General features: G+C 39.0%; 2 protein-coding genes across 5 annotated transcripts; one reads left to right on the top strand and one right to left on the bottom strand.

Moving 5' to 3' along the window:
- Positions 1 to 43,965: 43,965 nt before the first annotated feature.
- LOC149266797 (uncharacterized) lies at positions 43,966 to 48,239 on the bottom strand. The gene is made up of 2 exons (XM_089409125.1): positions 46,766 to 48,239; positions 43,966 to 46,160 (listed from the first exon to the last, which is right to left on the bottom strand). The coding sequence occupies exons 1-2, from the start codon at positions 48,237 to 48,239 to the stop codon at positions 43,966 to 43,968; spliced, it is 3,669 nt and encodes a 1,222-aa protein (XP_089265251.1).
- Positions 48,240 to 69,609: 21,370 nt separating this feature from the next.
- On the top strand, positions 69,610 to 120,683 carry LOC149266796 (uncharacterized). Of its 4 annotated transcripts, XM_089430924.1 has the most exons (18): positions 69,610 to 70,060; positions 70,156 to 71,179; positions 74,962 to 75,056; positions 115,254 to 116,183; positions 116,453 to 116,519; positions 116,654 to 116,716; positions 116,878 to 116,941; positions 117,072 to 117,165; positions 117,255 to 117,338; positions 117,466 to 117,555; positions 118,158 to 118,185; positions 118,335 to 118,684; positions 118,868 to 119,153; positions 119,288 to 119,346; positions 119,452 to 119,564; positions 119,681 to 119,768; positions 119,908 to 120,267; positions 120,403 to 120,683. In XM_089430924.1, the coding sequence occupies exons 2-17, from the start codon at positions 70,669 to 70,671 to the stop codon at positions 120,181 to 120,183; spliced, it is 3,198 nt and encodes a 1,065-aa protein (XP_089287050.1). In that variant the 5' UTR covers positions 69,610 to 70,060; positions 70,156 to 70,668; the 3' UTR covers positions 120,184 to 120,267; positions 120,403 to 120,683. The 4 variants fall into 4 exon arrangements, with proteins under 4 accessions (XP_089287050.1, XP_089287053.1, XP_089287047.1 ...); XM_089430927.1 differs by having other exon boundaries at positions 69,610 to 71,179; positions 118,338 to 118,684; XM_089430921.1 differs by having other exon boundaries at positions 69,610 to 71,179.
- Positions 120,684 to 144,179: the final 23,496 nt, after the last annotated feature.

Here is a 144,179-nt window from a genome sequence, read left to right as displayed (position 1 = left end):
TAAAAAAGATCTTTAAAATCTAACCTATGTGAGGTGTCTTCTAACACTTGGTTTTCCTTGTTGTACAACTCATAATACACACCCATTTTTAATTGTGTTACAGGGAATAATATATTTGCCATAATGTCCAGTTTCATATTAGCATTAAACTCAACCCTCACACTTTCTTCCTTCAAGTCAGAAGAGTATGAAGCAAGAGGAGCAAGGGAGTTGAGAACCTTTGGAGCAAGATTAAGGAAACCATCAATACAAGCCACCGATGAGAGTACATATTCTAGATGAAGGTCCAATTGAAACTATTTGCTTCTTTGCTCCTATTCAAATGACATAAACTCACATTCCAGGTCTTTCATTTTCCTTAATTGAGCAACAACCTCAACTACATACTTGCCTTGCTCTTAAATTTCTACCATTGTTTTTCCTCCCATAACTCTTGTCAACATTTACAATGGAGAGCCAAAGTTACCATAGATTGTTGGGCTTCTGCTACCCCCCCCCCCCCTAAACCATTTCACACTTATAATTACCTCCACCAACTTGCACATTGCACAATGATTCTTCTCTCACTAAGTCATCCTTCCTACAACGTTGAAGATGCCCTAGGCAAAATGTGTGTCAACTAGAGTGTTGAGACCTAATAGATAAACTACTTAGTGTTTATCCATCACATCCTTGGAATAAGATATTCGAAACAAGCCTTCAAGGTTGAGATGTAGAAAGTAAAGGTCGGTGGCAGAGGAGGAATCACTTTCCCAACCCACCCTTCAATCAAAATAAAACCACACATAGAGAGGAATTGTACTAGCATGCCTTTAATAATCAATGGTGTTGGAAAACGGAAACATTGAGGAGTATGGAATGGAAATATCCCTAATGCATAGTCCTTCTAGCTCTATTGGACTAGACACGGTTGCATGGCTTCCATTAAGGAGTTAATGCAAATAAATATCATGGGAGGGGAGGGTATAATGAAGAACCCGCCTTTCCTTTTGACCTTTGCTCATGGATGTTGATCTAATCTTTTTCTCCTTCTCTATATTATGGATCCAACCTCTTGAACTTGACCTTTATAATAGATGCAAAAACCCTAGAAAATACTGATCCAGGTGGATGTTGGTGGCCACCCACCTATCCCATTTGGACCCCCACAACTGTCTCTTTCAGCTTTTTCAGTTTCCTAAATTGTAGCACAGTTTACTATTTTTAGTAGTTTTTCGGGTCCTGAAATTCCTGAGCCGTTTTGAGGCCCTAAACGATGTTTCCCAAAGTGGTAGTACTCGGATAGATCTTTCTAACGAGCTATCGTACGCGTCAAACGGAGATCGTATGCCAAAGTTACGACCCCGGGAAATTGATGTGCCAATTTACCCAAACGGGGCCCACAATTTGGCGTTTCATCTTCTAGGGCTAGGTTTCGGAATGTGAAGGGTTTTCCATTGTTTCTCAACAATAAATAGGCCTTTGAGCCTCATTGTAACACAGTTCAAAGGCATGTAGCCGCCACATCTCTTCCCAGAGATAAGCTACCATCGCCCTAGCTGGTTTCTTTCCATTTCTATTTGTAAGCATATTTCAGTATTTTACAGTAATGAAATGAAGTATTATTTCCGCTGCATCTTTGTTTATATGATTATCTATGTAATTTATTGCGTTCCTGTCTAAATCCGGATCAATGGTATCAGAGCAGTCTGTTTTTTCTCTGTTTTTCTTTACATGTTCCCAACGAGGTCGAGATATAAGGAGTTAGGGCTTGAACTGGTCGAACCTTTGCAAGACCAGCCTCGCAAATCCCGACGGCCTCCCATGGCGGATGAGAAGAAAGACAAGGGGGCAGGAGATCCTATCAAAATCTTGCTCGAAGAAGCGCTCGAGCGACAAAGGAACGCGATGATGGATAGCTTTGCGCAGATCCTTCAGTGGCTACCCAGAGGCGACGCATCGGCTTCCAACAGCGACTCTGGAAACGCCACACCGTTTAAGGTACAAGTTAATTTTGAAATCCCCATCTTCGAGGGTCAAATAGACGCAGATGTTGTAGATAAATGGTTAAATCTGCTAGATGGGTATTTTTCTGTTCACGAATTTTCAAGTCGGGAAAAGATTGTTTTCGCTCTTCTTAAAGCAGCCCCCCACGTCAAGGACTGGTGGGAAACCTACTGCGAGCAGAAGGATGAAAGTACAGGCTCACTATTTTCAGCCACACCCACTTCGAATGACTTCCGGGATGCCATCAAGGAGAAGTACTACCCTGTCGGAAGCTATGAGGACAAATACATCAAATGGACCACACTGCGGCAAGGACGAGACCAAGATGTGCCGGAGTTCACAAACATTTTTCATACTTCGCACACATTTGGGTATCAAAGATTCTGAGCTGCATCTGGTACTCAAATACCGCGGCTGCCTACACAGATACATCCAGGAAGAGATGGGGTTCTTGAACATCTCCTCACTTGGCACAACATACCAATACGCTGTCAAAATCGAGCAAAAGTTCAAACAGAAGAAGTGAGACTTTGGATCTGCAAATCCAAAGCCCAAAGGACAAAGCTAAGGCGGGGTGACCCAAGACAACCCGTCGAAGCCGAAGAAGGACACAGGAAAGTGGTGTGAGTTCCACAAGAGTCCCACTCATAACACAAGTGAGTGTCGGACCAAGCAGTCGCTGGTGGCCGAGTTGAAGGCTTCTGAATCAGATGCATGTTCCGATCCTGAGCCAGAACCCGACAAGGGGAATGGAAAAGGAAAGCAGATCATTGATGCGGATCCCAGCGCCATTGTTGCCACCGCCAAGATCCAGAAAGATGAGCCCGAAAATCCAGAAGAGGGGGAGCGTCTTTTCCACTCACAGATGTGGGTGAAGGGTTCGCCGCTGCAATTCATTGTCGACAGTGGCAGCCAAAAGAACCTTATTTTAGCTGAGGTCGTGAAGCGGTTGGGCCTACTGACTACACCACACCCACAGCCGTACAGTATCGGGTGGCTTCATGAAGGACGAGATCTCAAAGTTCGCCAGCAGTGTTGCCTTCCCTACAACATCAAGCCCTTCACAGACAAGGTATTGTGTGATGTTACACCTCTGGATGTTTGTGATGTATTACTAAGCCAACCATACTTGTGGAGGCGACATGCTGTGTATGAGTCAAGGCCTCGTGCTATCATTATTTCTTTGAATAATTCATTATACAGGATACCGAAGGTAGCCCCACCTACCGCCACATCTTTGATCACTACTAAGAAAGGCAGCAAGCTCATCTCCCAGACCAGGAAATTCATCTGTCTGGTTCACTCCCAAAGTAAGGGGAAGATCGTTGCTACATCCATGACCCCTGTAAAGGGTTCCTCCACGCAGCAGCAGCAGCAAAGGGATACGGTCATGACAGAACACAGGAACAACTTCTCCTCACCCATAGGGGTACCACATAAGTTTCAGGTGGGCAACAAAGTTTGGTTACATCTGCAGAAAGAACGCCTTACAAGAGCCCATCAGACATGGTCCTTACAAAAGTACCAAGGCTACGGGAAACAATGCTTTTAAGCACAGCATTCCTCCATTCCTTCGCTTGCACCGAGTGTTCAATGTGGACCATAGCCGACCATGCTTCCCACCATTTCTGGCCACAGCAGAGATTGCAGAACAGCTCACCAGAGACCCAGCTCAGTAGAAGCTTCCTCATCTCAGGGAGGAACTCAACGCAATGGGGACCATTGCTTCTTAAGGGGGAGGAATGATCCAGGTGGATGTTGGTGGCCACCCACCTATCCCATTTGGACCCCCACAACTGTCTCTTTCAGCTTTTTCAGTTTCCTAAATTGTAGCACAGTTTACTATTTTTAGCAGTTTTGCGGGTCCTGAACTTCCGGAGTCGTTTTGAGGCCCTAAACGACGTTTTTTGGGGAATCTGGGGCAACATGGGTCCATGGACGGATGTTGCCTCCCAAAGTGGTAGTACTCGGATAGATCTTTCTAACGAGCTATCGTACGCGTCAAACGAAGATCGTATGCCAAAGTTACGACCCTGGAAAATTGATGTACCAATTTACCCAAACGGGGCCCACAATTTGGCGTTTCATCTTCTAGGGCTAGGTTTCGGGATGTGAAGGGTTTTCCATTTTTTCTCAACAATAAATAGGCCTTCGAGCCTCATTGTAACACAGTGCGGAACAGTTCAGAGGCATGTAGCCGCCACATCTCTTCTCAGAGATAAGCTACCATCGCCCTAGCTCGTTTCTTTCCATTTCTGTTTATAAGCATATTTCAGTATTTTATAGTAATGAAATGAAGTATTATTTCCGCTGCATCTTTGTTTATATGATTATCTATGCAATTTATTGCATTCCTGTCTAAATCTGGATCAAATACTCGCACGAGTGAGGGAGATGGACACAAACTTAATATTTCGGCTTCTCCTTTTGGCTCTTGTTTCTTCTAAACCTTCGCTCTTCTTCCTCGCTATCTTACTTCATATCAAACTTGCTTGGATTGGATGCCCAAAGAGGTCAAATTTTGGTCTATATAAAGTCTCTCTTGCATGGTCGAATCACCTTCATGAGGCTGACTTAATAGGTGTTGAAGCCGACTTGGTGGAGGAGGGACTAGACACATTTTTTATACAAATGTATTTTTCTTTCTTGACATAAGAATCCCAAGAAGGATTTAGAACATGATGGAAAGGGAAATGACTCATGACACAACCCTAGAAGCACTCAATGGGTGCTTCGACCTATAACCATAAAAAATAGAGCATGAAACCCATGCTTAAAATAAATTTTCTTTGATCTTTATAATATTTTTATTTTCTTCTCTTTTGAAAAGACATAAAAATTACATCATGTCATGAGCCAATCAATAATTATGAAGATCGATACTAGTTACATTTTGAACATTCCACTCATAGGTCCTCCCTTCGACACTAGTCAGAGTGTCAGTGGCAGTGTTTTTGTCTCTATTGATGATTTTCCTACCGATAGTGGACCTTCTTCACCTATTGCAGGTACACCTCTTGCATTTTTAATCCTCCTTAAACTTTATGTGTTTCTGTCTTGAAATTGTCTTTAATTTTTGAATTGTCTTCAATTGTTTAAAAGTGGAAAATTTTAAAGGAAACAACTTGCATGGTCTTTTTAACAACGGGTCTTAGTTTCGAGAATTGGGATCTGAAACCTTTCAAAACCATTTTAAGGCATTAAATGATGTTTTTAGGGGGTAAAAAAAACTATTTCTTATTTCATATGCTCTAACATTGGTTTACACTCATAAAACTTTCCAACAATGCAAGGATCACATCAAATGGATTTTGTATGCAAAAGTTATGCCTCCCACAAGTTAACCTACCATGTTAACCACCATGGTATGAGAAGATACCACATCAGCGCTCGTTACTCATGCATATGGGGCTAGCCACATTTAGATTTTGAAGAAGACTCTAGAAGGCCTAAAATTATAACTCTGCTTGAGGGAGTCAAATCTTACCCCCAATTGGTTATCAATATATGTTAAATAATGGACCGCTAGGAGGAGTAGGGGTTCCATTCTATGTTACTATATTTTGTTCCATAGTTGAGAAATGCAATCGAGAGTGGAAAGTGAAAGAGCGTAATAGAGGGATTTCAATTTTTGTGGTCGCCTTATAGACCATATATCTTAGGTAACTCCATGGAGAGTATCTCTTCCTTTGTATTCACACATTTCCATACTAGAGAAAATAGAGAAAAGCAACCTCACCTTTAGTTAGGTTTTCTCACGTAAGGCTTTCGCAAGGAAAAACTTATGTCTATTGTGGATGGTGTGTATGTGTATTTCTTTATATTATCTATTTCTCACATTTCAATTATATCATTTATTATGAAGGAAAACAATGATTAAAGAATTTAAAATATAGAGGAAAAAATAACCTACATAGTATATATTTCAGTATTTTATCATATCTATTTTAATGAACTATTCTAGTGGAATATTCATGGTAGTTTATAGATTAGATTCCATCACATTTGTAAGAAGATCTAGCTTGTTATTACTAGCTCACAACACTTGAAAGAGTGAATTTCTTTCAAGGTCATCATAATTTTATAATTCTTTGAAGCAAATGAGGTACCTAAGGATTTTGAGGAGTGGACTGTTATAAGATGAGACTTATAATGCTTAAGTAGTCACCATTTATAGTTGCAAGTGAACACCTTTCTCCTTAGGTAAATGTGGACCTTGAAAACTTGAGGTATTGCCTAATCTATAAGCAAAGTTTGTTTCTAAATTTCATTCAAGATACTGCCCACCAATAATGCTTGTTGCCACTAGGTTTCCTTTATATGCACCATCAAAGAATAAGATGTGATGTCTTCTTTCTAATTTTCATTGTTGAAATTCATCCTCCTCAAACCTTAGTTGCTAATGAGAAGCTTGAGAAGGATATTTAATAAAATAAAATTGGAAGATAATGGACTAGAAGATGGTTTAAACATTCGTTTTCTAATGCTCTAAATTAATTGGTTTTGGTTGTCCTTATTCATTGAACCAAACTATCTCTATCTCTAGAGGAAAATTCATAGCTTAACTTGCCACTATGCTAGCAATGATGGATTCTTGCTCGAATATGAGGAAATTTCTGCTATCTAGATATTCTAAGAGAAGAATTGGTTAACCAAATCGGATTATAAAGGATAGCCAAAACACAAAATGTAAGTTATTTTCATAATATACATTGTTCAATTCTTTGTCGTTATAATCAAATTGCTCACAAATTGTCAACTCTTTAAAAAATAGCTACATAGCACTAGGTTGTTATATTATGAGTTAATTTATGTTATATTCTATGAGAAAATGGTTATATGTGTAGCATTATACACACATGAGCATTGCTTAATTTGAAGCATTTCATTATCTAACGTCTAATTTTGAAGCCTAACATCTTCTAAATTTTCATTGAAGATTGAGTGTTCATGCATGAAGTGTTTAAAGGTAATTTTACTTTTCATACTACTAGGAGATAAGATTTTAACATAGGTTTTTATGGAGGTGATTTTTAAAGTTTATCAATTATGGATTTTTTAAAATGAGGTGGCACACGTAGGATTTTCTACTTTGTTTTTAATGCTTTGGGGCACACATTTTTCTACAATAGGTGTTTAAGGTCTATGATTGCTTGGTTTTTACTTTGGTTGGGGTTGGGAAATATGTTGAGACATACATATACTAAAAAGACATTATAGTTCCACTTTGGTCTTGAAGCATCAATGCTCCACTTTGCTACAGGAACATTGGTTCCTTGTTATTGATGCACGTAAAAAGGGGAATAACCCAAAAAAGACATTGGTACTCTATTCTAGTCTTGAAACACTAATTCTCCACTTCGATATTGAAGTATCAATGATTGCCTCTAGCTAAGGAGCATTGATGCTCTTTTTTCGTCTTAATGCATTATAGTGTTGTATGAATCTTAATATCACGCTCTCATAGGTTCGTGCAATTTATCTAAGATGCATAGTGCTCCACTCTAATCTAATAGCATCAATGCCCCACTTTGATCTTAGAGTGTGAATGCTCCATTTTAGTTCAAGTGCTTTGTAGTGAATAAGATGGCTCTATTTTGATGCTCTAATATGTTTGCATGATTTCTTACGGATCCACAATGCTCCACTTTGGTTTAGATGTATTGGTCATCCCATCAGTAAGAGAGCATTGAGCTTGCTAATACAACAATGCTTGTGATAATGAAATATATTTATTTAATTTATTAAAGGAGACAAGTAAAGCTACAAAATAACACTTAAAAGTTGGGAACTGTAAAAAAATTTGCTTCAATTCTACATCTAGCATGAGAGGAGAGGAAGAATAAGAAGTGCTACTAGAGGGGAAACACTAATAGAATCCCTACTAGGAAACCCTTCTTCTCTCTTTCATGCTTCATTTTTCTATTATGGCTGTATTTTTCTTATTTTAGCTTCTTTTTTAGGGTTTTAAAGGTTGTTACAAAGTTTCTCATGCATTACTAGTCTTTTTTGGAGGCTACATGGCTCAATGACTTATGCATGGGGTCTTCACTTAGTGAACCTATGACATAGTGCATGTGTTTGTGGGATCTTAAACGATACCCATAATTTAACTAGATATTGATAAGTACATCCCAACATCCTTTTGTTGACCACCTCCCCTCAACCCAATACATCTTCCCAGTAAATAAATACACCTTCTTTTTACCAAATAACCCCTTTTTACACCCCCCAATAACTATTAAACCCATGAAACCCCACATCACCCCCATACAACATCATATTGACTTTATTTTTCATGACTTTAAACTCTGCTTTATGAATGAACATGGTAAAATATTTCTCAACAAGGTGAAGCCCAAGTAGGCTTATGGTTATAAGTTTTATATTACTTTTCCATTTGTTACTATTTTTCCTCCTATTCTTTGTTCTTAGTTTATTTATTATTAATTAGGTGGTTTGAGGGTTTTACCTATGTTTTTCAAGTTAATGGTGGATATTTTTCAATGTAAATGATGGGTGGGTTCAGGAAAGAGAGGGGTGCTTTTTTGTGCTATAAGGACATAGGTTCATAGAGGTTTTCAACTTCCTTTATTTGTAGGTTCAAGAGATTTTGTTGAGATGGTTGATGTCTTATATTGGTGATATGGGTGCATTGGTACTCCATTTTGGTTCTAAAGCATTCATGCTTTAATCCCTTAAGTCATCTTAAGGAGGATCAACTATAAAATTTTTAATTTTTTTTCTCACTTCAAATCCCACTTCGAAAGCCTCTATTGTCTTCTACTCATCAAGATATTTCTAAGGATGTAAGGTTTGTCCAATTTTGAGTTCATAACACCAAGATACGACCCTCAAAATATTTTTTACTAGTGTCATGTCAACATGTCCATACATTTGACATTTGGCAGATGACATGGAAACTAGTGTTGTATGTCACCTCAAGGGTGTGTCTTCCTCGCACTAGAGCCACTTGGCCATGCCATGTCATTTCCCTTGTCCCCATGTAAATTCATTTTACATTATTAACATGGGGTTATAACTTAAATTATTTAAATCTATAACTTAACTCTTTACCGAGTAAATCCTTACCTTTTTACCCAAAATATTTTGGGCCCATCCATGAGAAACTTTATTGGTTACTTATTTCTAAATCAAAATATTTGGACCACTTTCCCAAAACAATTGTTACTTTAAACTCTTTTTGGATTTCCACATCTCATGGGTAGTGTTCTTCCCCAATAGATGTGGTATCAAAGGATCCCTGACACCATCTAGGATGATCAACTTGGCCCTCATATCCATCTCTTCGTACACTTCCATCTCCCTAGAGTCAGACGGCTTCTTTATCTCTTTCTCGACAAAGTCCCAGATCCTGTTCACCATTAGAACCAACTTGATCCTTTCCTTCCATGGACTATATTTGGACAACCCTTCCAACCTGTCCTCATATCGCAGAGCAACCGACATCGTCGACATTGCTATAGGTCCTTCAACAACAATGTGACCAACTCCCTTTTGAGTTGTACTCGTTGTTTACACTTTGATTCATTAGCCCTTCAAAGTAGCTATAATACAATGTTGTTTTTCCATGATACTAAAGAATATAGGTTAGGGTGAATATCTAACACTACCAACTCAAATGCCACAACAAACTACTTTGCATAGCGGAATAAATAAAATAGTAAATCAACACGTGCACAAATAGACAACTTTTTACAATTTTTCAACAACCAAACTTCGTTATATTATTAAACTATGATAAAGTTGTCTAGGGCTACCGTACCAGGGATCATGGCCCTCATACAATCAATGATACAATAATGTACAACTAGGGTTTGGTGCCAAAAACTATTACAACCAATCTACCTTGAACAAGATACCAATTGACCTACTCGCTAATATAGTCGGCCTCAACTCCTTTCGACCCATGCACCCTAAACGCAACTGTTGGTTTGTTTTCTCCCAATCTATAATTTTTCCTCTATCAATGGATCCTGCTCCTTTAGATCACTGAACATGGCTCACAAATCTTCCCTCTAAATGATCATCAGTCCATCAACGAATTAACACATAGGGCCTTCTTGTGAGTTGTTCACAACTCGTAGACTGCCCATTGTTGCTCCTTAGCTCTTTGGGACTTCTTCACACTATTTCCTTATTTTGTTGCTCTAATGAACACAAACTCAGGGCATGGAGGGTTTCCCTCTATCACTGCAAGATGCCCTTCTCTTCAGCAAACTTTGGCTTAATGGTTGGTCCACTTGGATGCCTTCTTTTGTCCTTCAAAGAGTCAACCCCTGACCTCCAAATCCCTCCATCTCCTAATAGACCTAATTTCATTCTTAGGTATACACTTAGGGCTTAACATAACACCTACTTGTTTTCCTCAAAACAACCACAGGATACCCAAACAATTTGTTCTAAACTAGGACTCTCATCCACTAGCAACAAAACAAATTGAAACACCAATCAACATAACTTTTTCACTCAATTATGGGCATGTGTATACTATTGTAGTATCTTGGCCTATTTGGGGCTTCTAACAATCCTTGTTAGCCCTATTTTCCTGTTCTAGAAATCCCTTCTCAAGTTGTGGTCCTCCTCCCTTGTCAAGATCCTTCCATACGCTAACCTCTAAGACTGATATGGCATATGTTTTATGCCTTTTAGCCTCTCCAAATAGAGACTATATGACCCTCAACCCTTTTTCCCAAAATGTACAAAACTACGACCTAATTTCAGAGGTCTATCCCACTAATAAACTCACACAAAAGATGCCCAAAATTGATCCTCTCCTACTAGGCCCTCAGGACAGTCACAAGATGTCACTAAAATAATCCTTCTCACCTTCACTTAATCTCCTTATAATCTGCGGCCACTTCAGAGGTGTATTCCTTATGTTTCATTTCACTTGGATGTGCCAAATGAGGTCTCCAACCTTCTAATTTATATACTCCTTCTTAGTGTACGTCCAACCCTTCAAAAGGATACCTTGTAACCAAGCCGACTTGAACACTTTAACTACTTGTTCCATCATATAAATAAGAAAATTATTTTATCCCATTTGGCAAGGCCTCTCTTGGATTCCTTTGTGGCCCCTTACTCCATCAAGGTTGCCCTACAATCTTCAAGGATCAAATCAACAAAATCATCTTTGGTTTCACACCCACAAGCTTGGGTGCAAAGACCACCTCTTGGGTTCTTAGCTCACAAAGCCCTTTTGTGGTGCCAATTCCACCACAACCCTTAACCCTAGGGTTTCGAGTACCTCCCAAGCTACTAATCTCAACACTCCACATATCCTAAGTGGAGGTTTAACACTTACCCATACTTTGCATTGTCTTACTCTTCTACATTCCACAAGCTTTATATTTAATAATATTTTTCAAGGTGAAGAAGACTTACCACATAGGCTTATAAACATAAATACATAAATATACATTTTCATCAATGGAATTAATAAATCTCAATGCGAGGAAAGGAAAAAATAAATTTTTATCTCATAAGCGTAAACTTCACACCAATTCTTACCAAGTAAAAACATGAAAATTATGTTTGAACATACTACTTATTTCACATAGTGAATAACTCTAGCCCAACAAAAATATAGGGAAAAGATAACGCAAGATTTCCACCAAATGAGGGAGAATTTTATGCTTAAATTTGATATATTCACCATTTAAAATATTTCCACATAGAATACATCAAATTAATAAATTCTTCCAATGAGATAACTAATGTGAATTTAAGCTGGATTACCTACTTTGGGCTTTAGCCTTGCTCGCAGTCATACATGTGTAAGTTTATTTCTATATCTTTGACTATGTAGCCAAAAATGGAAATAAAACTAAGGAACCATATGACAATGGGAATTATTAATCCCTCACATAGGATATAATAGATATTTACTTCTCTGAATATTTTGAGAGGCCTTAAAACACTTCAACCCAGTAATATTTGGGATTTTATATAGGTGAAGGAGAATACAAGATAAACCATCCAAAATGTCTTGAGACATTTAAACATCATGTTACATCCTTGTGCCTACACAGATAATAATTTCCATATTGATGAAAGCCCAAAAAGGACTCTTAAACTTTGTGACAACCCAAGGCATTTACACTCCCTTGCATAATCACGAGTGATAATTCATGGTTGTCCAAACAAAGATACTCACATTACATTAATTTAAAAGGCTCTAAATGCCCCAATTCAATTTTACAATATATTTACAGGCTTCATGAGTTCATCAATGATTTCTTTAATTAATTAATTCAGATGTTCAATGAAGACTTTTCCAACCGAGTCTTCACTGTAAAACATGGACATTTTGAGAATTACCAAAGTTAAAAGAACAAATTGCATTCAAATATTTATATTCATTCTCGTTCTAGATGTAACATTCAGCTATTCACACCTAAGATCAAAGTCCAACTCAACATTAGTCATAAATCATTGAACAACAATGCAATTTAATTAATAGAAATAAGTTTATACACTTATGTGACAGTAGCTTGTTGGAACCTAAAGAAGGGAGAGCCATTCTCCACCCAACCATAGGCACATCTACACTATAGATTTCTTATAGTTGGCCACCTTTGAGCTAGGTCTGATGTGTTAAGAGGAAGCTTCTCACAGGGTTTTATGGATTCAAATCAGGGTAGAGGACATGAAGGCCACTCTCCTTCATGTATAGGAAATCAATCCTCAACCTTTTAGTTGTTGATCCTGGGCCTATTAACATTCACAAGATGGCCACTATGAGCTAACACAACATAAAGGGATACCTTCATTGATCTCATAGTTCCTCGGTCCTTCCCTTTTCTCAATGCCATATGTGTTAAATTAAGACCAAACGTCTAGACAAATCTTCCAACCTCTTTCTCATCCTAAACGATTTCACATTATTTTCCCCATCTAATTAAGTACATTCACAAACTCTAGGCATGTCTTTATAACTTAGAGGCATATCTCTATAACTTAGAGGGTTCTCCAATAACCCCGTTCAAAGTCACACCTTTTCCCCACTGCATGGCATTGACGACATTTTTGTCAATGTTATCTATTAAGGCTCGACTAAATTTGTCACCTTACTGCATCCAAATTTTGCACCTCAATTGGTACCTCCAACACTTTCATGCACATATCTCCCATTTGAATTTGTATTGCATGTTCTACATATTTTTCATGTCATTGAATAAAAAATGCCCCCCTCCTCCCCCCCACCCCCCTTATTCACTTTGACATGAATAAAAAATGCCCCCCCCTTCTTCACTTCAAAGTGAGGAAAGGGGGAAAATAAAAGAGCTCCTTGGTTCAAATTAAAAATATGGGTAAAGTTCTAGTTATCAAGCCTTCGTGTAAATTCTAGGTAAAGTTCTAGTTATTCAAAATGCACTCATACAAGCATTCAAGTCAAGCCCCAAAATCATCAAAGGATGTTGTCATCATCAAGCTAAATTGCTGCTGACAGGTCTAATTAAATATATATATATTTTTTTTTTAAAGCACGGATGGAGTAGTGGCAGTTGCATGTGAAAATTATATTGCACATGTGGGACACAGTTTTAATTTTAAAAATTTATATATAATGCATATGACAAGTGGTCGAAACAAAGTGCAATTGACACCACCAACAAGCTGACCCACAAAGGATTCTAGTCATCCAATTACCGCACTATTATGGTTAATCCTCTTTTTGGAAAGATATTTGGAAGCATGGTGGATAATAGAATTAGAAGTTGGGCATAAAAGGAAGGTAAAAGAGCAAAAGGACAGGTTGGTTTTAGGCCGCAACATTCTACCATTGATCATTGTATCACTCTTAGGAATTTCATAGAAAAAGTATGGGACATACAGGGTGAGGAGGCCTTTTGTTGCTTTGTTGATTTCAAGAAAGCTTTCAACATTATTCCTAGAGACAAGCTTTGGAGAAGGATGGAAGAGATCAGAATTCCAAGCGAATATAGGGTAGTTGTTCATAAGCTCTACAAGAAAGTTAGAGCTAAAATCAGAACTAAGGAAGGCTTTTCTGAATGCTTTGGTAGTGACATTGGGGTCAAGCAGGGGTGCCCTCTTTCCCCCACGTTGTTTGGCTTATATATTGATAAGCTGGAAGAATGGTTAAGCAGTAACAGTGGAGAGGGTATTCAGTTAGTAGGTTATGTGGTGAGACTTCTTTTGTAAGTTGATGACCTTATCCTAATTGCAAAATCGACTTATGGTTTGAGAGAGAATTTGAAGGCCTTAGAGATATTTTTTCAAGAGTTTTGGATGCAAGTAAACATTAGAAAAACCAAGATCATGATCTTCTCCTTGAAGAGGAAAAAACAGCAAGTTAATTTTGTTTTCGAGGGGAAACCCTTGGAAATAGTGGAATAATACAAGTATCTACAAATTGTTTTTCACAATAGGCTCAATTGGGAGACATGTAGAACTAAAAGGATTCAGAGGGGGTGGAGATCCTTTTACCTTCTATAGAACAGATGTAGGAAATTAGAATTATGGGACTAGAAGACCAAGAAAACTCTTTTTGGGTTGTTGGTTACACTGGTTGTACTCTATGGATGTGAAGTTTGGGGGAGTAGTATGTTAGACCACAAGTGGAGGCAATTAGAAAGAATTCAAAAGCACCTAATCACTAATAATTTCAAAGTCAAATCAATGGTTCCTTATGAGATCTTGCTAACTAAGGCTGGTTTAATTTTTATGGAAGCTAAGGTGGTCTTTTTCTTGTTAAGTTACTTAAAAAAGGTTGAAGGCATGGATGAGCATCGTTAGCCTAAAATAGTTGTTGCAGAGGAGTTAAAGAGGAGGAAGAAAACTTGGGGGAAACAAAATGACAAGTGGTTGGGTAAGTGGGGCATTAAGTGGCAAGATTGTCCTAACTCTAAAGAGGAAGTTAAAAAATGGGTGCTTGAAAAATTTAGGACTACCATGTGGGAAAACTTATTGGTCGAAAAAAATCTCTATATGTCAAAGTTTTAAACCTGACACGGTCTCATGATAAGAAGATATATTTGGGTGCCAAAATCATGGGAAAGGCTAGATTATTAATAGCACAGTTGAGGACCGGGTCTCATCATCTCAGATGTGAAACAGGTAGATGGACAACTCCAAAAGAAGAGTGGGAAGAAAGAATTTTCATCTTTTGTAGAAAAGGAGAGGTTGAAACATAATGGCACTATATCATGGAATATCTGGCTTATGAGCATATTCGTAATAAGTTTAAAATAATTTTGAAGGTGGATTGTTTGAACAAGTTGTTCGAGGAAGCAAGGCTTATCAAAACTACGAACTTCTTGGTCAAGATTCATGACAAGGGAGTAGACTTAGAGAAAAGTTTGAAGTTGTGATGGGTTGGAGTGATATGTACCTTAGACCGCTTGGTCTCATGGACGTCATTAAAATCCCTTCATCCATTCATTCATTCCAACCATGAATCTCTGTGAGCGTACATTTAGTGTGTTAGTGCGCTGATATGGTTGTCATCTAATGAGGCCATAATTATGCCCGAAAAACAACGGAAATTCCGGCAGCATTTTGAAAAACAAATGGCAGAAATTTTTGGAAATCTTGGTTATAGCTATCAAGTTTCAGGATGTTGGGTGCCCCAAGGGTTCTTGATGGTGTTGAATCCATTTCCACCATTAAAAAAAATAAAATGTCATCCAAATGAGTTAAACTGTATGGGTATTCCATCAAGCTAGATTCAAACACTCCTAGGATTGGATTTCTTGAAAAAATATCATTGGATTCTGGCGAGAATTTCGTTATCTAAGTGAAATTGTAGCCTCGATAGACAACGCGGTTGATATATGCATGGCATTGTATCCACAGTTTATCCTTGTGAACCAAGCCATTGGTATTGTTGTAAAAGCACATTTTCTAGGGATGTCTTGTTGCTCCCAATGCATTTGACTATTGTTCTAAGTTGCAGACATGGCTTACCGAATATCCTCAATGCTAAGCTCACATGATTAGTATTTACGATATGAGTGGTGTTGGCAAAACCTTGTTGCTCAAACTCATCTACAACTACTATATGGAGGAGAGTCATGTCTCTGATGTGACAGTTTGGTTCACGATATCTCAAAACTATACGATTGAAGACTTGTAAGAGCGCATTGATAAGGCATTGGATTTATATCCAACTAGTTATCCCAATGATTATTGAAGGACGAAACTATTAGCATTTCTTAAAAACAAAATATTTATTGTTAGAGATTTCCTTAGGAGAACTATGTATTGGATTAAAAATCCATTACACGTTCTCCTTTGGAAATCTCTAACCATATGAATAATTGTGGAAATCTCCAACCCCTTAGAAGATTTCTTCTTATATTGGACAACACGGGGTGTCCAATCAATCTAATTAAAGAAATCATACTGAGAATGGTGAAAGAATTGTTAGTTGCTTGGAAACTTTGTATTGTTGCAACACCTCACGTGGGTTGTAAAGAAAAAAATCAACTTCCAATGCCTTGGGGTGTTCCTCTCTTTGGGAAATTGTGTGTTTGAGTGCTTATTTGGTTGTTGGGAGATCAGGTCGCCACTTGCTTCTCATGAACAATAACAAGGGTAAATTATCATTGCTTCATCGCATGGTGAATGGTTGTGGTAATCTTTGTTACATATGCTTTGTGGGAATTCAAATGTTGAGTTGCCTATTCATGATCAAAGGTTAGGTTGGAGAATATCTCCAATTAAAAGTGAAAACATCTCAGTTGCAGTCTCCCTTGGATAACAAAGATCCACATATTGTGAATGTGGAAAACGAGAATGATGATATTCACGGGTTGAGAGTGGCTACTTCAAATCAATGCTATACGCATCCAAAAGAAGTGGAAATGTGGGGGGAGTCTCACATAGGTGCCTTGGAAAAGGGTTGGCATCATTTTTCAAAATGGTAATGAAGAGATTTGTCGTTACACCAAAACCCATAGGTATTAGTAAACTTTACAAACTAGTAACTAGGATCCCTACGGTGGCAATTATGGATTCCATAGAGGTGTGGTGATTCTTCCAACACCTCCCCTCAGACGTAGCTCAGGGGAATTGAACCTAGGTCTAGGATCTAATACCATGAAGAGGTTTGTCGTTACACCAAAACCCACAGGTATTAGTAAACTTTCCAAACCGGTAACTAGGATCCCCAAGGTGGTAATTATGGATTCCATAGAGGTGTGTTGATTCTTCCTACATGTAAATACAATTTTTTTTCTCACAACACTATCAAAGTGACGTATAGTTTGATGTGAATAGAAGGCATTGATATTATACTTCTCATGGTCGATAATTTTCATTTGCGATAAGTAGAGACCATGGCCACTCTACTTGGAAAGCATAGATTCCAAAATGATTGGACATAAATACCTCCATGAAAGCAAAGAGTGAATATAAAAGTATGAGGCTAGATAAAAAAATAAAAAATAAATAAAATAAATAAATAAATAAAATAAAAAATAAAAATAAAAATAAATAAAAATAAAAAATAAAAATAAATAAATAAAAATAAAAATAAATAAAAATAAATAAATAAATAAAGAAAGAAATTTTAAAGAAATGCAAAACAGTTGCTAAGTAATTGACAGGTTCAACTGCCCAAGGTCAGCCAATCATATATTCAAAGTCCCTTAAGAGCAATCCAAGCCATTCATTAATCTCAACAATTTTAAAAAAGAGTCAGATATCTTGTTCAAGAGGATTCCCATTCTTTTGCACCCAAATGTTGCCTGAATTTTGAGTAAGGGCTCGACTAGCCTGTGAGGTTTTCTTGTTATTTCCCTAATTTGTTTTTTGTGCATTGATCTAAGGAAGTTTGATGATGATTGTTGGCTTGCGGGCCTTATTTCAAAAGTTCCCAAGGACATGAAGGCAGAGCTCCATGAATCAGTGGCACGGTGAAGGTATTGTCTCTGTTTCCTGCATGATTTCCACAATTTCTATCATTTAACTGGTATTGATCGAGTGATGGTTTTGCAGGGATGTGATTCTCTTTAAAGTTTTTGATTTACTTAAACAGACTCTTGTTCACCTTCTTCTATAGTGCGTATTCCATCACCTTTTTTTTTTCTAAGTAAAAGTAGTCTATTAATATGTACAGAAAATATACAAAGAGGACAGAGCCTCGAGCTAGTTTATCGTAGTTTCATCAACATATGGACTACCCCAACATTGGGGAAACCAGTCCAGCGAGATCATAGCCTTAAAAAATGATAGCAGTTTTAAGATCAAACCCCACAAAAACACAGTAAGACAATACCCTGACATTTGGTCCAGAAAGGAGACCAGCATCCACCTTAAGATTATCAAAATCCAAAAAAGAACTAGATAGAAGACACCAAGGCAGCCATAGCCGGCCAAGATCTAACCTCAGTTCGCCTCTTCCTAAGCTCTATCTGCCACCTTCGACTGCACGGAGGCCACGTTAGCTTAGTTGTCGTCATCGGGGAGGGGTTCCTCGATGATTGGGCAAGCCCAGTCATCCGCCACATCCATGGAGGCGTTGCCGTGTAGCACTCCACCACCACCGTGAGGCTCACCCCCATCGTCAGAAGCCTCCTGGATAGCAGAACCGCCATGACACGAACCACCAAAGGGGCGCGTGGCAGCTGAGCTGCCCCCTTCACCATGTAGAGTTCCACCCAAGTTCGGACTAGGGGAGGTGAGGAGACTGTCGACCATCACATTATTACCAGAATCCTTGCAATTGTTGCATCTGAGAGCACCTTCCTGAGATGAGTTGGAGATATCAACCTGAGAGGTTGAGTGAAAGATTTCTTCAGAGAAGGAGATGGACATAGAAGCGGTAAAGACGGGCATGTTCAGGGAGCTACGGAACCTGAAGTGTGCAGAGTGAGGAGCGAGATGAAGGGGCGGAGGAGAGTTGTCAGAATGGACAGTGAATTCATCAAGAACAACACTGGAAGAGCGAGCCCGACCTCTTCCACGCCTGGAATTGGGATGTCTACCTTCTACGAAAGCTAGAGGATGATGTAATTCATGGGAAGGAGAGGAGGTGGAGCGCTCCACCGGAGGACAAGAGCTTCCTCCCCTGGTTCCTCCCCTGCAACTATGCATGCGATGCCTAACCATATTGAATTCGTTGGTTGGGCGCTCAAAAGGAGTAGAGACTAGAGGGACGAAGACAGAGGGAGCAATAGCAGAGGGGATGAGAGGCGAAACTGGGCTGATCTGGGCAGAGATTAAAAAGCAGAGAGCCAAATGCGAATGGTGATAGTCGTTGTCAAAATCTGCATAGCACACAATCCAGCAGCGCCGACCTGTTGCAGTGCAAAGGCAGGGCTCAAAGACCTAAGGCGGAGAGTTGTTGCAGAGCAGAGGAGACGGTAAAGAACTGAAGTGAGGTATCTCCATATTCCAACACTGACTAGCTTTTTGCCGAATAGAACCTGTATTGAATGCTGCCTGCAGATAGTTATGAGGGCGTCTCAGGGTGATATGGGGAGGGGCGCCATCGGACAAGTGGCCCGTCCCCTCACCGCCATTCTTCAGATAAACCATTAATGCGTATTCATGTCACCCACATCCGGGTCATATTCCATCACTTTTGGAAAGCAATGTATTGATTTTTTTTTAAGCAATAAAAGACTTTTATCACTGGTCTAGACTCTCTCTCAACATTTCGCATAATGTCTTGGTTTTGTTTTTTTTTTTTTTACATCACTGTCATTGAGACCTCGTGGTCCATGTAAATTAGTTGTTCTACTTTTATGTGTATTTTTATATTTACGATTTGTATATATTAACTTTCAATAAGAAGCATGCATGTGTGTGTGTGTGTTTTATTTTTTTTGAGGAAATGTCTAGGCAGATCCATCTAAAGGGGTCACATCCCATTGGGTTATTAATAAAGCCTAACTCCAAGGACGTCGAGGAAAATTGACCTCGTGAGTTTCTTTAGCGGCGGAAACTCGACCAATTGAGCTAACCCTTGAGACTAGAAGCACGCATGTATTTAATTATAGTTGTGCACATTTTTTAAACATAATAAAAAGATGTAAATGTATATTACGTGTATATCAATACTTTAACATTATTTAAACTAACTTTATTGTATTTCCTTCTGCTAACTTTGTTTCTTTTATACATTGTTTATGTTTATGTTTAAGCTAACTTTTGTTTTTAGATTTATTTCAGGAAAATTAATTTTATAATTTGTACATTTTTGTTTGACCATTAATTTTTTTTTACAAATAAAAAAAATAAAAATAAAAACTACAAAAAATTATATAATATGAAAATAAAAACAACAATCTAACGATTCAAGAATGAAACTAACACTTATATAATGCTTACCTCTATCCGATTTTTTGTTTAATAATTCAATATTTTATCTAAAGAAGAGGGGCTTGTTATTTGATTTTTTTATGCAAACGCTTGGTTGTTAGTTATTTTCTTCTTTTATTTTGCCCTTTTTCATCGGGATCATTGGCAACAAAATCGTTCCTTATGAGTCGTGATCCCCTTAATGAAAACGACTAGATTGAGTTGTGTCAGTCTTGGCGTGGAATCAATCAGACTCATGCAACTATAAACCCCAGGCAAGTGCTCCCATCACTTCTTGTTGGTCATCAAGAAGTTTGAGGTGTTGATGTTGGAGCGACCTTACTTCAAACATTAACACATAGTTATGGTTTCTACTCAGAAATTCCATTGATTCACTAACATGCACTTGTTTTTCTCTCTCATGCGCATTCCTTCCATTGCTCGCTACTATCATCCTTCTACTACACGCACACTCTTATCATGATAATTTGGGGTCCCTCCTTGAGATGCATGGCCAATCAAAAGTCTCCATAATGGGTACATAACCCATACCTCTTGGAGTAGGTCAATACCACTCCCATTCCTTCCCATAATTGCTAGAAATTGGGTGGTTCAACCGTCAATTCATAATTAGAATATTTAATTTAGGCAAGATGGGAAACTTCACTAATCCCCATTATAGTTTTCCCCCTCAGGCATCAAGATTCGTGTTGGTTTCTCTCTCTTTAGATTAACAATATATTAAATAAAAATTAATATTTACAACAACTTAAATCTATCAAAATACCCACATTAGCCTTTCCAACATTACTAGTCTTAATTACGTATTACAAAACTTGGGGTTTAAGAAGGGGTGTTGCAATCCCCTTCCCATTAAAATGGACACCATTCTTGGTGTTCTACTATTCATAGCAGAAGCATTGTGTAGAAAATAAAAGTGAGTATGCCATTTTCATGATATCCTCAAATTCCCATGTTGCCTCATCTACGCTAAAGTGTCTCCATTGCACCTTGAACTACATGATGGCCTGGCTCCAGAGTAGGGTCTCCCTCCTGTCAAGTATGCGTTAAGGCTCTGGCTCAACCTCTCCTTCGTGTTCCACCTAAATCACATCCCAATCAATAATATGATTAGAATCGTGCACATATTTCTTAAGTAAAAATACATGGAATACATCATGTATTGTTATGGTAGGAGGCAATACAAATCAGTATGTTACTAGCCCCACTCTCTGAAGGATCTCAGAGGGTCCACAATAACACGATGCCAACTTGGCACATGAACCAATTTTTAAATAACTTTTCTTAGGTTTGATCCTAAGATACACATGCTCTCCTACTTTAAATTCCTCACAAGTTTTATTTTGATTTGCATATATTTCTTGTATGCCTTATGCCACTTTCACATTCTACTTGGCCTTTTTCACTTCCTATTACATGTCTTTTAACATGTCTGGTCCAAGTGTAACCAGATCCATTAGATCATTCCAACAACTTGGAATATTATATTTTCTACCATATAATGCTTAAAAGGGACACATTTTTAGTGATTCACAACAACCATTGTCACAAGCAAACTCTATTAGAAGTAAATAATATTCCCACTTCCTAGGCTCGTGCATAACACACATCCTTAACATATCTTCCAACACTTTGTTCACCCTCTCTATTTGTCCATTTGTCTAAGGATGGTAGGTTGTAATAAATCCTAATTGTATCATGTAACATACATACAAAGATTTCAAAAAAATTGAACCAAACTTGGCATCTCAATCAAATATGATTTTCTTGGGTGTCATTCAAGCTGAAATTTTTTTCGTAAAATTCTCTGATTTTTTTTTCATTAAAATATTGGTGATACTGATTGCTTTATATGTAGTTATCATAGAGATAAAGTGAACTTATTTACTCAATTTATCCACCACCACTTGGATTGCATCATGTTGCTTAGTGGTCCTTGGTAGACCAAAGATGAAGTCCATATATATGACTTCCCACTTCCATTTCGGAATTTGTATTAGTTGTAACAACCTTGTTGGATACTTATGTTCGACTTTAACCTTTTCAGATTCCAAACATTTAGCAATGTATTCAACAATTTCTTTCTTCATTCCAGGCTAATAATATAACTTTTGTGTGGTTATTGTCATCTATTGATAACCTAGGCAACCAGAAAAAGGCCTTATATGGGGTTCATCCATTATTAGTTTCTTCATGTCTATTGAATTCGATATGTAAAATGTACCCTTGTACATCAATAAGCTATCTTTTGTTAGCTGTTATTCTTCTCCATTTGACCCCTTGGGCTCTTGCTACAACTATCACTTTGCATACTTGAAAGGGCATATACGAATATTTCCTTTACATCTATTTCACATACACTGATTATTGTCATATGTATTTCCTACATGCTCTAACTAAGTGCATATGCTACTCAATTTTCCTTTTCCTTAATGTGTTAGATCTCAACATTAAATTCACCAATAAGAGCCATCCACCTAGCATACCTAGCATTCAATCAAGGTTGATCAAGTAAGTACCTCAACCCATAATGATATGCCATTAATACAAACTTTCTCCCAAGAAAATAGTGCCTCCATATTTTTAAAGCATTCCCAATGGCTACAAGCTCTAAATCATGTGTTTTTTTTTAAGGGTGGTTCACGAACACTAAGTGGTTGCTACATCCATGGGAAAATTCAGGTAGATCAACCCGAAGGGATCTACCCGCCGACCAAACTAGCAAGGCCTAACCCCAAGGGCATCGAGGATATTTGACCTTCTGACCTCCCAATAGGAGTGGTACTTAGAAACAGGAACTCGACCAATTAAGTCACCCCTTGAGGTTTTCATGTGTTATATAGTACTTTTCATGTTCATTTAATTTATTGGATCCATAGCTAATCACATGTCACTTTTATATGAGAATTTCATGGAGTCCTTCCTTGCAAGCATCTATACAAACTAGCCTAGATCCATCTTACTCTAGATCTATCAAGCATCGAGAGGGATCAAATCTCTCAAGGTGCAAGCGTCTTTTTTTAGTATAAAACTTGAGGAAAGGTTTGCACCTCAAGATATTCGATCCATCTTGGCAGTTAATAGATCTAAAGTAAGATGGATATAGGTTGGTTTAATATATATTCAAAATGCATGCTAGTCGCCATTCTCTTGTCTTCTCACAACCTCAAGAGCAATAGAAATATTTTACACTAGATGTGCCAAGCACTGAGAGGGATCAAATATTTTTCACACTAAAAGAGGTTTGCACCTCAAGAGATTTGATCGTGCTCAGTGCTTAGTAGATCCAAAGTTAAGATGGATCTAGGTTGGTTTTATATAATCTTTATAAAATTTTGACCATCTTAAAAATAAAATAAAATAATCTTATCTTGGAAGGAGTGAAGGGTTGGGGGGCTAAACCTTAACTATTCCATCCCTCTAGTTTGTGCCTCCCATCTTCTGAGCGGTCAAGGTTTTTATCTTGCATTGAAGTTGGAGTTGAGTTCATGTGTGTTCCTTAGCGGCATGCAGGTTTTGGTAGTGTGTTGCTTGCTCGTGGCTCGTGGTGGCCATTTTGTCGGGGTTCTTTCTTGCTAGGGCTTAGCTATGTTGTTGCTTGGGCTCATGTCTGTGCACCACCATTGCTTGTCATGGTCGCTAATGGTGCCTCTTCGCTCGTCATATGTGTTTCCTTGCAGGAGTTTGTCAGCTCCATTTTGCAGGGTATGACTGCCCTATTTTGTTCTTGCTCATCGCCCAATTTTTCAGGCTTATTGTTAAGGGCTCCTGGGAGGCTTGTGCCCAGTTTCTTAGTTATTGTTTGCAGGCTGGTGTGCCTTGTCTTGTATTCACGAGACAATTTTTGTCCGTTTCTTTTGGGGATTCCTTTGTTTATGGCTCCTTTTGGGGTTTTTCGATGGGCATGCATGCCTTGTCCTATTCTCCTTATAGAAGCAGGTCTTTCCCCTATTGAGAGCCTAGCTATGCTTAGGTTTCTGTTGTAGAAGCACAAACTCAATAACATAGACGATCATAGACTTCCTAAGCTAGCTTTAAATTCTAGCCAAAACCACCTAAGGCTCAATCGAGGGTGGCATAAAGACACAAGGGCCTGGTTAAACTATTGGGAGATCAACGAAAATGATGCATTGCAAAACATAAATAACATTAAAGATATTGTTACTTCTAAGTTCAAAGAAAAAATGTGGTGTGAGAAAGATTTAGCAGCTAAAAGAAAATTGAGTTATTATAAGAAGGTCATCAACCCCACCCTAGAAGATCAAAAGTATCTCTCTATTTTAACTAGCTCAAAGAAGAAAATTAATATAGCAAAGATTAGAACGAATTCTCATGAGCTCCATAGTGAAACCGGTCGTTGGGCAGTTCCTAAAACGCCATTGATGGAAAGGATCTGCCATATATGTGAGAATAGGAACATCGAGGATGAAAACCACTTCCTCTTAGAGTGCCCCGTATACAACCACATTAGATCTCAGTTTCACAATCTTTGTTACAATACTGACCTTCCTAGCCTTTTACAATGTCAAAATTATAGTGAGCTCGAGAGGCTTCTCTCCAAGCTTTTTGAGCATAGGAATAAAATCTTAAATCAAAATAAATAATTTGTTTCTTTAGGTCCAATAGACCATTGTTTGGTCTCAGCGGACGTTAACCATCATCACCATCTTGTATTTTTCACATTTGTGGCCTAGGGTTTTCTTATTGTCTAAATGTTATGCTTTTTTCCATGGTTCCTCGGTTTGGAGAAAGCTCTTTAGAAAACATGTAATTTTCTTCTTCTTTAATGAATAAAATTATGTGTCATTTTTCTACGAAAAAATAAAATAAATAAATCCAAAACTTATCCTATAAAATTTGTTTAAAAATAGAAATTATCAATTTTTTTAATGAAAGATGAAAAATCAATTCATTTATAAAAATTCACATTATAAAATATGAAAAATTAACCATTTACAAAATTTAACCCAAAAAAACTATCATTTTAATTCATTTACAAAATGTAACCCCAAAATATAGAAAATTAACCATTCACGAAACTTCAATATCATAAAAAGTATAATAGAAGATTTATACTATTAATATAAATAGTAAAATAAGAAATAAGATAGGTTGAAAGTAAAATAAATTAATTATTTTATAATATTTTTTATATGAAACTTTTTATCACGTGAAAATTAAAATCATAGAAATCAAACTTTATAATTTAGAATATAAAAATATAAATAAAATAAAAAAGTTGAAGAAACAACTCTTTGTGTATTAAAAAATGTTTGCTTTAATTTGTATCCTTATTAAAATAAATCCTCAGTGGAATTGAAAAGCCATGTCCACTCTTTTGGTTACCAGGCAAGATATCTTGTTTGCAAATCGAAGGGGCAAAAACCTTCTCGCAGCTAAAGACAAATACTGGGAAAAGGTTTCTGGTTTTCATTTTTCAAAAAGCCAAGTCGGTCGATCTCTTGGGACTATTTGAATTCTTACGTTTAGAAATTTTTAAAAATGTGCCCATTATGAAGCTTGGCCTCGCTGTTGCAATGCACATTTTCATGGCCATATCAATTACATATTTTGGAAATATTCCAAAATTCGGTGGAAATATTCCAAAATTCGGTGGACAATAGTAACATAATAACTAATTTTTTTATCTATCATATTTCAAAAATTTATAATAAAATTAAATTCAATTCACTAGCACTATTAAACTCGATCAACCCAAAGTTTACTAAAAATAATTGTTACTAAAAGAATTGAAGTGGAAAATGCCTTTATGCTACTACCAAAGAATTCAAGTGGCAAATGCCTCTATAGTTTTTCCAAAGAAAGTTGTAGCATATTTCTATATGTGAATTTCACTGGCACCCACTCCGGTGGCCTTATTTGAATTCTCTCTTCTGGGATTCCAGTGAATAATGAGTAATCAACTAAGAATTATGAGATCAATTTGTGAAATTTCACCAATGGTTAAAATTAAAAGGCCAAAAATAATTGGTGAAATGGAGCTCTATTTGGTCGATTTGAAGCATGTGTTATAGAAAATTTTACGAGGAAAATGTAGATCCAAAATGTAGATCTGGAAAAATTGAATCTCACTAAGAATAAACACATCTCAAAACCTGAATGTACTTAGCATTTCGACAATGTTAATTGAAAAGGAAAACCCTAATGCTAAAAATGATTTGAGAAGTATTCCAAATTTATGCTAGGGGCAATGTTATCAAAGCCTCAATAGCCCTACAACGACAAATTATAAATTATTGGTTTAACAAAAGTTACAAATTTGTTCGAAAAAATGTGTAGGTTTCTCCAATAAAAACAATGTAAATCATAAATTGTTTGTTTATAACCATATTGTATGCCAATGACCATTCACCAATTTTCTCATAGACCGAAATTATTTTTTGAAACCCTAAATCGTAAAATGATCCAAATCAAATAAATATTTCACTCCCCTGTTTTGATGCCAGAATTATCTGTGTGTAAGCCGGTGGTTAAAATTAAAAGGCCATAAATAACTGGTGAAATGGAGCTATGTTTGGTTGATCGCTTCCTCGCTTCCTTCCTGTGCACATGGGTGCAGGAAACTCGTGAGATAACGTTATGATCATTTGAAAATTTTACCTTATATAAATACCATAAGAATATTATTGGCAAAACCATGGGTGGTAAAAACATGGACCAAAAATGCAAATGGTACATTGATTATTTTTCCTTAATTTTATTTTGATTATTACTTTATTTTATTTTTTATGTAATTTGATTGAGTCAAAATGTCTAACAGGACAGGATAGGATAGGACATTACAACATCTCTTCCATACTAGGTTGGACAATGCCTCTTAACGCAACTAGAAAGTCCTTGTTTAAATTTAGAATATCTGGGACAAGGGAATTTGTTAAAAGGTGCTTCGACTATTCAAAACTTGTAGTGCACTTTGGTGTCTAATTGAAATTTACAGTGAGGTAATTAGATGTCTAATCTTTGAAAACCCTTGAATAAACCTCCTATAGTATCCTGTCAATCCCATAAAGGATCTTACTTCCAATACATTTCGAAAGGCAAGCCATTCCGTGATTGCCTTGGTATTCTTAGGGTCTACTACCACTCCTCCCTCTGAAATGACATGACCCAAATAACGGACTGATGATTTAAAGAATCACATTTAATAAGTTTGGCATAAAGTTAGTGCTCCCTTAGCACCTATAATACCATCTTGAGATGTTCTTCTTGCTTCTCCTTGGTCCTTAAACACACTAAGATGTCATCAACAAATACCAATGCAAACTTATTCAAATACTTACTGAGGATACTATTCATCAAGCATATAAAGGTAGTTGGTGTATTTATTAGTCCAAATGGCATGACCACAAACTCGTAGTGCCCATACCCTGTCCTCGGTGTTGCTTTATAGATATCCTCATCCTCCTAACTTGATGATGTCCAAACCTCAAGTCTATCTTATATTGTGGCTCCTCTCAATTGATCAAATAGGTCATCAATTTTAGGCAATGGATACTAGTTCTTGATGGTCATCGTGTTTAGCTATTAAGAGTCAATGCATAATATGAGGGTGCCATATTTCTTTTTAACAAATGGTGTTGGTGCTCTCCATGGAGACACATTGGACTTGATCTACGCCTTTTCCAACATTTCCTTTGATTGTATCTTTGATTCCACTAGCTTAGGCATGCTCATTCTATAAGGTGTCATGGACACAAGTACCGCTCTCAATGTAGTTTCTATTAAAATTACAGTCTCTCTTTTGGGAGGTACTCTGGTATTTCCTTAGGAAATACATATTTTCACTCTTGTAGCACCGCATGGTCTTAGATTTTCATCTTGTTATCTTTATCTAAATTTATCACATGTATAACATGCTATGGATACCCTTTTTTCTGCAATATTTCTTCAATTGTAGAGCAGGGATTTCTCTTATAGACACATGATTTTGCACCCCTTGAAATATTCTTCGTTTTCCTCCATCATTTGCACACTCCAAATTTTTATTTTAGCAATTCAATTTATCTTTGTGTGCTTCCAATCAATCCATGCAAATCAGCATATCATATAACCCTAGAGGTAACATGTTCAAAGTGGCTTATGTATGCAAACCACTCATTATGAACTAGCATGGCTCAACTACTTCAATCACTTTTCTTCTGGTCCCTGTATTTCGCTTAACCAACCATCAATTTATATGTTTCTTCATTCATAAAATGCATGCCTCAACAGTTTGTGGTGCAATGTAATTGAGGTTAGAGCTAGGGCCAATCAAAATTGAAATAAGATGTTTGGCTAATATACCTTCATCTCCACCATTGAGGCCTACTGGTCTTCTTGGTGATTTTCCAAAAATACATAAATACGAGATACACTCCTAGCCGCATCATTAACAATAGTGACCTCTTGGACATTATATACCCTTCTACTATCATGTTGCCCGGTATGTGGACAATCTCTGAACATGTCTTCTTCTCCGCACCCTTAGCACTTTAATGGCCTTTTCTTTGGCTCTTATGCTTCTTCGTTTGTTGTTATAATTAGTTTATTCCTACTTTGAGTGGGAAAATTCTGTCAATACTCACTTATGACTAGTACAATGAATTTAGCACTCTTCCATGACTGCTTATAGTGTGAGGATTTTGATACTTTCTTCTTCCCCTCTCTCCATAACTCAATCTTGTGTTTTGATTAGTCATGATGGTACTTAGCCTTTTCGATAGCATCCTCAAATGTCTTTGGCTCATCAAACCTAATTTTGTGCTAATACGACTATGGTAATCCATTGATAAAGCATTGTATTTTAACTTTATCACCCTTGATGTATGCCACATATCTCAACAACTTTATAAATATGTTTACGTGTGCATCCATGGTGAGCCGCTAAAACTTGTGTTCACGAGATTCCTCCATTTTCCCATCACAATACTTTTAAAGAGGTATTTTCCCTAAATTATTTCTTGAATTTGCTCCAAATCAACTCCTTCTATTGAATGCCCTTGACATTCTCGAGATATTCCCACCAAATATCAAATTTGCTTCTCATGTTAAATATGCCCACTTAGGATTTCATATTATCATAATAATTCTGTACCTTCAAGTATTTACGCAGAATCAATATCTCAACCTCAACTTCTTCATTCTTGCTAACTTCTCCATCAAATGTGGGAGATTTGGCTTTCTTGAACTCTTCAAGCAATAAACTCTTTGCATCCTTTTTCTTCTTCTTCTTATGCAACCATAATCTAGTTTTTGTGTTAGACAATTCATCTGAATTGTCAATTTCATCTTTATACATGTTTTTTTAGGCAACTTCACTATTTGTATCCTTCTTGGAATTCCTATGCCTCTAGCTTGACTTACTCCCTTCTAACTTATTAGTTGTTGATCCATATTTCTGAACTTTAGATGGGCTAGGAACCTGTTTGGACTTATACCTGTCCATATTATTAACAATTAGTTCATGTTGTTTCTGCCTTTGTAAATCTGAAATGATTTGTAACGCTATTGCATTTACTTCCCCTTGAGTTTCCTGGTATTTAGTAACCCTTTTATTATCTTCCTTGTAGTTCATAAGTTCAACCCTCAAACCTCTAAGTGTTCGCATCCAATTAGGAGGGGTCTCCACTACTTTTCTCTCATCCAACTCCTCTTCTCTACTACGTGAAATCCTCTCTAAGTTGTATTGTACCATTTTGTTGAGCATTCTTTTTCTTTTATGTTGTTTGCAAGACTTTCTATGTGTCAAAACAACACACAACTATTAGTTTGAGAAAATAATAAAATTTCACCATATTAGTTACCTTGATTACACCTAGATTGACCTATGATGGCTTGAAATTGATGTTTTGTTGTTGTGAATCATAGTAAGATATGGTTTAGATAATTCAAGTAAACTTTATTCCAACAATTCTACTATAACAAACCTTTTACATTAACTATACCCGACTCATTCTTTCTCTCCCGATCCCATTCAGCTTGAGTGTTGAACTTTAGCTCTTGTACCACTTTATAACACACCCAACCCCTTAAGTTATCTTAAGGAGATGTGATTATAATTTTTCAATTTATTCTTCTCACTTCAATTCCCACTTTTAAGGCCTCCATTGTCTTTTGGTCCTCATGAGCTTTCCAACGATGTAAGATTTGTCCTATTATGAATCCAAAACACTTAGAAATGGCCCTCATGAGCTTCTTGTACTAGCACCACATCAACATGTTCATAAATTTGACATCTGGCAAATGACATTACAACCAATGGCACATGTCACATCAAGTGTGTGCTTTGCTAGCCCTAGGGTTACCCGACCATGCCATGTCATTTCCTTGGTTCTCGTGTTAATTAATTTTAGGTTTATCAATATGAGATTGTGACTTAAATTATTTATATTTATTGCATAACTTTTTTACTGAAGAAATTCTTACCTGTTCACCGAAAATATTTTCAACGCATCCATTATAAAATTTATTATTTACTAATCACATCTAGGTCAAAATATTTGGACCACTTTCCCAAAACAATTATTATTTTAATATCTCTTTTTAGCCCCATCTTGTGTGAAGCAGTGGTACTTACCCTTACCTCCATATTTACGCATCATTTACTTAGCCCTCGAAGTTTTGTATCATTTAATTTGCATCGCCTCCCACAAGCGTTACCTCAATGCTTTCACATCATTTAATTTGAAATGGCCAATTCTTACCATGTGAGAACATAAAAATAAATAGCTCCCCACAAAAAATATGTATAAACAAAAGAGAGCAAGATTTCCGCCAAATGAGGGAGAATGTCTTAACATGCATTTACATTATATCTGACATATTTACCATAAGAAATATATCAAATTGATAATTTTTTCCAATTAGATCATTTAAGTCAATGTAATCGTAATTATCTATTGTAGGTCTTCAATTTGTCTTATTCGTAGATGTGTAATTTGACATATTTACCACATGAAACACATGAAATTGATAAATTCTTCCAATTAGATCATTGATGTGCATTTAACCCTAATTATCTATTATGGGATTTAGATTTTCCTTATTTGTAGATGTGTAATTTTGTTTTTCCATCCTTGACCACATAGCCACAAATGAAAATAAAATTAAAGAAACCACACAACCATGAGAATTATTAATCGTTTACATGGGTCATAATAGGTGTTTTCTCCCTGTCAAGTGGGTGTAGCTCGAATGGTAGAGAGGAGTCATTATTATCCTCCCCACTCGGGTTCTAGTCCCATCGATATTGACATGCTCGCTCCTTGAGAACCATTTATACATGAAAGATAACCAGTTCACCTAGACACGAGTGGGTTTTTCATGGGTTTGGCTAGTATCGATCTCCGGTATAGTGAAACACACACACACACAAATGGTGTTAACTTCTCCCAATATTTTTACATTCCTTAAGACATTTCATCCTAGTAATATTTAGGACTTTGGGTAAAGAAGAATACAAGATAAACCATCCAAAATGTCCAAAGACATTTAAGCGTCGTGTTACATCCGTGTGTGCCTACACAAACGATAATTTCTAGATTCATGACAACCTAAAAAAGACTGCTAAACTTTGTGACAACCTAAGGCATTTAAACTCCCCATAATGATCATGAGTTATGCTCCATGGTTGTCCTAATAACGATACTCACAATACATTAATTTAAAAGGCTCTAAAGGGCCCAATCTAATTTTACAATAGATTTGCAGGCTCGTGAGTTCATTGGAGATTTCTTTAATTAATTAATTTATATGTTTTCCAACTAAGTCTTCATTGTAAAACATGGATATTCTAATCATTACCCATGTTAAAAAGAACAAATTGAATTCAGAGATTTATATTCATTCCCCTTCCAGAGGCAATAACATTAAGCCCTTCACACGTAAGATCAAAGTCCAACTCGACACTAGTGATAGAACATTGAACAACAATATAATTTCATTAATAGAAATAACTTTATACACTTATGTGATTCAGAGTAACTTGCTGGAAATTGATGAAGGGAGAGCCACTCTCAATCCAAACATAGGCACAACTACATCGTAGATTTCTTGCGATTGGCCAACCCTAATCCAGATCTAATTCCTTGAGAGCAAGCTTCTCTTAGGATTGTACAAATTCAAATAAGGGTAGAGAACATGAAGTCCACTCTCTTTCATGTGTAGGAAATCAATGATCAACCTTTCAACTATTGATCCTAAGCCTATTAACATTCACAATATGGCTACTATGGGCTTCCACAACACAAAGGGAGACCTTCATTGATCTTGCAATCCCTTGGTCCTTCCCTTTTCTCAGTGCCTTACGTGCTAAATTAAGACCAAATATCCAGATGAATCTTTTAGCCTCTAGTTCATCTTGAGGACTTTCACACTAATTTTCCTATCCAATTAAGTAAGTTCACAAACTCCACATAGATTTGTCGTAATTGAGAGGGTTCTCTATCACCCCCAATGAGAATCCCACTTTTAGCCTCGCATGTGGTTATGGTTTCTACTATAGATTCCACTAGTTCACTAGTATGCACTTCTTTGTCCCTCTCACACACATTCTCGACATTGCTCGTTTCTATCCTTTATCCACCACGTGCACGTTACCAACATGAGAATTTGGGGTCCCTCCTCGGGCTATGTGGTCAATCAGAAGTCTCCATAATGGGTATGTAGCCCCTACTTTTGGAGCAACTCAGTATGACTCCCATTCCTTGCCATAGGTGTTGGCAGTTGGGTGGTTCAACCATCAATCATAAATCATTATATTTAATTCAGGTAAGATAGGAAATTTCCCTAATCCCCCTTACCATTTTCCACTTAAGCATCAAGATCTGTATTGGTTGCTCTCTTCTTTAGATTTAACAATATATTAAATAAAAATAATATTTACAACAAATTAAGTATATCAAAATACCTATGTTGGTCATTCTACATTATTAATCTTAATTGCACATTACAAAAGTTATGGTTTAAAAATGGGTGCTACAATGCTGCACTTATGTTTTCACTAAGTAATTTTTCACTTAGGTATGCTACCTTTAATGGATTGAATGCTTATAATGGATTTGATGCTTTATAGAGTTTTCATCAAACAGTCTACATATAATGATTGAGCGGTATTGTAATTGAAAAAAAAAAAAAACATTGTTGAGCAGTTTGAGTAGTTTCATATTCATCATGGTTTTATATGGATGGTTTTGTAAACTCAACATTTCAAAATTAATTATTACAATCTTCAAAATCATTGGTATTTATTTATTACTAATTTATTCATTCTTATGTTTTTTAAATCTAATTTTTAGAGTTCCCCAATCGGGGTGATTTCGACGGTGTACAGAACAATTAATTCAAATCAGGTGAGAAGGAAGGACAGGACAGAGGAGGGTCAGGTAATTATGAATAGGGATAGAGGGATCATCAGAAGAGAGCGCATCTCAAGGAGGAATGTTGATGGAGTGGTGACGGAGGGAGGTGGGAATGACAGAATGTCAGAAATCAAGCATGAGTTTGACAGTACGAAGGAAGAACGAAAGGACGCAGGCGGTGAAGGAGGTAACAAGTGGCAAGTAGAACGGGCAAAGGAAGCAACGACAAATCGGAAGAGACGAAGACATAAAAAAAGGAAAGCAGGATAAAGGAAAGCAAACGCGAAAGGAAACAATAGAGAATTGGCGAAGAGGTATGTTGTGGGGAAAAATGCCTATGCAGGACGATCCTATCCACCTAAGGTGTGACAGTGCCTTAGCAACAAACAGAGACAGCTATTCTAGTATTATTCCTTTATGAATTAAGAATGAAGAGAGATGGATGGACTAACCGGTGTCTTCCGTTTGTCGCTCGATCCGATTTCTCTTCTCTTGGAGAGTTCCCAGCTACTTGCCTTCTTGCTCGCCCAGCTTCAAGAGGTTTCTGCAAGATCACAAGAAGAGAACACTACACAAAACATGGATTCATATTCATAACTAGTTCAGGATTAGAAATAAACTAAACATACTAATGCAATCATACATCAAAGATACACCAGTATATAGGAGAAACCAAGATAGCTTTATTGATGAATAACAAGGTTCAGGAAGAGATACAACCCAGAGGGCTCCAATCCAGCATCTCCTTCCCAGCAAATGGAATTCCTATCTTCACCCCCTTCAAAGCATTAAGCGCCCAATGATTCCAATCTCAAACCAACAACAATTCTTTGCAATAACAAAATTACAGCCCCCAGATCTCATGGAGGAGAGATCCATATATAGATGTTTGGAGAGAGGATGAGTCAGCTTGAGATCTGACTAGTGTCCTCTCCCTCTGTCAGTTCTTGATTCCACTTGGAGGTTCTTGCTTCCACTTGGAGATTTGGAACCTCTTACTCATCACCAGTCGAATTCCCTGAGGCAAGTGTCATTTTGGAAGCTTCCTGGGTTTTGACACCTTGAGGAATGAACTTGCCACATGTCAACTCTCGCTCAGCGCAGGTAGCCAGTGTTGCCTTTGACATTCAGCGCAGGTAGCCAGTGTTGGCTTTGACATTCAACGCAAACAGCTAGTGGAGCCACTGAAATGACCCTGAATTGACTTGTTTTTGAGCAGTTTTCTGGTGGAGAACTTCTGTGAATTGTTGTGGTTTGTTAGCCTTGTTCCTCTAGGGGTAGGAACAACATGTTTAGGGACTTTGGATCCCTTAGATTATGGACATTTCATGCTTAATGCTGTAAGGGACAAAAATTTCTATAACAGTTGCCCCCTAAAGTATGAGGCCATTTATCGGGTGAAATGCTTTATCAGGGGGATCCAAAGTTCATCCAATGCTGGGAGGAGACCTGTAATAAGATACAATACAATACATTATTTTTCATACTGCTTTCATGATCTAGCTGAGGCGGGCATTCCCATGCTCAGCTTTATAAATTCATTTTTCTGTACATAGAACAGACAATCGTCTGATGGTAGACTGATAATTTTGATGAAATTATCATCCTTTGAGAAGGATGATTATCTGCTGCAATGATGTACATGTCAATGTCTTTATCTTTCCTGAATATATATCGCAGCCCGGATGGATGAAACTAGATCCGGGGTCTTCAAACTCGTTCGATCTTCACTCTAAGTGCAAGTCGATCCATGTGAGAATTGTTCTGAAGTCGAACATGGAAAGACATCGCTTGATTACCGGTCAATGAGGTAAACTGTTAACAAGCGCGAGAGGAATCACCGATAATGATAATGACCCTCAAGGTACTGCAATACAATTCACGTGGTGTGAATAAAGGACTTGGCGTCGAACACCACGCAAAATCTTTCGGTCGAAGGCCATTGATGTATACCTGTCGCCGGAAGTGAGAAACTTGCCATTGAGGCATGCAAGCTTCAAAGTACTGAAGGGGTTGTTCCTAGATCAACTTCTTGGATAATGCGCTGATGTCGACAAGAAGTGATCCGTCAAAGGAGGGCCTTAATGAATCCCACATCAGTGACACGGAACGGAGCTAATGATTTTAATGGAGGTGAAAACGATCTGTGACATATGATTCAGGGTGGCGGTCATGAAAGGATGAGGGATAATGTACGGCAGTGGATGGGACACGGTTGACTTTTTCTGAACGACTTCTCTTGAACATATGGCGACACTGATGCGATGGATTGGTAGCATTACCCCAAATATGGATGGTATGGCGAGACCATGGATGTGACCGGTGAATGAAACAACCCAACCCGATTGTGGTATGGAGGAAAAGTGTCATGTTCAAGAGCGACTTGCTACCATCAAAGTTTTCTTGAGTTTCTCCCAATTTTTCCCCAGTCATTGCTGACCAGTACCTCTTTATTTTTGTCAAGCTTGAGGAGGATAACATATGCTTGTTCTATAACCTGCCCTTTGGGCAAGCCCATCGCTATGTTTTAACGAGCCTAGCGATAGTGAAACTCGTTCTGTCTAAAGACAAGTTTGTCGCTATTTAATGCATTTAACGAGTCTAACGACAAGGATAACTCGGTCCTTTTCATTTCTAGAGAGTCTGAAAAGGTACATAAAGTTAACTCCAAAAGTCCTTTTTCGTCATCTAATCCCTTAAGTCCGAAAAAGTATAAAACAATACATAAGGGATGAGTTTTCGATAGTTTTAACGAGCCGAATAAAACAAGCGCTCGATCTTTTTGTGCAATAATCCCTCAGGTCCAAAAAGATTAAAATCTAGAGGAGGGATAACACTTCCTATCCCTTTAACGAGCTGGAAGGCCAAGGACTCGGCAATCTTTTCATATTTTACGAGTCAGATGAAAAGAGCTTAAAGAAGACTCGTCTTTTGAGGAACGAGTGATAAACAGGGTTAGCAGCTGATTCCAGGTACAGGTTGGAATTTTCCAATCACGGCAGTGTCACAAGGATGGCTAGTGAAATCACTCTTCGCAGCTGTTCCTCAAAATGGGTAAACAATCATATGGAGGTGAACGATCGGCCAAATGAAAAGTGGAGGTGACGGTGCAAACACGACCAAGGCTTTAATGGCTGATAAGGTTACATTCACAGTGGTTATTTACCGGGTAGGTTCATTTTTTATTTTAAAATGAGCTTAAACGCTGGTGGAAACACTTGCTCATTGCTTATGTTTATTTTTTAACAAGCATGAAGTCCGCGTTAAAACTGCTCGGATCTTGCGTTTATTTTTTAATGAGCATGAACTGTGTGCTAAAACTGCTCGATTAACCCAGTCATATGATAAGAGTGTCTCATTGAGATTCTATTTTTTATGGAGGTTTATCTCACAAAGCTTTGCCCCGCATCCTTTCTTTATGCAAGTTAGGAAACGGCTAACCCAAAAAACAGATAAATAACCGTTCTTTGCTTGCACTCCAAAAGGTTTGCATGCCCCCAGGTATAAAGTACGATTTCAAGGTTACCCCTACTTCATTTCCGTCAAAACGTTCGTTTCACCGAGAGAGGCCTACCTCTTTCAGGTTACCCAAAGATTGTCTCATTAATCTTTCAAACAAAACACTTCCTCGGCAATGTCTACCGAAATAGACAAAGGTGAGCGACGTAGACCGCCAACTCACATAACTTTGACAAAAGAATCTTATTCTAGAATAACCCTCTTCCTAGACGGACGGGGTACAGACTAGTCATATTCTCCCGCGGAAACCTACTCTATACCCAAAGTTTCCCTGCCGAAGCAGACCAGGACGCATGCCCCCTGGGTTCCAGTCATATCCTCCCGGATTACTCGCGCTCATCAGGAGGACGGACCGTGGGTTGAGACACTTCTTGCGTGAAGAGACCATTTAGGGATGGTATATGACTATTTGCGATGCGTGATCCGGGAAATGAAAGTTGGTCCACGAGCTTGACCATTCTTCCTTCGTGCGGAAAACACATTACTCTAAAGAGTGAGGAGACGAGGGCCCCCATGCAATATATATAGTCTCGTCCAAGGAGTAGGTTATAATCCAAGGGTCCTTGAACGACCATCACGTTCATTTGAACGGTCTTCCCTTTCAATGTTATGGGCACATTGGGGAGGATCCCTAAAGGTCGACTGGTTCCTTATCAAAGCCTGATAGATTTCTCATTTCAGGCAAAAGCGCTGGCGAACCAAGCGCTTTCCAAGCAATAGAGGAAAGGATACTCACAGATGCCCCCTCATCAATGATAGTGCCAGCCATCACCATTCTGTATATTTGAACGATAATTCGGAATGGTATGCTTGCTGGCAACCGGGGTCTACCTAGTTGGTTCCAGTCGAACGAGACAACTAGGTTGCTTGGTGGTGGGACCGAATAGACGGCCGGATATGACTCTGACGAAGTTCCTTCCTGCGACAAAGGAATGGGCAAATTGCCCCCTTGTTCGTCAGAGTCTGTGTTGATGAAGAGAATTTGGACGGTGTCGTCTTTACTCTCCTCTGTGATGGTATCATTCGAAGATAGAGCCTCTGAAGGCAAAACCGGGTCAACTGCCGCCTCAACCTTTTGACTTTCGTCAGGCATGGATCCAGACGGTTCATCTTCAATGATAGGTGCTTCGGCTGACCACCTGGGCGGGCCAGCCGGGTTCTCAACTAGTGAAGGACTTGGCAGGAGTTTTTGATATCCAGGAGGAAGTTGCGCTCGTAAAATCGGGCGATCTTCCAGAACTCTTTTAGCCTCGTCTAAGAAGGGACAATGGTGGATGGCATGGTCGCCTTCACACAGTTTGCAGGGAAATCTAGCTTTCCCTCTCTGTCCTGTGGCTTCACTTTCACTAGTTGACGGTGAGCAGTCAACATGGCTATCAGAGGTTGACGCTACCGAATTGTGCAAACGGGGAGACCAGTCCCTTAGTATCCGAGGGATGCAGGGACAATCTCTGTGGAAGTGGTCTCCCTTGCATATGACACATGGCGATTTAGGCCTGGTCAGTGCTGTGTGTGGATTTTTGTCAGACGACACTTGTTTGCCCCCAGTCGCTTTTGGCTCCTTCTTCTTCTTCTCTTTCTTCTTCTTTTCCTTCTTCTCCTTAGGAACTTGGTTTTTTGTTTTACCAGTTCCGTCAAGCGAAGAGGAAGGAGGAGAGGAAGAATTAGATGAAGTAGAAGGCTGGTGGGCAACTCTGGTCTGGTCTAACTGTCGACTCGACTGTTCAGGAATAGTGGTGGTTTGAACGACATTGGTTGAAAAGAGCCAGACCGACAGGCCAATTGTCAGTCCTGGAAGCGACAATGTGGCCATATGGGGCGCACCAACATCTCCCCAAGAGGAGAAGGGACTAGGATTTCCACCAAGGGGAATTCCTTGGTTGGTGTGCTCCATTTTTTCAACCTAATGATCAACGCAGGAATAGGGGTGATTGTTCCGGTTAAAATAAATTTTTAACGACGCTTAGACACAACTTGCTTTTTCACTTTTAAAGAGTCGAGAAAAAGCTAAAGATGACTCTAGTCTCCTTCGATGTTTTAACGAGCCCGAATTGACAAATGCTCGGATGGACTTTTTCTGTTATAGAGTCTGAAAAAGGCCAAAAGAAACTACTCTGGAGTTCTAGGCAGAGGGTGTGCCAAACTTTTCGCAAAACCGCAGAATACTTTTTAGGGTACGGGCGGTCGATCTTCCTGAATGCTGTGTTCAGTGCATTGCGATCAGTAGGGCGGCCGACACGGCTTCCTAAGGATAAAGGTTTTATGCCTATAGGGGTCTCCCAATATATACGCGACGGTACGTGGGAGCACAATCCGTACTGGCGCTATCGTCCCTCAGGAGGAATCACCCACCATCCACGAGATCGACAGTCACCAGGCTTTACGACGCCAGAACACGTCTCTAGCCTAGACCTCTGTGTTGTGCGTTATGTTGCAAAGCGTTGTTAAGTTCATTCAATTTATTTTAGGTTGATCTTTTTAGAAGTTTGCCTTTCAAGGTTCACCACGAGATGTATGATACAATTCCTAAATGCAGTCTAAAGATGATAAGCAAGCTTTGTATCTTTTCAACTTTGAAAATCCTAGCTACTAAGGGAAAAGAAAGACACCATCTTTTCTCAAAGAGCAATCAGCACACTCTAATGCACTTTTCCTAAATCAAACATGCAAACTATCAAGATGCAAAATGCACAATGCAGGTGTTTATTTTCCGCTTTCTTAGTATTGATGCCTACAAAAGAAAGCTTTTTGTACAACTTTGAATTTGCTTTTAAATGACAAATACAAACAAGTTTACTTTTCCGAAATCAGAGAGGGTAGAAGAGATTACAACACTTAACGATTTTCGAAATGAACACTTGTTTCGACACTTAAAAGAGACAAACTCAAACCAAAAGCAAAAGTAAATGTATAATCAACTGCAAACAGCCAATGAACTCTCTCCTAAGATCACAATCAACAGATCTGAATCAAGGGCTACAGGATGATTATTTCACTCATGCAAAGGAAAACTGCAAACGATGCCACAAACACATAAAAACATTCACAGTCTTTTTGTACAAAAGGAGGCGGAATTTAAGCAGAGAAAAGGAGTTATCAGACTGGTACCTATGCTGGTTACAGGCTGCAAAAAATCAGAGATCAAAACAAGGCAAAACAGAGCAGAGAACCCCAGCTGCACAAGGCAAAACTGGTTCAGCGCAACCTCAACACAGGGGTTTTTACATTCAGCGCAGGTAGCCTTCACGGGACCTGCGTTGAAATGCAGAACCTCTTCACAGCTGTCGCGCTGATGGAGAAACGAGAGTTTCTCACTGGGTTCTGGGTCACAGATTGCTATTTAATCTACTGTTTCAGGCCAAATAAAGCAACAAGCAAGGTACAATCAAAGGGATGCTTTGAGGGAGTACTAAGATCTATCACAAAGGATCATCAAATCATTTGTGAGTCCATTGTTCAGATCATAGACAAGTCCAGTGATTGGATCAAAGCAGCAACTGTCTACTTTGCATCTGGGAATAGCAGATGCAGTTCGATTGTTGCTGTCGAGTCTATGAAACAAACAATGATAGAAACACAAATAAAATGACTAAACAGATTTCCCCAGTGGAGTCGCCAATTTGTTGTGGGGAAAAATGCCTATGCAGGACGATCCTATCCACCTAAGGTGTGACAGTGCCTTAGCAACAAACAGAGACAGCTATTCTAGTATTCTTCCTTTATGAATTAAGAATGAAGAGAGATGGATGGACTAACCAGTGTCTTCCCTTTGTCCCTCGATCCGATTTCTCTTCTCTTGGAGAGTTCCCAGCTACTTGCCTTCTCGCTTGCCCAGCTTCAAGAGGTTTCTGCAAGATCACAAGAAGAGAACACTACACAAAACATGGATTCATATTCATAACTAGTTCAGGATTAGAAATAAACTAAACATACTAATGCAATCATACATCAAAGATACACCAGTATATAGGAGAAACCAAGATAGCTTTATTGATGAATAACAAGGTTCAGGAAGAGATACAACCCAGAGGGCTCCAATCTAGCATCTCCTTCCCAGCAAATGGAATTCCTATCTTCACCCCCTTCAAAGCATTAAGCGCCCAATGATTCCAATCTCAAACCAACAGCAATTCTTTGCAATAACAAAATTCCAGCCCCCAGATCTCATGGAGGAGAGATCCATATATAGATGTTTGGAGAGAGGATGAGTCAGCTTGAGATCTAACTAGTGTCCTCTCCCTCTGTCAGTTCTTGATTCCACTTGGAGGTTCTTGCTTCCACTTGGAGATTTGGAACCTCTTACTCATCACCAGTCGAATTCCCTGAGGCAAGTGTCATTTTGGAAGCTTCCTGGGTTTTGACACCTTGAGGAATGAACTTGCCACATGTCAACTCTCGCTCAGCGCAGGTAGCCAGTGTTGCCTTTGACATTCAGCACAGGTAGCCAATGTTGGCTTTGACATTCAGCACAAACAGCTAGTGGAGCCACTGAAATGATCCTGAATTGACTTGTTTTTTAGCAGTTTTCTGGTGGAGAACTTCTGTGAATTGCTGTGGTTTGTTAGCCTTGTTCCTCTAGGGGTAGGAACAACATGTTTAGGGACTTTGGATCCCTTAGATTATGGACATTTCATGCTTAATGCTGTAAGGCACAAAAATGTCTATAACAAGGTAAGGTGGCGAGGGCTCCGACCAAGGTAACAGGAGGACAGAGGAGCTGGAAAATCCAAACAGACAATGCAGAAGGTAAGGGTCGAATGGCGATAAGAAGAAGGTCGAGGAACGATGGGAGTGAAGCCAATGGATAACGAAGCAACCAGGAAAAGAAAGGAAAAGGAATAGCGGAAGAAGAAATGGCTGAGGAAATCTTAATTGTCCAGGAAGATTCAGAGGATGACATAGAGATGTTTGATTCAGACCAGGACAGAGGGGAGCAGGCACGAGAGAAGGTTAGGAGGGTAGTAAAGCCCGGGACGAATGACAAGCAGGAGACCAGGGAAGATGACGAATGGAGAGGTCAAGGGCGAGAAGGAGGTCGTGACTTCGGCAGTGCCTCGGGCACGAAGAGTCGGGGAGGTAGAGGAAATTACAGGAATAGAGGAGGCACAGGAGGGAGACGGGGACAACGCGGAAGGGGAAGGGGAAGAGCAGGAGGCTACCGGGAAGAACATGCAACTACATCTGCTAGAAAATCCAGAAGATCTATAGGAAAAAAGATTCAGTTCGCGGAGAGAGCCTATTGTGAGAACACCAACAAGGACATTAGAAGGATAATACAGCAACTGGAAGAGGAAGCAACTCAGGGACAATCAGACTCTGAAATGGAAGACTGGGAATATCTCCTCCCGGATCCAGGAAACACGAGAGGCCGTATGACTCTGTATAAGCAGGCTCTACACGTATACTGGGTAATGAAAAGACTGCTAGCTAAGGCAATGGAGCAAGTAGCTATGGAAACGGCAGAGCTTTCTCAAGGAATTCCAAATCTAAGGAAAGAACTGAAGAACATCCAGATCACTCTGTTTTTTTTTTTTTTTTGACAAGTTCGGTTGCTATGTATTAATCTGAAAAAAGGAGGGAGGCAGGTTGCCATACATGAGATGCTTCTTGAGCATTACTGATCCAAGGAAATACAAAATAGTTCCGTTCCTTGATCTTGATCCTATTGCTTCTAGCTATAAGACAACTTTTACTACTATAGATTCGTACAAACTGAGAACACCAAAACTTACAACTGCAACACATAACTAATCAATTTCTATGTGACTAATCTTTCGCGCTGTAGAATCCTCCGGGTTTTGGTCAGCCTCGTTCTTGGCGCTGGTGGAGGATGAAGCTTCTTTGAATTTTTTCTCCATCATATACCTGAGGACTGTGATTGATTCTTCAGCATGAGCGCATCTGTTGCTAAGGTTGTTGAACTGCTCGTGCAATGAGTGAACTCGATGAAGGAATAAGTTCATCTCGGCCCGGTATTTGTCATGAAGGATTCTGCACTGTTCATCAAGCTTTGCTTCCAGATTCCGGATTTGGTCTGCATGCCTGGCCTCCATACTGCGAACTTGATCTTCCAGAGCCCTTTGCTGGGCGCGCACTTCCTCAAATTCTGCCTGCAAATCGCGGCAGTGGAAACATTGCTCAGGGCGATCCATGGGTTTCGCTTCTCTGATATAAGGATTCTGGTGAATTAGCTCTCTGTTCTTGACTGCTTTCCCCTCTTGGGTGCGGAAACTCCTGTCACTAGTGTTGTTCGCTGAATCCCCAGATGTCTGAAGACCAACGCTTCTTGCAGAAGGGATTGAAGCTGCTTGAGTTAAGACAACTCTAAGGGAGAGAGAGCTATCGCAAAATGCTTCATCAGGATGGCGGATGCTGGGACTCTGTTGGGATATAAATAGCATTTCTGTGCAGTTGAGGCGGGAGCTATCTGATGTGCTGTTTCCAAATTTGGGCCACACAGTCCAGAGCAAGTCTGAATTGGTACCTGTGCTCTGTTTGGCGGGACGATTTCTTTCTGCGTCTCGACAGCTTCCCACACTTTGGGCAGATTTTTCAATCCCCTTTCTGAGCGAAATCCTATCTACCATGCCTTCTCTGTACAGGGAGGGCTGACTGTATACGTGCGAAACATTAGAGTGATTGAAAAAAGTGTGCTGAAACGATTGCTCGATCTGGCTTCTGTTACATTTCCTTGCTTCCTTATCTACAATGTCCTCTGCTCTGCTGATTTGCCTGCAGATGCTGATTCTATTGGTTACGGTGCCCCTTACTTGATCTGGATGCATGATCATGGCAATGAATGGACAGACGGTATGTTGTTGCAGCTGAGGTGGCCTTTGGGGTGATCACACGCCTTGTTGGCATAACTGTCAGCATTTTTGTTGAGGCCACGAAGAATATGGTAGTAGTTGGCCTCGTCCAGCATATCGTGGAGAATTTGATTTCTTCTATTGATTTGCTGCAATAAGGTGTTTGGCGAGGACTGCCTGTGCACCATAAGTCGAATTATTATTGCCGAATCGTCGAAGATAGTCACCTTTTTAATTCCTAGCCTGATCAATTGCGTGAGTCCTTGGAACAGAGCCAAGCCCTCGGCCCTGTTGTTTGATAATTCACCCAGCCCCCATTCAAAATGGAGAATTGACTCACCATTAGCGTTACATATCAGGCCTCCTGCCCCTGCTTTGCCAGGATTCGACTTTGAGGCTCCATCAAAAAACATATGAAATCTGTTGCAGTTACTCAGCCATAGAGCAAATTCTTCTTCTTTGAGTCTCAATTTCCAGACACTACCTGTCTCATTCGGCTTCAAATTCTCTTTTCTCGTTGCCTGGGCACTGATGAGACTTCCATTCCCATAATTGATCAGATTTCTTTCTTCTACGCTATAATGGGAAGCCTCAATCCTGCCTTGTTTGCGAATGGCGATTGCTTCCACCGCTAAACTTTTGGCTTTGTGACAAATAACTCTTAAACTGTGCCCTTTATCTTGAAAAACCATTTTATTTATGGCCAACCATATGCTCCAAACAAGAGTTAAAGGGATTGTGTTCCAGATCCTTTGAGTCAATTTGTCCTTCTTACCTTTCCAAGGGCAAATTTTTTTCCAACTGTATACAGTTTCGACTATAGATTCCTTTGGTTCCCATGCAACCTCCCCTATTGAGGCCATATCTTCCCAGCACTTCTGAGCTACTGGGCATTCTAGGAACAAATGTTGCATTGTTTCTTCAGCTTGACAACAGTTTGGGCACCTGGAAGGTCCCAATATGCCCCTTTTTTTAAGGTTTTCTGTTGTTAATATCTTCCCTTTTAGGAGTAGCCAGAAGAAGAATTTAACTTTAGGAGGGGCTTCCGCCTTCCAAGCCAGTTTCCAATGAGTCCATATGACCTGTGGGAAGTTGCTTTCACACAATTGCTGATACCCTGCTTTGGTTGTGTAAAGAGTGCCCGTAGGGTCCCATTGATAGCTATCTTGTATCCCTTTTTGGACCGGAGCTTTATTATGCAATAGACTCTTTAAAGCTAGGAAGCTTGTTTCCAGATCTCTGGGGTAGTCTGGAAAAGACCAGCCTATCCAAGCTTGTGTTTGATTTCCCCACTGCGTTATTTGTGCTAAATTCCAAATTCCTCTGTTATTGAGCCAACTGATAGCTGGGATTGCCTCTATATTGGACCCTATAGAGCACTGACCAGAAATTCTGTCAGTAGAGATATTGATGCTGCCCCCTCCCCCAGGTATTTTTGAGGTATGTTGTGCCATGTAGGGGATGATTTTCTTGCACAATTTCCAGATATTAGTGTTGTCCCTGTTGGGGATAATGGTGTCCAACAGATGATGCCGAGTGCTGTTCAGATATTTGGCCTCAAGGACTGATTTCCACCATGCTGAGTCCCCTGTTATTAGTCTCCAAACAATTTTAGCCCCGAGGGCTAAATTTAGCAGATTTGGGGATCTTATTCCAAGACCTCCTTTCTCAAGGGGCTGGATGACATTCTTCCAATTTACCAGATTAAACTTTTTTTTCTCCGTCTTTCCTCCTTGCCAGAGGAAGTGTCTGAGAGCTTTCTCCATTTTATGATGGAAGGCCATTGGAGCTTGGATCAGAGAGAAGCAGTAGATGGGCAGAGAGATCAGACCTGATTTTAGGAGTACTAGGCGACCAGCTGGATTTAGCCACATAGATCCCCATTGATGAATCTTCCTTTTGATTTTATCAAGAATTCCATTCCAAGTGTCGATCTTCAGAGGCCCCATACTGACTGGCATCCCAAGATATGTGAAGTGACTCCAATCAAGCTTGTATGAAACTCCAAGAGTGGTTGCAATGCTGTGTATGGTGTGATTCGAGGCATTCGATCCGTAGACACAGCTTTTAACTTGATTAACCTTTCCTCCTGAATAATCCATAAATTGATCTAGAATCTTTTTGAATCGCCTTGCAATGGTGATCGAAGCACCTCCCATCAAGAGAGTGTCGTCTGCAAATTGGGAATGATTGATATTCTTAGTGCCCTACTCAAATTGAATGCCAGTAATGAGACCAATTCTACGGTTGAAGTCCAAGGCTTTGCTAAAGGACTCAGCCATGAGAATAAATAGGTAAGGGGACAGGGGGCAACCTTGCCTGAGACCTCGGGAGGATTGGAAAGCTACACAAGGACGTCCATTTATCAAAGGGGAGATCCAAGGGTTTGAGATGCAAGCTTTGATCATGTTAATGAAGGTGGTATTGAATCCCATTTTGTGTAAAACTACAAACAAAAGGAGTGTCTGACTCTATCGAATGCATTGGCGAGGTCAAGTTTTAGAACAAAGCCTTTCTCCTTTCGACTTATGCTAGAGTGTATAGCTTCTTGCACAAGAAGAATGGAATCAGAGATGTGGCGATTGGACAGGAAGCCTCCTTGGTTTTCTGAGATTAATAATGGGAGGAGAGGCTTGAGCCTAGAAGACAGTATTTTGGTAATAATTTTGTATGCAGAATTGCAAAGAGATATGGGCCGAAATCTTGAGAAGGTAGAGGGCCTGTTTTCTTTTGGGATTAGAGCTAGATAGGTTGAATTGGTGTAGCCCCCCAATTTGCCTTTCCGAAGAGTCCAGCGAATCATCTTTAGAAGATCTTTTTTGATTAGGTGCCAGTATTCTCTGTAGAAGCTTATTGGAAACCCATCGGGACCTGGAGCCTTGTTCGGGTGGAGACTCCAGATTGCTTTTTGAGCCTCATCCTCTTCTATTTCTTGCGTGAGCTTGCTGTTCATTCCTTGAGTGACATCTCTAGTCATGTGTTGGAGAAAACTTGAATAATCCTCCTCGCTCTTGTCCTCAGATAGAAGGTTTTTAAAGTGAACGGTTGCTGCTTCTTTAATGGAATCTTGAGTCTCGTGGCTTTTCCCTTCACTATCTTTGATTATACTCACAGTATTTCTTGCCTTCCTGACTGTTGCTTGCTTGTGGAAGTATGAGGTATTCTTGTCTCCTTCACGCAACCACAGTTGTCGAGATTTTATCCTCCACTTGATCTCCTCATCTCTGGCTGTTTGCCTCAGCTGGGTATACAGTCGAATCTCATCTTCTTTTGCTTGCTGGGTGAGACCAAAAACTTCGATATTTTGCTGGACTATCTCAAGGCTTTTTTTTAGGTCTTTTTTAATGATCTCAGGTTCCTGGTAGCTGATCTTTGCCCAAGATTTGAGGGCCTGCCTAGTTCGCTTCAGCTTGGATTCCCAGATATACGCCGGGGAACCCTCCACGTGATGTGTCCACGCTTGCATCACCGCATCTCTAGCTGCAGGTTCTCGATTCCAGAGGGGAGAATATTTGAAGGGGAGGGGACCAATCTGGCTATGACTGTACAGAGTGAGCGTGATTGGGAAGTGGTCCGAGGCGGAAATGTTGAGAATATCTGTCTGACCGGTAGAGAAGGTGGATAGAAAAGCGATGTTGATGAGAAAACGGTCGAGCCTTTCCATAATATTTCCAGCTCCTAAACGCCTGTTGCTCCATGTGTATCTTCTATTCTTAGGTTTTATGTCTACTAAATCTTTCTCCTGCATAATATGCTCCAGCCTGTTTCTGAAAGGATCTGAGCTAAAGTTTCCTCCTCTTTTCTCATTGGAATGCATAACCAGGTTTAGATCCCCTGCGAGGATGATATTGCTGTCATGATCTTCTTCAATATTTGTATTCAGAGTATTCCAGCAAACTTCTTTTTCCTTGTAATGGTTTGGTGAATAAACATTGTATATTTTAACCTCTGTTCCATTGTCCTTACTTTCCAGTTTAACACTAATCCAGTTCTGATGGATTTTGGTGAAGCTGCAAGTCCATCTGCTATTGTCCCACATTGTTAGTATGCCACCCGAGGCTCCTCTGGCTTCGCTGGCGCAACCACTGTATTGCTTTTGTTGGTTGATGAGTTTGTTGGTTTCAGATTGATCTAGCTTCGTCTCTTGTATGAGAATGATTTCGGGCTTTTCACTTTGAATTAACTCCCTGAGGGCAGCTTTCTTGGTGGGGTGCCCTAGTCCCCTGCTATTCCAGGACAGCAGCTTCATCATGATTTACCAGTGGTATGGAGAGGTGCCCGCCTCTCTTTGCCTTTATTGTTGTTTTCCTTGTCCGAGTGTCCAAGGATGTAGGATTCTATAGGTGTTTGGGATCCCATTGCTATGTCTTTCTGAGCATTTTCTTCTCTATGTTGCTTAGCCGATTTCCTGCCAGGCCCGTGCTTTTTGGGGATGTCACTGGGCGCACCGTGTTCCTTTGATGAACTTCTGGTGATTCTTATGGAGTTGGTATCAGGAGAAGGCTGAGAAGATTGAGGAGGAGAGGGATGGGGTTGCTAATCAGATGAGTTGGGATCCTGTTCGGGATCATCCTCAGACAGAGATGCAAAGGGGTTGGAAGAGGGAGGAATAGAGGGGTCCGAGTGTCGAGGAGGTGAAGAAGGGATAATAGGAGGGTGCTGCTGAGGGGATGAGGGAGGGTGGGGATGAGATGAATGAGGATGAGAGGAATGAAGCTGGGAAGGCCCTGGGGTTTCAGTTTCTGCTTGCTTCACGGATGGATTCATTTTTTTTCGTTTTACCGTTTCCCATTGTCCTTCTTGCTCTGTTGATTCTACAGTTATAAGTTTGGGGCATCTATTAGCAAAATGTCCATATTCGTGACATACCTTGCACTTGAAGGGGATCTGCTCGTAGTCCAGCTGTTGGATATGGCACCAATCATCTACTTTCAACTTGATTGCTTCCGGTAGTCCGCGTCCCAGGTCAACTTCCACACATATTCGCGCACAGGCCTGCATGTTATCCTTTGGTTCACTTCGATCTATGTATTTTCCGACCGCGTTCCCTATTGCTTTGACGGAATCATCTCCCCAGCAGTGAAGAGGGAGATGAGGGAGTCTGACCCAAACAGGAACAACACTTGGAATGTCCAGCTCGGGGTCAAAGTCCGGAGTCCATTTGTTGAGGTAGAGACCTCTGGAATCCATGAAGTAAGGTCCATTTCTAAAGATTAGATCCTTGTCCTCCTTGGTTTCAAAGTGAAAAGTGAAGTATCCTCTGCCACAAAACCTAATGGAGATCTTCCCTTGGACCTTGTCTGCCCAGTTACGCTCCACCCATCTTTGCACCGTTTTGGGTGAAGGCCATAGCCCTGTAAATTGACCGATTAATCCTTTCTCTGCTAATGAGATGGCTGCCATGCGAGGAATAGTCGGAGGCAAGTGTACTTCCTGTAACACATCGAGTTTCTTTACAAACTTGGTTGCTGTAGGTCTTGGTCTTTGCTGAGGGAGCGATTTCACCAGGTTGGAGAAGGCTTGCTGCAGGTCCGGATCCCCTCCAGGCGGATCCGGAGGTTCCATGGGAATGAACGCGGACAGAAACGCAGTCGAAATCAGAGGCTATGGGTCGAGGGCAGGCTCAGGCGCGCGCGCGCGCAGAGCAGCAGCAGCAGCGAAAAATCAATTAAAAATATCCAGATCACTCTGTTAATGCAGGACAAAAAAATGGATAAAATATAGCAGCAGATAAAGGACTACTACCCAGACATCAAGAAAGAAGTGGAGCAGCAGACAGGCATGGCGGCGCAATAATGGAAGATATGTATATATGCTGGTTTCAAGAAATTGTTAGATAGTAGAGTGGCATCTTTAGTTCCTTTTTGAAGTTTAGAATGTAGACACGAAACAATAGAAATCTTTATGATTGTTTAGTATATTTAGCTTGGACAAGAAGAATTAGAACTTTCTATTTTTGGATGGCTATTAAGAATTTAAGGTGGCCAATAAACCCGGTTTCCCCTTGGGGCGGGTTGAGGCCACCACAAGCATGTAGTGGGTTTGATTCACAGTAATAGAAAAAGAAAGGTCCCTCCGCAGTTTACAAAAAAAAAAAAATCTAATTTTTAGAGTTGAAGACACAAAAGGGGTTTTTTTTCTGTAACTATGGTTTTGATCATGGTTGCGGCTCCTTTTCCATCCTTGTGACTCCAACTCTATCAACACCAACCTTCTCTTGAAAAAAAATCTTGCCCCCATTTCTAGCCATGTCGACAGAGCCCATACACAACAAGTATTCAAATATGCATGATCAAAGGCTGACCATTAATCAACATTTGTTGTTCAAGTGATGCAAGAGGTTGTAAAACCACAATTGAAATCAAGGATTTTTGTAGGCCTGCAAATAGAGAATATAGTTACCAAGTGTGAGTTCACTCTCCAACCCTTCACCTACAAAGGGAAGAGAAGCAATCAATCAAATTTTGTGAGGAAGTTAATAAGGGTGGCAAGTTTTGCCCCATATGAGAAGTGAATCATTGAGTTGTTGAAAGAGGGGGAAGATAAACGTGCTTTGAAAGTGGTGAAGAAGAAGCTTGGAAACCACATAAGGGGCATGGCCCCTAGTTTTCACAAACAATAATGGTGGCTAGAGCATGCAAGGGTTCTAGGCCAGGAGGGTTTATTATTTTTCAAAACCTTAATTTTACAAATTAGATTGTTATAGAATCCCCTTTTTCCCTAGGTCGTGGTTTAGGGCTAGCAGGATCAATAATTTCAGAAGGTGCTAGTTTTCTTCCAGATGAGGGTTTGCAGAAACCTGACCTGCTTCGAGATCTAGCAAACTAGGGGAAACATTTTTTTGTTGCAGGTTTCTTCCTACACCCAATATGAGGTTATTACCCCTGATTTGGCGAATTTTATTGTCTTCGTGAGACCAATCTTAGGGGGTTTCTTCTGTCTATAGGTCAAAGCCATAGATCTCATTCACAACCATGTTACAGGATTGGATTAGAATCCCATGTGGAAACATTCAACTCCCACATGGAGGTAGGCAACATCTGAAACCCCTCAACGAGTATGGCATAGCCAAGGATGCCTGGATTTATATAGTATCAATATTAAGAGGCGGAGCCAAAGGTTGGGATGCCTCATCCTCCTCCTAACCCAAATCCTTTAAGGATGTCCCAAAACTAGACTTTTGCTTATGAACCCCAAAGATCTCTTAGGGCCAACATTCATTGTGGATTAGGTAGCAAAAATCCCATCTTTTGAAGTGGATAACTGATCTAGATTCTCTCAACTACTAGAATTAACCAAGATATTTTACTTTTTTGATGTTAACAGAATTGCATGTGAAAGAGTATGAAGAAAGCACACGTTTATACTTGAAAGAAGAGGAAACATAAAGGAAACCATCAAATCAAATAACACACACAACTTGATAACAGGGTTCGTCTAGTGTGGACTATGTCTTTGGGTCCGGTGTCATTTTTGGGCCTCTAGGGAATCTTTCAAATTCCTTGCAGATTTTTGCGTCAAGGTTCCACCTTCATGGTTCTTGTTATGAATAAAATATATATATAAATAATGATGATAAGAAACATTTTTTTGTTGCAGGTTTCTTCCTACACCCAATATGAGGTTATTACCCCTGATTTGGCGAATTTTATTGTCTTCGTGAGACCAATCTTAGGGGGTTTCTTCTGTCTATAGGTCAAAGCCATAGATCTCATTCACAACCATGTTACAGGATTGGATTAGAATCCCATGTGGAAACATTCAACTCCCACATGGAGGTAGGCAACATCTGAAACCCCTCAACGAGTATGGCATAGCCAAGGATGCCTGGATTTATATAGTATCAATATTAAGAGGCGGAGCCAAAGGTTGGGATGCCTCATCCTCCTCCTAACCCAAATCCTTTAAGGATGTCCCAAAACTAGACTTTTGCTTATGAACCCCAAATATCTCTTAGGGCCAACATTCATTGTGGATTAGGTAGCAAAAATCCCATCTTTTGAAGTGGATAACTGATCTAGATTCTCTCAACTACTAGAATTAACCAAGATATTTTACTTTTTTGATGTTAACAGAATTGCATGTGAAAGAGTATGAAGAAAGCACACGTTTATACTTGAAAGAAGAGGAAACATAAAGGAAACCATCAAATCAAATAACACACACAACTTGATAACAGGGTTCGTCTAGTGTGGACTATGTCTTTGCGTCCGGTGTCATTTTTGGGCCTCTAGGGAATCTTTCAAATTCCTTGCAGATTTTTGCGTCAAGGTTCCACCTTCATGGTTCTTGTTATGAATAAAATATATATATAAATAATGATGATAATTTTAATAATGATTACTTAATTAGAAATTAGTACTAAAGAGGCATGTCTAAATGAAACATGATCATCCATGAAGAGGCACGTGCTTGGGTATCTAACAGGCCCTCATTCTCATTTGTAACATCAGTCTTACTCATATATATATATATATATATATATATATATATATATATATCAGTGAAGATCTACATATTCCAAGTCTTCTAGAGTATTTAACTTGAAGAACAAACTTTGTTTGTTCCATTTGGTATAAGAGTTGTTCGATCCTCTGGCCGCAACCGCTACACATAGCTAGTCTGATCCGGTCTTTGGCCCTTGGAATTCGTTAACCTTGTCGTTGTTGAAGCATTTTGCTACACAGTGTGGAGGTTCTCGATTTTGCATATTTCATCCTGAGGCCTTTGGCCATTTAAAAGAAGAAGAAGAAGATATTAAAAAAAAAGTGAATACACTTGTAAAAAGAAAAAAATTCAACAAAAATTTATATATATTTTAAAGAAAAAGAAAAAAAGTGATTAAAAAAGGAAAAGAAAAGAAAGAATATTAAAAAGAAAAATTATAGAAAAAAATATCAAAGCATATGAAAAAACAAATTAAAAAAAATACAGAAAAAAAAGGAGAAAAGTGGACATACCTTGTTAATGCCCGATCACCCGGCACAATAGATGCTGAGCTAGTTCACCGATAGCGCATTCGGCCTGACCCCTCAACATAACACTGTCGTCGCCATCTGACAAAACCATTATTGTCATCTGCAATTAGTTTCCACCACAACGACCACATCCATCCTCGTCATCGTCCGCCTCTCCATTGTCGCATTCTCCAACATGAGTCGCCGCTCCCATTCCTCTCTAGCGCCAGACCAAAGCCCCACTCTGTCGTCGCTACAGTCGAAAAACACATGTCCACTGCTAGCTGCCAACTGCCCCATTGTTCCCTACTCTACCCAACAACCTTTATGCTCCCATTCCTGTCGCAGATTCATTGTCGCCGTCATCCGAGTCCTACCACCACGCTGCTCAATTCCTTGCCGCCACTATTGAATACTATTGTAGGCTCCTTGCTGACGTCCATGCATCCAACCACCATTGTCAGTCAAAGACACAACTTCCGCCTCAGTCTCCGTCCTCCGCACTAATCCATACCCTCCACACAAATTCGTACTCTTGTGCCATTTGCTAGAAGTCGCAACCAATGAAATTTTAAATAATTAAGACTTTAATGGAAGCGAGTGTGAAATTAAAGTTTAGGTTTGCGTAAAAAAAAAAAAAAAAAAAAAAAAGAGCCGAGTAATTAATTAAACAAAAATAGAGAGGGAGAGGGCAAAGCAGCTATTGAATATTTTTTTAATATTAAGTAAAAATTTAATAAAAAAGAAAAAGAAAAAAAGAAGAAGAAGAGAAAGGGTTGAAGAAAAATAAAAGGGGGGGAATTAAGGTTCAAATAAAAATAAATAAAAAGTGACTTTAAAAGAGACATGTTATAATATCTTTCTATCCAATTGGGAAATTCTTTAAAGGTGATATATATTGGATCGAAAGGTACATAAATTTATCTGAGGATATTTTTATAAAAGGGGAGAAAGAACAAGGAGATATCCTTAAGTTGAAGTTAATTAAAAGTCTAAGCGTAAATTAAAATTTATATATAAGATATCATTATTTAAGTTATAAAAATATTATAAAGGAGTACCAAACTTGAAAAAGGGATTATTAAGTATTAACATCGAGTAGATACTTATAAAAAGGTACTTTTATAAGTTCATACTAAAGAAGCAAAATGGAGCTTAATACGGAAATGAAGGTGAGAAGAATCCCATAAGCTAAATATAACTATGCCTCAGTACTATTCAGATTAAAGTGTCTATTGCGGGAAAAGATGTTCCTATCACTATCTCGCCAACCGAAGATAAAAATTACACAAAACTTAAAATTGCAAACTAATTAGTGATTCCCGAGTCAAATATAATCGAAACATTAGACTGTTATAACAACAAAAAATATGAAATAACCAATTTACAATTAAACATTGGAGATTATATATTCATATCATAATTCTCGGTTAAAAACCTATGGAGCGATCAAGGTGACATTATTTTAGATTCACCCTCGATGGAAACCCTAGGTTCCTTCATCCTGAATACGAAGAAGAAGTTTTTAACTTTTTCTTACAAAAATAAAAAAAAACTAATGCTACAAGAAGTTACAATGAAGCCGAATTAGTAATACCAGAAAACATACTAGATATCTCAACAACAAAAAAAAATTCAAGAAGGTAAAAAAGTACTACAAAATATGCAAAGAGAAGTTGACAAGATCACTGCCGAATAAAGAAGAAGAAGTTTCTCGATTTAAAGACCATGGTGAAAAAATACTGACGCAAATTAAGAAACTTAAAAAAGACAATAAGTCGTTAAAAGACAAGTTATAATATTATATTCAAGAGGAAGTATTGAAGACGCCAGTTGTAACAATTCAGGTTGAAGATAAAGGAAGGAATACTTAACCAATCAATAACATAAATCTAGAAGAGGATAAGTCAGTTGAAGGAAACATACACTCACATGTTGCAATTCAGATGATGAAAATAACAAACAAAGATTTTGTACCTAACTCAACAACCGCAGTACCAGAAGAAAATCAAAAAATTGCCACACACCTAATAAGGGAAAGTCAAACCAAAAGAATTCCATATTGACATCTGAATCACGAGAGTAGACAACTCAATCAAGCTACGTATATGTACCATTCATAATAGAAATAGCAATTTGATGTTCTGAAGAATATTGAAGTAAGCTCAATCCAGTCTAGTGATAACAATTCATCACAAGTTTCTAGTAATCGAAAGATTCCACAAAAGATTAATTTAGGATGGTCAGATCCTTTCTTTGTGTGACAATTTTATTTATCGCTCCAAGGATCATATCAACATGTATCAATGAAGATGATAATTCCAAGACGGGAAGACATTTGAAACATAAAAAGAGATTAAGCCTTTTATCAACAAGATTTGAGGACAAAGTTTTTTGAAGAGGAAGACAATGTTACGAATAATATATATATATATATATATATATATATATATATATATATATATATATATATATAATGATGATGATGATGATGATAATTGTAATAATGATTAGTTAATTAGTAATTAGTACTGAAGAGAAATGTCTAAATGAGACATAACCTTCCATGAAGAGGCACCTGCCTAGGTATCTAGGCAGGCCCTCATTCTCATTTGTAACATCATTCTTACTCATATATATATATCGATGGAGATCTACATATTCCAAGTCTTCTGGAGTATTTAACTTGAAGAACGAACTTTGTTCGTTCCAGTTCCACTGCTCAAATCTTTGTTTCTGGAAAAATAACTGCTCAAATCAGAACAATGATTGCACTATCAAATTCCTTGCGAAATTCTAGTTTAGATGAGTATAAACTCGACATAATTATGACACCTTCAAAATTCTGCCCCTGGGAATCCCGAAGATTCCTCATAAAGAATATTCTTTGAATTATTCCCTAAGATATGCTCTAACAATATTCCTAGAATCTTCTTGAGATTCATGCCTTCATTAGCCTACCTATGCGATCATCTCTCATGTATTCTCCATGGTTCCCTTTGAACCATTTGAATGGCATTTTATGGCAAAGTGTGAGGGTAAATAAGATAAAGTATGTGGTTGGCATAGTCATATGAAGTTACTTTTGGTTAAAGAGGTTTTGGGTTCAAAACCCATGGACTCCCAATTTTGCTTTAATATGGTTTTAAAGCCCAATTTTGGTTTTAATATAGTTTTCAAACCATATAATATATGGTAAATGTACATATTGTAACGAATTCCCAAACCATGAGAATAAGAAAAAAATGGAGGTTGCACCATCCCAAGGCCACTTGGGCCTAATTTGAGGTGCCATGTGGCACCATGTGATTGGCCCATATGGCAGAATCTCATTGGTTCGCATCATATGACACTTATGTCACTTACTTGCCATGTGTTAACTCATGGTGCTGCCACATCATCTGCTTGTGGGTCCACCTAGTTTGTTGATTGGGATGCCACATCATCTTTGTGGGTCCCACCAGGCCTATGACCCTTTTTGCCACGTGGCACCCTAGAGATTTCCACATGGCACCCTGGGTTGACTTTAACTTTGAATTTTGCCTAGTTTTACCAAAACTTTTGCATACAAACTCGGATCGAGGTGTCGTTTGCGTCGTTGGAAAGATTTCACTGAGATATACAACTTGGTTTTGGTTTCATAAAATTTTGAAGAAGAAAAAAAAAAGATTTTTGAGGTTTCCTAAAGCCACCTGGATCATTCCTCCCCATTGAGGAGCTTTGGTCCACCAAAAGCATGAACATTATCTACAATCTATTGCACTCCCTCGTCTGTACAAAAAGTGCCCTAATAGGCCACACTTCCTTCTCCTTCACTTTTGTCCTTCAGAGCCATAAGTGATGGATCGACACTTGCATCTTATGCAAACCTGTAGTTCATCTTGTAAAATACATGTTCAATTACATGACCTATCATGACCCAAGCAAACCCCATACTTACTAAGAGTTTATAACACACTCTTTGGTCACATTTACATCATAATCATAGCATAAATAAATACCCCAACTATCACTAAAAAGGCCAAAAGGATCACTGTGTTGCATCCATAAGTGATGGCAAACACTTCAACACTTTTATAATCATTTCACAACATATGATTTACAAAATGTGGCCAGGAAAAGCTATTATCTATAATACCACCATCTCTCACTCAACAAAGTGAATGGGTCATCTTCCTATAGTTGATTCGCTTTTTGAACAACTTCACCGACTCGTTCCTTTGTAGGTGCTTTTTCCTTCTTAAGGCACTGCTTTGGATATAACCTCCAACACGTGGCTCTTTGATGTTCACCTTTGTTGCAATGGTTGCAAAAGTTCTTTTTTTGTCATACTTTCCTGGCCTTCTTCCTTCCTTGATGTGGAGAAGGGTCTTCATTCCTCTTTCTTATTGCCATTGTTTTCCAGCACTTGGAAACAACATGGTTATAGAAGCCACAAAAACTACATGGTTTTCTATGCCATGATTTATGCTCATCATTAACAATCCACTTGTAGTCAAAAGGAACATTAGAATAAGAAGACCTTTTATACCTTGTGTTGTGGAGGTAAATCCCCTCTGCGGACAGAGGCGATCCCCACTAGCCCAAATGGGGTCTAGCAACAATCAAACAACGCTAACACGCAGGTTCCTAATTGCAAATCAAAGACCGATGATGAGGGCCTACCTGGATTCCAACGCTAGTACTTGTAGAAGAGTTGTCACTCCCGTTTCTTTGCTCTGGCCGGTCACAATCCCCACGATCCTCGTGAACGAACACTTGCACATGCAAAGAACGACACAAATACAAGCATAAAATCCAATAGATGCAACTATATATCAGTCAGAAAGGATATAACTCAATCATCATTACAAAGAAAATAAGAGTGGAACCATAATGATAGTCGTCTATTATTGATAAACAACAAAGAAGAATACAACCATAGTTCTGACGTCAAATCCTCCTTTGGCTGGGTGATCAGCAACACATGCCTTGTAAAGCTTGTTGGGAATGGGGAACAAGCCTCTCTCTCCTTGGTCACTTGGATAAGAATCTCCTGACTTAAGATTTAGCCTCATGGGAATGAATAAGGCTCCTTGTAGCATGAACTTGGCAATTCTCAGACTTTGAGACTTAGAATTTGGAACTTGGAGACTCTCACTAGCTTGTCAAAGGCAAAAGGACAAGCTTTTATAGATGGAGGGGAAGGAGTTAGGATCATCCAAAAGATTCATGGGATTGGCTTTATCACTAAGAAGCTTCCATGAGAGGTGGAGAACTACTTCCCTTCTATGGAGATTCGAAGCCAAACTGACCCAACTCAATATAGATTCAGTTCATGAGTGGGTTAGGAAGAACCTTCGTAAGTTTTTTTGTTAAAAACTTTACCCAACTGGGCTGGCGCGAGTGCGACTCTGAGACAGAGCGCCAGCTGGCGCGCCCTCTTTGGAGTATTTCCCCCATTGGCGCGAGTGATACATAGTGGAACTGCGCCAATGGAAAAAGGGCTATTTTTATGGGTATTTTGCAGAAGGTGTCTTCAGGGCATATGAAGTACATACTCAAGGGGATACAATGCAAGTGTTTTCAGGTCATGTCACTTCTCACAAGTCCCGGAATAAGTCCTCCAAGGTGCGGGAGAAAAGGTAACAGGGACGGTGACAAATTACTGTGTAACACCTTGCTTGGTTATCTCTAGTGCAATCCTAGAAGTGAGAGCTTGCCTCAGCTCTTCCTATGCAATGTGCATTGTCATGGGAAGATTGTGTTGTGTTCCCATCATTATCTTTCCTTGATGATTTGGGAAATGGATTGGATTATTTGCCTAAATCACCCCTTGCTTATGCTTTCTTCGAGCATTCTCTTTCAGTGTACCCCAATCCTCTAATGGGTACCTCAAGGCTTCCAACATAAATAACATCATGTGAAAATGAAACTGAAGAACTATCAACATTGTTTACCTTAGTTGTTGATTCTAAATCAAGTGATGATGGCTTCGTTAAGCCTTTGTTGCACTTCTTCTTTTCCAAGGCCTCTTATGCGGCTCGTAATTAAAGCTGTAATCTCTGCTTTTCCTCTTATGCTTCTTGTAGAAGGCTCCTCAATTCAACCTTCTCTGATTGAAGGCTTTCATTGATCTCTTCATTTGAACGATGAGAAGAATATGAAGAAGAAGAATATTCTCCCGAATATGGAGATAGAGCATCATCCTCTTCTCTCTTTTTCTCCTATTCCTCTTTTATTATTTTCTCCTCATAATCTGCATAAGTTATATCTACGATGCTAGCCATTTTGTAGAAGGCCTCATAGAGATCTCAGTGATTCCCCATTTTATTTCTTATTGCATGTTCAATCTTCGGTTATCATTTACACTCGCAATTCACATTAGCAAGAAGATTGCTCTGATACCAAACTTGATCAGGATTCTTTCAACTACCAAAACTAACCGAGATATTTTACTTATGTGATGTTAGCAGAATTGCATGTGAAAGAGTATGAAGAAACCACACATGCATGCTTTAAATAAGAGGAAACATAAAGGCAACCATCAAATCAAAGAACACACACAACTTGATAACGAATTTCGTTCAGTGTGGACTATGTCTCTGAGCCTGGTGTTAAGAGTGGGGAGGTCGCTTCATTAATTGCTGCAAGATGATGATGAATACATGATGTGTTCTTTGTCAATACAAGGAAGAACTCCCTTAACTAGAGTGGCATGTCTCTTCACGAGACATTCTTCTATAAGAGCTCTCACTCATATAAGCTCTCCTTCAACATGAAAAAATATCAAACTCTCACATGAGGTGGCATGCAAGGATGCTCCAACAAAATGGAAAATAAGGATCTCAACATCAAATCAGGTCAACAAAAATCAAAAGAAGACATGGCATCAATGCATCTTATGCCTCCACTTCCAGGGATGGCTTGAAAATGCGCACCTCTACTGAAGAAACATACTGCATGGTTGAATTACTGGAAATATTTGTGAAATCTCACTGTAAACTTGACCCCTTTATGACTCGGTAAATTTGGGTTCCTTAGGAATCTCAAAGATTCCTCAAAGATTCTCTTTTGTGGGATGACTAAAATTCAACTGCTCATATGAAGAAATTGATCACACCATCACGTTCCTTGGGAAAAACTGATAGAAATGAGTATAAAGTTGTCTTGGTTTTGAAACTGTCATTTCCGGGCCTCTAAGGAATATTTCATATTCTATGCAGATTCTTATGTCAAGGTTCCACTGCTGAAATCTCTATTTTTGGAAGAAAAAAAAACTACTCAAATCAGAACAATGATCACACTATCAGATTCCTTGCAAAATTCTAGTTCAGAGGAGTATAAACTTGACATAATTCTGACACCTTCAAAATTCTACCCCTAGGGAATCTCCACGATTCCTAAAAGATTCCTCATAGAGAATATTCTTTGAAATATTCCCTAACATATTCTTTAACAATATTCCTAAAATATTCTTGAGATTCATGTCTTCATTGGCATGCATGTGCCCTCATCTCTCATGTATTCTCCATGGTTCCCTTTGAATCATTTGAATGGCATATTATAACAAAGTGTGAGGGTGACTAAGACAAAGTGTGCTATTGGCATAATGGTTGGCATATTAAGTTACTTGTTGTTTGAGAGGTTTTGGGTTCAAAACCCATGGACTCATAATTTTGATTTAATATGGTTTTAAAGCTCAATTTTGGTTTTAATATAGTTTTCAAACCATATAATATATCGTAAATGTATGTCCATATTGTAACTACTCCCAAACTATGAGAATAAGTTAAAAATGGAGGTTGCACTATCCCAAGGCTACTTGGGCCTAATTTGAGGTTCCATGTGGCACCATGTGGTAAGCTCTCGTTGCTCCACATCATATGCCACTTTTGTCACTTGCTTGCCATGTGTCGAGTCATGGTGCCGCAACATCATTTGCTTGTGGGTCCACCTGGTTTGCTGACTGGGCTGCCACATCATCTTTGTGGGTCCTAGTAGGCTTGTTGACTTTTTTGCCACATTGCAGCCTAGGGTTGCCACATGGCACCGTAGGTTGACTTTAACTTTGACTTTTACCTAGTTTGACCAAAACTTTGACTGGCCATAACTTTTGCATACGAACTCAAATTTCCTGGAGCCACCTGGATCAGTAACCTTGTATCCAACTTCTTGGTTGTTGATTATGAATGACAGGTGATTATTTTCCATTTTAATGGTTTTTGGCCATCAAATGCTCTTAGGGAATGGGTGCACCAGAACTGGTCTCAAAATACAAAGATTGTTTTTTGTTCAAAAGGATTCTTTATTGTGCTCTTCAAAAATTTAGAGGATGAACCAAAGGTTTTTTATTAGGGACCTTGGTTTTGGGGTCACTCTGGTCTCTCATTTCAACCATGGTTTCCTGATTTTAATGCTCTTTCCATGACGACTTTGGTAACTCCAGTCTAGGTAAGGCTTCTTACCCTTCCCATTCATTTGACACAACCAAATATCTTAGTCGATGTGGGAAACTTGCTATTTTTATTCATCAAAATAGACATTGAAAGTCATGTGAAAGGAATTGCTACATTTGTTCACATATGTGTCGAAGTGGACCTCAGTAAAAGTTTTCCCAATAAAATCATTCTCAAGTGGAGGGGTAGGGTTTATTCGCAACCAACGACTATGAAAACACTACTTTCTGTTGGAGGACTTGTTAACAACCCAAACATCTTTAGAATGCCTACCCTTTTTCACAAGGGTCCTATCCCTACCTAAATGCTAAGAAAAAGAGCCATGGATATCAAGATCCAAAGGGAACAAAAGGATCCAAGACTACTTCGACTCACAAGCATGACAACACAGAACAATATGAGACACCTACCACCAAATCAACTCCTTCAAACTCAACTCAACCACATGTAGAGACATCTCAAAGCTCAGTAGAGGAATCCCATCCATCAACTGAAAATGAAAGAGACTCAACCATAATTTTGGCTTTGTCAATGAGTGGGCACAAACGTATCCACAAATCATATCACTCAAATAGTGATAAGGAAACAACAAATATTGCAGAACTTTGATAATGGAACTATCTCAAAGAAACGTCTTCATTATCTCATCTACATTTGTTCTTGATAACTACTCAGAATGGATTGACGTCCACAAGAGAAAAGGAAAAATCTATGAACAATCCTAAGATTTAAGATCACACATGTAGTAAATCATTTGTTGTGTATTTATTTATTTATTTTAAATCAACTTATGAATAAATAAATATATATATATATATATATATATATATATATATATATATTATATATTATTTAAATTATTATAATATATAATTTAATATCTCCTAAATAACTATTATTTATATTTTTTCAATTTAAAATAAAACATTAAATATAAAGTATCATAATTGCAATCAAATGATGGAAATTTGTTGGATACTTGGCTAATTCCATGCCAACATGTACCTAGTTCAAATACCCCTAGATGAAGTGAACTAGTCTTGGCCAACACGTTTATTAGAGATGTCATCCATACTCGTGAGAGGTATCCATCATATTTGCGTACAAGATTTTCCTTTAAAAAACATTATATAAAATTTTAATAACAACCTCACTTATATTTGGAATTTTAATGAGTATGAGTACTATTTCTTCTTTTTATGAATCTCTCATTTACAAATTTCCATATAATAACAACCTCACTTAATGAGTATGAGTACTATTTCTTCTTTTTATGAATCTCTCATTTACAAATTTCCATATTTTGGAAATTTGTTAATGAGAGATTCATAAAAAGAAGAAATAGTACTCATACTCATTAAAATTCCAAATATAAGTGAGGTTGTTATTAAAATTTTATATAATGTTTTTTTGGAAAATCTTGTACGCAAATATGATGGATACTTCTCACGTGTGTCAATGATATCTCTAATAAACGTGTTGGTCAAGACTAGTTCACTTCATCTAGGGGTATTTGAACTAGGTACATGTTGGGATGAAAGTGGCCAAGTATCCAACAACATTGACAACAACTAATTGAGTTAACCCTTTGGGTTATTTTTCAAGATGTTAATTATTAAACTTGATCAATAAATTTTAGGTAGTCATCAAATGATAACACGTGATGATGATTATTATCCACCAAGACTAACTTTGATATGTTGAAACTTTATAAATCTTATGAGTTAACTAATTTGTTTTAACATTTTGTTCCCACGGTCTAACATATTGGAGAGATATTTTACTAGATCTCATTGGTTTTCCACGAGTTAACAATTATGAATATCAATTGTTACAAATATTTTGAAATCAAAACCTAATGTATGCATAGATGGCACATTTTAAGATAAAGTGTTTTTCATTCTCCACTTTATTAATATCACAAAGATTACATGTTCTTTCTTACCATGGTGTTTAAGTTTTGTCCAATGCCTGGTTTCATTATGTGGGTCATAGGAGTTGCTTCTTATTTTGGCAAAGTTATTTTTCTTCGTTAAACTAGCTATAGTGAAAAGATATTATTGATCTTCTAAATTCAAGTCAACGATATATTTATAATACTTTAACTTCTTGTTATGCTCTATTTATTCATTTCTTCATGCACCATGATTTCTTTTTAAATTTAACTATGTTAACTAGTAATTTACTTATTTGTGATGCCATCTCTTAAGTCTCCAATGACTTTTACTTCAATTCATGGCAATGTTAAGAAGCCTCTTATCCTTCATGTTAACTATCTTCTACTTGTATGCTTGGTATCTAATGGTACCTTGCCTTGGTTGGTGAAATCCCAACATGTAAGAGGATGATTTAATATGTGGATTGCTTTTGATTCCAATATTACCTTTGAAGTTGCTTGATTTTCCTCCAAGTTTCTTTGGAATTGTTGCAGCCCCAAACTTCACATTCCTATAAGATAACTGAAGTGCAAGTGTGGCAAAGAGGGTTATTTTGTTTCATTGTAATGAAAAATCGATCACTTTGCAAATGTTCTCAAGATCAAAAATAGACTTTCCATTATCCAGTGATTCATTTATCAATGCTTTAGTTCTAGTTGGGCTTGTGAGGAGGGTCACCTCCAAGATACTTGTAAAAAATAACTTCGTGTAAGTTATTATTTTATTACACAAAAAGTAGAGTAGATAATGTTTTTTTGGAGGTGATGATCGTAATCCCTGTGTTATTACCATTTATTCACACACCAAAATTAGAACAAAAATATTTGAGAATTCTTAGTTGCTTATTAGATCAAATGGGCACCTTGCAAAAATAACAACATCAATAGCTTAACAAAGAAGGATAATGAATATCTTAGTGAAAGTATTGTCACCACAACCTACTTGTTCCAAACATCCCTCTAACTCATCAATACATAAACCAAAAAGGGCAGGGGACAAAGGCAACCTTGCCTAAACCCTATAATAAAGTTAATTTATTTTGAACAACCATCATTGTTATTGACTTTAGCAGTTACTTTCTCGCATAACCTTATCACAACAACTCTAAACCCAAAATGGACTTGTAGATGTTCTAATCTCTTCCATGGTTTAGAATGATAATCGTTATGTAAAAAGCTTTCCTATGGCACTGTATCAAAAACTTTCGTAGATTCAACAAAGCAACAAAGTAAATCTATTTTTATTATTTTGACATTCCCTTACAATAGGATTGCAGGTGTACCATAAAATTGTACGATGACTACAAAATATTACTAAAATCTTCAAATCTATAATTTGTTGATAACAAATTTATTAACTTAATGAGCATTTGCTATTCTTGACTAGTGCCCCAAGGATATTTAAGAGCATTGGTGCTTGGCATCTCTTTAAATTAAATCACCACCACCTTATTTGATATTATTTGAGATGAGCGATGCTACATTTTGGGTTTAGAGGATTGATGCTCCACGCTGGCCTAGGACCATTGGTGCTTCATATACATTTTAGAGCATTGTAAGACATGAATGGCCTATTGCTAGTGGCGACTTTATGGTTATTAAGACTTCCTTGTCCTAGTTGATCGTCATATCTATTTTCTCTCCAAGATGTTGGAGAGCACTCCCTTGCTCTCTAGTGTTGTAATTTAGAAGGTTTTTTAAGACTTGTTCAACTAAATTTGCAACTTACAATGATATTCTTTTTAGGATCAGGTCATTGGCTCCCATGAGGGAAGATATAAATTACGGTTATTCTTTATGTGGTTTTATTTTTTCCCTGAAATACACATTTTGAAGAAACCCACCAATGATTTCTCCTCATTTCGAGGATGGTACCTAAGTTAAATTGGATTACATAAAAGCTCAGGGTTTTCTTAACATAGGGTCAAGGTTATTACAACAATATACTCATTAATAATTGAACATGTCATTTGTAGGAATTGAACTCAAGTGGGGAGGATAACACTCCTCTCTATTGCTCAAGCTACACCCAATTAATAAGTTCTCCATGTGCCACAATAAATGCAATTTTTATGACCATAGTGACATATCCTTCGAGATTTCCTTCCACACCAACACTTCTCTCTATGAACTAAAGGGTGGCCATTTCATTATTATATTTATACATACATGCAAATGCAAGCATTAAAATTTGTTTTCCTTTGTAAAAAATGCTCGTCTAAGTGATACATTTGATCGCCTTATCTCATGTCCAATATCCAATGTTGACCCTTGTATCCTTAGATCTAGGGTCAAAAGTTCATTTCTAATGTTGCATTTGAGTTTAAATTCTAATTAAATATTTGGCTTAGCCAAGGTCATTACCTAACTCAATGGTTTTGCGATATATAATATATCATATTAGCATCCACTTAAAACCAATTTGACTTTTGGGACACATGTCCCTTTGATGACAAAGGGAGACCAATTATGTGATGCTCAAACACATTCCCTCATAAACACTCACAAAGGCTCTATACTTGCTAGGGTTTGAACCTAGGTTGTCTACATGGCAACACCTTGTACTTTTGAATTTATCTATTGCAGAAGTGTACATAGATGGATATTCATTTCTTTGTATTTCTCTTTCATATTTCTTGCTTTCAACCAATTGATTTAGAGCTCAGGGAGGCTCAAGTAGCATTAATTGGCTTGCTTCCATTAGATTGAATAACATGAGTTCTCCTTTGAAATCTAGAATATCTTATTCATGATGCTTCCTATTTCTCGCATAAGATTTTGGCATGGACTCCGTGATCGTGTTTGTGTCAGTCTTAATAACACACTCCTTGGAGGGTGTCACAAAATATTTTATTGGGACTAAACTTGGATACCTCTTATTTCTTGCTCTTTGATTCTTCATTGTATCCAACCACCCATTGAGGTTGTTATTTTTTCATTTTTCTTATAATGACCTTTGTTGTTGGGCAGGTGACTTCAAGTATATTGTCTTTGTACATAGATACACATAAAGTATCATTATTGTATTCTAATGGACAACATTGTTAAATCACCAATATTTAATTCAATATGCATTGCATGTTTTTGCTCAAGCCAAGTTCTATGCAAATTCTAGCACATGTGTGTATACCCTTCCTTGCTTGGTTTGTATCTTGTTTTAAGTCCCCAATATATCTATGGGGGCTTTTGAAAGATTGTCTCATCCCAAAATAAGTAAGGGGAGATTCAATATTCAAATCTAGAGTGGGGTTGAGGAGATGGACATTGAAGATGGATTCAATTTTAGAAACTACCCTTTTAAAAAAGGTCAAATTTGTGCCAAAATGACAATCCCTCCTACAAGACCTTGCCACAACTTCCATATTTGTCACATTTTACACTAATAGAACCTCTACAGTAGAGACTTACCATATACTTAGAACTTATATTTGAATTTATTTGATTCTTGAACTCTTTAGATTATGATTAGAGATCATTAAATATATAGATTGAAGCATTTGCTTGTAGTTATTGATGAAATTTTCAACCATCCATAGAGGAATACTTCCCTCACACATGTACTTGGTTTTGTCCACAACAAAAGAATCCTACTATGTTTTTGGTATATTCAACAAGACTACATCTTTAAAATAATGAGGATTCGATTCTTAATGCTTGGCAATCCTTTAAGAGGGAGAGACAATCAAAGTCGCACAAAAGGAGGTATTCCCTTTATTTAGCAAACCTTCATGGAGGCAAAATACTAAATGCAAGATTCACCCCTTGTTTATATGATGTCAGGGAATGTATATCGATTATCTCAAAGATTATTATTAGATAATGGGAAAGAATTTCCATTTATTGTAAATAACCCTTAACATAATTTAAAGAGTACTTTCTCGCTATCACAATCATAATAGTCATTTTTTAAGGCAAAAGCTACATCAAAACCCTTTGAATCTGCAAGTAGATAGGCTCCACACATGAAGGTGAAAACATATTTTGAGCATGTTTAAAGCGAATTAAAATACAATGATGGAAGAGTTCGTAAAAATAATTGAAACTTTTCAATATACAAGTAGATACCCTCAACACATGAAGGTGAAAGCATATTTTGAACATGTTTAAAGCGGATTAAAATACGATGATGGAAGATTTCGCAAAAATTATCAAAACTCTTTGAATATACAAGTAGATACCCTCCACACATGAAGCTGAAACCATATTTTGAACATGTTTAAAGCGGATTAAAATACAATTATGGAAGAGTTTGCAAAAATATTGATACAACAATAGCTCGAATAATTCTCTTTAACAAAAATATATTAAAAATTGCTAATAATTCATAAATTAACATTAACATTAGTAAATAGATAAATAATTAATTAATATAAGATCATTTTTTTTCCTGAGGAAATCTCCAGGCAAATCTACCCGAAGGGATCACATCCCGCTAGGGGAGAGACAATCAAAGTTGCACAGGAGGAGGTATTCCCTTTGTTTAGTGAACCTCCATGGAGACAAAATACTAAATGTAAGATTAACCCCTTGTTCATGTGATAGTTAGGGAACGTATATCCATTCTCTTAAAGATTATTCTTAGATAATGGTAAAGAATTTCCCTTAAATAACCTTAACACAATTTATAGAGTACTTTCTCACCATCACAATCATAATAGTCATTTTTAAAGGTAAAAGCTACATCAAAACTCTTTGAATATGCAAGTAGATAACCTCCACACATGAAGGTGAAAACATATTTTGAGCATGTTTAAAGCGGATTAAAATACAATGACGAAAGAGTTCGCAAAAAACATCAAAACTCTTTGAATATACAAGTAGATACCCTCCACACATACAGGTGAAAACATACTTTGAACATGTTTAAAGCACATTAAAATACATGATAAAAGAGTTTGCAAAAGTCTTGATACAACAATAGCTAAAAAAAGTATCTTCGACCAAAATATATTAAAAATTATTAAAAAATTACAAATTAACATTAACATGAATAAATAAATAATTAATTAATTAATGTAAAATCCCATATTTTTTTTTCCAAAAAAATATGTGGGCATATTGATTTACATTGCACCACCTTATTAGCTGAGCCTAACCCAAAAGACATGAAGGAGAATTGACCCAGGGGAGAGACAATCAAAGTTGCACAAGAGGAGGTATTTCCTTTGTTTAGTGAACCTCCATGGAGACAAAATACTAAATGCAAGATTAACCCCTTATTCATTTGATAGTGAGAGAACGTATATCCATTATCTAAAAGATTATTCTTTGATAATGGTAAAGAATTTCCCATTTATTCTAAATAACCCTTAACACAATTTATAGAGTACTTTCTTACCATCACAATCATAATAGTCATTTTTTAACATCAAAACTCTTTGAATATGCAAGTAGATAACCTCCACACTTAAGGTGAAAACATATTTTAAGTATGTTTAAAGCGGATTAAAATACAATGATGAAAGAGTTCACAAAAAAATCAAAACTAGTTGAATATACAAGTAGATACCCTCCACACATGAAGGTGAAAGCATATTTTGAACATGTTAAAGCCCATTAAAATACAATGATGGAAGAGTTTGCAAAAAACTATAGCTCAAATAATTATCTTCAACCAAAATATATTAAAGCTTATAAAAAATTGTAAATTAACATTAACATTAATAAATAAATAGATAAATAATTAATGTAAAATCCCATATTTTTTTTTCCTAAAAAATATGTGGGTTTACATTGCATGCCACCTTATTAGCTAAGTCTAACCCAAAGGACATCAAGAAAAACGGACCCATGACTTCCCATTAACAATGGTGTTTTAGGAACTCGACCAATTAAGTTAACCCTCAAAACTTTGTAAAATCCCAATTTAATAATGAATAATTACTCAATTTATAACTGATTTATGTATATGTAATAATGCTTTAAAAACTCAACCAATTAAACTAACCCTCAAAGCTTTATAAAATTTCAATTTAATAATAAATAATTATTCAATTTATGATTACCCCACCCTTAGGTTGATTTCCTTTGCCCCTTCAGTTCTCTCCATTTGGGAAGCCCTATCACATTACTTCAAAGGAAGCATGGGCAAATCAGCGAGAGAATGGTGCATTATTGTTCATGTCCCAATGTCGCATCATTATTTTATGTACCCATTTTTTTCCAGTAAATAAATTATTTTGCCTAATAATAAAAAATAAAAAATATTCCAAATTCTTTGAAAACTGGTTTGACTCAGATACAAATGTCTGGCCGTCCATCACATGATCTAACGGCACACATTCTATCCCGCCTTTAGATTCAAAGGCTCTTGGTAGTTTGCCGCCATAGTGTGTGTCCTCTCCCTGCACTGAAACGAGCTCGCGAGCTCGCATCTGAACAACCTTGGGTTGCAATAGCAAAATCGTTGCCCCAGAATCGATTCCCGAGCCGCCAGATCTCTTCGTGCACGGGCTCGAACAGTTCATTTGCGTTTCTTAGACGTCAAAACTCGTTCACAAAGGGTATTTTTTTCCTGTAAAAGAGTGATAAAATTGCAAAGCGGCATTATTTTTCTTGTCTTCGTCATGAATCCTTTACGCTTTGTTCTGATGTGGTTAGTCTGAGTTCTTGATAGTAAAAAAATGGCCATATTTCGGCTTTCTGGCAAAATTTCATTAAATAAGCCGGTATTCTCGGAGTCAAATCTGTCGCTCAAAGCACTGTCTTAAGCGGCAGAATTAGAGAAGAAAAGTTCATTCAGGTATCTTCAAGGGTTCTTTCTGGTCCAGTTATTCTGAGTTTTTCAGTAAACGGACTAGAGGAGGCTGTACTCAATTTTTTTTTTTTTAAACGCAGAGTTTGGGAGGAAGTTCATTGAGTTAGAGGATCGGGACCTTGATGCATCTCGAGTCGTTTGATTGAATGACTTCTTTCTCAGTTCTGCACATTTCGAAGTTTTTGGAGAATGTGCATTGACTATTCTGGTATTTGATGGTATTCTGTTCAAATTACATAGAAGAAGATAGAAAGCTAAGGCTTTTAGAGGCCAATCGTACATACTGCCACAAGCTTTACAGGTTTTGATGAGATTTGTAAGACTGGCAAATAGGATAGAATATTAGGGCTTTCACTAAGCCAAAAAAGCTAATGCCGCATTCTTTACAGATTTACTTCAGAGTTCTGAGACTGAACATTTTTAATGTTCAGGCGGTTCATAAATATCTTCAGTCGGTTTATATTTGTATGGAACCAAGAATTTGATACCTCAACATGAAATACTATGGTCCGGCAGGTTTTCCCTTTCAGCTAATCTTTGTGCAATGTAATAATATCTTTAATGCTCTTTAGTGTCCGGAGAAGTCAAAACTAATGGATCAGGAAGCATGGGCTATACAAGCGGTTAGTAATGGAGGGAAACGCTCTCCGTCACAAGTTAGCAACGTAGAGGAAAAGTCATGGTACGTTTTCGCAGTTTTGGCCAGAATAGGCCGTCCAAGCACGCCGTTAGAGCTTTCAGAGAGAAGCTCGTTGTTTTCTTTAACGCCTGCTGAAGTGGAGAGCTTTTGCCACATTCCGGGGTCACCGCTGTCCGTTATAGAAGGCGGTCTTGTAACCTGCTCCGAACTGCCAGTTTCTCTCTTTGAAAGTTTGTATGGCAAACCAGTTCTGGATCGAAGGTTTACTCATACGAAGGATGCAGAAAATGAGACTCCTTTAGCGAGTTCAAGAAAAAGGCGTGGCGAAGAATTGGTGCAAGATGATACCTGCAGCAGAGCCAACAAAGTTCCAAAATTAGAGCGAACTTCGCCAATTAAAATCTGCAAACAACCTGGAATCCTATCTTCAGGACGAGATAGTTTGAAGCACCCCAAAAATTCAAGTATGTTGCTACTCTGCTAGCTTTCTATAGACTGGAATGCTTTCTTTATAATATCTTTATCCGTTTGTTTTTCTTTTCATATCCTGAAACTTAGCTAGTCCATATGATCCCCTCATCAGAGTCTACAATCAAATTTAATTTATTATTTGAATTAAAAATTCAAGTTTTAAAGATATTGTTCTGTGGTTGATATTCAGATTATAAAATTTTCCCTCTCACTTTAATTCTTTTTTATTAAAGATATATAATTACATATGCTTGTGCATTTGATTTTTTTGATTTGCTAGCTGAACAATGTCATTTATGGGTTGTGTTTTACAGACACGTTAAGTTCTTCTTTCCCTGCCCATTGTCTTGTTTCATTGTGCAATATATGTTACTGTAGGCCAAACAATGTAGGCGAAAGTATTCTGTCATTTATATGTTGCGAATTTGGTTTTATTGATTTGCTATCCGAACAATGTCATTTATGAGTTGTGTTTTACAGACACCGCAAGTTCTTCTTTCCCTGTCCATTGTCTTGCTTAATTGTGCAATACATGTTATTGTCGGCCGAGCAATGTAGGCGAAAGTATTTTGTTATTTATTTGTTGCGTTTTACAGACTGCACAAGTTCTTCTTTCCCTATCCATTGTCTTGTTTCATCGGGCAGTTTTCGCAAGTTTGTCCTGATTTTTGTGATATCGTTTTTGTTTTTTTAGCTCTTAACGTTTTTCGTTGATTAGTTTTGATTAATTGTCATTTTGTGATAAGTTGTTTTGTTTTCTTTTCCACTCAAATAATATTGATATATAAAAATAAGAATGGCTTTTGTTATCCAGCAATATTGATATAAAGGTTACTTTTGCTTTTATAATGTAGGAGTTGTTTTTACTCTTACACTGTGTTCGTGTGTTCCTGTTAATATAGTAATAGGAATTTGCATTTACTTTTAGGTAAATATTATATTGAACAACGCTGCAGTGCGAGCAAACAAAATCATGTTCTGGGAATAAAAGAAAATTGACAAAATTGACAGCTTTCACAAGCTATCAGGAGTCCTTTCCAGAGTATTTTGTTGTTACATCTTAAATGTCTTTGCCTTGAGAGGCCCTCTGCCTTGAGAGGTGCTCTCTAGTTCTGGTAGAGATATCATGCAATGTCCTGTAAATATTTTGACTAGATTAAATTAAAATAAAACAAAAGAAAAATAAAATAAATAAATTAACAATTATAGTTGTCAATAAAACATTTTGACCGAGTCATTATAAAAATAAAAAAATAAAAAAATTAAACCAGCCTAGATTCATTATAAGTTTGGATCTACTATAAAATCATCTTAAGTTTGGATTGGATCTACTATAAAATCATCTTAAGTTTGGATCTACCAAAGACTGAGAAGGATTAAATCGCTTTAAAGTTTAGATACAAACTTTTTTCAAAATCAAAAGAGATTTGATCCTCTCATCATTTGATAGATCCAGAGTTCAGATAGATCTAAACTAATTATAAATCTAGAGTTAAGATGGATCTAAACTAATTATAAACTAATTATAGTTATACAACTAATTATAAATCTAGAGTTAAGATGGATCTAAACTAATTATAAACTAATTATAAATGTACAACTTTACAAAACAGTAACATTTTTCTAAAATATTTTGTTACTACATCTGAGCTGTTGTTGCTATTGATATTGGTATACAGCTCAACAAAAACAGTTGATATTCCAGTTATTTTAGAAGACATAAAATTAACAGGAAATGTGATAACCTATCATTTCTTCTTTACCATTTGCTTCTTACCTATATTGGACGGATATTGGATGGAGGAGCCATTTTCTGTGCAGCATCTATATCATCCTTCAGCTAATGCACAGTGAACTCTGCATGGACTGATTAATAAACAACTTTTGGTTTACAACCATATTTCCTCACTCATGCCATATCATTCTTTAGCTAGTGCATAGTGTCTTCTTCCTTGAGCTCTGCATGGACTGAATTAATAGACATTTTTTGGTTTTAGGCTGTGGAGTGCATGTCTTGGTGATTTACAACAATATTTCGTCACATATTGCAATCTGCTTCCTATGTATTGATTTTTTGTTTCCGCCATTCTGCTTCCAATGTATTGATTTTTTTTGTTTCCACCGAACCAAGATCCCTGTTACTTTTCCATTTTGGGAGGTACAGATGTGCTCTTTCTCATGCACCATGGAAGTTATTGAGAAGATGGAAGATCTATTGCTCATGTTGATGAAGTGCCCTATGATTTTCTTGCTTGAGATTCTTTGACGTCCATCATCCATGCTCTTGAAACTTTGACGTCAATGCTTTTGAAACCCAGAACATAAATATATGTGACAGTCAAAGTAAAGAAATTTTAACCTGGAAGAGTTCATTCTTCTTCACATAGCCAGCCACTCCTCAAAATCATCAATATAGCTTCCAAAACACAGAATTCGAAAGAATCCCTCTTCCCAAACCTAAAGTTCAGAGAGCCCTTTCCCAGACCCTTTGGATTTTGCATGCTAAACAAAAACTTGCAGAGAGAAAAGCCAAGAACATAAACCAGAAAGAAACACAACATTGAATTCAGAAAGCCCTTTCCCAGACCCTTTGGATTTCGCAGGCTAAACAAAAACCTGTAGAGAGAAGAGCCAAGGACATAAACCAGAAAGAAACACGACATTGAAATGGACAAATTCCCAGAAGTAAAAACCCAATTACATACCCATATATGACAGACCCTGATTATTGAAATGAAATCTAGAGGCTAAAACCCAACAGGTGATCAAATACGAGCTCTTCGGGTAAGGTTTCACCATCCACAGGCAGGGAGGGAGACCTTCCCAAACCTGCTGTGAATTCCTTTCTTCCTCATTATCCCATCTTGCAAGCAAAATATGGAAGTGGGGAGTTCAAAAGACCAATGTTTATTTCCACCATGCGAGGGAGACGGGGGAGATCGTCCTTTCGTACACCATCACCACACTTAAACTTGAACTTTGAATTGGTAATACATGTCTTCATAAAGTTTGAGGGGATGTGGCATGCGATTTGATCCATACTAATCTGACCAAACTTATTGTCAGACAGTTTAAGATTATAAACATTGTTTTGGTAATGACGTTTGAATCTCCTATAACAATCAACAATCTTATATTGATTTCAATTGCGAGAGAGACTTTGAAGAAGGACATAGGGTTCAGCTTGATTGAATTTTATATTGATTTCAATTGCGAGAGACTTTGAAGAAGGACATAGGGTTTAGCTCGATTGTTTGTGGATGTGCCTAGTCCCCATGCAAAGGTTATTACCAGTTTTCCTTCGAGATAGAAAAATGATCCCTGCACCTGCTACCCTATGTTAGGTATCTGTTCTAATCAAAATTAATAAAATTATTATGTGTTGGATGTTAATAAAGTTAACTTATATTATCATCACCATGCTCATTAATTTTAATTTTAATATTATTAGTGTCTTCAATTAAAACATTTTAAATATATTTTTCATAAATCTAATTTTCTCTATTTTCACATAAGCAGATAAGGTGTCACTGGTAAGATGACTTGCACCGTGTTTAAAATCTTCAACATATAATTAGTAAAATTCCACATTTAAAGCTAAAATGTCGTACTGTCACTGAACACACAAAAAGGCAAAATGTAATATCGATATCCTGTACAGTAAGCTCTGTGCATTTTATTAATTAGAGAAGTTTCGTTTGCATTGCTCTTTCCTTTGATGGTTCTTTCACAAAGGCTCACGCTTTGCTTATGTTAATGTTTCTATGCAAATCAGCAAGCTTTGGAGTTGTCATTGGAGATCTTGAAGGTGAAGTGGATGGAGTTGGCTTTAATGACAAAATTCAAAGTGTTGGTGGAAGTGGTGGCAAGGTACGAACAATTCATTTTATTTTTCACATATTTTATTGTAGGGGAATAATAAGTGTTTCAAAAGCTTTTAAGACATGAATATTACTAATACTTACAATTTATGGCAAATAATATAGTACATTTCAGAACCTTTATTTGTCCTTATTGTGTCTGTACTTTATGCCATCTTCAAAGAAATTTTATTATACTATTGTTTAAAGCTAGTTTGCAATGTGTATTAATCGGGAAGGAAACTATAGCTGCTAGTCTGCCACTAAGGAAACCGGACTAGCAGAATAATAGTAAAGCTTCTCTCCAGAGTATCTGTGAAATGCCATCATTCCCAAAATTTCACAAAAAACACTATAAATGGAAGTGAAATTATCCTGATATCTAATGCTACACTGAGAGGTAACAGCCAGAATCCTACTCGGGGAAATCAAAAGGAAAGATGCTTAAAGCCCATCCATATTGGAGATTAAGCAGAGTGCGGAGTGTCAACATCAACAGGTACCTCCCCTATGTGGTCTCAGGTTCCACAAATTCCAAATCTGCAAGCTGTTCAGCAAGAACCGAGGCCTTATGATCAACTTCCTTAATCTGAAGTTGCACCTGAAGTTGCATTGTATCCAGTTGGTGTAAAATTTCGTGATTTGCCTCATGTTTTTCCATTAATACTTTGCCCACGACCGTCTTTATTTTCCAATAAAAGTCAATTGTTCGACAATAGTTAGTATTGCAACTACAAGTATTACTAGTACCTGGAATCTATGACTTAAGCTCTTTACCTATATATTCATCTAGGATGTGCTTCCTCCTCTGTAGAGGCTATTTCCTACTAGACTGCCGTTGAAGTCTCTATCTTGAAGGCTATTGTCTACAACTCTGCTTCATTGTTGCACGACTTATGCTCGGCAAATACTTGGTTTGCATATCACTCATTGACTCGAGAAGACATGGGAAGAAACTTGCAAAAAATCAAAGTTACCAGGATTCTGATACAGATTCAGATATGGATCGGAATCTGGATTTGGATTCGGATCTGCTAGATTTTTGAAAATGAAGAATCCGGATACGACAAGGATACGTGAAGTACAAAAAAATATAATAATATTTTTTATATTTAAAAAAGAAGAAGAAGCACTTTTAGGGTTCAAAAGTCAAATCCAATCACAACATTTAGAACTGAAATCATTAGATATATTATAAATATGAAGACTGGAACACTGAAATGATGCATCCTCCCTCATACGAAAAAGATAATATCATAAATGATAATAGTAAGTTGCATTGCAATCAGAGACCACTTCATCGTATTAACCACCAAATGAAACCTAAAATCTAAAAATTGCATTGCAATTAGGTTGAATTTCGTGGCAGGGTCAGATTTCCTTGTGTGATCTGTTTCCCTTTTGCAGGATTCGTTTCCTCAACACAGGATCCGTTTCCACCATGCATGATCCGTTTCTAGCAAATCGTGATCTGCCATGTGGCCGTTTCCTGCACGGTTCCAAGCAGATCCAGATCTGGATCAGATCCGTGGATCTTGGACCCCCTTGTGCTGGATCTGGTAGCTTAGGAAAAAATTTGACAAATAGCAAAAAACTAAAAAAATATCTCTTTTTTTTGCATAAAAGATAAATCAATGGCATTTCCAACACATACAAGTTATAAAACCATGGTTTACACAAGAATTCATAACAGCGTCTCACAAAATATGATATAATAGAACACAATTGATATTTGTATTCACATTTTTTAAAAGTAGACTGAAAATTTATTTCACAAACAAAATCACATATGGTAGCAACTTGCAAGTTCTCCATGAATCATAACATAATTAGAAAACCAAAAATACACTGTGTCTCCATGTGAAATGTCATGTCTCATGCATCAACACGAGGACACTTAGAATAAGCCCTCAAGGAGTTAGTTTCAACATCAGTGGGCTGAAACGACTGTGATGTAGGTGTTTTTGGAGTTTCCATTTGAGAAAATTGTAGACCAGGGTGATCATGTGTCTCTTCATCAAGCCAACTCAAATCAGTAGGCAACTCCTCCACAATCCATTCGAAATCTATATCAATGTCATCTAATACAATTGGATCTGAATCCTTTGGACGCATTTGTTTAGTGAACAACCAAAGATTGTAATACATGTAGACCATCTTTTGCAATCGCTCATGCTCTAACCTATTACACTTTTTGCTATGGATGTGCTCAAACATCGACCATTTGTGCTCACATATTGAAGAGTTGCAAGGTTGGCATAGAACTCTGATTGTAAATTCTTGCAATTCTGGTGCCTCTGTGCCATAATCTATCCACCAATTGGTTGTAAAAAACAAAAAAGATTTGGAGTGTTGCAAATTGCAATGCCAAACTTAAAGAATTTATAGAATTTAAAAATGGAATCTTGCATGGCATTTTCTTGTCCTTGCCAAATGCTTCCTTGTACATGTCTCGTTGCAAATTGCTTTTGTCTTGAATTTCTTGGCTTGAGAACATCCTCTCAATGCATATTATGGTACCCTTCATCACCTTAGGATCTTTTTGAATATTAGACCTCTCATCATAGAATATGCTTGGATTTAGATATGTTTCCACTACATGCAATGTTGAATGTTGCTGTCGGTCCCACCCGAAATCAATAATTTTCCATATAGGGAGATATTTAGATGAATCTCCCCTATAAGAAACCTCGATGGCCTCTTTGGCCTTGTCCATGCCCTCATAAATGTATCCCATTGGAGGGTCCTCTCTATCCATGATCCTCAAGACTTTCACAAGGGGCTCGGTTAAGCTAACAATCTCAGTAATTTTTTCTCACTAGTCCTCTTTGAAGAGAGACACCTTCACAACCAAGGCATTTGGTGTTGTGCTATCTTTCCAAACTAGCCATTGTTGGCTACAAAACATCTGTCTTAAAGCTTGGCACTCATTCAAAAGGCTTTGGAGGGAGAGGAAATTAGTGGCAAACTGTGTGACAACAAGCCCATTGAGCTCACCCCTTGTGAATTCTCTCATAAGACTCAACACCAAAGCATGGTTATAAATGTACTTGGTTATTTGTTTGCACTTTGCAACATTTAAGAACTTCTTGATGTCCTCCAAAATTAGGTCTATGAAATGGGGAGCACATATGCTCCAAAAAATGGTAAGATATTTTTTGGTTGGCATTCTTCCAACTACCACATAATTTGTAACATTGTTTGTGATTACTTTGACAACATTTTTTACCCAAACTTCCTCCACAACCTTTGACAACATTGAAAAAAATCTGATTTGCATCCTTTACATGTGAAGATGCATCAATGGACTTAGGGACAAACCCCAATGTGGGGAAACCCTTGATCAATTCTTCTTATAGTCTTCAATAGTTCAATAAAGAGAGATAGTACAATTTGCAAATCTGATAATTTATAATAGCAACAAAAGAGACCTGACCAAAGAAGTCAACGCCCAAAATAGAAAATTGCCCTTCTTTCCTTCGCACGTGTGGAGAAAGATGTTGCCCAATCAATGAGGAGAGAGAGATATGTGTGAAGATGAGTGTGTCCAAATGAGGCTAAGGCATCATGTATTTATAACAAATGTTGAGGATGAATATACATGATTGTTGGACTTTTGAGTCTACATAAGTTTGCTGGACGACCTTGACAATTTGTCCATAATCAAAATAAATTCATAACCTCATTTGTACATGTCGGAATCGGATGATATTTAGATCAATCCTACACCTCTTGGAGAGAGGAATCCAAGAAAAATATCAGCTGTCATAAATAAGATGACCCATGTGGAGTTTGGCCCTAGTTTCCAATTTTAACACTCCCTCTCAACTAGGGGGAACTCCATCTATTAATTCATCTGACAATCTGTACTATCTTTGCCATCAATGCACTGCTTTGCATTGCTCTGCTCTGCTTTGCTGAACTATGAAGAAGAAGAAGTGATCGAGAATGTATCATACCCTTCTGTATTGACCCGAAGTCAGTCCCAAACACATGAGAGTGTCTCATACCACTCTTAAAGACCTGAAGTTAGTTCCAATCAAAAGAGAGTGTCTCATACCACTCTTACTGACCCGAAGTTAGTTCCCATTGATCCCAGATCAATATCGGTCATCCTAGCATAGGGAGTACAGTAATACACAATGCGTCAATCAGTAGTACTATGGTCCATATCCTCATTTCCCTACTCATTAGCCAGATGAGAGGTAGTTTCCATGAGTCCCAAACTACATGGGTAGGATGTCTCAGCAGGAGAAGGATGAACCACTCATCTTGCTTACATGTCACCAAGGGGTATCACAAGGGAAGGCTAAACCACTCACCTTGTACACAACAAACCACTAGGGGAAGGCTGGACCACTCACCCTATGGTTGCTCAAAGCTCCAAGAAGTACCCCAGCCCCCTGGAGCTCCAGAGCTCAATGTCCATCTCATACAGGACCCTCATAAGAGGTTCTCTCCACGACTCCAAGGCGTTCTCGGAAGGCCAAGAACTTGACCTTCCCCAGTGGCTTCGTTAGAATATCGATGACCTGCTTATCAGTCCCAATGTGATGGAGCCTTATTGCTCCTTGTTGTACCATGTCCTAGATAAAGTGGTACCTGATATCTATATGCTTGGAGCGATCATGAAACACTGGATTCTCTGATAATCGGATCCCACTCTGGTTGTCGTAGAGGATCACGATGGTATCCAACACATGTCCAAACAACTCACTGAAGAGCTTCCTCAACCAGACAGCTGGACAAGAGGCCCTACTAGCAGCTATGTATTAGGCCTTGGCGGTGCTCAAGGCAATCGATTTCTGCTTCCTTCTCATCCAGGATATCGAAGCAAAACCCAAAGAAAAACAACATCCAGAAGTGCTCTTGCGACCACCACATTGCCAGCCCAATCAACATCAAAGTAACCATGCAGCTTGACATTTTTGGCAATGTATCTCAGTCCATGAGTGATTGTGCCCCGAAGATATCTCAGAAGATTCTTGGCAACAATCCAATGTATATGATGAGGCTCAACCATGTATTGGCTCAATGTGTTAACTGCAAAACATATGTCTGGACGAGAGTTCACCAAGAACATCAATGCTCTTATGTGTTGACGATACTCAGAAGCATTTCCCAATTCAGGTCCAGCAACACTACAACATAACTCCACAACATATTTTCCTTGAGAGAGGAAAATTTTGCTTGGCTTTTGCCAGACCTCCAACCTTAGGAAATAGTGTATCGGTCCTAGGTCCTTCATCTCAAATTCAGAAGCCAACTCCCTCTTACATTTGTGAATGAGAGGGTCTGCACCTATCAGAAAGAGGTTGTCCACATAAAGTACTAGAATGAGGGGTTTATCATTTTCAACCTTAAAGTAAAGGTTCAGATTGACTTCACTTCTAGTGAATCCCAACTTCATCAGATAGCTATCGATCCTCTCATACCAAGCTTGGGGTGCTTGCTTCAATCCATAGAGAGCTTTTTTCAATCTGCATACATGAGATTCTTGGTCATGAACCTCAAACCCCTCGGGTTGTTCTACACAGGCTTCCTCTTTGATTGAACCATGCAAGAAAGTGGTCTTGACATCCATTTGATGTAGGTTCCATCCTTGCGAGGTAGCAAGGGCTATGATAAGCGGATGGTGGTGTATTGGGCAACAAGTGCAAATATCTTATCGTAATCTACACCTTCCTTTTGAGAGAAGCCTCGAGCAACAAAGCGAGCCTTGAACTTTTCTGCACTACCATCAACTCCATGCTTGATTTTGAAGAGCCACTTGGAGGTGACAACCGATTTGTCTTGGGGTTTAGGGACCACATCCCAGACATCATTCTTCATAATTGACTTGTACTCTTCATTCATAGCATCCTTTCATACTTGTTGCTTCACAACTTCTTCGAATGATGAAGGCTCATTTTGAATGATAGTGCTCATGACGATCAAGTATCCTTGATACCTGTTCGACTTTCGGCTTTCACGGAAAGTCCCTCTTAGTGCAATATGTCTCTCGGCATCTTCGAGTCTCCTTAAGCCATGAGGGTCTCCTCTTGGAGGAGGAAGGCTCTTGTGGAGGAGGATCTATAAGATACATAGGTTCATCAACATAAGGCATTGTTTCGTCCTCTTTTTCACCTTGATTTCTGGTGTCAGCTTCTCTTTCACCTTGATTTTCAAGGGCACCAAGAGATCGATTAATACCAGTACGTATTCAGACTCCAGATCAGTGAGGTTTCGTGGGACCTCACCCTGCCACACAAGATCTCAACAACAGTTTTGTTTCACATTCGTTCCTGGGAGACAGACTAGGTCCTCCAGCATTCAACAGCGTGTGAACCCCCCAAGGATACGATTTAGTGGACATTTTGCGCTTGCCATCGACTCTTCATCGGGCCAACAGACTTTGTTGAGTTTCTTTAGTGTTATTCATTCAGCCTTAGATGTTAGGAGAGATGGGTTTGATCCCCAGACCTATTAGCTCTTGGATCTTCTTCGTTAGGGCCAGATGTTGATTTACTTCATGCATTGTATCTTTTATAGGAGATCGTTTGGTTCTCCTGCTTTGTATATACATCAGTGTACTCAACGGTCCCTTTGACCTACTTTGTGTTCATTAGTTGGACATAAATATAATTATCTTATCTTATCTTATCTTAGGACATGAAGGTTGTTGATCTTCTTGAGGGCCATATCTTTGTCAAAGGTGACATCATGACTTATCTCAACTTCCTTTTGACCAGCCATATAAATTCTATATCCCTTGGAATTTTCACTATAGCCCACAAAGGTTCCTTTCTTCCCAGATGCACCCAATTTGCTTCTTTTCTCTTTCGGCACATGAAAATATACGTGACTTCCAAAAATTCTAAAATGAGAGACATCTGGTTTCTTATTGGTGAACATTTCTTCGAGTGTCTTGGAGTCCAATTCTTGATGAGGGCATCAATTTTGAACATACACAGTGGTATTTGCAGCTTCAGCCCATAGAAATTTCGGAAGGCCTTGATCATGAAGCATGGCACGAACAACTTCTACAATAGAGCGATTCTTCCTTTCAGCCACATCATTATGCTCAGGAGTGTATGGCGTTGTAGTCTCCCTCTTAATGCTAACTTCTGTGCAATAATCTTGGAATTCATTGGATTCGTACTCAGTCCCATTATTAGTCCTCAATATCTTGTTTTTCTTCTCGAATTGATTTTCGATCAAGGCTTTGAAGTGTTGGAACCAGGTGAACACTTCATCCTTCTTTTTCAAGAAGTAGATCCAGGTCTTGCAAGAATAATCATCTGTAAAGGTGAGATAATATAAGTATCCTTCCAAAGAGTTTACAGGCATCATATCAGATATGTCACAGTGGATCAATTGCAATATGTCTATGGTCTTGCTATTACTTGAGGGGAATGGTCCCCTTGTAAGTTTTGCTTCGGCACATCCCGGACATACACCTTCATGCTCTACTTTGAACTTGGGCATACTTGTCACCATCTGTCTCACAGCGGGTAGGGCCTTGTAATGAAGATGGGCGAACCTCCATTGCCATAGTTCAGATTGTAGAGATGTGTCGCAAGACATGGCTCCCAATGGACTTCCTCCAAGTTGATATAAAGTGTCAACCCTAAATCCAAGAGTAAAAGCATCTTTAATTTTTTTTCCCAAACACGTACCTTTCCATCGATAAAAGCCACCTTGAATCCTTTGTCTTCCATTACCAAAATGGGCACAAAGTTCTTCTTGAGATTGGTTACATATAGTACTTCTTGCAAATGAATAGTGTTACCTTGATTCAATTGAAGGGTAACATTCCTTACTCCCTTCACGGGATAGGCGGCGTCATCTCCAAGGATGATCTCAAAGTTTGTTTCCTTTTCTATCAGATTAGAGAGGGCTTGTATTCGGTAAAGTGCCTTGAGGCACCACTATCAATCAACCAATTTCCCGAAGTGTTCGGAGGAGAGGCAGTGGAGAGGGCCGATATAAGATAGTACTCTTTTTGCTCATTGCCATATTTGCCTCCTTTTTTTCATTAAAACTTTCCAAGTTTGGCTTAGATTGTGAAATTTTCAATTCTATTGCAGCAACTAGAAGTTATTCTTCTAACTGATTAATATTAAGTGCAGATTATTTGCTATTATAAATAACGGATAAAATCAGAACTGCAATTTTCACCATAAAAATGTTGCAGTTAATAAAATGTTGAAACTGAGAAATATAGAGCGCAGACACAATAAAAATGACACTGTAATTTTTGGACAAATGTCCTCGGAAAAACCCAATGTGGGAAAACTAGTGCAGCAGATGAGGGTTTTATTATTATTATGCAACAGTGAAATTTTTGAGTACAATTTGGAAGCCAAACTGTCTATCAGCAAATAATTTGGCCAAAATTATAAGAAAGAATATTCTCTCTCTCGAGGAGCTATCTCGACACATCTTGCTTCAGAAATTGGCCCTCCAAGAACCTGCTTGTGTAGGCCTCTGTGCAGTGCTTGCCCAGGCCTCCATGTAGTGCTTGTGCAGACCTGTTGACATCGAATCCTCATGATTGGGTGAATATAATGTAAATAGATAAATAAGTAATATGAACAGTCATCGGGAGATGAAGTGAACAGTCTCTCCCTCATGTATATAATGAAGACCTACCTGAAGGAATAAACACGAATCAATTTTTGGTTGAGGAGTTACTGCCTGGTTTGACATGGTATCAGAGCCAGCTCCCAAAATAGTTGTAACTCCCATCTGCCTACTGCTCTTTGTCCTCTGCCTACTGCTCTCTGTCCACTGCCTACTGCTCTCTGTCCCCTCCACTGTCACTGTTGTGTGCTGTACGCTGGTCTGACATTGGTATGCGTTGATGCTGCTCATTACAACATTGCTCGTTACTATGCGTTGATGCTGCTCCAATCCAAAAAAAAACCTTTTTCGTATTGTCAATGAACACGGCTGTTTGTTTGAGGAATTCTTTGGATCTATTCTGTTAATCATGGAAAAGAATTCAAGAATTTAACGTGCTTAGTGTTTTGAAGAGTTGAATTTCATTCTTGCTCTGAACCTCATGAGGTCCGTATACAACTGCGATAACTTTTGTGTTCCCCATCTCAAAGATAGCAGAGCCATCGGCTTTGTTAACAACTCCCAGCTGTGCATGTAACTGTTGCATTTCCAGTGGTCGACGCCCATCCAGACGTAGCCCCTCTGGACTAATGTACTCCATAATGTATGATATGGGAATAGAATGCTCTCCCTCCAAACAAATTATGTTGTTCCTCTAGCTATGCAGTCACGATTATTGCTCAATAGCTCATAAATGAAGCCGCTCACACTCAAGTGAGACTCCACACCGATTATTGCAAGAAACCGAGGTATCAGAAAGCTTTTAACACTAGCCTGACATGGAAAAGGCGCCTGAGTCTGCTGCGTGAATGATGGTATATATGTTGAAGTTTTTTTGGCATACACGTTGAAGTTTTTTTCACATAACATTGGCATATACTTTGAAAGTTTTTGGTATATACACTGAAGACCTTTTGGCATGTAAAATGTGTTAATAGCCACGCGTTGAATGTACTTTGAACGCTGTTGAATGTACTCTTAACGCTGTTTAACACATGGAATTGTATTGAAGTTTTATGGTATATACGTTGAGATTAGATTGGTGAAGACCAAATTCAGATAGCTTTGTTGCCTTTTCATGTAAAACAATTCAAGAACGTTGCGAAAAAAATGATGAGGAAGAGATTTGAAATCTTTTGAGAATGCATAGTTGATCTATGTTTTATATTTTCATTAAAGACAAAGACAATACAAAGCCCTATATGGAGAGAATGCCTTTTTGAATTGTAATTTAAAAAAAAATTACCACCAGAAGTACAATTTTACTGTATATTGGCAGAAGTATTTTTCTATCAGCAGAACTAATTTTTTACAGAATGCATTCAATCATATCCATGGCGGGAATAGTTCTCACTGGCAAGGAGAACTATCTTGAATGGTCCCGAATGATACAACACACCCTCATTTTCAATGAGTTGTGGAAAGGAGTGTGTGTCGGAGACAGAGACAATGAACTAGTACAACCTACCTCAGACAAAGAGCTCGTCATTTGGGAAAACAAGAACAACAAAGCTTATGCATTAATCGCAACATCAGTAAATGAAGAGGTGAGTCGCCATATTTTGTCATTTTCAACTGCCTTTGAAGCCTTACAAAAGCTGAAAGAACTCTATGACTCACATTCTGCACTTGAAGTTGTTCAACTCATGATTAAACTCTTCACTCTTGAATTGCAAAATAATGATCCTCTTGCTCTTGCATCTGAAGTCAAGTCTATAATGCATGATATCAAATCCACTAAGGTTGAATTGGATATTCCTCTTATCTCTTTTCTCAAGGCACTTTATCCTACTTCAATTATCTTGAGTCATTGCAAGCAAATGGAAATCTCAAAGATATCACCTTTGACTCTCTTGTGAAAAAGTTTGCTGAAAGAGAGAAAGCTTTTGGAAAGAAGACAACCCTTGAATCTTCTGAAGAGGCTGTGTGCCTTGCTCATAAAGAAAAGCATCCTACTCATGATTCTTCAAGAGGAAGAGGTGGTTGAAGAGGAAGAGGAAGATATTTTAGAGGCAGGGGGGCAGACATTCTCAAGGAGAAAAGGTAGATTTGCACTGCATTCGCTGCAAAAGAAATGGATCACATGATGCCTCTACATGCAAGCTGCCATGGGACAAAATTGAGCAGAAAAGAAACCAACAGAAAGGTAAAACTGATGATACAGACAAAGGTAAAGCACCTGAATCCGCTCACTATGTTGTGGCACAACGTAATATTGGAGTAAATGAAGATTTATTTAATGCTTCACTTGCTTCTTGGAAAAATGATTGGTTGCTTGATTCAGGAGCAACCTGCCACGTGACTCATAGAAAAGATTTTTTTGAAGAATTTACTGACAATGTTGATGGAGCAGTATAATTTGCAGACCAATCAAAAATCAAGCCATCAGGGCTTGGCACAATCTGCATCATGTTCTATATCTCCCACAGCTCAAGAGAAACTTGCTGTCCTTGGTTCACATCGCCAGCAAGGTCACTCCATTCATATGTTTGATGGCAAGCTTGAGGTGAGAAAAGCATCTGACCACTCACTTGTCATGAGGGGAATAGAAGAAGAAATGCTTCTCAAGCTGCAAGGAACCTCTGCTCGTGCACAACATTTCTCATACAATTCTCATCATGAAGAAGGTACACTTCCATCAAGTTTATTATGGCATGCTAGATTTGGACATTTGAACTATGACAGTCTCCGCTTGTTAAAGAAAAATGGTGTTGCTGGTTTGCCTACAATTCCTAGGAAACTTAAGCAATGTGATGCTTGCATCCTAGGAAAGCATAGCAAACAATCTTTTCATGATTCACATTCAAGAGCACTTAGAAAACTTAAACTCATTCATTCAGATTTATGTGGTTCAATGCTTGTTCCTTCTGCAAATGGAAATAAATATATGATGACATTTATTGATGACTACACCAGAATGTGTTGGGTTTATTTATTGAAGAACAAATCTGATGCTTTTCAAACATTCAAGAATTTTCATAAATGGATTGAAAATGATGCAGAATCTCATATTGGGTCTATTCACACTGATAATGGAAAAGAATACACATCAAATGAATTTTCAAACTATCTTCGCCAACATGGGATCAAACATCAAACAACTGTGCCTTATACTCCCCAACAGAATGGTGTAGCTGAAAGAATGAATAGGACAATCTTAAATATGGTACGATCCATGCTCTACTTCAAAAACGTAACGATAATGTTTTGGGCTGATGCTGTTCTATGTGCTGCATATATAAAGAATAGATGTCCATCTAATGCTATTAGAAACAAGACTCCTTATGAAATGTGGTATGGACATGTTCCTTCGGTAAGCATCTCAGGGTCTTTGGTTCCACCTGTTATGCCTTGATACCAAAGGTACATAGAAACAAACTTGGTGCTAGAAGTTGTAAATGTATCTTCCTGGGGTATTCAAACACCTCCAAAGCATATCGTCTCTATGATGAAGTAAATAAAAAGTTTGTTGTATCTAGAGATGTAATTTTTCTTGAATCATCCAAAACTGACAATGTTGTCGAGCGACAACTTGATCGCTTGGATAGATTCCCAAAAGCAAAATCATTTCAAGAATTTGATAATCAGATTCCACATCTTGAAGGGGGGATTCCTATACTAGATCAACATGTGGAATCTTCTTCTGAGGAACACTCTCCCCCACATGAAACTCCAACAACAGATGATGCTTTAAGTGATGTGATTGATAGAATTGGGAGACTCAATCTTGATTCAGTCCCAACTCAATCAACAGAGCAACCTGGACCATCTGAGAAAGGTCCCCCAAAGTGGCTGACAAAGACACTTGAAAGTGTTCATCCTGATGAGGTTGGAAAGACAGGAACTAGAAATTCAAACTGGCAAAATGGAGGTGATGTGGATGACTCTAATTCACCTATTGATATGGATGTTTCTTATGATTGTGAATTGAACTTGTCTATAGATTTTGAACCAACTTCATTCAAAGAAGCTGCTTCTCATGATGAATGGAAAGAAGCGATGCAAAAGGAGTATGATGCCCTCATAAAGAACGACACTTGGAAGCTGGTTGATCCTCCATTAGGAACCAAACCAATTGGCTGCAAGTGGGTCTACAAGAACAAGTATAAAGCTGATGGCTCACTTGACAAGCACAAAGCTAGGCTTGTGGCAAAAGGTTTTGCACATAAGGAAGGGGTCGATTATGAGGAGTCTTTTGCCCCCACAACAAAATGGGCTACCATCCAGACACTCTTTGCACTAGCAGCTCAGAACGGTTGGAAAGTCCATCAAATGGATGTAAAAACTGCTTTCTTAAATGGAGATCTATAAGAGAATGTTTTTATGTCTCAGCCTGAAGGATTTGCTGTGAAAGGACATGAACATGAAGTATACAAACTTGTGAAGTCCTTGTATGGCCTCAAACAAGCACTGCGAGCCTGGTATGAAAAACTAACTGAGCATCTTCTGAAACTCAATTTCAAACATTATGATCTTGATGATGTAACTTTATTTGTCAAGAAAGTTGGCAAAACAGTTGTATATCTTGTGGTATGTGTAGATGATCTTTTGATGACAGGGAACAATGAAAGCTACATTGCAATCATAAAGAAGGAATTAGGGAAAAGTTTTGAAATGATTGATTTGGGCTATGTTCATTACTATCTTGGCATTGAAGTAACCCAACATCCGAAGTCCATATTTCTTTCTCAAAGGAAATACATTGGAGATCTGTTGAACAGGTTTGGCATGACATAATGCAATCCTCTTACTACTCCAATGGAACAAAACTTAAAGCTCACATATATTGAAGGAAAAGAATTTGAGGATGCAACAAAGTATAGACAGCTTGTAGGAAGTCTCAACTACCTAACTACTACTAGACTAGACATTTCGTTCGCTGTTGAAATTCTCTCCAAGTTTATGCAAAAGCCTTGTGAAGGACATTGGCTTGCTGCAAAAAGAGTTCTAAGGTACTTGAAGGGAACTCAAGACTTTGGAATCAAGTATACACAAGTGGACGACTTCAGCTTGATTGGATACTCTGATTCAGACTTCGATGGAGACAAAAAAACTGGGGTATCTACTTCAGGATATGCTATGAGTCTTGGATCAGGAGCTGTCTCCTGGAGATCACACAAACAATCAGTTCCAACAGATTCCACAACAGAAGCAGAATACGTGGCAACAGCTAAAGCAACAAAAGAAATTGTGTGGCTCAGGAAAATTCTTGAAGATTTGCAGGTAAAACAAGTACAATCAACTCCACTCATGATTGACAATACCTCTGCAATAAAGTTGGCCAAGAACCCAAAGTTCCATGATCGAACGAAGCACATCAATACTAAATATCATTTGATTCGACATCATGTTGAGGCCAAAACAATCCATCTCCGTTATTGTTCCACTAATGAGCAAATTGCAGACATCTTTACCAAAGCGCTTGGAAGAGAAAAGTTTGAACGATTCAGAATGATGCTTGGACTCACCAACATCCCTTCAGATTAGGGGGGGAATGTTGACACCTAATCCTCATGATTGGGTGAATATAATGTAAATAGATAAATAAGTAATATGAACAGTCATTGGGAGATGAAGTGAACAGTCTCTCCCTCATATATATAATGAAGACCTACCTGAAGGAATAAACACGAATCAATTTTTGGTTGAGGAGTTATTGCCTGGTCTGACAAGACCTCACACACATAACTTGAATATGCCTCTGATCAAGTCATTTTGCCTGCTGTCACTTCTAGAAGTGATCCTTCGGCCCTCTGGAAAATTTTCCGGGCCTTTCGAAATTGAATAGACCTCTTGCTCAGTTCGATCGAATTGCCTCATTGAAGTTGCTTGCGTAACCTCTAATGGAATAAATCGACCTCTTTTCTGTTGCCTCTTCGGAACTGGAAACTCCTCCGGAATCACTGTCTCTTCTCCCTCTCTGTTTCTGCGTCCATTCTGGCTCAAACTCTTCTACCTTGCTCGATCTGCGAAGGAACTTGACCCCTTAAGTGTTTCTTCTCCATCCCCATCGAGTTGCTCTTATAATCTCTCGTTGGCTGACCAACGACCATGATTAAATCCCCATCAACGACTAAGATCATCTCCAACTCGATTCATATCAGTTTCTAGAGAAATCTCACATTTTTCAATTAATTGTTGTTAATTAATCACTTTGCCTAAGTTAGACTTAAGAAATATTTAATTATTGGTCAATTAACTTAATTGAGCCATCTCTAAGTGTTTTCTCCTGAAACTTTTTTTGGGTCCTGAAGATCTTGTGTTCCTTAGCTTCTCTGACCAAAGTCGAGACTAGAACACCTGCCCGATGCTACAAAAACTAACACTCGCTCTTAGCGAGGAAGGTGTTCTTTCACTCTGTCTTCATAACATCCTCCATACACGCTGCTGATGTCTAACAATTGTGACAATCTACCACTGCTCGCCAAGCCACTGTGCAACTTTGATTCGTCTGCCACTTTGAGTTGAACCAACCTGCATCTGTGCTGCTCCTGACATTACAATGTACCATTTGTATTGAAGCCAAGTATGCTCTGCGCTGCAACTGATCTCATGCTATTGTTGCTGCAACTATTGCAACTGATAAACAAACACTGAATCATTTGTGTCTCTGTATTAGCTCTGCATCTATCTCCTAAGTCTCTGACTGCTACTAGCCCTTGCACTATCCACTGAGTAACTGTTTGCGTTGCAACTGCTCTGTGTCCCTCAACATCTGATTGCAACTAGTTCTGAAATTGTCCCTCAAGATTTGTCTACGCCATCTGACACTAATCCAACTGCTACTGAAAACTGTGGGCCCCTGTAGCAAGGGTAATGATCCAAGAAAAAACACCTGTCCAATGCAGTCTTCCTTAGACCTTGCCCAAATATCTGCAACTTTGGGAACTAGAGCTCGATGTCTTCCCATCTCTCTGTGTGGAGGTATAACTACATAGAGTGCGAAATCATCCTCCAACCTAGAAGACAAATCATCGATCTTCGCCGAAGCTATTGCCTGCTCCTGCTTCTCCTTCTTGTCCTTATTCTCCTTGGAACTTTGAGTACTGTAGTGATCGAACTCACCACACCTGAAGCATTTGATCTTTGAGAGATCCTTCGTTCTCCTCCTTGTGAGCCTTGTCCCTAACTGGGACCTTTCTTGCCTTCCCCTTACATGATGCAAGGTCTATGTTCTCCTCCTCCTTCACACCCTTTGGTCCTTTCTCCTCCTGCGTAAAATCTCCCCACAAATGATCCTAACCTGGTAGATTATCTCGTCTAGTGATACCATGGATGAAGGTAGTCCACTCTGGGGTGAAACCATTGAGAGTTGTATGCACCAACTCACTCTCTTGAGGTGCTTCTCCAACTGTGACAAGCTCATCTCGGACATTTTGAATCCTGGTGAGATAAGGAGTGACTCCTTCACCCTTATGCATCTTGGTGATTCAAGAACATCTTACAATTCTTGGAAGAATTTTGGAATAATGTAGCAATCACATCCCATATTTCTTTAGCTGTATTCTTGGCCACTAAGTGTGAGACTATATGATATTGAACATCATCAAGGATCAACCGCTTTGCCTTGGCCATCTCCTTATTGCAATTCTCTAGTTGCTGTGGGTCTGTTGCTACAACTGCAACTATTTCTGCATACGTCTTCAGACCATGCTCATCTAGCAAGAAAGACATTCTATCTTTCCAAATACAATAATTTGAGGCTCCATCTAGCCTATCTTGATCTCGAAGTCTTGCTAAGGCCATTTTCCTGCTTGGTTGCTTGCTTTGCTACTCACACTCCATCGTGGAATGTGCAGTTTTTCTAGCTGCTACTGCCCCCTGCAACTGGAAATCAAGGATTTCCTCTAGAAAACTGAATTTGGAAACCCTTTGAGAAAAATCCCTTTGTGTGTGCTATTTCTCTTCTAACCAACGCGTATCTGCTACTGCAAACCAATTGCGCCTAGATCTGCTTAGTCAACTGATTGATTTACTTACTGGAACTGCTTCCCAGCAATACCACTGCTTGCTGGAACTGCTATAGGGCTATTCAAGCTTTTTTTGCCACCTACAATTGAAAAATCGAACTCTGCTCAACAATTCGCACTACATGGTTGGACCTATGCGCAAACCTGGAAATTGTGCTACAAAACTCCCCTTGAACTTGCACAAATTCCCTCTTTTGCTTTTGAGCCTCTGATATGTCTTCAACATTGATCTGATACCATGTGAAATTTTCAATTTTATTGCAGCAACTAGAAATATTCTTTTAACCAATTAATATTAAGTGCAATTTATTTGCTACGACAAACAACAAATAAAATCACAACTGTAATTTTCACGATAAAAATGCTGCGGAATATAAAATGTTGGAATTGAGAAATATAGAGCACACACAAAATAAAAATGACACTGCTAGTTTTGGACAAATGTCCCCAGAAAAATCCAATGTGGGAAAACTGGTGCAACAAATGAGGGTTTTATTATTATTATTATGAAATAGTGAAATTTTTGAGTAAAATTTGGATGCCAAACTGGCTATCCTCAGCAAATGATCTAGCCAAAATTATTAGAGAGAATTTTCTCTTTCCACGAGTAATCCCGACACAACCTGCTTCAGAAACTGGCTCTCCTAGAACCCTTGTGTAGGCCTTTGCGCAGTGCTTGCACAAACCCTCACACACAGAACTTGAATCTGCCTCTGATCAAGTCATTTTGCTTGCCTGCTGCTTTTGGAAGTGATCCTTTGACCCTTTGGGAAATTTTCACGGCCTCTGGAAATTGAATTGACTTCCCGCGCAGCCCAATCAACTGCCTCATTGAAGTTTCCTGTGTAATTCCTATGCAGCCTCTAGTGGAATAACTCGACCTCTTTGCTGGTGCCTCTCCGGAATTGGAAACTCCTCCAAAATCATTGTCTTTGCTCCCTCTCTGTCTCTGCATCACTTCTCGCTCGAACTCTTCTTCCTTGCTTGACCTCTGGAGCTAGATAGCTTGATTTGCCAAGGAACTCAACTTCTCAAATGTTTTTTCTCCATCCCCATTGAGTTTCTCTTACAATCTCTCGTTGGTTGGACCAACAACCAAGATTAGATCCACATCAGCGACTAAGATCATCTCCAATTCGATCCATGTGAGTTTCTAGAGGACTCATCTTTCTCAATTAATTGTTGTTAATTAATCACTTTTACTAAGTTAGACTTAGGAAATATTTAATTATTGATCAATTAACTTAATTGAGCCATCTCTAGGTGTTTTCTCTTGGAACTTTTTTTCGGTTCTAAAGATCTTGTGTTCCTTGGCCTCTCTGACCAAATTCGAGACTAGAACATCTGTCCAATGCTACAAAACTAACATAGATTTCTGACCAGTGTGAGGAAGGAAGAAATGAGAGATTATATTAGATGCATTTCCTACAACATTTGATGAGCTAGTACCTGTAGAAACATGCTGTCCTTGTGTCTGTGTTTGAGATCCACCCATTGCTGCAGTTTCACACTTCACAGTTTGACATCCAAATTAGCTTGCATTTTGGTTCCGACTTTGGGAGGGCAATGATCACAAACTACCATATCTTTGCATAATATTCTAGCTAGGTGGTATTTCAATTTGTTTATGCCCTCAAATACCATAGTGGGACAAAAATTGCATTTGACTCTCGTGTTAGAATTGGGAAATTCATGAGAACCATATTCTCAAGCTTCATTAAGAGGCCTTCGAGAGTTGGATTTAGGAGTCATGGAATTTATGGATCATGATGACAATATGATTTTGGAAGGAAAAATTATATTAAAAAAATGCAATTCTTTTAATGGTTGAGGCTTGCAGCAGGAAATGGAACAAAAAAGGCCCCACAAAGGTCTGTAACAACCATAATGTGGCTGTCGTAGCCACACTATGCCTGTTACTGTAGAAGTTCCATGAAATTCTGATCTGCTGTTACGAACAATTTGAAAATAATTTTTCTTTTCACACAGACAAAAAATTTCTCTACCAAATAGCAGCGGAATAGAACATAAATAATTTCATAAAAGTCACACAAAAACAACATAATTTTTCTAGGGAACTCAATAGGGAAAACCCTCGCTTGCTTGAGAATTTTATTGAAGAAAAATATACTACAAATCTCTTACAAATAACCCTGCTTCAATAGAAAATGCAATCTGATCTCTCAAACTTGAACTAGGCTTGAAGCAACTCTGCAAGAATACTGATATGCTTCCCAAGGGAAATTCTCCTCCAACAATTCGCACAAGATAAATCCTCTTGCTTGTTCCTCTCACAAGATCTCTTGCTCACAAACTTGTGCTCTAGAATTATGATTGATTGTGTGCCTTCAATCTCCTTATGAGCTTTTCGATTAGGCTATTGTTAGTGAGTTTTCTAAATTAGTAGTTGAATTGGAGCTTTTCTAGTTAACAAAGGTCAACACACTTAGTTAACAAGATCCTCCTAAAATTTAGGAGGATAACTCCACTTGTTCACTCAGTTCCCAATTTAACTCACATTAGAAGACAATTAACTCAGTCTTCCACATATTCCGCATTAGTCAAATTGCTTCTTGAATTTGTCCTCATCACTAGAACTCGTACATGACTAGAAGATCTCCAAATCGATTATTTGAATCAAGGCACAGATCAAAGTATCCATTCCTTCGCTACTTTTCAACACTCCCTTTTAACGAGGAAGGGATTTTGTAGAACTCCCAACTTATCTCTGTGACGAACAAAACTTCCTCTTGCCAATGCCTTGGTCAAGATGTCTGCTGTCTGCTACCTTGTTGAAATGTATAGTAGCTTGACCATTCCCTTGTGCACACAATCTCTAAGATGGTGATACCAGATCTCGATATGCTTTGAGCGATTATGAAACACTAGATTCTCAAAGAGCTTAATGCAACTCTGATTATCACAATGTATCACGATAGGCTCCATCCTATGTCTGAAAAGTCCCACAAGTAACTTCCTCATCCAAATAGCCTCGCAAGCTGCTTGACTAGTAGCCATGTACTCGACCTCTGCTGAACTGAGTGCAATTGAACTCTGCTTCCGCTGTACCAAGAAACTGCAGTTGACCCAATGCTAAAGATGCCACCTGAAGTACTTTTCCTGTCTGTGGATCTCCTTGCCCAATTTGCATCTGTGAAGCCCTCAAGCTTCACTCCATCGACCTGTTTATACCACAATCCATAGTCTACTGTCCCTCTAAGATGTATCAACACATACTTTGCAGTGACCCAATGAACTTTGGTTGGTTCAACCATGAACTGACTCAGCTAGTTGACTGCAAAACAAATATCAAGTTGTGTGTTGACCAAGTACATCAACGATCCAATGAGATGCTTGTATGTTGTAGGATCCACTCGCTCTCCCCTGTCAATATCCACTTTCCTACAATTTGTGACTAGAGGGGTGGCCATGGGCTTGCAATCGTGCATATGAAATCTTCGAAGAATCTATGCTGTGTACTTTCCTTGTCACATGAAGATCTCACCATCGCCCTTCCAAACCTCCAAGCCAAGGAAACAGTGCATAAGTCACATATCCTTCATCCCAAACTCCCTTCCAAAATACTCCTTGCAATACTCGATTAGGCTCTCATCTCCGGTCAGTATAAGGTCATCGACATAGAGAACTAGAATAAGCGGAAGCCTTCCAACCATGATGTAGTATAGGTTGTGATCCGCCTCACTCTTAGTGAAGCCCAATGCTTGAAGGTAGTTGTCAATCTGAGTGTACCATGCTCTTGGAGCCTGTTTGAGCCCATAAAGAGCTCTCTTAAGCCTGCACACATGTGTGTCTCTATTGAACTGCTCGAACCCCTCGAACTGCTCTATATAGATCTCCTCCTTAACAACCCCATTGAGAAAGGTTGTCTTCACGTCCATTTGGTGGATCTTCCACCCAATTTGTGCTATAAGTGCCAAAATAGTCCTGATAGATGAATATCATGCTACTGGGGAAAAAGTCTCCTCATAGTCTATGCCCTCAATATGTGAGAAGCCCTTGGCCACAAACCTGGCCTTGAACTTCTCCACACTCCCATCTGCTCCATGCTTTAGCTTGTACACCCATTTGGATCCAACAATTGATTTCCCCTCAGGTCGTGGAACAACCTCCCAAACATCATTCTTCATGACAGACGAATACTCCTCCACCATGGCATCCTTCCAAACCTGGTGAGAAGTTGCCTCCTCATAAGAAGAAGGCTTAGTGCCCACCAACTCAGTCATTAGTTCCATATAACCTGTGTACCTCTGTGGCTATTTACTCTGCCTAAACATGGTGCTAGGAGCCTTGACTTGCTCCTGAGCCTCTTGGATCAACCTCTTGGCCCACTTGGCCTTCTTCCTACCTGTGGTGGGTGGCCCTGGTTGATATATCTGCTCTCGACCTGGCTTGTCCTCCTCATCCTGGTGTAAATTTGCTGTGCTACCCTCTTGCCACTCGCTGTGGCTGTCGCTGATTCTAAGGTGCTGGTTGTGCCTCCTGTTTCGGAGCTAGTAGCTCCTCCTCAGGTACTGCAATCTGCTCACGCTCTAAGGAAACTCTTAGAGCTTGGTCCTCTTGGAATCTCACATCTCGCTTGAGAACCGTCTTCCTGAGTCTTGGAAGATACACCTTGTATGCCTAAGATGGATCACTATACCCCACAAAGATACCCTTCTCTGTTGTGGCATCCAACTTCTTGTTATCTTTGGACACATGATAGTAGACCTTTGTGCCAAAGGTACGAAAGTGTGGAACATCATGCTTCTTGTCTGTGAAAGCCTCCTTTGGTGTGACTTGTCCAAGCACCTTGTGTGGAATCTTGTTCTACAAAAATACTACAGCGTTGCATGCTTCTGCCCACAAGAACCTAGGCAAATCCTGATCATGCAACAGAGCTCTAGCTGCTCCAACAATACTCTTGTTCTTCTCTCAGCCACCCCATTTTTTTGAGGGTTATGAGGTGCTATCAACTCTCTCCTAATACCTTCGTTTGCATAAAACTCCTTGAAGGCATTGGAGATGTATTCTCCACCATTGTCACTTCTCACTGCCTTGATTTTCTTCCCGGTCTGCTTCTCTACCAAGGCCTTAAACTCCATAAACCTTTCTAAGACCTCATCTTTTTTTTTTTTTCATAAAATAAAAACAAAGTTTTACGAGAAAAATCATCAATGAAAGTAACATAATACTCGTGCCTCATCAGTGATGGAGAAGAGAAGGGCCAACACATATCTGAATGCACCACCTCTAAAATACCTTTGGCTCCGCTATCTTGACCATGGAAGGAAGACTTGGCATACTTGCCAATCGTGCACCCCTTGCACACTCCACCCTTGTCAAGATGTCTTGCTGGTAACCTTGTGGCAATCTACTGAAGAATCTTCAACGCCCCATGATCTAAGTGTCCCATGCGCCTGTGCCAAAGTTCACCTACATCTGCACATCCTGCCTTGTTGCTCAAGGCTAAATCAGTCTCTACATGCAATTTGTAGAGATTTTTCACCCTTACACCTATTTGCTTCTTACATCCAGAAGCCAATGAGTTAGAGGAAGCCTTGTTGAAAAGTGTAACTAGGTTCGGTCTTCATAATGTCATGTAATTATGATTTTATGTAAAGAGATGTAAAGAAGAAAAATAAATTTATTGTATTGCTTGCTTCATGGGTTTCATGAGCAAGAGATTTTATTTTTGAGTCAAGACTCCCATTGAGAGTCTTTAGGAATTATTTGTCATCTAATCATAAAATGATAGAGTCATTGTCATGTAATGAAGTCATGTTACACTTTGTAAAAGGTCAATCTTGTGTATGTAAAGTATCCTCCAAGACCTTGTCACTTATCCTCTTCAAGTCGGCCTACAACGATGGAAGAACCTGCTAGAAGAAGTCGCCCTAACTACTTGTGATCATTTCGGCATAAAGGACATGAGATGTAGTGTATATATAGTCACACTCGGCCTCACTTAGAGGCAAGCAACTCGACATACATTCGGTGAAGAGAAGTGCGAAGAAAGAGGCTACAAAGAGAAGTGCGAAGAAGGGAGAAGGAGGATTCTTCTAGGCATAACGAAAAAGGTTTCTTTTGGGTCAGCGAAGAAGGGAGGAGGATTCTTCTAAGCAAACAAAAAAGGTTTCTTCTGGGTCAGCGAAGAAGGTTTCTTTTGGGTCAGCGAAGGAGTATTTCTTCTGGGCAAAGCAAAGAAGAGTTTCTTTTGGGCATAATGAAGGAAGGTTTCTTCTTGTAAAAATTTCTCATCTCCCACCCCGGTTTTCAATTTCACCTTATTTCTCCAAAATAGTTAAATGTCTTTTCCCATATCCATACATTCAACAATTGGAAAATAAATTTTGTTGAAAACACAAATTCTGGAAAAATTACAGAATATTGGAAAATGCAGAAATATAAAATCAGCACATACAAATAGCCATTTAACACATTTAAACACAGTGATTTTTGGTCAAGGTGACCCTGGAAAAACCCCCTACAACTCTTGGGGAAACCCAGTTCGAGAGCTCTTTCTTATTTCTGGAAAATGCTTTTTACAGTGTGAAATATTCAGCAAAAATCAGCAAGTAAACTTTTACAACTTATCTCATTTTCCGTGCCTCACAGCCAACTGGAAAAACTTGCAAACAACAAAATTTGAACAACAATAAATGTTGTACGTCCTCCTTGATTTCTGTGCCAATTTTCAGCCTTAAATTTTGCTGTACGGCCTGCCTAGAAAATCGTGCAAGCTGCCAGAAATTTTGCTGTATGATTTCCTCGATTTCTGTGTCGAAAATTGCTTTACGACCTCCTTGAAAATCGTGCCAGCAAACTCAGATTTCTGCTCCTCGATTTCTGTGCAAACTGTTGTACGGCCTCCTTGAAAATCATGCCCAAAAATCTGCCTTTCACTGTATGTTAACTCAGCTGTACGGACTTGCTGGAATGCTGCCTTGGAATGTGTGCCAAGATGTTGCCTCCTTTTCCTCCCTGTCCAGAAATCTCCCTTGCTCTCTTGCTCTCCTTCTCCCAATTTGCTCATGAAAGAATGAATGATTTTTTCCTCCTTTCCCTCCCTTAATCTAACCCTAAGTGACTTTTGGGTAATCCCTAAATCCAATGGCTGAAATAGATTGAGATCTAGGGCTGAGATTAAATGCTCATTTAAATCTCACTTTCTATTTTTTAATTCACCCAACTTTAATAAAGACCCACTTAGTCATTTATTTCCAAAGTCACTTTTCCTTTCTAATTTTACATTGACTTTAATAAAGTCACTTTAAAATTAGACTTTAGTAACTTTCACTTAAAGTAACTTTTAAATTAGATTTGACTTTATAAAAATTATAAAGTCACTTTAGAAGAAAAATTAAATTCTTTTTGGAGACTTTTCCCTAGGCCAAAGATCAAAGCCTTAGGGAACCACCTGTCCTTCGGTACGAAATTTCAACACTTCTGGGGATAGCGAAGAGAGAATTCTTCTGGGGTTAGCGAAGGAAAGGCTCTTCTGGGGTACTGAGATAAAGATTTAGACTAGCGACCAAGATTCTCTAGAGGAAGCTATTGAGATCATAGAGACTGAGATTCTCTAGAAGAAGTCGAGAAGAAGCACTGCGAAGGATAGAGACCGAGTTAGAGCAGTGCAAGATCAAGAAGAAAGTCGAGAAAGGGAAGAGGCAAAGCATCAAGGTTAGTGACAAAGTTCTTGAGAGGATACTAGAGTCAAGGGTCTTTGTCGTGGTCTTGGTACTCATCAAATGAAGATCTAGAAGAAGAATTTTTGATCGGGTTTTCCTCTCAAGAGGTGAGAGGTTTTGGCCCTGGCTAACAAGCCTACATATGGTGTCACTTGTCTTTTATTGTGCATATTGGTAATTGCCTTGGTGAAAAGAACACAATAATAACATAACGAAGGAAAGTCTATAAGCTGAGAAGTAAAAGTATATCACAAGCAATTATCAAGTAGAGAAATCTTTTAACTATTCATGCCCTAGATTTCTCAACAAGCCTTACCTCTGCTGAAGGTAACATCATATCGTTTATTCTCAAGGATAGCTACTGAAACCAAGTTCTTTTTCAGCCTTGGAACATAGAGAATATCTTTGATATGAAGAGTATTACATGACTCCCTCTTAAAGCTAACAATACCAACTCTCTTGGTAACATATTTGCCATTATCTCCAAGCTTGATATTCACCTGCATATCCTTCTCATCCAACTGGCTGAAATACTCTCGATTTCCCGTCATATGGAAAGAGGTTCTTGAATTAATGTACCATGTACTGCTTGTTGAGAATTAAATTGGGCAATGCATATGTTAATTCTCTTAACTTGATAATTTTTTGTGTTACCTTTTTATTTATTAGCTTTGATCTTTATTATTCCAATGTGCAATACATCAAACAACTACCAAAATAGTAAGAACAATAACACAGTATACAGGTTGCAAGCCAGGGCCAAAACCCCTCTTGTTGAGGGGAAAACTTGAAAATCTCTTCTTATCTTTCAGATCTTTCAATTGACGAATACCATGACTTAGAATCAAACAAATACCCTCCAAGATTAAGTCTTCCTTGGCCTCCAACTGCAATATCTTTGACCTCTTAGTAAATCCAAAAATCTGCTGCCCAACAACTGCTGCTTTCTCTCTAGGAGACTTCAATCTCCCTCTAATTGCTCTTCCCTTCATATGGATTCTAAGGCTAGTAGGAAGCCCTAAGAGACCTTTGCTTGCCTTCTTGATATTCTTGCCTCCAAAATCGAACTTCAGGCTTCCCCAACGCAGAAACACTAACTTCGCACTCCCAGAATAATGTAGAGAGACCCAAACACTTCGACTTTCTTCTTCCTTCTCTTCTTTGCACTTCCTTTTTCGTCCTTCTGTTGCTTCCTCCTTTGCATGAGAGATGAGTGAGTGAATGATCCAAATGGAGGACGAGTTCCTCTTATATATAGGCTTCTTCAAGGGTGAATGTTGCTCTTCATGTAGGCCGACTTGACAACTCTTAGGCCGACTTGATCTTGTAGGTATTTTTGAGATTTTCAAGACAAAATAAATTTTCTTTTACAATTTACAATGTGCACATAGGGTCTTTCATATATGACAATGACCCTTATACTTAGGACAAACCTTAGAAGCACTTTAATGAGTGCTTGACCTATAAAATAAAATCTTTGGGCAATAAACCCCAGCTTGATAATAATAAAAATAATTTCTTTTTCATTTATATATATAAGAGTACATTTCATTATAATGAAGACTGGACCTAGTTACACATTCTTCAACATCGCTCCCTATTGAGCTTGCCATGCAAGCTATCAATGAGAAGTTCTTCTCAAACTGAGAGGCAAACTCATCTACCTTAGTTGATGCAGTTACATGCTCCTTATTTGACCCCTTCTTCTTCTGGTTAGGACACTTGGAAGGATAGTGTCCAAAAGTATGGCAATGGAAGCATTTGATCTTACCCAGATCTGTCTTCTTGTCACATTTTTCACTGTTTTTGCTCTTCTCTTTGACTTTACCTGCAAGAGCAAGATTCTCCTCCTCCTCAACCTTGGAACCCTTGCCATTGTTGTTAGAAGTCTCAACTAACTTGAGCCTTAACTCCTCCTAGATGAAGTGATTCCACAGGCATTCCCAATCTGACACATTATCTCGTCCAATAATGCTTTGAAGAAAAGTACGCCAATCTTTGGTAAGCCCATTCAGAGCCACATGCACTAGCTATGTGTCTATAGGCTTCTCTCCAACAACTGCTAGCTCATCACGGACTTCCTGGACTCTGATGAGATAGGCAATGATACTCTCACCCTTGTGCAACTTGATTGTCTTCAATTTCTATTGGAGGACCATCTTCTCGTTCTCTGAAGAGTTTTGGTAGAGCTTGACTAAGGCATCCCACATATCCTTAGCTGTATCTTTACCTGCAACATGAGGAACTATATGATCTCGAAGTCCATCCAAGATCCTTCTCTTGGCCTTGGACATTTTCCTTTGGAAGAGCCTCAACCCGTATGGATTTGAAGGTTCTGGAACACCTTTCTTAGCGAATTCCTTCAGCCCAAACTTGTCCAACAAGAATGATATGCGGACCTTCCAAACACCAAAATTTGAGGAGCCATCCAGTCTATCTTTCTCTCTCAATCCCAATCCTCTATGAGTTGCCATCTTTCAACTTTGAAGACTCTTGTGCTAATTGATTCCTGTTCAAAGCTATGATACCATGTAGAATTTCCACGGAATTTTGATTTGTTGTTATGAACAATCTGAAAATAATTTTGCATTCCACGCGGACACAAAATTTCTCTACCAAATAGTAGCAGAATAAAATAGAAATAATTTCACAAAATTCACACAAAAACAACATAATTTTTCTAGGGAACCCAATAGGGAAAACCCTTGCTTGCTTGAGAATTTTGTTGAAGAAAAATAGGCTACATATCTCTTACAAATAACCCTGCTTCAATAGAGAATGCAATCTGATCTATCAGCTTTGAACTACACTTGAAATAATTATGCAAGAATGTTGATTTGCTTTCCAAAGGAAATTCTCCTCCAACAATTCGCACAAGATAAATCCTCTTGCTTGTTCCTCTCACAAGCTCTCTTGCTCACAAACTCGTGCTCAAGAATTATAATCAATTGTGTGCTTTCGATCTCCCTATAAGCTTTTCGATTAGGCAATTGTTAGTGAGCTTTCTAAATTAGGAGTTGAACTAGAGCTTGTGAAAATTCTTGAAACTAACACATCAAAAACCCCTACTGCATTTTCTGGTTTACTATCTCCTACTTGTTCTTTGCATTAACAAGTTATTTAAATGCATAAATATCGAAGTAAACACAAATGCAATGTTCACAAATATACAAATCAACAACTAAAATAAACTGAGACAACACAAGGGACATCGTTATTTTTGGACAATCGTCCCCGGAAAAACCCAATGTGGGAAAATCGATGCAACATATAGAGGGTTTGTATTATTAAGTAGATTCTAAATACAACTAGGGTGTCAAAAACGACTTTCCCTCCAGAGAATATCATTGGCAGCAATACCTCTATTCGGAGATAGATATTCTGGCTGATCAGTAACCGGATGAACGATCCCACTATGACTCTGGCTATTCCTTGTGTTGGACAGCGAACGCTGCTCCACGCACTCTCTGGAACTGCGTCACCCTCTTAAGAACTGCATCACCCTCTCTGGCTTTGCGTTAGCCAATTAGCTCTCAGCCTGACCCACTAGATCACCTTAGTGCAACCTTTGAATCCCTCTGCGTCAATCGCGTTAGCCTCTACGGCTTCTGCGTAAGCTCCTTTGGCCCTTTGCGTCAGCCTTCCTAGGCTCTGTGCTGCCTCTTCCAACACTCTGTTTCCTCTCTGATATGTATTCCTCGGCCTATTGCTAAGATGCCCCTCACTGCAACTGATCACTTGTTCGATTTCCTCAGCAAAGCTTGCCCTATAAAATCAAACTGACTGATCTCTCTTGGTGTCTTGGTGTGTCTCCAACTGACCCTCAAGCCTCCTCTTATACTGTAATATTCCTGATTAGCTATGGCTAATTGGAATATTCGATTTTGTTCGATTTTTGCCTTCTATAGTTATTTGTAAATAAAAAGTGAGAAAAGGGGAACATAACTCACTTTAGAATAAAAAGTCACTTCCTAGGTAGCACAAAGTTGTGACTTAAGGGGGAACCAAGGGGGCCAAAGGGGGATGCAGAAATGGGGCCCACAGACACATGGAGGGATTGCGCAGGAGGGAAGGAACACATGGCAAGAAGGGGATCACGCAGGAGAAAGTGAGCCTAGGGATTGTGAGAGGCAGAGGCTATAAAATAGAGAGGAACCCCCTCATTTGGGATCATTCCGGTTATGAGCATTTGTGATAGTCATTTCGACTTAGAGCACGCTGGCTGTTTAGCTAGTCTGCATCACTGTTTAGTGCATTGAGTGTCTCCGTTCGGAGATCTCACCCTTAAACCTGTATGAAGCCTATATAGAGGTTAGAGACTCTCCATTGAGAGATGTCAAGTATTGTTGTATTGACAAGCATATGGCTTGTGGAGTGATCTCCTTCCTTAAGGAGTAATTGTATGGTGTTATCCTACCTCAAGGGTTTGATTATTAAAGAGAAACATTTTTGTCTTATTTGTGTATTGGCTCTTGGGTTTATTTTATCAGAGATATTAATATATTTGCAAGTCAGATCTAGTACAAGTGGTATCAGATCTGACCTGAAAATATATTAAAATTATTTGATAAAATAAACCCAATAGCCAATACACAAATAAGATAGAAATTGTTCTCCTTATTAATCAAATTCTTAAGGTAGGGTAAACACCATACAACTACTCCTTAATGAAGGAGATCACTACACAAACCATATGCTTGTTAATGCAATAATCCTTGTCATGTCTCAATGGAGAGTCTCTAGCCTCTATATAGGCTTCATACATACAATAGCATGAGTAATTACGATGGGTCTCTCATTACCATACATCCAATACTATGAGCTTATCACATTATTTCCTAACTACTTGTGGTCTCTTGCATTATGGGGGTTAACCACTTTATTTATTAACTATGACCCATTTATTTATTATCCTTACATCACATTATTGCCTTGGGTACCTCTCTCTGTACCCGATATTATCCCCCTAGGTATACTACATTCCATCCCCCTTAAGCATGTTTCGTCCCCGAAACATGAGAAGAACATAAATAATAAGATCTATTCAAAAGAGTATTCCACTGGTACTATGCACTTGCATCTAGCCATCCTAGAGAAAGGTGAACACTCGATCTATCTGGTGCCTCGCTCGCTTGATATGGAAGCTAGTTTTGGAGGTTCCTTTGCGTTGATGTGCTGTGGGTGGATCGTCACACCTCTTTGTGTGTCGTCAAGGGGTTGTCCTTGTTGCTCATTCGTTGCCACCTTGCAAGTTGTCTTGCTGAGTGATGCAGGTGGTGATATGCTGAAGCTTTAACTGATGGTATATTTTTTGTTAATTCCTCCACTATTGGTGCTTGAGTGGTGTTTAGTGCTTTATTTGCTACCTGGTTTGATGTCTATGTTTGGTTGTCTACCATCAAATGTTCATCATCTGATGTGTCAGTGTCATTAGAACTTTTTGTTTCTGCCTCCATAGTATCTGCTTGGTTCTTAATGGAAATATCATGCTGGGTAATTTTCTTCTTTTTATACCATAGTTTCAAGAATTTCTTTTGTAAATTAATATTGATGGTGCCCATTGAGTCCATCCAAGGATAACCCAAAACAACATTTGCCTCATCCATGTCTAAAGCATAAAAGTCAGCATATATTACACATTTATCCATGATCACCTTCAAGTCCTTAAATATTTGAATAGGTGTCCCATCAACTTGTGTGCTTGCAATATGCTGTGCTAGAATTTGCAAGCGTTTGACAAATTTGAGATTGATTAGATTATGCTTGCTACTAGGGTGAATAGCAACAATGATCTTCTCTTTTTGAGTACTTCCATGAACTTGTAGTATGGAGGAATCAATAGAAAACAATCTTTTATGTTTCTTATTATCTTGTCATCTAGCATGAGACCATTTCTCCAAAATGGCTTTTACAAATTCCTCATTAGAAAGACTTACCAACTTCTTTTTGTCAAGTGAGTCCCACCATATGGAAGCCTCATCTCTAAGATTAAGTCATGCTGTTTCTTTCCAAATTGTCAGACATGTTGATTTTTCCACTTTTAGGAATTCTTCAATAGTAGGGCCATCATATTTTCCTCTAAATTTCATCTTGCTAGAACCCTTAAAAATAGAGTAAGGGTTTTGAAGAAAATCACTTACTTTGGCGAAAATTTAAAATGGGCATAACTCAGTCAATATAACTCAAAATTCTTATTATAAGATGTTTTTTGAAATGGAATGACCGTTTTGCATCTTCCCATGTGATTGAAATCCCTATCTGAGCACTATGGAAATTTAGATTCATACTGCAACTGTCTCGCCATCACAAAAAATTATGAAAAAAACACTAATTTTAAATCAATGATATCTCCCTCATCAGGACTCTGATTTAACTGATTTTTTTTTGAAATTGGGTGATTTTTTCAAGAAAAACTCACATCTACAATTTGTTTTTTGAAATTCTGCACAAAAACTGCAAAATATGATAGGAGAGCTGCCATCCACGAATTGCCGACAGAAAAATTTCTGCAACACAGTTGATTTTAAATCAGCGATATCTCCCTCCTCCGTACTCCGATTCAGCCAATTTTTTTTTTGTTTGAATTTGAGTATTTTTTCATGAGGAATCCAGGTCTGCTATTAGGTTTTGCAATATTTTTTTTCCAAAATTTTCAGATGTGATCTGCAACCTTGCTGCCCAAAAAAATCCTACAAAAAATGAAAAAAATTCTTCTCGCTTTGTCCAAGAAAGAGCTTTGATACCACTTGTAATGTATCTGACTTGCAATTGTAACAAATTCTTTGATAAAATAAACCCAAGAGCTAATACACAAATAAGATAGAAATGCTTCTCTTTATTAATCAAGCCCGTGAGGTAGGATGACACCATACAATTACTCCCTAAGGAAGGAGATCACTCCACAAGCCATATGCTTGTCAATACAACAATACTTGACATCTCTCAATGGAGAGTCTCTAGCCTTTATATAGGCTTTATACATACAATACTATGGGTCTCTCAATACCATACTTTTAATACAATGAGCTTATCACATTATTTCTTAACTACTTGTGGTCCCTTGCATAATGTGGGTTCACCACTTTATTTATTAATTATGGCCCATACATTTATCATCTTTACATTCTTTCCTTTGGTACCTCTCTCTGTACCTCATATTATCCCCCCTAGGTATACTACAAGTTTGTTGTAAGTGAGATACTTAGTTGTGTTGGGTTCGAGGAAAGAGCCCAAAGAAGCAAAGGAGATTCAAATCAGCGAGATCAAAGATAGATCTAGGGCTTGATTTTCTGGATCAGGTCTAGAGTAATTGTTGTATATGTAGTTTCCTCAAGGGCTGTTATCCCAATAAGGGAGCCCAAGAAGTTCTCAGAAGAATTTAATGAAAAACCGTTGATTGGGTAGAACTTGTGTAATATGTTACTGTGCATGATGTAATCGCTTGTTTTATAAGTTCCGTTGTGCTAAATTTGTTTCTGGTTGAGCACATCAACGTGTTTTAATTAACTAGTTAATTTGAGATTCTTACCGGATTTGGTGTGTGTGCAGGCGCACGTTGAGTCTAGTGCCCAAAAATCTAACAAAAATTACTTACCTAATGTTTTACATGAGCAACTAGATAAATATTTAGTTATTTAGTATATTAATTTTTTAAAACCAGAATTGAAATAATTTTATATAATGAAAATATGTGCTTGGGCACGACATTACATATAGAATACAAACATGGAGCTTGCAGATATATGAGTCTAGTCCTGCTTTCCTACCTAATATCTAACACAAAACATAAAAATACTTCTCTTATCAGATACCTATTCAACTGATAGATCCTCCAAAACTCTCATAGGATCAAATAAAATTTACAAAGCATGATATAATAAGATAAGTATCCAAGCTCAAGGAGGCTTGGAAGTAGGCTCCAAGAAAGTGGCCACAACATTCAAATGAGGAGTGTGCCTAACATTACATGAAATTGATTTACCAAAAGTCTAAGAAAGCTAGCCAACCATTTCTTGCCCTTGTTGGATTTCTTCTAGTTGATGACGCATGTAATCAATTTCATCATCTGCCCATTGTACCTGAGATCGTTTCTCTCAAGAATCTCTGTGATGGTTGTCAAACTTGACGCCAATTGGTTATATCTGATTTGAAACCGCAACATTTTCTCCTACAGGTGCTGGAGGTCCTGTTCGATCTTATCGTGGTGAGTATCAACTCTCTACAATCTCCAACTTATCTCCAGGTTTAGTTGTAGCGGGGAAGCACACTTAGCCAGAACCTACTTTCTTAACAAATTCCGGGTCCCTATTACTCTTGGCTACCTCCTGCTTCTAGATTGACCCATTTTTATGCAGCTTCTTTCCTCTTCTATGAAATTATCAGGGTAGTCAACACTCTTGACAAGGAGCAATTCACATTAAATCTTGAATGCTTTCCCACCTACACAAGCAAACTTCCAATTTTAACTACTTGATGAGGAATGAGACAAGTCCAACCTTGTAGGGGGAGGAGAACCTCCGTTGCACCTCAATCCACTTCTAGTGCTGAAGTCCATGTCCACTCTTTGCCGTTATTGCATAATACACCCCCAAATCTCCACTTAACTTTTGTTGTAGTATGTCAACTCCCAACAAGTGCTTGGGGGCTTGCATTAAAGTCATAATTACCATCCTTATGTTGCGACTTTCGACTCTGTCATGGGAAAGGACAAAGTGTGTCAAGCAAATGTCATTCCACTACTACAGGTGCTCAAAGATTGTCTGCCAACCGTCAACCTCTTCATCCTATATGAGATCTGCTATCAAATTCGTAGAGTGTTGGAATAAGCTCTGCAGTTGACTTTGCAAACCACTACGCAAGCCTCCTTCTGTAGGTACACTTTGAAATCAGTTTGCCTTGATTAGGAGCTCTTGTGCATGGATATTCCATGTGGCAGAATGTGATGCACTTTTTCCTAGGGAACAAGTTCATGATTAACTCTTGGTTGATTGAGGTTTAATGAGCAGTGTTGCACGACTCATACTCATAAGAATTCTTGCTATTGACTGGGTGACTTGTATACGAAAAAAAGAAAAAGGTGGAATTTTGAGGGTCTTCACAGGTCTTATGAGGGTTCAATGCTAGTTTAATGCAGATAAATGAGTTTAATGAATTTTGAGAGCCTTCACGGGTCTTATGCAGGTTTAGTGTCAGTTTAATGCGGGTAGATAACATAAGATAAGATACTTATATTTATGTCCAACTAATGACCACAAAGTAGGTCAAAGGCACTGTTGAGTACAATGATGTCCATAAAACGTGGGAGAACTAAACGGTCTGCTATAAAAAATACAGTGCATGAATATAAGAGGTACAACGCAGGAACATAAAAGATACAATGTATAGAATGCCCTGACGAAGAGGATTAGACCAATCTCTCCTAACATTTGAGACTCACTGAAGAGCACTGAAAAAATCCACAAAGTTTGCTGGTCTGATGAAGGGTCAGTGGGAGGTACAGACTGTCCACTAACTCATTGTCTAGGGAAGTTTGTGCACTGTTGAGGTCTGGAGGACCTAGTCCGTCTTCCAGGGACAGATATGAGACGGTTTAACTGCTGAGGTCTCGTGTGGCGGGGTAAGGTCCCACGAATCCTCACTGGTCTAGAGTCTGGATATGAAACAATATCAATCGTTCTCTTGTGCCCCTATCTGAAGGCAATGTTTTACGACTCCGACTCCGACTCCGACTCCGACTCCGACTCTGCCGAGGATCGACTCCGACTCGGTAATGACTCGGCCGGCTTGATTTCAATGACTCGGTCGTTGTAAAAAATACATTAAATATTTATTTTTTTTATAAAAAAACATAATTTTAAATATTTTAAACATAATTTTAAAGATTTTCATTCATGTTTCCAAACACACAGCATTATAATATAGATGGAAGACAACATATGATCAAAGTAGGCTCATGAACCAATCCATTATATCAAAATGGTACCCAATGGCAATACATAGTCAACTGTCATACATGATCAAAGACTCAAAACAAAATACAAATAACCAAGGAGGCTAGAAATGGCCTCTACAACAAAAGTAAACTGTGATGGTGACCAGACTCCAATACTAGTACTACTGGCTAGTAGCTACTGCCAGAGGAGCCAAGATCATCTCGACCAATCTCTGGATCATCATCATCAGAGTCAGACAAGGGGCCCCATGGGTCCTCCTCATCATCATCGTCTCCAACTGCAACTGTAGAAGTGGTGCCAGTACCACTAGCAGGCTGTGCAGCAGATGCAAGCTGAGATAGAGTAGATATGCGGCTGCGCTTCTGTCGTGGCTGAGCAGAGGAAGCACCTACAACTGGAGTCCTACTCCTTGCTGGCTGTGAGACTGAGGCTGGTGGATTAGGATCTGCATTCAACTGAACAGGCTGAAGTGGATGTTCCAGTTCAAGTTCATCAAGATCCTCATCAGGATCAAACTCTGGTGGACGACTCTCCACTACCCAATCTGATGTTGGATCAATGTCTTCCAACACAATGGGATTTGAATCAGGTCTTTTGTTCAGCAATTGGTTCCGTCTGAGCCGAAGGTTGTATTGGACAAAAACTAGATCATTCAACCGTTTTTGCTCCAAACGGTTTCTCTTCTTTGTGTGAATCCTCTCAAAGACAGACCAATTGCGCTCACACCCAGATGCACTGCAAGTTTGACTCAAAATACGAATTGCAAACTTTTGCAATTGAGGGCACTGGCCACCAAAGGCCTCCCACCATTGTGCTGCAAAAAACATAGGAGTGTAATGAATTATGAGTTAGATGAAGGCTGAAGCTCAACAAAATTACAAATTATATCTAACTTTCAAATTATAAATGATTTAACAAACTTTAGTCTTTAATAAAAAAAGTAAAACTGTAAAACCATTAAGAAATTGAAAATTGAAATTTTTGTTTACCTGGCTCATCTGCTTCTCTTGCAATCTTTGCTAGGTTCTTCCCAAAGGTACCTGTTGCATTGCTGAAGGATGTGACCTGTTGATGTATCTCCAGCTGATCAGACTCCGATGGGATCATGCGTTCAATGCAATCAACCAGTCCATCTCTGACCTCCCCCCTCAAAGCTCCTGACTCCTTAGCTTTATAATGATACCGTGGGTTCAAAAAATACCCAGCTGCATGTATAGGGCGATGGAGTTGATTGTTCCATCTTTCATCAATGATTGCCCAAATGGGCCCATACTTTGCCACTCTATCCTTGTATGCTGTCTTTATTTGCTCCTTTGCTTGATCCATAGCCTCATAAATGAAGCCCATAGCCAACCTTTCCCCATCCACCAACCGCAACACCTTAACTAGTGGCTCAGCAAGCTTCACAATCTCTGCTGCCTTTCTCCAAAAAGTTTCATCATGGACTTTCCTTTTCAATTCTTTGCCTTCTGGTTTGTTAGACCAATAGCTTTGATTCCATTCATCACTGGAAAACATCTTTTGCAAGTTTCTATGTTGGGAAAGCATAGATTGCAATGTCAAAAAATGTGTAGCAAATCTAGCGATGGCAGGCCTAATAATATCCTTGCCTCCAGTGTGTTTCCTCATGAGACTCAAAACCAGTGTATGATTGTAGATAAATTTTGTTATGCTTTTGGCATTGTCTACAATGTTTCTGACCCAATCTAATTTTCCAATATCCTCAAGCATGAGGTCTATGCAATGTGCAGCGCATGGGGTCCAAAAGATGGTCTTGTGTTTTTCCTCTAATAGTTTACCAGCAAGAACATAGTTAGAGGCATTGTCTGTGATGATTTGAACAACATTAGCCACCCCCACATCCTCAATAACCTCATCCAATAGCTGAAACAACAAGTGGCCATCTTTTACCTTATCAGATGCATCAACTGATTTTAAAAACATGGTTCCCTGTGGGCAGAAGACAAGAAAGTTTATGATGGTACGGTTTCTTTGATCAGTCCATCCATCTGACATGATGGTACACCCTGTTCTTGCCCATGAGTCCTGAACTCTTGCAAATACTCATTAATGGATTGAATTTCTTTCTGCAAACGAAACCCCCTTAGCTCTTGCATAGTAGGGCCTTTGAAGCCTTTTCCAGCAGCATGTATGGCATCAAACATAGGCTCATAATATGGTGAATGAGCAGCATTAAAGGGGATATCAACATCATACCACCATCTAGCTATGTAGTCACAAGCAGTCTCCCTCAATTCTTTCTTCCAATGGTCATCTAAAGTGGGCTGAATTTGACCTTTACTAACTTCAAGACCATGTGCATCTGATGGAGAGGAGGGAGTGAAATAACTTTTGATAGTCACATCACCCTTCATTCTACCCTTTCCCTTATCTTGAACAAAACCAAAAGAGGGAGGAACATAACGGAAAGGGTTGGATGCCTCAGTTTGAGGGATAGAGGAAGAACCCTCAAAATCATAGTGGGGGTTGGTAGCCATCATTCTTTGTATCTCCCTCTTCCTCCCAATTTCCGCCTGTATCTCTTTTTGCCTAGCCTTATCTTCTTTAAATTTCTCGAAGCTGGCCAACAAATTCTTTCTAATCTCATCAATTTCATCAGAGGTACATGCGGTAATTTGGCCTCTAATCCCTGCCAAGTGTTGTTTCAACCTATTAATCCCCCAGGACCTTCCTTAATTTTCCTATGGCAAAACTTGCAATGCATCTGATTATCAACCATTTCAACATATGCCCAAGCAGGATCTTTTGCTCTAGGTGCCATTTTTTGACTAGGAAAACAATCTGAAAATGAAAAAAAAAATAAATTGATTCAATGTTCATTTATTTGACAAAAAACACTCTCTAAGCTTTCTTGATATGCACCTAAAATTTACTAAGCAAAAACAGATTTATAGAGGTGGAAAAAAATACCTCCAGGCACAAATTGCCTCCTCAAGCTTGCTCCAAGAATCAGCTCCTCAATGCTGCTCCAAATGGCTGCCCAAGAAGCTCCTCACACTAGCTACAATGCTCCTCCAAGACTCCTCACTGCTGCTCCAAAACAAGCTCAAGAACTGCTCACTAATTCTCAAAGAAGACTCTCACTCAAATGCATAAGACTGCTGTGAGTGAATGAGAGCATTTGGCTGTCTTAAATAGGGTTTGGGAGGGGGAAATGGACCCCAAAAGCATTTAACAAATTACAATTACCCTTTAGAATCCATTAACTGCATTTAACTTTTGCAAAAATCACATAAAAAGTGAAATTTCATGAACTGTTACGCTGCCCAGCCGGCCCTACATTGACTCGGCCGAGTCATAACGGACCCGGCCGGGTTGATCGAGTCACATATGTCATATGTGACTCGGTCAACCGAACCGGGTTAGCCACCGTTTCATTGCAAAGGCCATCAACTCGGTTCGACTCGGCCGAGTCGGAGTCGATTCGGCCGTTTTGTAAAATAATGTCTGAAGGTAGTACCTTGAAAAATGTCGTGATCGTCTGTGTGGGGTCTGGTCTAATGGGAGGCTGAAGAATATGCGCTCATAACCTAAGAGCTTCTTGCATATATAGGGCCAAACATCTCTGATCGAGATACTTGAAAAAGTCTGTGAGGGTTTGCGAGCCTCTATACAAGCAATGGAACCTTCCTCTGATCTCATAGTAGATAGGGCATCCAAAAATAAAGTTCACCTCGGTCTCTACTTCTTGTAAATGACATAGTTGACAGATTTTGTTTGGCCTATCAATTTGGTGGTCCATCTCTACCCAAAGTCTATGAGAACCTACTCTGAACTGGCGTAGAGGAATGCGAAGAGCATGCATCCAGTGGTGAAATGTACACTAGGGTAATAATGAGCCTGTCTCCCAAATCCAAGAAGTGCTCAGCGTAGAAGGCCATCTTTGGGCGCAACCCTCCAGGTTGATTGACTCAGGGGACATGGACGAACTGCCTGTAGATGTCCTCCCTGATGATCTTGTTCAACTTTTGTCTAGTAGGTAGAAGGTGACTAGGAGCATCCAAGGAATATTGGAAAGGAGGTAGACGATCCAATTGAATGCCCATTGACTCTAAGAAATCTGAAACTCTTGTAAACCAACATCTAACTGGCCCGAGGGAGTAGAACGAGCAATATTCTCAGAAGAGCAATATGACAAGTAAGGGTGATGGTCCCTACTCTTTATCGAGTTTGCAAATCCTTGGACAAGTTTAATGTGGGTCTTTACGGGTATGGGTGGGAACCGCAGGTTCTATGAGTGACCCATCTCGCTATAAAACCCGTGAAGATCCGCAGGTACTCGTGGGTCTTATAAGGGTCGTGCTTCATGGTATTAATGAGATAATCCCTCCTCCCATTTACACTAATTATGCTAGGTTCGAGAGATGAGCCTTGATTTTCCATCATATCAGGTGCTTGATTATTGTGCCTTAGGACATGATATATTGAATGGATTACCACTGTTTTGGTGATAATAAATTCTCTTAAAAACATTTATGAGTTCGATATCCACCGGGGAGTTTACACTAGTATAATCAGCTTTTGAAGATTGAGAGAAGAGGCATGCAGCAGCCCCTGTGGAGGGCATATCTTCAGCCTGGTTATTTGTGGCCTGTACAAGTCCCCAGGAAAACGAAAATTCAATTTGTCCACAAGGGTAATTGATTTCCCCTTCTCATGTCATATTAATTTTGATTCCTCCATTGGTCATGTGTGTTTTTTGTTATTTTTTCTATTTTAATTTTATTGCCTTTTAATTGATCTTTTTATTCTTTTTGCACTTTTACTTGTGTTTTTTCCTATTTCCAACTCAATTATGGTCGCTTAGCTGTTGCTATATTTTTAGGAGGCATGTATAAGCTGCCATGCAACATTTGTTAATTTTCATTCTTTCACATACTTGTTACTGTTGAAAATTATTTCTAGAAGAACACGGGTGGGAGTACTGCAAATCGATTCCAAACACCAAAAGAAGTTCTACACAGTAATTTATTTCTATTTTTGAATTTATTTCTATTTATTTATTTATTTTGTAATTCCTTTAGTAAAATAGTGATTTCATCCCTGACTTAGACTAGCAATAATCTTAAAAATAAATTCTTCCCTAAAATTATAGTTGAACAAGTTTAACAACGGAGAGAGGAGCAGCCAGGAAAGAGATGTTTCTATTTTGTTATATTTAGTAATAATCTTAAAAATAAATTCTTCCCTAAAATTATAGTTCAACAAGTTGAACAACAGAGGGGGAGAGGGGGCAGCCAGGAAAGAGATGTTTCTATTTTGTTATAACTTATATAAGTGGTTTCATCCCTGACTTAGACTAGTAATAATCTTAAAAATAAATTCTTCCCTAAAATTACAGTTGAACGAGTTGAACAACAGAGAAGGGAAGAGAGGGGGCAGCCAGGAAAGAGATGTTTCTAACAGCATGCAGCAGTTCCGCACAATGCTGTACGGATATGTACAATCATACATACAGTATCATACGGATCCCTGTTGTTGTATGGAATGATGAATCTGGATCGGCCATGCAGACTGTCGTGTAAGTCGTACAACAGTTTTCTGTTGTTTCTGGTTTTTTCAGCAGACAGTACAACCTCAGTTCAAGGTGCTCTTGGAGTTGGCATCCGTGCAGTGCTGTTTTTTGGGCAGTTTTAATTTCTAGTTGTTATATGATTGATGTTATGATCTGAAATTTAATTTCAGCATTAATTAAATACACGAATCTGTTTGTTTGATTAAGATTGTAAGGACTTTAATCACCCTGGACTTCTCACTATTACTTGCTATGCTTCTTTCTGCACAAATTTTCCATTCTACACCTCTTTTTGATTCAATTTATAAAACACAAATATGGCTCATTCTGCAATGAATTACCTGGTAATGAAAATAACTCATTCTGTAGTATGTACTCGAATTACTTGGTGATCACATCATTAATGTATATTGACCTATATTTTTGCTCCTTTCAATGCTATCCTTCTCAATGCAGATGACTGAGGATGGTGTTGCTCTAGACATTAACAAGGAAGCAAAGTCATTACCATTGGAACCTATTATTATGAGAGATGATACGTCGATAATAAGTCCGAAAAAAAAGGTGCCTAATCAATCGGCTGCCTCTCTCCTGTTAGCTCCAGATTGCCTTTCAGTTGATTCTTGCCTCAAGGCAAGGGGCATTTTGGTCAAAGAAAATGACTTAAATAACATAGGCGTGTCTGCGGCAGGGGCAGTTGACACTGACACAGGAATTAACGCTGTCAAAAGAGAAACTTATTTTAATTCAATAAACTCCGTGCCACTCCCTGTAAATGAAGATGTGAATTACACTGTTAAAGATGATTCCTTCCTGACATATAAGCGAAGGAAGGGAGATTTATCTGACAAACAATTGGGATTTATGGAGACAGAATGTATGCTTTGTCCCAATTGCTGTAAGATGGATCTTGAAACATGTTCTCGTACAGGAAAATATGTACAGACTAGTGGAAAGCTGGATGGTACACAAATAATTAAATCAGAAGAGAATGGGCTCAAAGATGATCACGTAACATTAGCAGGAGATACTCTCACTTTGCAAGTCTGTCTTTCTTCATCAGATATTAATCTGGTAACCAGAGAAAAACCTCCTATACAAGTTAAGATGTCAGATTCTTGTATCGGTGTTGATTCTCGGCAGACTTCAGTGTTTCAGAATATCAAGTGTGATGGTGCACGATGCAAACAAGGCTCTCCAACATCGAAGGTGGAATCACCAGATAAAAAAATGGATACTTGTCAGGTCGATGACCAACCTAATATTGGGAATGCTTGTGCTAATGTTGAGAAAATTAATACTTCAAAACAGAAGATCAAAAAAGTTGGAAAGGCTCATGCTGATATCAAAGATGAAATGGATAGTGCAGTTCTAGCTTCTAAAATGGTAATTTTTGTTTTATGAACATTTCATATTAGTCCCGTTTTGAAGATATAGTAACCAAACCAATGGCGGTGAGTTAAAGACCAATCATCATGAAATTTGGCCTTCATATTTTTTTGGTTTTAAGCGTCATAGCTCCGCTTTTGTATTTCTAATTCTATTTTCATGCACATTACACAGTCACCTTGTGGATCATTTGCATGGTTATGTTTTATCACTATATAAAGAAATGTTCAAACTTCAGATATCCTCATGTTAAATTGTTCTTGCAGAATGGTTCGAAACCTAAGCGAATTCCTCTATTTGAGTCGTTTACTGTAGAGGAGGAAGAAGGTTCAGGTAAAAGAAGTTGTTCCTTTCAGAATCTGCACTCTAATTTTTCTTTCTTTGCAGAGAATTATCGCACAATATGAATAGAATGTGAGTTTGTCATATTAACAACTGTCTCAAGATAAAGGGTGAATGACTGGCAGGTGGATATGGTACTGTGTACAAGGCTCGAAGGAAGCATGACGGCAAAATTTTTGCAATAAAATGTATGTGAAAGCTTCACTATTAGGGTGTTGATATTTTTTAAATGATTCAGCGTATTGTAAAATATTTAACAGTGTGTCTGATTTGATCCTTTCGTTTGGCAACCATTTAAACAATTGGAAAAGCTGTCTACAAAGCTTTATTTAATCATGGGCTGCTGCAGGTCCTCTTGAGAATACACCCACCAATTACGTGACAAATGAGATGAAGATGTTGGAAAGATTTGGGTAAGGTTAAGTTGGCATAAACTTCTTTGTCTGAAATATTTTGGAAATTTTCCAATTCTGTTCATAACTAAAACTTTAGCAAGGCTTCAATAACACGGTGTTTGATTTTAGACTTGGACTGCTTTTTCAGTGGCAAACATTGTATTATAAAGTACGAAGGTGTTGTCAAGGACCACGATTGTGACTGTCTTATTCTTCAATATGTTGAACATGAAAAGCCAGAGGTGATAATGATTGTTTTCTATTAAACTGGTGCATTTTTCTATAGCGCATGTCAATTAAAACTAGATTCTTAATCTGGGTCTATTTACAGGTTTTGAAAAGAGAGATAGATTTGTCACACCTTCGTTGGTATGGTTACTGTATGTTCAAAGCACTACAAGCATTACATAAGGAGGTAAAACCTTATTCTGAATCAAAACATCTATATTGTTTAGATTTTCTTGTGTTTTGCATACCTCTATTAACTTGTTTTAGATGCTTTGCTTTAGTAAATGTGTTGATCTTTTTTGGATGTTCAACAGGGAATAATTCACAGAGACGTTAAACCAGGAAACTTTCTTTTCTCGCGGAAATTAAAGAAGGGATATCTCATTGATTTCAATTTAGCTATGGTAAGTTTTTCTCCAGTGATTAAATATCTTCGGTACTTCAATTTTTTCCTCTTATATGACATGTAATAACTGTTGACTTTAATTTATTAACATCTGTTGAAGGATGTCCTTGCCCTTTCATTCTCTTGAAGAGCGATGTTACACACATAACAGTGGAATCATCCTGGCATGCCAATTTTCTTATTGCATCCGATAACCCTTCGATAAAAGGAGGATATGAATCCAAACATCAAACTGTCATTTATTAAAGATATCTAAAATATGTCTAAGACAAATCAAATCTATCTATATTGGACAAGGGAAAGGACCAACCTGCTAGTTCAAATGCATATGCTGATATTTACAGTGTTATCCTATATGGTTATTTAAATATGATCGATGTTGGTAAACAGAATTTTATATGGCAAATCTTCAATCCTTAATCTTCTTGGCTCTAAATTTGCAAATTATCAAATTGAAGATGCAGAATGCATGTATTGTTGCATAACTTTAATACTTGCTCTAAGTGTGCAGATCGTAGGTTCAATAAGCAAAGTGATAGATCCCATGTGAAGCATGCAATACTGAAATAGAATTCTAACACTTGTTTTCCACTTTTGCAGGATCAGCTTGATCCAAATCCCAGGAAAAGTAAGATACCATGTTATTGCTGCAAAAATGTGATCAGTATCTAGCGAAGTTCGTTCTGATTTTGATATCTAATTAGAATGAAAAATTAGTTATTGAGTTGGATCACATGGAAACTTAGATGCTTGCATCCATTTGCATTTTTTTTGCAGCAGCTAAACCCAAGATGCTTTCACGTAGTCAGAAAAGTGTTGCAGCCTCTGCTGTTCAAAAACCACCTGTCTTTAGCAGGAGAGACATCCCGGAGAACTTCAGACTGAAAGCCCTACTTGGAGCTGCAGATGCAACTAATATCTCAAAAAAACCAAGACACGCTTATATCAAGCCATCAAGTATTGCAGTGAACTTAAAAAGAGAAGAGCAGACAGCGCTGGCAAGGCCACATGATTCCAGCAATAACAGAGTGCGCAGTAATCCTCCTCCAGATGCAATGGATATAAACCAAAAAATTAAGTTAGGGGAGCGAGCAGCTGTAAAAATGTCAGGCATGCACTTGTTAATGGTGAGACATTCCTTTTATTGATAATACTTTTTGTTTACTTCTGTTGGATGTGGATGTGCACTATGAAGGCATGTTAATGCATTCATTATTAAACATAGTTGAAGTATCTATATGCATATATTATATATTAGAATAAATATATCTGATTGCTCAGTTTTAAGGATAGTTGAATTGCTATTGTAGTCTCCCTCAAAAGACATAACAAGTGCACGGACACCTTCGGGGGGTAATAAAAGGGAGCCTTTGCCCAGCCAAGGCAGGAAGGAGCTGCTTAACTTGCTGCATGAAGCACAACAAAGTCCACAACGAGAAGCACCTTTAGTTCCTGCTTCTCAACGAAAACGAGTGGCTGCACCGCAGGAGAGAGTGAAAAGAGATAGTAGCAAGATTATCCATGTCTCCCCTATGCCTTTACACCCAAACTTCAACACAACTACAGCTGGTTACAATGGTTTGCCAAAGAACAAAGGTATTGTGATCTCAATGCTCTAGATTCACATTTGCAATACTATATAGAGCCTCAAATTTTATGGTTTGATTTCTTAGTGCTTTAATTCACGATAAGAGCTTGAAAAGTTTGATTTGCACGTTGCTCATTTTCAGATCAAAAGATTAAAAGAGATGGACCATGTGTAGGAACTAGAGGTTATCGTGCTCCAGAGGTACACATAAGATTGCAGTTCATTTTGAACCAGGCTTCCTATTCCTATTTTGAGAGTGCACTGGATATTGGCTGTGTGGTTGAACTTTAGCTACTCTTCCTGCAGGTGTTATTGAGATCTTTACACCAAGGTTGCAAAGTTGATATCTGGTCAGCTGGTGTTACCTTGCTTTATTTCATGATTGGGAAGGCTCCATTCCAGGGCACCAGCACTGAACAGTATGTATAGTTTTAAACTATTTGCGAAACAATAGTTCAAATGAAGGAATCTTTAAAAACAGTGCAATTTTTTACTTTCTAAATTCTAGTGAATGCGTGGTTTTGTTGGATTGCAGAGCTATCAAAGAAATTGTGAAAGTGTGTGGCAAGGAAGAAATATGGGAGATGGCTAAGCTTCATGACCGGGAGAGTTCTTTGCCTGTGGTATGCATTTCTATTTCAGTGATAATTTGAGGAGTTACTGAATTAGGCGTGCAGAGCACTTTTACTAATTCCTGTTTTACAAAATAAAGTTACATGGATTTCCAAATAATTGTCTTGAATATGTGGGCACTTATTGCAGGAGCTATATGCAGCTGCATTTGAAAATATGTCAATAGAAGAGTGGTGCAGGAAAAATACTAAAAGGCCTGAATTTTTTGAGAGCATTCCCCCGTCTCTCTTTGACCTTGTCAATAAGTGTTTGTGCGTGAATCCTCGACAAAGAATAGATGCGGATGAAGCACTTGAGCATGAGTTTTTTGCTCCCTCTCGTGAAGCATTAAAAAGGGCAAGATCCTCAAGCAGGGAATCTGTTTTAACTGAGTTATCTGTACAAGCATCCAACAATACTAGTTGACTAAGATGCTAAAGCCTAACTGTTCCTTAAAGTTCAAGAGTTTTTGAATATGGTACTTCCAAAGGCTATCCCCTGTGCATGAAGGTATTTTCAGGGATTTTGTTTCTCTTTACTATGGTTTTGTAAAGATAGTGTTGTATTGTACTTTGTTTAGAATGCCCTTGATCATTGATTTGATTTGTATAATAATTTCTGTATTGCTACTGTTTTGTCTACCAGGAGCAGAGATTATCCTTTGTGTTTACAAGTCCAGAATCTTATTGAACATTACACTATCAGATGATAGATGATGCTGATTGGAAAATCTGTTTCATCTTATTTTGTATATTAAAATCTGTTTTAACATTTGTATCATTTGTGCATCTGCTAATTTTGCACCACATTTTAACAATCTTCCAATTAGAAATGGAGATGGCTTTGAGCATGGACTGGAGCAATTTTGTAATTATAAAACAGTTAAATGTCTCCGAATAAAACAGTTGTATTAGTGCTTTCCACAATTTCCAGATATGTTTTACATTTATATATGTGGCATTTGTTGTAATCTTCCTGTTAGAACATTCTAAAAAATATATATATATTTATTTGTTATTTTACATAATTTGTTAAATTCAAGTTTACATACACCCATGATGTGACAATAACATTTATATATTTATTAAAGTTTATTTCTATGAATAAAAAATCATATTATTATTATATTACAAGAGGCAGTGGTACAAAAAATACACCCTTTTTAGGAATATATTATTCATTTGAGGAATATACATGTTTTTGTCCAATCTTTTAGAGACTACTCAAACAACAAGGTTATAAGCCATTACAATAAATACTCATTGAGTTCAACATGTCATATGCAATATTTGAACCTAGGTGTGGAGGATAACTACAGTTCTCCAAATCACCTGAACTAAACCCAATTACTAAGTAAACTGTTTTTGAAACATAGAACTCATTTTTTTTTTGTTATCTAATAATCTCCTTCACCTGGATGTTAAGTGAATTTATCTCTTTTGCGGACAAGAGCGATCTCCCTAGACCTAAGAGAAATCTAGTAACAAACAGCTAGGAACTGCTACATTTCTCTAGACTATGATTGATTGAAATAAATACTATGATAGAGGCCACTTACTGTTTAATTGAAATGATTAATGAAGCCCCCTCAAAGCTTTTGACCATCCTATTGTTGCTTCCCACAACTTCTCCTTGATGACCTGAAGGACATGCACAAACAAAAACAAACACGAGATCAAAGCATCCAATATATAGCATAAGAGATAAATGGACTAATTAACTCAATCATGTACCATAAATTGATCAATATGCAATCACAATTTATGTAGGTGATCAAGGAATCCTACAAATTGTATCATCAAAGATATAATTGAAAAAGAAAAATTGCCTTGATGTTGCATGTCCCTTCCCACAATCTCCAACCCTCTTCTTGAATGAATAGCCTTCCAACCTTATTCTTGCAACATAAGCCTACTTCCAACAATCCTTCCAACCTTATTCTTGCAACATAAGCCTACTTCCAACAATCCTCCTCAATCCTTAGGCCTAGGTTAGCTTTATAGGCCATGAGTGGGAAGTTTGGGATCCATTTTCCAAGGGATGAGATCCACTAATGGTGGTATAGGGATTCCACAAGAGAGGGAGTTGCTCCATGATGAGAGGGATCAAGACTAAATAGGCAACCATTCGAAGCTTGTTAGTTGGGATAGATATGACCAACACTGCTTCTAAACTTTACTTTTTATTTTTACATGCGTTAAATCATGCTCGCAGGACACAGTGTAAGATAGTGCATACTTATGCACAGTTTCTAATGGCCTTTTGCCTATGGGCAGAAATTGACTAGGGAACTGTGAAGGAAGCCAAAAACAAGGTTTTGAACCATGAGATCCAGGGATTCCACATTTTTTGGGATAATTTGGATTCTAACTTTGCAGGGGAATGCTTTGGGACACATTTATGGATAGCGAAAAATCCAAACCGATGGTCATTTGCCTAATGCAACAAAATGACATGTAACACTAGATGGATTAGTAATCTATGATCCCTTCCACCTATATAGTAGAAGTTCTCATACAGTAACATTTAACAGATACATTTTATAACTTAAATCTTATTTATTTGAGCTAAGCTTTAGATTATGAGATTTTTTTTTATTCTTGATTTTGAATTTCTTGTCTCAATGCTTTGACACATGTTTATTGAAAATTTTTAAAACACTTGTTTTATTTTTGACTAAAGCAACATGTTTATTGAGAATATTTTTATGTTGAATTCAATAAACCATGATTGAAAAGAGAGCTTAGAATGACCTAGAAATCAGGGTCTTTGATAAAAAAACTCTGATGATTCTCTCGATTTTTGAAATAAACCATAAAGAAGCCCTTTGAATTGAAATATAGAGCTGCATTTGGGGACTAGGTATGATGTGCCCATTCCCAAAGTGTAAATGATGATGGCCAGAGCCTATTAAAACGACAAATTATCGCATTTTGCTCACAGACTAAGAAAAAAAGATTGAATTGGGAGTCTTCCACCTCTAGATTTGGAATATCTTCTATTTGTTCTACCATGAAGGTTTGCCATAAGAGATCTTTGGGAGTCGGTTGCGAGAACCTTGGGTTTAGAGCGTCCTTGAAGGATCATGACTTGGAGGAAGAAGGCTCACCCTAGATTTTGGCTCCATTCGATCTTGCGACTAGGAGGATTAAGGCGTCCTTGGCTGTACTATAATCTTTGAGCAAAAACCCTTCTTGAAGTTGCCCAACCCCATGTAGGAGTCGCATTGAGATGAAAGAGATTCTTGTTCGATCTTGAATTTTGGCTGTGAGTATAGAGACAGTTGGCATCTTTCACCTGCAAATAGAGGGCACCACTTGAGAGCAACCCCATGAAGACCAAAAAGCTCGAGAGATCTGAAGTGATGGTATCACCTTGCAGGAGGGAAGAACATTGTTGCAAAAGAAATTCCCCATGGTTTAATAGAGTTGTAGTGATGGTACCATAATGAGGGAGCTTCGATTGAAGGGAAGGACCTTGAAATTGAAAATCCCCTAGAGACAAGGTGGCGGTTGAAGGCCTTAGGGTTTCCATCACGATCGAGAATTTCAATATAATTATATACTTATTTAAACTTCAGATAATTTATGATTATTAATTATATTTGAGATTAATATAATTATACACTTACTCGGATGCGGGTGACATAAATCAAAGTTAATGGCAACATTTATGACCGACGGCACATCGTCCTGCAGCTTCAAGCGACGCGCTCCTCTCCTGATTAGCGCCAAGCCCAAGCAGGTTCACCTTATGTGCAATTACTTCATCATGCAGATTGATTTGATGTTCCTCCTCGGCAGCTATACAGTCCAGATGGTTCTGAACAGGCAACTTGCAGCACCTTTATTTACGGTTTGGTGTTCGTCCTTTGGTTATGGCCTTTCCCTTCTGAAGCATCCCTGCTGAGGAAATTCCTTTGCTCGGTTGATCCGGATTTAAGCAGGAACGCAATAGATTACAGAGATAACCATAAATACAGAGATGCGATAACCATAAAAACAGAGATGCAGCGGAAATAATACTTCATTTCATTAATGGAGAATACTGAAATATGCTTACAAATAGAAATAACCCAGCTAGGGCGATGGTAGCTTATCTCTGAGAAGAGATGTGTCGGCTACATGCCTCTGAACTGTTTCGAACTGTGTTTACAATGAGGCTCGAAGGCCTATTTATTATTGAGAAACAATGGAAAACCCTTCACATTCCAAAACCTAACCCTAGAAGATGAAACGCCAAATTGTGGGCCTCGTTTTGGGGTGAGTTGGACAGCCAACTTCCCGGGGTCGCGAATTGGTCGTATTATCTCCGTTTGACGCGCATGATAGCCCGTTGGAAAGATCTCTCCGAGGACTACGACGGAAAATACGATTTTTAATAGAAAAATGGCTGGGGTGGATTTCCCAAAAAACGTCGTTTAGGGCCTCAAAACGGCTCCGAAAGTTTAGGACCCGAAAAACTACTAAAAATAGTAAACTGCGCTATAATTAAGGAAAATGAAAAACTAAAAGAGACAGTTGTGGGGGTCCAAATGGGATAGGTGGGTGGCCACCACATCCACCTGGATCATTCCTCCCCCCTTAGGAAGCAATGGTCCCCATTGCGTTGAGTTCCTCCCTGAGATGAGGAAGCTTCTGCTGAGTTGGGTCTCTGGTGAGCTGTTCTGCAATCTCTAATGTGTCTAGAAATGGTGGGAAGCATGGTCGGCGATGGTCCACATTGAACAATCGGTGCAAGAGAAGGAATGGAGGAATGTTGTGCTTCAAAGCACTGTTTCCCGTAGCCTTGTTACTGGTGTAAGGACCATGTCGAAGTGGTCTGAGTTTCTGATGGGTTCTGGTAAGGCGCTCCCTCTGCAAATGTAACCAAAATTTGTCGCCCCCCTGAAACTTGTGTGGTACCCCTCCGGGTAAGGAGAAGTTGTTCTTGTGTTCTGTCACGACTGTATCCCTCTGTTGCTGCTGCTGTGTGGAGGAACCCTTCGCGGGGGTCATGGATGTAGCAACGATCTTCCCCTTACTTTGGGAACGAACCAGACAGAAAATAAATTTCCTAGTCTGTGAGATGAGCTTGCTGCCTTTCTTAGCAGTGATCAAAGAGGTGGCGGTTGGTGGGGCTACCTCCGGTATCCTGTATAATTAATTATCCAAAGAAATGATGACAGCGCGAGGCCTTGACTCATACACAGCATGTCGCCTCCACAAGTATGGCTGGCCTAATAGTACATCACAAACATCCAGAGGTGTAACATCACACAATACCTCGTCTGTGAAGGGCTTGATGCTGTAGGGAAGGCGGCACTGCTGGCGAACTTTGAGATCTCGTCCTTCGTGAAGCCAACCGATACTGTACGGCTGTGGGTGTGGTGTAGTTGGTATGCCCAACCGCTTCACGACCTCTGCTGAAATGAGGTTCTTTTGGCTGCCAATGTCGACAATGAATTGCAGCGGCGAACCCTTCACCCACATCTGTGAGTGGAAAAGACGTTCCCCCTCCTCTGGATCTTCGGGCTCATTTTTATGGATCTTGGCAGTAGAAACAGTGGCGCTGAGATCCGCATCAATGATCTGCTTCCCTTTGTCATTCCCCTTGTTGGGTTCTGACTCAGAGTTTGAACATGCATCTGATTCGGAAGCCTTCAACTCGGCCACCAACGATTGCTTGGTCCGACACTCACTTGTGTTATGAGTGGGACTCTTGTGGAACTCACACCACTTTCCTGTGTCCTTCTTCGGCTTCGTGGTGTTGTTCTTTTCTTGCGGCTTCGACAGTTTGTCTTGGGTCACCCCGCCTTGGCTTTGTCCTTTGGGCTTTGGATTTGCAGATCCAAAGTCTCGCTTCTTCTGTTTGAACTTTTGCTCAATTTTGACAGCATATCGGTATGCTGTGCCGAGTGAGGAGATGTTCAAGAACTCCATCTCTTATGGATTGCAGGTTTCTGTGGAGAGGTTTTTGAGAGATTGTATTCGGATAATCCACAGTATTCATCATTTTCTTTATTGTCGACATTTCGAGCCTAGAGCAAGACTCATCATCAGGACTTTATATACAGAGAAGAGAAAAAGATCAGAGATAAATAAGGATAAGGCTGACCGCTAGGGTTTCTAGGCCGACCTAGGGATTATATTAATAAACTAATATTTTATTTATTATTTTTTATTAATAATCGTATTTAACCCTAAAAACCTAGCCTAAAATTTTTACGGAGAGCAAAGGATTTAATTAGTTTTAAAGATTCCTTTTAATTTTAAATTAGTTATTGCTTTTACCCTGCCCAAAATATTTCAAAGGTTATCGCACTAAGATTTATGCATTGTTAGTTTTTATTTAGATTTAAATTGTTTAATTAATTAATTATATTTCTATTTAAAATCTTTATTGTTAAGAATTAGGTTAATTTGTAATGTCCCAACTATTTTATTTATGAGCTCAATTTTTTATTTTATATATACTCAGATTCATGTATTGTTAATTTTAACTTAGATTTATATGCTTTATTAATTAATTAGATTTCTTTTAAAGCTTTATTGTTGAGAATTAGATTTATTTTTAAGCAGGCAGTTCCAGTTTTTACTAATGTCCCATCCTCCATCCCTATTAAGGTTACCCGGATGTTTTATGATTTCAATAGCTTCACGAATTTTACGCTTGAAATGGTGTTCTTCTTTGGCAACGACTCTGGTTTCTTCAAGGCATATGTGATGGTTTGTTTCACCTACATGCTCAGCAAGAGCTGAAGAGCGAGTTCTTTCTTTACGGATATCAGCGCTATGTTCTTTGAGTCTTATCCTTACAGACCTGCCAGTTTCCCCTATATATTGTTTTCCACACGAGCAGTTTATGATATAAACTCCTTTCTGCTGAAGTTGATCCTGGCTGTCTTCCTGGATGTATCTGTGTAGGAAGCCGCGGTATTTGAGTACCAGATGCAGCTCAGAATCTTTGATACCCAATTGTGTGCGAAGGATATGAAAAATGTTTGTGAACTCCGGCACATATTGGTCTCGTCCCTGCCGCAGTGTGGTCCATTTGATGTATTTGTCCTCATAGCTTTTGACAGGGTAGTACTGCTCCTTGATGGCATCCCGGAAGTCATTCCAAGTGGGTGCGGTTGAAAACAGTGAGCCTGTACTTTCATCCTTCTGTTCGCAGTATGTTTCCCACCAGTCCTTGACGTGGGGGGCTGCTTTGAGAAGAGCGAAGACAATCTATTCCCGACTTGAAAATTCATGAACAGAAAAATACCCATCTAGCAGATTTAACCATTTATCTACAGCATCTGCGTCTATTTGACCCTCGAAGATGGGGATTTCAAAATTAACTTGTACCTTAAACGATTTGGCGTTTCCAGAGTAGCTGTTGGAAGCCGATGCGTCGCCTCTGGGTAGCCGATGAAGGATCTGCGCAAAGCTATCCATCATCGCGTTCCTTTGCCGCTCGAGGGCTTCTTCGAGCAAGATTCTGATAGGATCTCCTGCCCCCTCGTCTTTCTTCTCATCCGCCATGGGAGGTCGTCGAGATTTGCAAGGCTGGTCTTGCAAAGGTTCGACCAATTCAAGCCCTAACTCCTTATATCCCGACCTCGTTGGGGACATGCAAAGAAAAACAGAGAAAAAGCAGATCACTCTGATACCACTGATCGGGATTTAAGCAGGAACGCAATAGATTACAGAGATAACCATAAATACAGAGATGCGATAACCATAAAAACAGAGATGCAGCGGAAATAATACTTCATTTCATTAATGGAGAACACTGAAATATGCTTACAAATAGAAATAACCCAGCTAGGGCGATGGTAGCTTATCTCTGAGAAGAGATGTGTCGGCTACATGCCTCTGAACTGTTTCGAACTGTGTTTACAATGAGGCTCGAAGGCCTATTTATTATTGAGAAACAATGGAAAACCCTTCACATTCCGAAACCTAACCCTAGAAGATGAAACGCCAAATTGTGGGCCCCGTTTTGGGGTGAGTTGGACAACCAACTTCCCGGGGTCGCGAATTGGTCGTATTATCTCTGTTTGTCGCGCATGATAGCCCGTTGGAAAGATCTCTCCGAGGACTACGACGGAAAAGACGATTTTTACTAGAAAAATCGCTAGGGTGGATTTCCCAAAAAACGTCGTTTAGGGCCTCAAAACGGCTCCGGAAGTTTAGGACCCGAAAAACTGCGAAAAATAGTAAACTGCGCTATAATTAAGGAAAGTGAAAAACTAAAAGAGACAGTTGTGGGGGTCCAAATGGGATAGGTGGGTGGCCACCACATCCACCTGGATCATTCCTCCCCCCTTAGGAAGCAATGATCCCCATTGCGTTGAGTTCCTCCCTGAGATGAGGAAGCTTCTGCTGAGCTGGGTCTCTGGTGAGCTGTTCTGCAATCTCTAATGTGTCCAGAAATGGTGGGAAGCATGGTCGGCGATGGTCCACATTGAACAATCGGTGCAAGCGAAGGAATGGAGGAATGTTGTGCTTCAAAGCACTGTTTCCCGTAGCCTTGTTACTGGTGTAAGGACCATGTCGAAGTGGTCTGCGTTTCTGATGGGTTCTGGTAAGGCGCTCCCTCTGCAAATGTAACCAAAATTTGTCGCCCCCCTGAAACTTGTGTGGTACCCCTCCGGGTAAGGAGAAATTGTTCCTGTGTTCTGTCACGACTGTATCCCTCTGTTGCTGCTGCTGTGTGGAGGAACCCTTCGCGGGGGTCATGGATGTAGCAACGATATTCCCCTTACTTTGGGAACGAACCAGACAGAAAATAAATTTCCTAGTCTGTGAGATGAGCTTGCTGCCTTTCTTAGCAGTGATCAAAGAGGTGGCGGTTGGTGGGGCTACCTCCGGTATCCTGTATAATTAATTATCCAAATAAATGATGACAGCGCGAGGCCTTGACTCATACACAACATGTCACCTCCACAAGTATGGCTGGCCTAATAGTACATCACAAACATCCAGAGGTGTAACATCACACAATACCTCGTCTGTGAAGGGCTTGATGCTGTAGGGAAGGCGGCACTGCTGGCGAACTTTGAGATTTCGTCCTTCGTGAAGCCAACCGATACTGTACGGCTGTGGGTGTGGTGTAGTTGGTAGGCCCAACCGCTTCACGACCTCTGCTGAAATGAGGCTCTTTTGGCTGCCACTGTCGACAATGAATTGCAGCGGCGAACCCTTCACCCACATCTGTGAGTGGAAAAGACGTTCCCCCTCCTTTGGATCTTCGGGCTCATTTTTCTGGATCTTGGCAGTAGCAACAGTGGCACTGGGATCCGCATCAATGATCTTCTTCCCTTTGTCATTCCCCTTGTCGGGTTCTGACTCAGAGTTTGAACATGCATCTGATTCGGAAGCCTTCAACTCGGCCACCAACGACTGCTTGGTCCGACACTCACTTGTGTTATGAGTGGGACTCTTGTGGAACTCACACCACTTTCCTGTGTCCTTCTTCGGCTTCGTGGTGTTGTTCTTTTCTTGCGGCTTCGACAGGTTGTCTTGGGTCACCCCGCCTTGGCTTTGTCCTTTGGGCTTTGGATTTGCAGATCCAAAGTCTCGCTTCTTCTGTTTGAACTTTTGCTCAATTTTGACAGCATATCGGTATGCTGTGCCGAGTGAGGAGATGTTCAAGAACTCCATCTCTTCCTGGATGTATCTGTGTAGGCAGCCGCTGTATTTGAGTACCAGATGCAGCTCAGAATCTTTGATACCCAATTGTGTGCGAAGGGTATGAAAAATGTTTGTGAACTCCGGCACATCTTGGTCTCGTCCCTGCCGCAGTGTGGTCCATTTGATGTATTTGTCCTCATAGCTTTTGACAGGGTAGTACTGCTCCTTGATGGCATCCCGGAAGTCATTCCAAGTGGGTGCGGCTGAAAACAGTGAGCCTGTACTTTCATCCTTCTGTTCGCAGTATGTTTCCCACGAGTCCTTGAAGTGGGGGGCTGCTTTGAGAAGAGCGAAAACAATCTTTTCCCGACTTGAAAATTCATGAACAGAAAAATACCCATCTAGCATATTTAACCATTTATCTACAGCATCTGCGTCTATTTGACCCTCGAAGATGGGGATTTCAAAATTAACTTGTACCTTAAACGGTGTGGCGTTTCTAGAGTAGCTGTTGGAAGCCGATGCGTCGCCTCTGGGTAGCCGCTGAAGGATCTGCGCAAAGCTATCCATCATCGCGTTCCTTTGCCGCTCGAGGGCTTCTTCGAGCAAGATTCTGATAGGATCTCCTGCCCCCTCGTCTTTCTTCTCATCCGCCATGGGAGGTCGTCGAGATTTGCGAGGCTGGTCTTGCAAAGGTTCGACCAATTCAAGCCCTAACTCCTTATATCCCGACCTCGTTGGGGACATGCAAAGAAAAACAGAGAAAAAGCAGATCACTCTGATACCACTGATCCGGATTTAAGCAGGAACGCAATAGATTACAGAGATAACCATAAATACAGAGATGCGATAACCATAAAAACAGAGATGCAGCGGAAATAATACTTCATTTCATTATTGGAGAATGCTGAAATATGCTTACAAATAGAAATAACCCAGCTAGGGCGATGGTAGCTTATCTCTGAGAAGAGATGTGTCGGCTACATGCATCTGAACTATTTCGAACTGTGTTTACAATGAGGCTCGAAGGCCTATTTATTATTGAGAAACAAAGGAAAACACTTCACATTCCAAAATCTAACCCTAGAAGATGAAACGCCAAATTGTGGGCCCCGTTTTGGGGTGAGTTGGACAGCCAACTTCCCGGGGTCGCGAATTGGTCGTATTATCTCCGTTTGACGTGCATGATAGCCCGTTGGAAAGATCTCTCCGAGGACTACGACGGAAAAGACAGTTTTTACCAAAACAATCATTGGGGTGGATTTCCCAAAAAACGTCGTTTAGGGCCTCAAAATGGCTCCGGAAGTTTAGGACCCGAAAAACTGCTAAAAAATAGTAAACTGCGCTATAATTAAGGAAAGTGAAAAACTAAAAGAGACAGTTGTGGGGGTCCAAATGGGATAGGTGGGTGGCCACCACATCCACCTGGATCATTCCTCCCCCCTTAGGAAGCAATGGTCCCCATTGCGTTGAGTTCCTCCCTGAGATGAGGAAGCTTCTGCTGAGCTGTTCTGCAATCTCTAATGTGTCCAGAAATGGTGGGAAGCATGGTCGACGATGGTCCACATTGAACAATCGGTGCAAGCGAAGGAATGGAGGAATGTTGTGCTTCAAAGCACTGTTTCCCGTAGCCTTGTTACTGGTGTAAGGACCATGTCGAAGTGGTCTGAGTTTCTGATGGGTTTTGGTAAGGCGCTCCCTCTGCAAATGTAACCAAAATTTGTCCCCCCCTGAAACTTGTGTGGTACCCCTCCGGGTAAGGAGAAGTTGTTCCTGTGTTCTGTCACGACTGTATCCCTCTGTTGCTGCTGCTGTGTGGAGGAACCCTTCGTGGGGGTCATGGATGTAGCAACAATCTTCCCCTTACTTTGGGAACGAACCAGACAAAAATAAATTTCCTAGTCTGTGAGATGAGCTTGCTGCCTTTCTTAGCAGTGATCAAAGAGGTGGCGGTTGGTGGGGCTACCTCCGGTATCCTGTATAATTAATTATCCAAAGAAATGATGACAGCGCAAGGCCTTGACTCATACACAGCATGTCGCCTCCACAAGTATGGCTAGCCTAATAGTACATCACAAACATCCAGAGGTGTAACATCACACAATACCTCGTCTGTGAAGGGCTTGATGCTGTAGGGAAGGCGGCACTGCTGGCGAACTTTGAGATCTCGTCCTTCGTGAAGCCAACCGATACTGTACGGCTGTGGGTGTGGTGTAGTTGGTAGGCCCAACCGCTTCACGACCTTTGCTGAAATGAGGTTCTTTTGGCTGCCACTGGCGACAATGAATTGCAGCGGCGAACCCTTCACCCACATCTGTGAGTGGAAAATACGTTCCCCCTCCTCTGGATCTTCGGGCTCGTTTTTCTGGATCTTGGCAGTAGCAACAGTGGCACTGGGATCCGCATCAATGATCTGCTTCCCTTTGTCATTCCCCTTGTCGGGTTCTGACTCAGAGTTTGAACATGCATCTGATTCGAAAGCCTTCAACTCGGCCACCAACGACTGCTTGGTCCGACACTCACTTGTGTTATGAGTGGGACTCTTGTGGAACTCACACCACTTTCCTGTGTCCTTCTTCAGCTTCGTGGTGTTTTTCTTTTCTTGCGGCTTCGACAGGTTGTCTTGGGTCACCCCGCCTTGGCTTTGTCCTTTGGGCTTTGGGTTTGCAGATCCAAAGTCTCGCTTCTTCTGTTTGAACTTTTGCTCAATTTTGACAGCATATCGGTATGCTGTGCCGAGTGAGGAGATGTTCAAGAACTCCATCTCTTCCTGGATGTATCTGTGTAGGCAGCCGCGGTATTTGAGTACCAGATGCATCTCAGAATCTTTGATACCCAATTGTGTGCGAAGGGTATGAAAAATGTTTGTGAACTCCGGCACATCTTGGTCTCGTCCCTGCCGCAGTGTGGTCCATTTGATGTATTTGTCCTCATAGCTTTTGACAGGGTAGTACTGCTCCTTGATGGCATCCCGGAAGTCATTCCAAGTGGGTGCGGCTGAAAACAGTGAGCCTGTACTTTCATCCTTCTGTTCGCAGTATGTTTCCCACGAGTCCTTGACGTGGGGGGCTGCTTTGAGAAGAGCGAAAACAATCTTTTCCTGACTTGAAAATTCATGAACAAAAAAATACCCATCTAGAAGATTTAACCATTTATCTACAACATCTGCGTCTATTTGACCCTCAAAGATGGGGATTTCAAAATTAAGTTGTACCTTAAACGGTGTGGCATTTCCAGAGTAGCTGTTGGAAGCCGATGCGTCGCCTCTGGGTAGCCGCTGAAGGATCTGCGCAAAGCTATCCATCATCGCGTTCCTTTGCCGCTCGAGGGCTTCTTCGAGCAAGATTCTGATAGGATCTCTTGCCCCCTCGTCTTTCTTCTCATCCGCCATGGGAGGTCGTCGAGATTTGCGAGGCTGGTCTTGCAAAGGTTCGACCAATTCAAGCCCTAACTCCTTATATCCCGACCTCGTTGGGGACATGCAAGGAAAAACAGAGAAAAAGCAGATCGCTCTGATACCACTGATCCGGATTTAAGCAGGAACGCAATAGATTACAGAGATAACCATAAATACAGAGATGCGATAACCATAAAAACAGAGATGCAGCGGAAATAATACTTCATTTTATTAATGGAGAATACTGAAATATGCTTACAAATAGAAATAACCCAGCTAGGGCGATGGTAGCTTATCTCTGAGAAGAGATGTGTCGGCTACATGCCTCTGAACTGTTTCGAACTGTGTTTACAATGAGGCTCGAAGGCCTATTTATTATTGAGAAACAATGGAAAACCCTTCACATTCCAAAACCTAACCCTAGAAGATGAAACGCCAAATTGTGGGCCCCGTTTTGGGGTGAGTTGGACAGCCAACTTCTCGGGGTCGCGAATTGGTCGTATTATCTCCGTTTGACGTGCATGATAGCCCGTTGGAAAGATCTCTCCGAGGACTACGACGGAAAAGACGATTTTTAACAAAAAAATCGTTGGGGTGGATTTCCCAAAAAACGTCGTTTAGGGCCTCAAAACGGCTCCGGAAGTTTAGGACCCGAAAAACTGCTAAAAATAGTAAACTGCGCTATAATTAAGGAAAGTGAAAAACTAAAAGAGACAGTTGTGGGGGTCCAAATGGGATAGGTGGGTGGCCACCACATCCACTTGGATCATCGGTGGGAAAAGCTTACGTTTATTCAGGCGCCTGATTTACATTGTTCTTCCCCACCTGACTGTTTGCTCTATCCCGGGTTTTATTTTTGGTTCAGTATTTTTTGGGTTGGCAGAATGGTCAAGGTCCGGCAAAGATTGCTGAGTCGTCATGGTGGAAGCCGAGGAGGAGGAGGCAGCAGGCGCTCTTAGACTTCTCAGCCTGCTCCTCAAGCAATGACGCCTCCGGCCAGTCCCTCGCGCAGACCGCTTCCGTATCATGCTTTTCAAAACTTTCATTTCAGGTTTCAGAGCAATTTAAATCGGCCAATCATCTCTGCTAATATTTCCATAATATTCACGGAAGAGGAGTCTTCTATCCAAGCCTCTGCAAATGACATGGCAGAGTCACCCTAGGAAGGTCTCAGAATTGTTGGTCGCCTTAGCACAGAGCAACAACAAGGTAACATTGGTCAATCATGTAAGCAAGGTGGTTCGAAGGAAGCGGGCAAAGGTATGGCGGACAGTTCGAGCAGTGATCCTCTAGATATGCAGCCGGGTGGAAGCCACCATGGTGCGTCGGCAACGCTGGAAGGCGACAACAACTCAAGCAGCTCTCTTCAGGCTTCGAAGCCCCCTGGTGGCAGCGGGGAGGGTGAGGAGATATGCGGTGGTGACATATGGTATGGCAACGAATGCCCGGTGGAGGAAGTGCCAATGGACCAGGACAAGCTCACTTGATGACCCCCAGTGGCCTTCTCAGCTCTGTTTTTGTTTGGTTTTTTGTCTATCGTTTTCTATGGTGTTGATGATACGGTTCTGCTTCTGTTACTCTGTTCTTGCTTATGAATTTTTGGTCTGGAAATGGGAAGATCTTAACCCATTATGACTGTATGTCTCCTGTAAATGGTCCCCCCAAAAATGGGTTAGTTTGGTCAGTTTTGAAAGCATGCGGGTCCTCTATGTCGAGGCTCAGTCCTCCTTGTAATTTTATGGTTACCTTATATTAATAGATTTAGCATTTACTGAGAAAAAAAAATATAATTATACACTCATTTAAACTTCAAACCATTTACAATTATACGAGAATTAACTAACTTTTCATATCATTTTATTAATTTTTTTTAAATTGTTTGATTTAAATAAATTTATTTCATATCAATAATGTGAGATTTTGATTAAGTGTAAAGTTTATTTGGCTTAAATTCTTAGAATTGCTCCCCGCCAACCCCTCTCCCCCCCACACACATAATGTGAGATTTTGATTAAGTGTAAAGTTCATTTGGCTTAAATTTTTAGAATTCCTCCTTGCCAACCCCGCTTCCCCCTAGCCTTGCCTTACCCCACCCTCCCCGCCCCCCAACACACACATATAATTTTTTAAATTTGTTTGATTTAAATAAATTTATTTCATATCAATTCTGTGAGATTTTGATTAAATGTGAAGTTTATTTTGATTAATTTCCTTCCTCTCTCACACACACACACACACATATAATTTTTTAAATAAATTTATTTCATATCAATTATGTGAGATTTTGATTAAATGTATTTATAATGGCCCTCTCCCTCCCACCCGCCAACACACAACAATGATTATTGTTGTCGATCCTAGAGACAATCTTTGGATTGCAAGGAGACCAGTGCCTAGGACATCCAGATTTGGTGCATTCTTACTATTCTCTGAAGAATTTTAGAGCACGATTTTTATGTCACTTATAATTTGAGTTTAGTTGGTTCAAAACAACTTCGGAAAGACACAACTCATGAGTTCTTTATACATAAGAGACACACAGTGATAAAAACTCTCCATCAATGGTGGCCAATAACATTCGAGGACTTACAACTCATTTGCTTAGATGTAGATGCGACAACAGAAGAAATAAAGAAGAAATCCATCATATAGAGCTTAAGAGATCAAGTATTCTACATATATATGGATTTAGAGAGAAATGACAACCAAGAAATAATGGTGGATGCTAAGACACATGGAGCGCATTTAAAGATCTGACTTCCACAATCCATACAAGCATTCTTCATCAATAGTTTGATTTAAATGAATCTGTATTTAAGAGGAAACACATCTAGCAACTTCTTAACATGAAATCTGAGATGAACATGAAACATTTATGAAAGTACTAAGGAGAAGAGACATACTGAAATCCCAAAACGAAGGAATCACCATAGACATTGCATTAATATTCTGTGAAACATATATGTCGAAAGAACCTAAACATTTCCTTCACAAAACAATACAAAGTTTCTTTCCAAAATTCCATACCTTTCCTTTGTTCATCAAAATTGCATATATAGGCCTTTTGGATAGAGATAGGTCGTTAGAGAGATATTCTTTCTTGATTTGGTTCATTATGCCAAAAACATCTCAAAATTATAGCGTGTGCGAATGCACAATTGTTTTAACTATAATGTACTCATATAACATAACAAAGTAAAAACATTTAGTAAAAATAACACAAAAGTAGTTGAAATGCCAAAGATGGCATGATTCAGAGGATCTTCAAGATCGATGAGATGATGCGGCCTGGTGAGGAGCATGCGGAGTCCGAGGATTAACAACTTGTACGAGTGGTGGATTAACAAATTGCTCGCACTGTTTCCATAAGGTTGGAGGGGGCTGAGGAGTAGAGCTGAACCGCCTGTAGCTAATCTTCAGATCAATCACACCCGAGTAGTCCAACTTGCAACTGAAAATACTTCTAACCATCCCGAGTAGTTGAAATTCCTTCTTTAAGAAATTCACCACAATTTTTCCCTTAAGAGTGGTTGTTTTCTCATGAGATGATCCTGCCTTGCTTTTAGCTTCTATCATCTTCTGATTGTACTATTCTTGAGGAAACAATTCCCCATGAGGCCCCCAAAGGTTAGGTAACCCAACCTGTATGATCCCGTCGAACTCTTCATTGAAAGAAGCCACATCCTTTTGTACCTTGACGAGGCTTTGTTCTGCTCTAGCTCTGGCTTCTTCTTTCGAAATCACCTTGGAGATCTCCACCACTGCACTGACTCTATTTGTTATGTCTATAGGTCTCAACTCCTCGATTTTCCTCTCATTCAAGAAATGAATAAATCTCTAAGCAGTCTGGGAGTTCCTTATACTCATCTCTTTATCATTAATTATTGATGATTCATACTCCACACTAATGACCCTTTGATCATGTATTAAAGTCAGATGTTCCCAACTGAGATTCATTTCCTCAATGATCTCATCCCACACCAAATGCCTGGCTTATAGGAGAGACATTCTTCCTTTCATCTTAGCCTTCATTTCGTTTATCTCCTGTGTTGCAACTATAGATTCTTAGTGACGTGTTCAACATTGCTAACTGTGGTTTGCAGTTGTTTCTCTTTCTGAGCTAACTAGGCTTTGACAATATCTAAGTCCCTTTGTGCCTTCTTTAGTTTACCTTCAGAAAGCTGAAGCTTAGTTAGAGCCTGAGTGAGGCTCTTAATGGGGTTCTGGGGATCTTCAGGCACTATTACCACACATACATGAGAGTCAATCTTCTTTTGCAATTCAGTTGCTGTTTGTTCCAAAGTCAATACTTTATCCTTGCTACCTTTCAACTCCATCATCTTCTCTTTCTCCATCTCGACCTGTGCCAACTCCTTTGTCCAGACATGTTCACTACTAGGCATATTTAGCCTATGCCTTAGTTCCTGACTTTCCTTTTGAGTTGATTGCAGAATGGCTTCCACAACTGATCTATCATCTGGGTTTATACCTAGTTTAATTATCAACTCTTTATATGATTCCTTTTAGAGATATAGAGCTTTGGAGTTGGCCTTCTCCAATTTTACTTTATTGGATACTTTTCCTATATATGTCTTAGCTCTACTGATAGTCATGAGGTTCTTACCCAGATCATTATATAACAACTCCCCAACCTGCTTATGTAAGTTGACCTTATCCGAAAAAGGGACACGGGCTAAGTTCAGAGAAACATCCAAGGTCTTGAACTGGGACCCTGTAGGCAAGGACTGCACTGATGGGTGTTGCAGTGAAATTCTCATCTCATCCCTCTTTAGGTCCATAGTGCTTAGTAGGTGAGTCTGCCAAAGTGTGGATTGGGAAGCCATTGCTCTCTGCATTCTCTCCTTGACCTTTTTGTTGCTTTCCTCAATAGATTTTCCTAGAGGCCAACTGGATCCTGAAGCAACAACACTGTCCTCAGGGTTTGGAATGACTACTTCAGCTGTGGATGAAGTTGTGACTGCTGGTGGATTTTCCAGATTAATCTGAAAACCTGGATGATTAGACACTAGTTTCTGTAGCTGTATCCCCACTTCTTCTTCTTCTTCCTCTTCTGGACCTTGACTCCTAGTTTTTTTTATTTATATGGTCTTCCTCCATGTCAGTATCCACTGTTGAGTCAGTGGGCCTCCTTGATGCTTTTCTCGTGCTTACTGGGGATTCGGTCTCCATTTCTGTATTAAGAGGCCATGAATCGAAGTTAGCTTTCCATTTTATTTTAGGCTTAGGGTCATGAGCGTAAGTTTATACTTTAATCTTGTCTCTCCTTCGGGCAATGATGCCTTGGGGATCGTAATGCCAAGTGTCTCCATTTTCGAGCTACATGGATTCAAGTAGGGCCTCAACTACTTTAAAAGCCTTCCTTGTGTTTGGCACAAAAGGACCTACTCGTTGTCCCATTTAAAAAATGTAGCCTTTCTTTGCTGGTACAAAATAAAGCAGGTCTACACTAAGGATTTGTCGAATGAACTCAAGGGTGAAGATCCTCATGGGCATGAATACTGGCAAGCGGTATGGATGAAGTTCACAACCGTAAAGCCAAATCTATGTGTAATCCTCATAGAGGTACCAGTCTCCTATCATAGCATCCTTGTTGAGTTGGAGGAACTCTTTTTGCTGTGGGAAGATTCTAGGTGGCGGGGTCCCATGGATGATCTAGTATGCAATGGCCATGAAGGTCAAGATGAATTGGGAGTACCTTCCCAAGCCGGGTCTTCTTCTCACAGAGATATTCTAGTCAAAGACAAAATTTTGTTGCTTGTTGGGAGAAAAGACTTGAAGGTCTAGACATTGAAATTGTTTAATATGAGTATATAGGAACAAATAAAACATAAGCGAATAGTAGTGAAAGTAAGAAGTGGCGGGGAAATAATGGCGCTGAAAACATATGGCAACGGATAGGTAGAGTGGGATATTGAGTAAGCAGTCAGGTTGTTTCATTTTATGCAGATACCTGAGGATGGCTTTATTTACTATTTGTGAGCTATCTTTGCCCATTAAACATGCAATTGCAGTCAGGATGGGTCGAACATATTTATGGAAGAGGGTTATTGGGAACCACTTTGGGGGAAGGGATTTAACTTCAGGGGCAAGGATTTGGTCTAGGAAGGACTGTTGTTCATCGGGAGGGAGAGTAACGAAGTGATGAACCAGGGTAGCGTCGGTGAACAACTGCATTGTGGAAGAAACAGGAAAAATTAAAGCCCTTTGGATCAAAGTAAGAGTTACTTCCAAGATTTTAGTCCTTGAGGTAGAAACAAAGTAGTTCCTATCTTCTTGGTATGATGTGGCAAGCAAGGATATAAATTTAGGGAAATGATGAATTGAAGGCGTGATTTGAAAATACAGACTGAAGTCGACAACCCTAAAAGGGTCTGCTTTCCTCACATGGTTAGAAAACAATTCAAAGTGGAGGTCGGTTAGTGAATAAGGATAAGCTGGGTCTGCAATTTGACTCTTGGAATCCACCAAGGGCTCGACACCAGTAGACTTTACCTCACGGGTTTTAGGGGTTGTGGGCGCAATTTACTTCATTTTATTGCGTGAATCAAAGAAAAATGTAGGTGGTTGGGTTGTTGGGTTACCTAGAGCCCGTAGGAGTATCTGAAAATGACGTTGGAAGTGGTCCTTATACGTTTTAGGTACGCGGAGCGGTAGATCCTGTGCAGGTGACCAGGAGGGGATATTCTTGCTGGGACTGTATAGTAGTTGTCGGGAAAGGTCAGTTTAGGCGATTAGTTATTTTATAGTAAAAGAGCGCAACTGTCCAAGTGGCGGGCTTAGGGATTGGAGCAAGGCGGTACGTGGCGGTATAGGGTTGGTCAGTAGACAGGGAAGCAGAGATCAGAAGTGGGAGCGGACCATCATATATTACCTTTACCTTTACCTTTAGGCCCTATGGCCTCCGATTATGAGGAGCCAATGGGAGGAGCCCATCTGGCAGGTGGCCCCACCGTGCTACGATAGGAAATGCACTGAATGGAATGAGCTCTATGCTTGCCCCCGTAACCAATCTGGACTGTCAAATAAACGTTTGAAAAATCAACGCCAACACTACTGCTGTCGTTAATTCTCATGCAAGTCGTGCCATCGGAGTTGGTTTTAGGAGCGTAGGGGTTGCTGAGGGATGACGATCGTAGTGAAAGGAACACACCCTTTACCTTGTGCTTAAAAGAACTCATTGAGCCCTTTGACCACTTTGAGTCGCAGTTAAGTTTGAACCTCCAGTTTGCAATGCATGTTGCACCATGAACTGAGTACTGAGAGAGGTCAGTCCTTATGAATTCCCTTGAGAGTAATTCTTCCATTTATTTTTGGTGAACAATTTGCCATTGCAATCTTTGGAGAAGCATATTAGGGTTGGAGATAACAATTATGATTGTCATTGGTTTAATATATCGACCCTGTTTGAATACTTATCCACAAAATCACAATGGAAATTAAGATGCACTCCTATATTTACCATGAGGATTGTACATATTATGCCTAAATATAACAAAGAAGACAAAATAATTAAAAAATAGGGAGTGAATTACATAGAGCTTAGTGTTCAATATCAACACCCAAATATACTTGAATAATCACTAGGTTGGATTATGTAGGGCTATCTTGGATTGGATGGTCGGGAACTTGCTATTTCTCTTATCCAAAAGTCTCATAATTCAAAAACTCCTTAACCAGGCCTTCATACTTGTCTATGCCTAAATAAGACTAAGAAGACAAAAACTAAAAAAATTGGGAACACAAAGCTTAGTGTTCATTATCAAAATTCAAATCCATTTGGGAAATCACTAGGTTCGATTTTGTAGGGCTATCTTGGATTGGGGAGTTCAGAACTTGTTGTTTCTCCTATCCAAAAGTCCCATAATTCAATAACTCCTTAACTAGGCCTTCATACTTTTGATCTAGGGTATCTATTTTTTCTAGCATTGGGAAGCCAAAGATTAATGTGTTATGGAGCTTTTACCCTTTATTAGTTGAGCCACAATAGTTTTGGTTTCTAATAGAAGTCGATTTGATGAAATATTTAGTGACTTGAATTTTGGAAAAAGCTTGTGTCTAGAATCCATGGCATTAACTCTGCATCAATGTTGGTAGAGAATATGGTAACCCTTCTTTCTATGACCTTTTCCAATTCCTCCACTTTAGCTTTGATGCTACCAAGAAACCCTGTATAATAATACATGGCACATTGTCTAGATTCTAATTCAACTTTGATGGGTTGGGCAAGTAGCTTTGCTTTGTTTAGGCATTGATGGATGACTCTACTAGGTCGATTGATATGGTGATTATCCAAGGGGAATTTCCCTCAATGGACGCTAATTAACACATTGGAAAGAGGATGAGGGAATGATGGAAAGAGAGGATGAGAAAGAGTAATGATAACAACAAGTGAATAAGGTGGGGAGAAAACATAGGTAAAGCGAAGACCATGATAAAAACTAGTAGACCTCTCGAAATAGAGGGAGGGGGAGAAAACAATGAAGATGACATTGTGGCTAAGGCAAGCAAATCTCCTGACACAATGCAAGTTTCTCCCAAGGCTTGGACACAAACCTCAATGTCTCCCAAGGGTTATATAAAACTTAGGAAACTCAAGAAAGGATCGAAAAAAACATATCATTGTAGCGATGTGAAGTGATGCATCTTGTTATTACAACATAAGCCATTATTTTCCTCTTGAAGTTTCTAGGGCTTCCGATTATGAAAATGATAGAGTTTGTCATGGAAGTACTTGCTTCCATTCTTGTCTTGTTGGTGATCAAGAGAGCATATATCATTTCAATTCAGGAGGACCGCATTTTCATTAATATTGAAGTGGAAGATAAGGCTTGCATGCCTTCCATCTGTACCCACTTATAAACAACCCACATGATTGATGGGATTTTTCAATGATCGCCTCCCTCATCACACCATTAGGGGTTGGTCTTATAGGATTGAGGGACTAAGTGCTGAATTCGATGTTCCATGCCATTGTAATTCCCTTGATTGAAATGTCATTTATGTTGATCTTCAGACATTCTCTTTAAGAGTACTAGTAACTAAATTGGACCATTATGCCTTAAAAACTGCTTACCTTATTTGGGTCCCATGGTGAGATAATTTATCTGCAAGGGAATTGGATTTTCTTCTCACATGTAAGGAAATCACTGCTAGGAGGCCTTTGAGGATCTCTACTACATTTCTAGGCATGAGGCTAGTCTTCAACTAGTAAAAACCCTTTTTCATTGATCCACTTCGATTTTTTTTAGCACTGATTTGGATTTGGGAGTCCCTTGTGACAAATAGGTTTTCTAACCCTCTAGACTAGTATCCATTCTTCCATAGAAAACATGCTCTTCCCCATTGTTGGAGTTGTGGTCTATCTAGTGGGCATAAATGCTAAGGATAAAGCCCTCTTCATCCCTCAAGGCTCCACCAATTCTTGTAGAGTTTGGGTTTCCCTTTGATGTACCATCAAATTTTAACTTGATGAAACCAAGGGGTGAAGGGGACTAGCATTCCAAGCTTTGGGAAGAGGGATTCTAGTTGATTGACATTGATGATAAATTCTGCAAGTCAATATCCCACTTAGTTATGATATTCTAATCTATATTATCACATTTCTTGTTGTCCTCTTTCTAGTGTGAGCCATGAATGGATTCAATTATGTTATTCGTTATGCATGGTCACAAATCCTTTGAATTTCTAAGATTGTTTTTTAAAATTCTTCAATTTTTTTCTTTCCAAATTGTCCACATTAACAAGCTTGCAAATGATTACTAGATCTAATGGAGGATTGGGCAAAAAAAGGTGGTCAACCTCCAATTCTCTAAGTTTTTCCTTATACCATTTATTTTCCTACTTGATTACTTGAATAATTATGTGCCATTGTCCCATAGAATATGGATTGATCAATAATAATTGAATAGATGTTCAACATATTCCTCCTCTTGACTATACATTAGGCTTTTCAAAGGACCCTTGATGAGCCTCATCATTGAGTAATTATATGGGCTTTAATTGGCCTTAATTCACCTCCTAGCTTAGTCAAACCAACTATTCTCACAACTTATTGCATACTTTTGATTATGTTTTGCTTATGAGATGAGTTAGAGTTGGATATTTTGCTTTGTGGTCTAATGTGCACATAATGCAAGAATAAAGGATAAAAGCAAGGGAAATGCAGGGATAAAAGGTAAAAGCAATGAACTATGGTAAAAGACCCTGGTAAAAACTCGGATGGAACAAGGGAGAGGAATTACAGGAGGTAAATCCTCCTCATTTACTACCCATCCATTCAAATATCTCTCCATGAGCTAAAAGTACAAACAACCAAATCAAGAGTACTAAAAGATAGCCAGGCAAGTGAAAGTACAACCAACCTCCCTACTAGAAGGCAACCGAGCTAGTGAAAGTAAAAGGACAAGTTACCATTAAGTTGGGAGTTGTACCTCCCTAATTTTGAGGGAAGTCGCCGGAGACTTCAAATGTATAAATAGAGAGGCCTAGGACCTCAGTTTTTTTAGTGACTCAGCTAGTCAGTCACCAATAGTCAGTGAGTCAGCGAGCAAGTATTCAGACTTTTTACAAACTTGAAATTTTGATGTAATACAATGTTCTTTGATAATGAAGATGAGTTTTGATTTGAGCCAGCACTGAGTTAACTCAGAGGGCTGAAGCTCTTGGGTTAGGGTCCGACCCTAGCAGCCAAAGCTCCTCTTTATTGTATTGTTATTGTAGCTTAGATTCCTATTTTCTGTTCATCTGCTCAAATAGTTCATTTCCATTACATCACTCGCATAGATGCATGGTTTGATTGTTCATTTGGTTAAATAGATGCATTTTCATTACAGTGGTTCAACACAGATTTAAGGCTTTCCTGTTCATGTACTTAAGCAACTTCTTGTTTTCTGTTCATTGGCTTGAATAGTTGCAGTCCCATTACAATAGTGCAAAACAGATTAGTTGTGTTTCAGTTTGTTCCATTTATTCTTTCATTTAATTAGTAGGTTGGCAAAGAAAAGATCCACAAGGTTGCTCACAGGTGCCTCAGCCTCACCTCCTCCCTCTGGGACCATGGTGTGAGGAAGAAACCTTGCAGCAACCCCAAAAACACAGGGTTTTGGTTTTCATGGAGTTTTGTTGTTTAACACAGTCACTGAGTTCATTTCATATCGCTTTGTTCCTCTAATGGTCACCTATTCCCCCACCCTCTTTCCCTCACATTCCCATGTCATTCTCCTGCAGCACGAAACGCCTGAGCAAAAGTTGTTAAATTCATGCTTAAACGGTTTTTGTCGGTAAATCGCCTTTCACAAGAAAAACTAACCAATCACCGCCCAAATTCACTTTTTGCGTTTGACTTTTTTCCCTTTGAATCCCCATCATAGATCTGCCTTGTTAGATCCGATGGATATCTCACA

Source organism: Pinus tabuliformis, chromosome 6, assembly GCF_031772625.1.
Source record: "Pinus tabuliformis cultivar Carrire ecotype Pingquan chromosome 6, CPIR1, whole genome shotgun sequence".
In the NCBI taxonomy this organism is placed as follows: Eukaryota; Viridiplantae; Streptophyta; class Pinopsida; order Pinales; family Pinaceae; genus Pinus; species Pinus tabuliformis.
This window is presented reverse-complemented; position numbering and strand designations above follow the sequence as displayed.

Excerpts from the sequence above, each read along its gene's own strand:
- LOC149266797 (XM_089409125.1), bottom strand. The coding sequence starts at position 48,239 with ATGATGAAGCTGCTGTCCTGGAATAGCAGGGGACTAGGGCACCCCACC. Across the intron at positions 46,161-46,765 it reads TCGCTGGACTCTTCGGAAAG|ACGACACTCTCTTGATGGGA; the intron begins GCAAATTGGGGG and ends CCCAATTTGCAG.
- LOC149266796 (XM_089430924.1), top strand. The coding sequence starts at position 70,669 with ATGGATCAGGAAGCATGGGCTATACAAGCGGTTAGTAATGGAGGGAAA. Across the intron at positions 117,166-117,254 it reads TTGAACATGAAAAGCCAGAG|GTTTTGAAAAGAGAGATAGA; the intron begins GTGATAATGATT and ends GTCTATTTACAG. Across the intron at positions 119,347-119,451 it reads GAGGTTATCGTGCTCCAGAG|GTGTTATTGAGATCTTTACA; the intron begins GTACACATAAGA and ends CTCTTCCTGCAG.